Source organism: Rana temporaria, chromosome 3, assembly GCF_905171775.1.
Source record: "Rana temporaria chromosome 3, aRanTem1.1, whole genome shotgun sequence".
Classification (NCBI taxonomy): domain Eukaryota; kingdom Metazoa; phylum Chordata; class Amphibia; order Anura; family Ranidae; genus Rana; species Rana temporaria.
In genome coordinates this window covers 432,546,210-432,674,075 of record NC_053491.1, presented here as the reverse complement: position 1 = coordinate 432,674,075, position 127,866 = coordinate 432,546,210, and the positions used below count along the sequence as shown (strand labels likewise).

The following is a 127,866-nucleotide window of genomic DNA, read 5'->3' as shown; positions in this document are numbered from 1 at the left end:
ACATGATGCAAAAAAATAAATAAATACATAATTGCATTTGTGTGCTAGAAAATAACTAGGAACCCCCAAACATGATATGTTTTGTGAAAGCAGAGGCCCTGGAGAATAAAATGGGGGTAGTTTAATTTTTTTAATGTCTTGCAGCTTCTTATCAAACACATATTTTCAGCAAAGACACTTTTCAGACACTAAAGCCAATTTGAATGCACACAAACTACTTACTTCCCAATTTTGTGGTAAAATATAAAAGATAAGGTTGTGGGGAGTAAATAGACACCAAACATGCCAAGACTCCAAACTTGCGTGTGCTTGTGAAATGGCAAAAAACTCATACCTAGATTCAGGTACGGCGGCGCATCTTTCCGGCGGCGTAGCGTATTTACGCTACGCCGCCGTAAGTCAGAGAGGCAAGTGCTGTATTCACAAAGCACTTGCCTCCTAACTTACGGCAGCGTAGTGTAAATGGGGCCGGCGTAAGCGCGCCTAATTCAAATGAGGATGAGGGGGCGTGTTTTATGTAAATTATTGGTGACCCGACGTGATTGACTTTTTTTACGAACGGCGCATGCGCCATCCGTGTACATATCCCAGTGTGCATTGCTCCAAAGTACGCCGCAAGGACGTATTAGTTTCGACGTGAACGTAAATTACGTCCAGCCCCATTCACAGACGACTTACGCAAACGACGTAAAATTTTCAGATTTCGACGCGGGAATGACGGCCATACTTAACATTGACTAGGCCAACTAGGGGCAGCTTTATCTTTACGCCGGCGTACCTCTTACGGAAACGGCGTATCTTTACTGCGACGGGCGCACGTACGTTCATGAATCGGCGTATCTAGTCATTTACATATTCTACGCCGAACTCAACGGAAGCGCCACCTAGCGGCCAGCGGAAAAATTGCACCCTAAGATATGACGGCGTAGGAGACTTACGCCGCTCGTATCTTAGCCTAATTTAAGCGTATCTGGTTTCCAGAATATGCTTAAATTTACGACGGCGCAGATTCAGAGTTACGATGGCGTATCTACTGATACGCCGGCGTAACTCACTCTGAATCTGGCTATCAGTACCTAAAATGTTTTATAGATGGCACTTTAAACCCTGGTTCACACTGCTGCGATTTGACAATTCAAAACTGCATGACGAGTTGCACCCCATTGCTGGCAATGAAACCGTTCAGACCGTTGCAACTCAAATGGCGGCAACTTTAAAAAAAAGTTCCTGCACTACTGTTTTTGGGGATTTCATTGCAACTTACATAGACTAGCAAGCCGTAATGAAATCAGAGGTGCAAATCGCACTGATCTGCAGCTATAAAATCGCCTTGAAGTAGCGCAATTTCAAAGCCGCACTGCTGTAACCCAGAGCTCAAGTCTTAACAGTTTAGAGTTAACCATGAATTATGGCACTAGAAATATTGCTTTCAGTCTGAGATTTGTGGGCGTGTGTACATTCACACCTGCCTTTTTTCTAAATGCGAAACAAAATACAGTGGAACCTTGGATTATGAGCATAATCCGTTCCAGGAGAATGCTTGTAATCCAGAGCACTCCCATATCAAAGCGAGTTTCCGCATAGAAGTCAATGGAAACAAAGATAATTTGTTCCGCATTGACTTCTATGGCATGCAATACCGCATGTGGCCAGAGGTGGGGGGTGCCAGAGAGCCTCGTAAATACTCGGGGACAGCTCAGCTGATCTAGAAAACCCTCAGAAAGGTTTGGAAACACTTGGGAAAGTGAGTATTTCCGAACAACTTTTTTTTTCTTGGAACACTTTGGCCCCCTTAGTACCAATTGAGCATCGTTTAAACCAGTGGTCATCAACCCTGTCCTCAGGGCCCACTAACAGGCCAGGTTTTATGTATTACCTTGGGAGATGCAGACTAGAATACTGCAATCACTGAGCAGCAAATTATATCACCTGCATGGGCATCTGCTCCATAGGGCAAGTCGAGGAGGTGTTGAAGAGTAAAGCCACCCCTTCGCGACCGTGGCGTTGAAAGGGGGGGCGGGGGTGGTCTGGTGCTGGGTGACACCGCTGCACCTGACCAACCATCCCTTTCTCTCATGGCCGCGGGCTGTTTGAGCGGTCCTGGGCTGTATGTCACACAGGCACAGCGAGCAGAGTGAAGCCTCCTCCCCCTCCAGTGTTTATGTGTACACCGGGGGAGGCAACCTGCTGTACCTGTGCCGCACTGATCTGAGGTACTGAATGGGATGGGGGGAGGAGGGTTCGTCTGTGCTGAAGGGAGGGGTCTGTGCGGAATAGGGGGGTCCATCTGTGCTGAATGGAGGGATCTGTGCTGAAGGGGGGTCCATCTGTGCTGAATGGAGGGGTCTGTGCAGAATGGGGGGTTCTGTGCTGGAAGGGGGGTCCATCTGTGCTGAATGGAGGGGTCTGTGCGGAATAGGGGGGTCTGTGCTGAAGGGGGGGTCCATCTGTGCTAAAGGGTGATCTGTGCTGAAGGGGGGGTCCATCTGTGCTGAATGGAGGGGTCTGTGCAGAATGGGGGGTTCTGTGCTGCAGGGGGTCCATCTGTGCTGAATGGAGGGGTCTGTGTGGAATAGGGGGGTCTGTGCTGAAGGGGGGGGTCCATCTGTGCTGAATGGGGGGGGGGGTCTGTGCTGAAGGGGGGTCCATCTGTGCTGAAGTGGGGTCTGTACATTCTCTAGACTATATTTATATGGGCATGGAGTGAAGCTGAATTATCTCATAAGCTATTTCACACTGCCAGCTGGCCACGTTATCGGTAAAGCGCGGCTAAAAAGCGGCGCTTTACCATCATTTTGGCTGCGCTATTCGGCCACTAGTGGGGGGCGCTTTTAACCCCCGCTAGTGTTTGAAGAAAGGGTTAAATGCAACTGTGTATTGCCGCTGCCGAAGCGCCCCCCCCTGAAAAAATTTCAGCGGACGCCCATGATCACCTGTGATGTATTTCAGTTATCTTGCAAGCCTGGCTTAAACGCATCGGCCTACCTGAGTATTATTGCTGACCATGTCCATCCCTTTATGACTACAGTGTCCCCATCTTCTGATGGCTGGGGCACTATTCCTCCCACTGACACAATTGATGGGGGATTATTCCTCCTACTTACACTATTGATGGGGCATTATTTCTCCCACTGACACCATTGATGGGGCATTATTCCTCCCACTGACACCAATTAAGGGGTACAATTCCTCCCATTGACACCACTGATGGGGCATTATTCCTCCCACTGACACCAATTAAGGGGTACAATTCCTCCCATTGACACCACTGATGGGGCATTATTCCTCCTACTTACACCATTGATGGGGCATTATTCCTCCCACTGACACCATTGATAGGGCATTATTTCTCCCACTGACTGACACCATTGATGGGGCATTATTCCTCCCACTGACACCAATGATGGGGCATTATTCCTCCCACTGACACCAATGATGGGGCATTATTCCTCCTACTGACACCAATTATGCAGCATTATTCCTCCTACTGACACCAATAATGCGGCATTATTCCTCCCACTGATACAAATGATGGGGCATTATTACTCCCACTGACACCAATGATGGGGCATTATTCCTCCCACTGACACCAATGATGGGGCATTATTCCTCCCACTGACACCAATGATGGGGCATTATTTCTCCTACTGACACCATTGATGGGGCATTATTTCTCCCACTGACACCATTGATGGGGCATTTTTCCTCTTACGGACACCAATGATGGGGCATTATTCCTCCTACTTACACCATTGATGGGGCATTATTCCTCCCACTGACACCAATTAAGGGGTACAATTCCTCCCATTGGCACCATTGATGGGGCCTTATTCCTCCTACTTACACCATTGATAGGGCATTATTTCTCCCACTGACACCATTGATGGGGCATTATTCCTCCTACTTACACCATTGATGGGGCATTATTCCTCCTACTGACACAAATGAAGGGGTACAATTACTCACATTGACACCACTGATGGGGCATTATTCCTCCTACTTACACCATTGATGGGGCATTATTCCTCCCACTGACACCAATGATGGGGTATTATTCCTCCCACTGACACCAATGATGGGGCATTATTCCTCCGACTGACACCAATAATGCGGCATTATTCCTCCTACTGACACCATTGATGGGGCATTATTCCTCCCACTGATACCAACGATGGGGCATTATTCCTCCCGCTGACACCAATGATGGGGCATTATTCCTCCCACTGACACCAATGATGGGGCATTATTCCTCTTACTGACACCATTGATGGGGCATTATTTCTCCCACTGACACCATTGATGGGGCATTTTTCCTCTTACGGACACCAATGATGGGGCATTATTCCTCCTACTTACATCATTGATGGGGCATTATTCCTCCCACTGACACAAATTAAGGGGTACAATTCCTCCCATTGGCACCATTGATGGGGCCTTATTCCTCCTACTTACACCATTGATAGGGCATTATTTCTCCCACTGACACCATTGATGGGGCATTATTCCTCCTACTTACACCATTGATGGGGCATTATTCCTCCTACTGACACAAATGAAGGGGTACAATTACTCACATTGACACCACTGATGGGGCATTATTCCTCCTACTTACACCATTGATGGGGCATTATTCCTCCCACTGACACCAATGATGGGGCATTATTCCTCCTACTGACACCATTGATGGGGCATTATTCCTCCTACTGACACCATTGATGGGGCATTATTCCTCCCACTGATACCAATGATGGGGCATTATTCCTCCCACTGACACCAATGATGGGGCATTATTCCTCCTACTTACACCATTGATGGGGCATTATTCCTCCCACTGACACCAATTAAGGGGTACAATTCCTCCCATTGGCACCATTGATGGGGCCTTATTCCTCCTACTTACACCATTGATGGGGCATTATTTCTTCCACTGACACCATTGATGGGGCATTATTCCTCCTACTTACACCATTGATAGGGCATTATTTCTCCCACTGACACCATTGATGGGGCATTATTCCTCCTACTGACACCAATGAAGGGGTACAATTCCTCCCATTGACACCAATGATGGAGCATTATTTCTCCCACTGACACCAATGATGGGGCATTATTCCTCCTACTGACACCAATAATGCAGCATTATTCCTCCTACTGACACCATTGATGGGGCATTATTCCTCCCACTGACACCAATGATGGGGCAATATTCCTCCTACTGACACCATTAATGGGGCATTATTCCCCCCACTGACACAAATGAAGGGGCATTATTCCTCCCACTGATACCAATGATGGGGCATTATTCCTCCCACTGACACCAATGATGGGGCATTATTCCTCCTACTTACACCATTGATGGGGCATTATTCCTCCCACTGACACCAATTAAGGGGTACAATTCCTCCCATTGGCACCATTGATGGGGCCTTATTCCTCCTACTTACACCATTGATGGGGCATTATTTCTTCCACTGACACCATTGATGGGGCATTATTCCTCCCACTGATACCAATGATGGGGCATTATTCCTCCTACTGACACCATTGATGGGGCATTATTCCTCACAAAAGTTTTTTTTTTTTTTAATTTTCGGTCTTTCTTAGTTTATTTAACAAATAAAAAAAAAACGTGGTGAATAAATACCACCAAAAGAAAGCTCTATTTGTGTAAAGAAAATTATAAATCTTTCACATGGTTACAGTGTTGTATGACCGCGCAATTGTCTCTCAAAATGTGACAGCGCTGAAAGCTGAAAATTGGTCTGGGCAAGTGGTTAAATAGGCGTGGCCCCCAGTAGACATAAAGTAACCTAAAGCTGAACTCCAGGATAAGTAGATATACAAAAGACATGTGTCTGAATCTTGATGTGCTTTGTGTATTTCTTCCGGATCTGTGCAGGAGCTTCCTGTAATACAGACTGGTCACTGCTGCTCTCTCTTCTTGTGCAGGGCGTCTGGTCTTGTCTCCGCCCCCTCCTGTAGTTTTCTGCAGGCAGTCTGTAGTGGGTGGGGTCTTCTGGGTCCCTCCCACAGACTATGTACAGCACAGGGATGATTTCACTGCTAGTTCTACAAGGTAATATCTGGGACTGCAAAGACATTTGATGCACACAAAGTGGATACATATTCTTTGTGGTTATTGAAAAATATCTTGCATACAAGTTTTTGTGCCTGGAGTTCAACTTGAATTCCATTTTTAATTTGGCCGGCTTTTTTATTTGAATTTGGCATGCCAGCAGTTACATCTAGTGTGTAGTACCCAGATTCTCCACTAAGGGGTACAATTTCACAATTAATGGACTTTTATTAGATAAAACTGTAATAGTAGCTGAATGTAGTTTGAATTCCTATGGAGAATGTAATACCAGGGCACAGTATGACAGGTACGGAATATGAGTATGCATATCCAATAAGTAGGAAACACAAGATCATTTTAAAGTTATTTTTTTTTTCTGCACTGATTACGTAGCGCACGGTAATTTAGCGCCAACGGCCCGTATTCACAGACAGCGGCGCACATTTATGCAGCCGTAGCGTATCTCCTGTACGCTATGCCGACGCAGCGCAGAGAGGCAAGCACTGAATTCACAAAGCCAGTGCTGCCAAAACTGCGCTGGGTTTCCTAGGCGTAAGCCGGCGTAGGTGGAAGTGGGCGTGAGCAGTGCAAATGAGGCGTGACCCCATGCAAATGATGGGCCGCGCGCCAGACAGAGACGTATAACGAACAGCGCATGTGCCGTCCCGTGGACGCATCCCAGTGCGCATGCTCAGAATCAAGTTGGAACTACTCCCTAAGATACGTCGGATCACTGCCTATGGAGTGAACGTAACCTACGCTCAGCCATATTCACGTCCAACGTAAACTACGTAAAATACGCCGGCTTGTGTTCCCTGGTGCAGACCTTTGCATGGATGCTGCTGAGTTACACCTCCTTTATGGGGCATAACTTTACGACGTACGTATAACTTACGCACACTTGCGTCGGGCGCAGGTACGTTCGTGTATCGCCGTATCTCCCTCATTTGCATATTTGAATAGAAAATCAATGGGAGCGCCAAATGCGTCCACTCTACGCCGGCGTAGGCAAGTAACGTCGGTGGGATGAAGCCTGTTTTTAGGCGTATCTTAGTATGTGGGCCCGGCGCACAGATACGACTGCGCATATTTGCACTTACGCGGCGTATCTGGAGATACGTCGGCGCAAATGCTTTGTGAATCTGGGCCATAATGTTTATGGTTCATAAACTTGTTCTGGGGCATACCATTTTTGGCACACAATTAACCACTTGACCTTCAGAATATTTACCCCCCCCCCCCCCCACATGACCAGGCCATTTTTGGGATACGGCACTGTGTTACTATAACTACAACAACAATTGTGCGGCCGTGCGACACTGTACACAAATAAATGCATATTCCTTTTTCCCACAAATAGAGCTTTCTTTTGGTGGTATTTGATCACCTCTACGGTTTTAATTTTTTGCGCTAGAAAAAAAAAAAATATATATATTTATTTACTTTCTGCTATAAAACACATCCAATAAATAAAAAAATCTAATTTCTTCATAAATTTAGGCCAATATGTATTCTGCTACATATTTTTGGTAAAAAAAAAAAAATTGCAATAAGCGTATATTGATTGGTTTGTGCAAAAGATTTTGCGACTACAAACATTACTATGGTATATATTATGTTTTTTTTTTTTTTTTACCAGTTATGGCTACGATCAGCGACTCATAGCAGCATTGCAATGGACAATCTGACACTTTTTGGGAACCAGTTATACTAAGCCCAGGTTCACACTGACTGCGGGAATGAATGAATGTCAGTCCCAACTTCGCGGGCGATTTGAGAGACATCTGTGCTAGTGTCTGCGCAGATGTCGATGGAAATCGCACCCCGAAATCACCAAAAGTAGTACAGAAACTACTTTTAGGAATGGGTCAATGCAAATGCAGTGTCGCACCGATCCGCAGCGATTTGGCATGCAATTTGACATGTCAAATCGCATCAATGTAAACCAGGGCTTATAAAGTGATCAGTGCTAAAAAATTATGTACTGTCACTGTCTAGGAAGGGGTTAAACATCTAGGGCGTTCAAAGGGTTTAAATGTGTGCCTAATCAGTGTTTTGGTGTACTGTGTGAGGTGCTTTTACTAAGGGAAGTGATGGATTTTCTTTCCCTACTTTGCAGGGAAAGAAAATCCATCACTTCCCATGCTGACAGGACAGAGCTCTGCCTTCTTTACATAGGCAGAGTCCTGTACTGTGTGTCTTCCAGACGACAGCACCTGCTGTGTATAATCACACCACAGCCAGGCTGCCGGAAACACGCACGTGAGTGAATGACTTGTATAGCGCTACACATGTGAACTGAATCGCCTCTAGGCGCTTTTTTGCAGCCAGTGTCTGGCTGGTGCGGTCATTTACCCCGTAGGATCTTGACACGCTTGGGACACACAGTGATACACACATATATACATACTGGGCCAATTTGGCCAGGATCCAATTAACCTACCAGCATGTCTTTGGAGTGTGGGAGGAAACCCACGCAGACACAGGGAGAACATGCAAACTCCAAGCAGATGGTGTCGTGGTTGGGATTCGAACCAGCGACCCTATTGTTGCTAGGTGAAAGTGCTAACCACTACACCACCACTTTTCACAGGCGTTTAAAACCAATGTCAATGGCTTGCGCTATTTTACTCAAGAGAAATTCCCTTTTTCGGGGCACTTGCAGACTGAGGATGGAAACCACTTTCCTGAAACGTTAGCACCATCTTTGTTCAGGTATCATTCAACGGAAGTGCCACCTGTCCAGATTAGAGAGCTCTTCTTACATCCTGCCCAGAAGGAAGCGAGAGGAAATGCCACAGACACAATAAAACATTGACAGCTCTAACACTTACATGGTAAATCCTCCAGCAGTCAGGTAATAAATCTACAATGTAGGTGTGGAGGTTTTAGAGAAACAAATAATAACACTGAACTGCAATCAGCATTACAGCGTTCGCTTCATGTGCAGCCAGCTGTACTATCATTTATGGGCCCCTGGTAGCCAGCGCTCTCCTCTACTACCAGTATGTGGATGGACCTTCAACGTCTTTCCCAGTGGTGAAGAGGAGTTTGGCAGGAAAGAAGCCTTTGAGCCTAGGTTCACACTGCTGCAAATTCGCAGCCGCGAAATCGCAGTAAAATCGTGCATTTTACCGCGATTTTGCCGCGATTTCGGCCGCAATTTAATGTAAATCGCGCCCCGAAATCGCAAAAAGTAGTACAGGAACTACTTTTTGAAATCGCAGATGCGGCGTCGCACTGATTAGGACAGTGCCATTGCCGACAATTGCCGCCGATTTGAGATGCGATTTGGCATGTCAAATCGCATCTCAAATCGTTCCAAATCGTACCCAGTGTGAACCAGGGCTCAGAGTGAGAAATAAATGGGCAATTAACCACTTGGCCTCGGGAAAATTTACCCCCCGACCCGCCCATTTTTCGTGATGCGCGCTACGTTACTTTAACTGACAATTGCGCGGGCCTGCAGCGCTGTACCCAAATAAAATCTACTGTATTTGCCGGCGCTACGTTACTTTAACTGACAATTGCGCGGTCCTGCAGCGCTGTACCCAAATAAAATCTACTGTATTTGCCGGCGCTACGTTACTTTAACTGACAATTGCGCGGTCCTGCAGCGCTGTACCCAAATAAAATCTACGGTATTTGCCGGCGCTACGTTACTTTAATTGAAAATTGCGCGGTCCTGCAGCGCTGTACCCAAATAAAATCTACTGTATTTGCCGGCGCTACGTTACCTTAACTGACAATTGCGCGGTCCTGCAGCGCTGTACCCAAATAAAATCTACTGTATTTGTCGGCGTATAATAGGACCTTTTGCACTTAAAAATATGGCTCAAAAATCGGGGTCATCTTATACGCCGGATGCAGACTGCGGACGTCCATTTTTTAAAATCCGCGCCTCCTCCTCGTGGTGTTCCGTGATAGGCGGAACACTCAGTTTCCGAGAAGAGCCTGTGTTCAGTGTTCCGCCTATAATGGACATCGTCTCGGCCACTGAACACAGGCTCTTCTGGAAAACTGAGTGTTCCGCCTATCACGGAACAGCATGAGGAGGCGCGGCATTTAAAAAATGGATGCCCGCAGTCTGACTCACTCTGCCAGGCATAAAGGAATGAAGATCTGCAAATTGAGGTGAGGCAATGGCACAGTGAGGTGAGGCAATGGCACAGTGAGGTGAGGCAAGGGCACAGTGAGGGGAGGCAAGGGCACAGTGAGGTGGGCACAGTGAGGGGAGGCAGGGGCACAGTGAGGGGGGAAGGGGGTCGTCTTATACGCTGGCAAATACGGTATGTCCTTTTTTCCCACAAATAGAGCTTTCTTTTGGTGGTATTTGATCACCTTTGCATTTTTTTTTTGTGCTATAAAAAAAAAAAGATGATAATTTGGAAAAAAATATAAAAATTATATAAAACACATCCAATAAAAAAATAGAAAAAAATAAATAAAAAAATCGCATTTCTTCATCAATTTAGACCAATATCTGCTACATATTTTTGGTTAAAAAATCCCAATAAGCGTATATTGATTGGTTTGCGCAAAAGTTATAGCGTCTTCAAATTACGGGATCGATTTATAGATACTTTATTTTTTACTAGTAATGGCAGCGATCAGCGACCTATAGCAGAACTGTGGGGAAGGCATTGATCCTGTGTTCCTGCAAATCAGGGACATGGATCAATGCCTTCTACTAGTAAAAGCACCTCCCCCACTGTACACAATCACTGGTCAGGCACACAGTCAAGAAAAAATGTGATACTGCGCTAAACTAACTAAATAAACAACAAATGTAAATATATGTAAATAAAATAAGCTGCAACAAAAATTGTGATATACACACAATATAAGATCAAAAACAAAACAAATAAGTTGCGCTAACCATAAGTGAGTGTAAGATATCAATTTGATTGATATAATTATAAAAAGTGTCCATAAGTATACAAAAAATCATAAATGATAAAAGTATATAATAAAAAGTTCAATAGATTGTTGAATGAAGTTGTGCCCGTGACTGAACAAACAAAAATCCTCCACCGGTGCAGTAAATGAATAAATGTCTATGCGCTTACCAGAAGGGCAAGCAAACAAGGCTTGCAGCTGGAATCCCCCAGCTAGGGTCTTTAATGGAAGTCCGGATGGTATTCCTCCAAGGTAGGTGGATAGATCCGAGATCCAAGGAGCATGAAAGTAAATGTATAGGCAACAAATGGTGATGTACCGTAGATAAAACGAATATAGGCACACCAAGGAAAAACCTCCACCAAAAAGAATCACCAAATAAGGGGGACTCTTACCAGATATAGGTTATTAGAGAGCTTGTGGCCAAACCCAGCCAGGGCCTTTAGGGGTTAACTCCAAAAAGCATCAACCAAAGCAAACGACTCTCTCACACAGCATAGCCGAGTAAATCACCATAAAAAAGATAAATTCCACATAGTGATGTACCGTAGGTAAAGAGATTTAATAAGGTAGATTGCACTTACATAGGAACAGATAAAATCAGCATATAAAATTTCGAGCCGGCCGGCTACTACGAACGCCCGTCCTTCGGGACCTAGACGCAGCACGTCAAAGCGTCTCCTCCTCCCGACGTACGTTTCGTCAGTATGTGACGTCGTCTGGGGAACGTCACATACTGACGAAACGTACGTCGGGAGGAGGAGACGCTTTGACGTGCTGCGTCTAGGTCCCGAAGGACGGGCGTTCGTAGTAGCCGGCCGGCTCGAAATTTTATATGCTGATTTTATCTGTTCCTATGTAAGTGCAATCTACCTTATTAAATCTCTTTACCTACGGTACATCACTATGTGGAATTTATCTTTTTTATGGTGATTTACTCGGCTATGCTGTGTGAGAGAGTCGTTTGCTTTGGTTGATGCTTTTTGGAGTTAACCCCTAAAGGCCCTGGCTGGGTTTGGCCACAAGCTCTCTAATAACCTATATCTGGTAAGAGTCCCCCTTATTTGGTGATTCTTTTTGGTGGAGGTTTTTCCTTGGTGTGCCTATATTCGTTTTATCTACGGTACATCACCATTTGTTGCCTATACATTTACTTTCATGCTCCTTGGATCTCGGATCTATCCACCTACCTTGGAGGAATACCATCCGGACTTCCATTAAAGACCCTAGCTGGGGGATTCCAGCTGCAAGCCTTGTTTGCTTGCCCTTCTGGTAAGCGCATAGACATTTATTCAGGCACACAGTCAACCCTTCGATCGCCCCTGATGTTAACCACAGCAGACAAATCAGAAACTGACACTTTTTGGGGACCAGTGACACCAATACAGTGATCAGTGCTAAAAATATGCACTGTCACTGTACTAATGACACTGGCTGCGAAGGGGTTAACATCAGGGGTGATCGAAGGGTTAATTGTGTGCCTGACCAGTGCTTGTGTACAGTGGGGGAGGTGCTTTTAATAGTGGAAGGCATTGATCCATGTCCCTGCTTTGCAGGAACACAGGATCAATGCCTTCCCCACTGACAGAACGGCGATCTGACTAGTTTATGCTTTCGACGAACCCCGGGCTCCAGGTCGCCATTGCGACTAGAATTGGCGACCTGACGCCTGGGGCATCCTGTGTCTCTGTGCGCTCCCGCCGCACGATCATGACGGGCCGTGACGGCCGGTAATTGAGGCCACGGCTTTGCAGCCTTCTGCAGGCCTATGCTTTCTTTTTGTGATCTGGCGCCACCTTCTGGTGGCCGTTGGTATGACAAGACAACCAGCAATTCTAATGGCGCTTCCCCTGCTATCTCCTTACCTCTAATTAGAACCCCCAAACATTATATATATTTTTTATTCTAACATCCTAGAGAATAAAATGGCAGTCGTTGCAATACTTTCTGTCACACCGTATTTGCACAGCCGTCTTACAAGCGCACTTTTTGGGGAAAAAATATACTTTTTTTAATTAAAAAAATAGGACACCAGTAAAGTTAGCCAAATTTTTTTTTTTATATTGTGAAAGATAATGTTACGCAGAGTAAATTGATACCCAACATGTCACACTTCAAAATTGCGTCCGCTTGTGGAATAGCGACAAACTTTCACCCTTTAAGATCTCCATAGGCAACGTTTGAAAAATTCTACAGGTTGCATGTTTTGAGTTACAGAGGAGGTCTAGGGCTAGAATTATTGCTCTCGCTCTACCAATCGCGGCAATACCTCACATGTGTGGTTTGAACACCGCTTTCATATGCGGGCGCTACTCACGTATGTGTTTGCTTCTGCGCATGAGCTTGGCGGGACAGGGTGCGTTCCTGGCTCCTAACTTTTTTAGCTGGCTCCTAGATTCCAAGCAAATTTGTCAAGCCCTGAGTCATAGGCAGATTGCGCTTCTGGATTTCTGCCTAATGATCGTTAGGGGCTGGCTGACATCAAGTCTGCTGTACCTGCAGATCAGCTCCAGCTGTGTATAATCATAAGCAGAAGCGGCGAGCCCCAGACCCGGAAGAGCAGGATCACGTACTAGGTACGTGATCCTGCACAGCAGAGCCACCTTGCCGCCGTCCTGTATATATAGTGAAAAGTATATGGTCGGCAAGCGGCTAAAGCTTGATTTCTTGAGGACCTCCTGAAAACAAAAAATTGCAGCTGAATACCAGACAAAGAAGCTGCTATATCAAACCACACGTGGTTCATTAACTACATGGACGGGGACCACTGCTCTGGGTAGAAGAGCCGCCATGTTTGTTCAACAAATTTTTCAATTAGCATGTTACAAATCTGGGAAATGAGAACTTCTGTAATCACAAAAAACATTTATATAGAAGTCAGAGACAAAATATATGTTTATATACATATTTAGGCATATCGTTTATATACAATAACTGTTTCTTTTTATGTTAGCCAAGGTATTACTGGTCCATCTGGGAGTCCACTTTGGGATTCACAATGGAAAAAAAAAGGGGTAATTTCAAACAGTAGGTCCAGTTTTTCAAAATGTCTTATCCTCCCAAAACGTGAAGTTAAAAAAAGAAAGGTGCTTGACGTAACAAACATAAGTCCTCTTCCACTTAAAGGAGCTCAAACCGCCCCATAATCCTTTATTACATCCAGAGTTATGCTGCTTAGGTTTACCAGACAACGCCTTGTGTAATGTCTTCATACTGGTGTGGACAAACTTAATGTCAAACTCAACTCCAGTCCTGAAGGCGCCCCAACAGGTCAGGTTTTCAGTATTTCCCTCAGATGAAACAATGGTAATTACTATGGCAGTGAAACTGATCAAATCACCTGTGCAAAATAAGGGAAAGCCTGAAAGCATGACCTGTTGGGGCGCCTTGAGGACTGGAGTTGAGAAACACTGGTCTACACCTTGGAATGTGAAGCCCAGGACTTCAAGGAACACCGGTGTACTGTCCTCTCATTGGTGGGTGAACTCTTGCCATTTTTTTTAAACTTGAAGCCAAGGGATCCAAAAAAATAATAATGAAGTATTCTTTGTTAAATTAACCAGTTGACCTCCGGAACGTTTTACCCCCTTCATGACCAGGGCATTTTTTGTTATTCAGCACTGTTTTACTTTAACTGGAAATTGTGCGCTCATGCAACACAGTGTACACATGTGAAATTTGTATCATTTTGTTCAGAAAAATAGAGCTTTTGTTTGGTGCTATTTGATCACCACTTTTTTTGTTAAAAAGAAATTGATATATTCTACTTTTTGTTATAAAACATATCCTAGTTAGGGTCACTTAGGCTGCATTCACACCTGAGCGTTTTGTCGCCTGAAGCGCGACGCTCAAAAACGTTAGAGGGGAAAAAATACATTATTCCCTATGGAGATGGTTCACATCTCCACTCCAAAACGCCTGACGCCGAACGCCTGAAGCTCAAACAAGTCCTGGACCCTTTTTTGTCGTGCGAATCGGGCGGTTTGGGCGTTTCTGAGCATTTCTAATTCCCATAGAAAGTAATGGAAACGCTTGATTCAAACGACTAGCGCAACAACGAGCGTTGGCTACTGGCGTTTTGTCGCTTTAATCAATAGAACATTTCACCCAGGCAGAAGATAAAAAAAATCTACCAACATAGCAACAAGTGATAAAAAGATGATCATTTTTCCTATTGGCTAAAACAAAAAATGTTGAAGTACAAAAACTTTGGACGACGCTGTATGCAAACGCACAAATAAGCATGAATACGCGCGACAAAACGCAGGGAAAAAACGCCGGAAAAAACGACCGAACGACCTACGTTCAGGTGTGAATGCAGCCTAACTGACACTGCTAGTGATTAATCCAGTGATGATACTGTATGCTGACACTGTATTAATGACACTGGCTGAGAAGGGGTTAACATCTAGGGGAAATCAAGGGGTTAACCGTGTGCCTAAATAAGGATGAGCTCCGGCATGTTTGCAAGGTCCACATGCAGAGGCCGTCAGGAAGTCGGCACTGCGCTAATCACAGGCAGTGAGACATTTCCCGATCCCTGTACCCGCGCATTGGGACAATGTCTCGCTACCTGTGATTAGCGCAGTGCCGACTTCCTGGCGGGCTCTGCATGTGGACTTTGCGAACACGCCGGAGCTCATCCTTAGGAAGAAAAAGCAGCCAGATCGCTGTACACAGTACACAGAGTTCTATGTTTTTGTGTTATTGGCCACAGCTGATCAGCTGACTTCAGCCTAAAACATTGGCTGAAATCAGCTGCCAAATTTGTGCTGTGTCCAATCATAGTACCAGTCGGCAGGGGGACGTGTGCATGTGAGCCCCAAACTCGGAGGCAAGCCAGCAACGTACAGGAATGTTGTCCAGCCTGCCAGTGCAGTTCAACTGCAGTAAAACTACGGTGGATGGGCAGCAAGTGGTTAAGCAATATTTCCGCACAATGGTTCAACACTAGCAACAGGTTTACCCTGCAAGTGGCACAATGTAATGAATTTTGGAATTGCACCGTCTAGTCTTAGGCGCCTTTCACAGTAGGCTGACTCCGTCACTACGGAGTCCGCCTGCTCCTGCCAGCTCTTAGCGGGAGATCTGTCCACAGATCTCCGCTGAGCCGACGGATGACAAGCTCCTCTCCGCACACTAAGCGGGGAGGGGCTTGTTGAGCGACGCTGTCTCCTATGGAGTGATCTGATGAAAACGGACAGCATGTCCGTTTTCATCAGATCTTACCCGATCCGATATGGAAGGATGGGGACGTATCCCCATACGTCTGTTTTTAGCGGATCGGATCAGATGTCAGCGGACATGTCTCCGCTGACATCCGACGCTCCATAGAGATGCATGGAGTGGCCGTTCAGGTCCGCCGTCAAAACTGACAGGCGGACCTGAAAGGTCTGTCCGTGTGAAAGGGGCCTTAAAGAGACGGGTGCTGTAGGCTATGTTTCAAGTAGCAAGTTGGTCTAGAAACCTAAGATATACATTGTTCTGGTATACTCCAAGTGGCTGTCTGTAAACCATATTCACGCTAATAAAAAAGAAAAAAAAAACTATTAAAAAATATATATAATATATACAGTATATATTGCAGGTAATTTCAAACTATAGTCTTTCCAGAAATCATTGTTCCTAAAATTTTAACACACTACAATATGTCCCAGAGTTTTCCCTCTTAGCAACCAACTTTCGATTTAAGGCTCATTTTTCTCTCTTTAGGGCTTTCATAAGCCTTGTAAACAACATCTCATTGTTCTGTAGACATCTCAGTATAGTCCCTGGCTGAATGGTTCCTGCTGCCAAATTCTTCTCATGGTATCTGAAGCATGTGGCAGCCAATCGTTCATATTGACAAACGGATCCAAATTGTGGTACCTTAGCTTTAAAGGTACAAATACAGTCGGAAGAATCATCATACACAATCCAGGACCCAGACGTTTTTTCTTATAGAAAGATACTGGTGGTGTAATTTGGTCATGCTTCACATAAAATATAAAAGTCAGATTTGTTTGGTTATTGATGGAGTCAGCTCCAGATCCATGGCACCATAGTGGCAAGTCTCCTTTTAGGTTCAGTCCAGTGAGAGCCAACATTCGACATGTCTAAAGTGTGGAGTCCCTAACCAGATGTCCATTGTCAGCCAGTATTCTCCTCTCTGTGTTTGTAGACTTGATGGAAGTTGAGTATTTGGAGCGTCGGTTACAACATAAGCACAGGATCTGTTTGAAGGTCGCGCGCATCTCATTGTCTCTGTAAGAGTAGACAATGGGGTTGATGACGGAGTTGATTTCAGCAAGAAGAAGGAAATACTTTTCTACGGTCAACACGTCACAAGATGTGCAGCCTAACCCATCCAGAAGGAGGATCACTTGCCCTGGTGTCCAGCAGATTACAAAGGCGCCTATGGAAATAAAAACAGACAGGAAGGTAAGTAAGTTAGGGGAATTATAATACAGAATTCCAAAAAAAAAAAACAAGAATAATAAAAAAAAAAAAGAGAACAGTCATACTACTAGCAGAACCCAAACAGAAGGATAACACTTAGGACCCATACACACGAGAGGATTTATCCGCGGATACGGTCCAGCGGACCGTATCCGCGGATAAATCCTCTAGAGGATTTCAGCAGATTTCTATGCGATGGCGTGTACACACCATCGCATTGAAATCCGCGCGGAAATCCTCTGGCGATGACGCGTCGCCGCGATTATGACGCGGCGACGGGCGCGACGCTGTCATATAAGGAATTCCACGCATGCGTCAAATCATTACGACGCGTGCGGGGAATCCCTTCGGACGGATGGATCCGGTGAGTCTGTACAGACGAGCGGATCCATCCGTTGGGATGGATTCCAGCAGATGGATTTGTTGAGCATGTCAGCAAATATCCATCTGCTGGAAATCCATCCCAGGGGAGATTTCTCTGCGGATAAATATCCGACGGAGTGTACACACCATAGGATCTATCCGCAGAAACCCATTTGATGGGATTTATCTGCGGATAGATTCTATGGTGTGTATGGGGCCTAAGACTCGGTTCACACTGGGGCGACTCGTCGGGCGACGCAGCCGCCTGACAGGTCACGTCCCATTCTAGTGAATAGAACCGTTTCTAATAGGAGCGACGCAAGTCGCTCCGACTTAGAAAAAGGTTCTTGTACGACTTCGGGGGCGACTTGGGGCGACTTGCATTGACTTCTATACAGAAGTCATTTTGCAAGTCGCCTTAGAAGTAGTCTTCAGGTCGACTGGCCGAGTCGCCCCCGAAGTCGTGCCGCCCCTGTGTGAACCGACTCTAACATGTTGACCCAAGCAGGTCGGTCGTCTTTATAGAGAATAATAAATTCAGTTCAGGTCTCTAACATTCCATGCTTATTGGGCACCAAGGATGGGATGCCAACTACACATCCCCCAGGTGCAAATGCCAGAAGGAGATTATTACACGTCGTTTTGTTCCATCACAAAAAACGACCGTCTGTACGCGGCATAAGTGTGCAAAACTACAAGGTCAACTTGTTTTCGAGCTTATTTACAGATGGTTGGAAACATGTAAACACCTGATTGGCCACAGGTTTTAAAAGAAGCATTCACAATTGGGTTTAAAAATATGAATAATATGCATGATTAGTAAAGGTTGATATCCCCTTCATTTAAAGCGGAGGTCCGGTTAAAAAAATAAAATAAAATAAAAGTCAGCAGCTACTAACACTGTAGCTGCTGACTTTTAATAAGGAAACTTACCTGTCCAGGGTGCCCGCGATGACGACAGCCATTGCTCAGGTCTCGGCTGCCCCGCCGCCATCCTCGGTGAGGGAATCAGGAAGTGAAGCGTTGCGGCCTCACCGCCCGATTCCCTACTGTGCATGGGCGAGCCGCGCAGCGCTACGTGAATGGGCGATGTCTCCTGGGACACACACAAGGTCCCAGAAGACATCGCTCCCCCATTCCCCAGGAGACAGGGCAAGGAGGAGAAGAAAGAAGACGGATCGCGGATCAGGAAGTGGCAGATTAGGACATTCTGCCTAGCAACGGGCACTTCTGATATGTATAAAACAAATAAAAAAGTTTTTTATTTTTGCAGCATTTAGGATTTTTTTTTTTTTTTCAGGGTGGAACTTTGCTTTAAGGCCTCATGTACACTGCTGCTGGTAAACGCACATTTGGGAGCAGTTGGGCATTTTTTTCAGCTGCCCCTGAATTCTCCTCTATGTTATTTTATCAGTACATGTACACAGGATGTTTATAGTCGTTTCTAGTTGAGTTTAGAAGCTTTTTTTGGAACACAAAAAATGTGTTCAGACGGATGTTCAGAGGCATTTTAAAAGCTAAGCCAGCCATAGATGATTCAAATCTTAGCTGGTCCCTGCTGAACTTGGCTGAGATTTGAACCATCTATGGGCAGGCTGATTGCACCCAAGTGGATCCATCAATTGGCTTGGGTACAACCATCATGTTGGACTTCTAGCATGTGATTATTGGTTCTTCAGGTAGGGATAGCTCCCCGTCCCTAGCTCCATGGGAGCCATTACCTTATCAATACTGTTGCAGGAACACTGAGGCGGCATTCACACCTGGGTGAATCGCAGGTAAAATTCAAACCGGTTTGCTAATTTGACAAATTGCACAATGTCAATTTCAGATGCCAATCATTTTAATGGCACCTAAAAGCGCAGTGCTGTTCTGCCTCAATAAATCGTGGCAAACTGCATCATGCAAAGCTTGTCGCCGTAAAAGTGCTCCCGATCCTTTTTTTTGGCGACAAGCTTCACGTGATGAGGTTTGCTGTGATTGTGACAATTGCGGAAGAACCGTACTGCATTTCTAGGTGCCATTAAGATGAGTGCCATCTGAAATTTGCGTTGCGCAATTTGACATTTTAGCAGAGCGTTTTGAAATCACAGGCAGAATCGTGGCAAATCTTTTTTTTTTTTTTATAACCGAGAAACCGGTCCGCCCGGACCACAACAGTATATTTACCACATCAACATTGGCATAGAGATAGAAATATACACATAGACACACAGCATTATACATGGCACATACAACAGTCATCTCCCTGTTGGGTGTGTGTCTCCCAAAGAAGGCAGCAAGAACCCAAGTGGGAAGGCCACTATGAGCCCCCGTCTCCTCCGGTGCACAGCCCTAACGGGCCGTCACCACCTATCTCTATCAAGAATTGATGACGTTCTACAGCATGTTACAGAACCAAACATCTGGGCCCGGCCGGTCCAGCCTCCCCTCCTATTTTCCCCAAAGAAAATGGAATAAAAGTAAAGATAATATAGAGATAAATAGAGAAGAGTGGGATGGGGGGGGGGGGGGGGGGTTGCACAAGCAAGGATACTGCAAGGCGCCCCAAGGGGCGTAGTCTTCTCTTTGGTTAATCGCAAATACTGAAAGGTCAGGTACCACTCCCGTAACAGAGTGGTCGGGGGTCACTCAGTCCTCGAATCGTGGCAATTCTGCCCGCAATTCAAGAGCCTAAAGCCTGGTACACACGCTCGAATTTTCAGCTGACTTTTGTCCAAAGGGCGTTGGCCGTGAATTTGTCTTGCATACAAACGGCAAAGAGTTGTCGGCCAACAAACATGAAACTACGTGGTTTTTCCGCTCTTTAGCACCACCATTTGGACACCTTCTGCCCAGAGGCGATTCGGTTCGCATGTGTTGCGCTATATAAGTTTCTCACTCACTCACTCATTCTGTTAATGTTGTGTTTGGTGAGCATTGCTTCTGAGCACGCGTGTTTGTACTTTGGACTTTTGTCCGACGGACTTGTGTACACACGATGGGAAAACCTGGCAGCATACAATTGTTGGCGGAAATTTTGAAAGCATGCTATCCCACATTTGTCCGCAGAAAATCCGACAACAATTGTCCGATGGAGAGTACAAAAGGTCGTATTTTCCGCCAACAGCCTGTTATCACACAATTCCCGTCGGAAAATCCGATCCACTTTACTGTTCCCTAATCAACATTGTGGTTGCAGGAAAGAAAATCGCATCATCTATGGCCTGTCTTTGCTTTCTTGTTCGAGTTTGACAGCTTGGAAGAGTTTACCTGATGGCTAATGGTACAAATTATTGGACGAATGATCGTCATTTTTTTTTTGCATGCTATCGAAAATAAAAGGGAAAGTAATGAAAATTCGGAAGTGATGTATTGTAATGTATTGTATTGTATTTTTGGACGACAGCTGTATTGATTAAAATGAAAATCGTAGTAGAAAGATTTCTGTGCTTGTCCCATTGGATAATTTTGCATGAACTGTCGTGATCAGCTCTTTAAAGATGGGTACTATCAGATTATTGTATGTTTTTTTTTGTCCGATTTTCTGAGCGTGTATATGGGCCTTAAAGCCTCGTACATGTGACCGGTTTTCCTGGCAGGAAAACTGCCAAGAAAGCTTTTAGCCGGGAAAACTGGACGTGTGTTATGCTTCCTCGCAGTTTTCCCAACAGGAAAACAGCCGGGAATCCTGGCGGGAAAATAGAGAACCTGCTCTCTATTTTCCCGTCGGGATTCCCAGCGTTTTTTTTTTCTTTTCGCCAGATCTACTACTTACCTATTGGAAACACCGCGAGGCAGTGCCGATGGAGCATACACACAGCCGGGATTCCCGGCCAAAGCTCCATGGTAGTTTTCCTGCCGGGTTCTCGGCTTTCCCCTCGGTTTTCTCGGCTGACTTTTTACCGCCGAGAAAACCGAGCGTGTGTACAGGGCTTAACAGCTGCTGCAAACTGTGGCTGGTTTTTCTTCATAATAGCAGTTTAAACCGGACTACACTGTAGTAATATATATTGAAAGATGGTGCAATCAAGAACAGAAACTGTAAATTTATGGGCTATAGTGCTTCTAGCCCCAGCATCAGAGGCCAGATCATAGGCCACTAGACCTGTTTAATGGTTACACCCTAGTGACTTGCTCTCTGATATCATAAGACTGCAGCCAGCCCTGCCATATAAAATGGGTGTATGCCTAAATCCAGCAGGCAAGGAGTTAAATGCAATTAATCCACCCTCAATCTGTGAAATGGAAAAACGCCTCTTCTTAGAGACGTAATAATTACAATGACCTTGGCCATTCAGTGAGTTCTTGGAATGTTTTATATAATGGTTTGCAGGCTTTCTGCATTTCATGTCTCCAGTGGCTCTCAGCAAGGTCCCTATCTTGTCGTGACTGCACTGCTAAACATGCCTCTCCAGACATACTGTATAAATAACACACTTTATACTTCTTTGTAGACATAAAACGGGAATGCCATGAACAAACTGCATTGAAACAAGGCTGGGGGTCTGCAGTGAGAAAGGTAATGAATTGGCTGCAGGGAGGATTGTTTGTATTTTCATGACAATCTAAATCTGACGCCTTTCCAGTAGAGATCAGAATAAAAAAGGATGAAGATAATAGAGTTGTGATGGACAACCCAGTTAAACTCAAATTCTTCTCAAAATAAGTTTGGTTAGAGTAGAGAGAAATTTACACTATAAGGTAGGGTTGCTACCTGTCCGGGATTCACCCGGACAATTTGGGTTTTAAATAACATGTCCGGGTTTCAGGTGGACTGAAACCTGGGCACATTATTCAGACTAGGCTGTGGCTCCCCAAGTAACCAAGATAAGTCACACACAAATCTGTTGCCATCTGGGAGCTGCGGGCAGCTGTCTGGGGGGCAGGGTGATGTCAGCAAAAGCAATTTGACCACACCCACATTTTGCTGCGGCACACTATGCGCACCGCATTACTACTCTCCTTGGGCACCCAAAGTGTTTGGGTTTGGCTTGAAGAAAAGGTGGCAACCCTACTATAAGGTCAAAAGCATGCTGACACTCCTTCAAATGATTGCATTGAGGTAGTTTTACCGTAGTGAAAAATACTGTTTACAAAGACATCTGTTTGCTTCCAACCATGCAGCAGCAGTTCGGGGAAAACCTTCTTGTTCTAGCAAGACCTTGCCTCTGTGCACAAGGCCAGCCGTGGTTTGACGAATTTGTTGTAAACAGAGCCCTGACCCAAACCTTCCTGAGAAGCTCTGGGATGAATGCCAGCCAGGTCTTCTCGTCCAGGACCAGTACTTGACCCCACAATGCTCTTTTGGTAGAATGGGCACAAATTTTCCTGAAAACATACCTTACCACAATGGTGGAGGCTGATATAGTCAAAAAAAGAGAGATGGATCCATATCAACTCCCATGTGTCTTTGAAAGGTCTCATTTATCCGCGTCATTGTATATCTAGTAAAAGTTAGTCACATCCAACTGGACTTGTTCTGTAACTTGTCTTCATCATAACAGAATAAGTCCAGTAGAATGTGAATAACTACTACTAGATATTACCTCCTTTTGTTATTGAAATGGATTGTCCAACAAGTTCATCAACAAGGTGTGATGGTCCATTTTTGGCCATATACTTTTGAAACGTGTTTGCGCGTATTCCCGTGACCACGTCCCTCTAGTGACGAAACGTTGGGAGGGACGATGTTCTGACGTCACCGCGCTGCACACCAGACCCAGAAGATATGGGCTGCCTTATCGATGAGCCGGCCGACTCAATTGTTTTTATATGCTAGCATTCTATAACTCAATGTAAGTGCATTTTTATGACATTTATTAAACTCAAAGGTTTTTATGCTATGTAAGTCTATTTTGTCCTATGTGGTGTACCCCGAATCATTGTGATATACGAGACATCTTCTATGCAAGCTGAGGCACATATCTCATCATTTAGAGACCCCAGGCTGGGTTAATAGCCATATGCGCTAACCGATCTCCTATAACCAAGAGATCACATTCATCTGGTAAGCGGCAGTGTGTTATTCCGGTGGAGGCACTTTTCTGTCATCACTTTCTTCTGAATGCTTTGGATCCATTTGCACACTGGGGAAGTTATAGCTTATATGCACATCAGTCTTTGCTGTTTATGACACAGTTGTCAGTGTCATTCTCAAGGATTGCTTTTTCATCTTCATCTTTATTATAATTTTACACGGACTGAGATCCATTCACTTGATATCTTCTCGTTCTCTATTTATTTTTAGAGATATTAGTTATTATTATTTGTATCATAATTTTGTATCACCATTTCATTGAGGCCTTTTAATCATTTGCATAATAATTTTTTCACCTACTTAATGCTTAGCACTATAATTATTTGTGATTCTATTTATTATTTATGATCATTAGTGTCATTTATAGTCCACGTTAGCGCAGCTTTTTTCTTTATCAGTAATATCTTCTGCCCTCTTCACATCACCCCCCCCCACCCACTTTTGTGTCCTCTGCTCCCACCCCAAATAGCAGTGTCTTCTGCCCCCTTCAGATTAAGCCATCCCCCTGTAGTGTCCTCTGTCCACCATAGAAGTATACTCTGCTCCCCGCTCCTCCACATTAGTGATCTCTGCCCCCATTCATATTACCCACCTCCACCACTGTAGTGTCCTCTGCTACCCCCCATAGCAGTGTCCATTGCCCTCCACCAAAGCAGTGTCCTCTGTCCCCTTCACATCACCCCCCCCCCCCCACCCCGTAGTGTCCTTTGCCTCTCCGCACACAAACTGTAGGTAGCACTCGCCTACCTCACACATGTGTTCAGCAGAGTGGAGAGCGGGAGGCAGCACACTACTGAATGGAGGGTGGGAGCAGACGAATGCCAGCCTTATGTTTTCGAAGTAACAAGCTAGTGATTGGTTGCTAGGATCGACCGGCATCCATGCAACCAATCACTTGCTGGTTAACTTGAAAAGTCAAATGAGGCAGCTCTCGCTCCTACCCTCCATCCAGTACTGTGCAGTGAAGATGAGAGCTCGCTAGCGGCTGAAGGAAATTCGATGCCTTGACCGACCCCTGAGATAGATATTATCAGATACAGAGGATTTAGACTTCCTAAACAACCTTTCTCAACAATTTTTCTGCAGTGGATTGCTCTTTAGAGGGTGTTAAGGGGCAGTGGGGAGGTGTCATGTTGTCTCCTTGATGCCCATTTTCACTTATATGGGTTGCATTCATGTGCCATACTGTCCGCCAAACTCGACAGCTGCATGTTTTTATTGCCCCCCAAGCGCAAGTGTAAACCAAGCCAAATAAATCTATCAATATTTACTACAATAGAGCTTATAATATTAAACAGCAAGCACGTAAGACACAAAGAAATGTATGAAATGTATAAAAAACATGGCCATAAAAACGCGAAAAGTACGCTCAGTCAAAAATAGTGTCCATTGCACCTCGTATTCTATGTGGAATAAGTAAAAGTGTCTGTATTGTTTATAGCAACCAGTTGGATGTTTTACTTGTTTTTTGGTTACCATCATTAGATAAAGGACAGCTGGAATAGGATGTTCTCTTATCCTTTCATTGCATGTTCCTTGTGACCAATTACTGCCCAAGTAAATGAAAGAGCCCAGCTGAGGACATGCAAGTCTCTCACCGTCTATCGTCCTCAGTGGGAGATCTGCACATCTATGGGATCACTTTTTAGAAGGCGTTTGACAGGCGGTAAGGAGGCAACATACTGCCTCCTCACCCCCAGATTTAACCCTGTAGGTACTGCACCACTACCCCGCAATCAAGATATTGCACTATATACAGTAGCCCCATAGACTTGCATGGGCATAGGTTTGGCAGCTGTAACAGCCACTGAATGCTACACTTGCATAGTTGCCAACATTCTGAAAAAAAAATTAGGGACAATTTTTTTTTATGTAGGGGTGGTTCACTCACTTGTAGGCGTGGCCTAGCAGGAGATAAAACATGTTGCATGCAAAGCGAAAAATGGGCGTAGTTTTAATTATGCTAAATATTGGGCGTGGCTTAAAGGGGTGTGGTTAAATAGAGTCTGAGATGCTTACATAGTGGGAAATGTGGTAATATAGATAATATAGAGGGATGGAGGGGGAGAGAAAAAAGAGGGAGAGATGGAGAGAGGAAAGAGAGAAAGGGAGAAGAAGAGGGATGAGGGAGAGAGAGAGGGAGGGAGAGAAAGAAAGACGGAAAGAGGAAAGGAAAGAAGAAAAAAAGGGATAGAGAAAGAAAGAAAGACAGTAAAAGAGACAAAGGGATGGAGGGAGAGTGAGAGATGGAGGGAGAGAGAGAAAAAGCGAAGGAAAGAGATAGAGAAAGAGAGGGAGAGAGAAAGAGAGAGAGAGAGAGAGAGAGAGAGAGAGAGAGAGAGAGAAGGAAATAGGGATAGAGAGAGAGAGAGAAGGAAAAAGGATAGAGAAAGAGAGAGAAGGAAAAAGAGGGATAGAGAAAGAGAGAGAGAGGGAAAAACGGGGATAGAGAAAGAGAGAGAAGGAAAGAGAAATAGAGAAAGGCCCCGTACACACGGGCGGATAATCCGCTGAAAACGGACATGTCCGCCCGGAGATTTCTGTCTGATGGTTGTACACACCATCAGACAGAAATCCGCGCATAAACAATACGCAGGGCGTGGCCACGCCTTCGCCACGACGATGACGCGGCGACGTGGGCGGCCCTGGAAGTTCAAAGCTTCCACGCATGCGTCGAATCAGTACGACGCATGCGAGGGATGGCGGTCAGTCGGACGTACGGGCCCAAAGAGAGAGAGAGAAAGAGAGGGGGAGGGAGAGATAAAGAGAGAAGGAAAGATGGTTACAGAAAGAGAGAGAGGGAAATAGGGATAGGGAATTAAATAGGGAGAGAAAAAGAGAGGGAAAGAGAGAAATAGAGAGAGGGAAAGAGGGAAATAGAGAGAGGGAAAGAGGGAGAGAGAGAGAGAGAGAAAGATAGAGATAGAAGGAAAGAGAAGGAAAGAGGGAATAGAAAAAGATAGAGAGGTAAAGAGGGATAGAGAAAGCGGGATATAGAAAGAGAGAGAGGGAAAGAAAGATAGAGAAAGAGAGAAGGAAAGAGGGATAAAAAAAGAGAGAGAGGGAAAGAGGGATAGAGAAAAAGAGAAGGAAAGAGGGAGAGAGAGATAGAGAGAAAGTAAAGTATAGATAGAGTAAATAGATAGAGTAAAGAAGAATAGAGAGAGAAAGAGAGAGAAGAAAAGAGAAATAGAGAAACAGAGAGAAGAAAAGAGAAATAGAGAAAGAGAGAGAGAGAGAGAGAGGGGGGGGGGTAGAGATAAAGAAAGAAGGTTAAAGAAAGAGAGAATGGGAAATGGGGATAGAGAAGGAAAGAGGGAGAGAGAAAGAAATAGAGAGAGGGAAAGAGGGAGAGAGGAAGGGAAAGAAGGAAAAAGAGGGATAGAGAAAGAGAGAGAAGAAAAGAGGGATGGAGAAAGAGAGAATATACAAAGATAGAGAGGGATAGAGAAAGCGGGAGAGAGGGAAAGAAAGATAGAGAAAGAGAGAGAGAAGGAAATAGGGATAGAAAAAGAGAGCGGGAAAGAGTGATTGAGAAAGAGAGAGAAGGAAAGAGAGAGAGAGAAGGAAAGGATAGAGAGAAAGAGAGAGAAGGAAAGGGATAGAGATAAAGAAAAAGAGAGAGAAAAAGAAAGAAGACACTTTAAATTACTGTTTGGGCATAATAGAGTTTTTTTCCTCGCCACAACACTGAAAGCTCGGACAGCGCACCCATTGGCTGGGATGTGGTGCATCCTGCTACCTCCTCAGCCAATAGGTAGCTGCAGTTTGCTCTTACAACTCTCCGAGGATCTCCTGACTCCCAGCCCATCCAGCGGGCCTGGATGGCATGGCGACTATACGCACAGAAGAGCAGAGTTTTTATGGGGGATCAGATCCTTGGCACAGTCCTGCCTGGGACAAACCCTATTTTCTGGGATTCTGCTTTGGACATGCTCAGACCGGGACATGGGTCTGAATTCCGTTAATGTCCTGGGCAAATCGGGACTGTTGGCCACTATGCATTTGTGCTGTAACATGTGTACAGCCCTTAGCGGCTGCATGCCCTGGTTCAGGTAGGTGGTTGTCAGGCAGTAAAATCACAATGTAACCACCTGGTTTTACAACCCCCTCTTGCCACTCGTGTGAACAAACCCTTCTGCCACGTACACACGATCGGTTCATCCGATGAAAACGGACCGATGGATTTTTTCATCAGATATCCAATGAAGCTGACTTTCATCAGTCTTGCCTACACATAATCAGTCAAAAATCTGATCGTGTCCAACGCGGTGACGTAAAACACAACGTGCAGAGAAAAATGAAGTTCAATGCTTCCGAGCATGCGTCGACTTGATTCTGAGAATGCGTGGATTTTTGACCGATGGATTTCCCCACAGACGATCATTTTTTTCTATCGGTTTTTTAACCATCAGAACATTTTAAAACAGGTTCTATTTTTTTTCACCGATGGGGAAAAAAATTATGGGGCCCACACACAATCGGTTCGTCCGATGAAAACAGTCCATCGGACCGTTTTCATCAGACGAACCGATCGTGTGTACAGGGCATTAGTGATCCTATTTTAAAGCTTTTCATAATGTGGATTCACTTTACAAGACAGGGGGCATCTTTTCACGGCTGGTGAGGTCCTAACTGGCTAAGTTTTGGAAACAAGGCAGAATGTAGACAAAGGAACCTGCCACCACCCCTGAAAAACGCACACAGATGTACGCTGTGTATACATTCCCAGGAGCTAGACATAATGAAGCATGGAGAACATTTGGGATTAGCGTGACTTCATATTCCTCATCTGTGAGCATTTCAAAGTCACAGTCTTTCCCAAGCATTGACATGCAAGCAGAGGAATTCTAATTAACGCCCAAACAACGTCCTTTAGACTATATATAGTAATCTTATGTTTGTCTTTTTTCTTTAGAGAAAATCAAAGCTGAAGTCCAGCTTGTGCTACACTTTACATAGCTTGTTTGAGCCAAGCTGGTCCAAACAAACTATTAGGTAGATTCACGTAGGGGCGCCTAACTTTAGGGCGGCCTAGCCTAGTCTTTTTAGGCTACACCGCCGTAAATTAGTTAGGCTAGTAGTGATTCTAAAACCACTTACCTGCTCATTTTCCTGCGGCGTAGCCTAAAACGAGCGGGCGCAAGCGCGCCTAATTCAAATGACTTGGAGGGGGGCGTGTTGTAAGGAAATGAGGCTTGACCTCACGTTTTTTGACACTGCGCATGCGCCGGGCGACTACATTTCCCAGTGCGCATTGCGGCTAAGTAGGCCGTACGGGCCTATTGATTTTGACGTGTACGTAAACGACGTAAATCCCGATTCGCGGACGACTTGCGCAAACGACGTTAAAAATTCGAACCTCGCGGCGGGAACGGCGGCCATACTTAACATTGTTATTCCACCTCATAGAAGGAATAACTTTAGGTGGCCTATCCCTTATCCCTATACCTAATGCGATGGTGTAGGCCTGGCGTACGTTCGTGAATCGGCGTATCCCCTCATTTACATAATCTACGCCGGCCTCAATGGAAGCGCCATCTAGCGGACAACAGAAACATTGCAAGCTAAGATAGAACGGCGCAAGCCGGCCTATCTTAGCTTTGTTTAAGTGTATCTCTGTTTGAGAATACACTTAAACAAACGCCGGCGTAGATTCAGAGTTAGGTCGGCTTATCTACTGATAACTTGGCCTAACTCTTTGTGAATCTACCTATATGTGCTTTACGAACACATGAGGCCGCTGGATATGTGATATAAACTGTATATAACTGAGGCTACATACAGCATAATTTCTTTTATTTTACATACAGCATACCACACTGTGTTCCAGACCTTCATGTCTCATTCCCGGAACACAATTAAGTCTATCTGATTGGCACTCAGACAATTTGAAAAAAAATGTATTCTAGCAATGAGGCGGGTTGATGATGTCACACGTTTCGGCTTAAACCCGGAACACAGTGCGGTATGCTGTATGTAACCTTTAGCTATATACAGTTTATAAGTAAAAAGAAAGAGGGCGCCCTTGCCTAGTGCATTATCCCAAAAATGTATGAAAAATACCGTATTTATCGGCGAATACCGCGCACTTTTTCCCCCTTAAAATAAGGGGAAAATTGTGGGTGCACGATATACGCCAATACCCGCCTCCGCCAACATATACCGAGTGCAGTACACTCGGGTACATTCGGCCAGGCTCGGCTTCGCTCGTGCTCACGCATAAACGTCACAGAGCGTGACCACGAGCGAAGCCGAGTCTGGCCGAATGTACCCGAGTGTACTGCACTCGGTATATGTCGGCGGAGGCATTCAAACTGAGCGCGGGAAGCGGGGATTCGACTCGGAGACAGCGCGGGAGAACACCACCGAGGCCCCAGACGGACACCGGACCGGACAAGGCCGCCGATGGACACCAAAACTGTAAGTATAAAAAAATGTTTTTACAGGAATTTATACGCCGGAGCGCGCAATACCCCGATAAATACAGTATATGATAAAACCCAAAAAAAGTCTACTCACAAACATAGACTTGTAAACTTGCTCATCAAGCCACATGGGTGGCTAGTCTCTCTCAAACGGCTTGGACTACCAGACCAAGGTAGGGGGTGCTAAAATAGGACCCTGCTGGCTGACGTGTTTCGAATGACCAACCTTCTTCTTCAGAGCCTGGTTACAAATGACCATTTGTAACCAGGCTCTGAAGAAGGTTGGTCCTTCGAAACGCAGCTGGTGTGGTGGTCCAGGGATCTGAAATCTCAGCTCTTCTCCCTGTTCTTTCTGCAGGGCTTCCGGGACAGATCAGAGCAATTTTGATTGGTAAGCACCAACACAGAGCATCGCTCTGATCTGTCCCAGAAGCCCTGCAGAAAGAGGGAGAGAGGGGATTTTATAGATTCCCAGATTTCTGCACTGGCAGCATGGGCACTGACAGCTCATCACCCACAGAGGCAAGTACAGCAGGTTATGAGGTGGGGTTAGTTCACCTTTTTCTGAAAAGGTGAACTACAGACAGCCATAGACGGATCGAATCTTGGCCGATTCAGCATGGACCAGCCGCGATTCAATCCATCTATGGACAGGTTGGCTGTACTGAAATCTATTGATCAATCATTGTGTTCTGCCTGCAGGAAGGGCACCCTGCTGGCAGAACACAATAGCGCTGCAGGAGGGATTGCCCCATCAGCACTTAAAGGGGCTTAAGGTACAATTTTTTTTTTCCAAAAATGCAGTCCTCCTTCACTTACCTCATCCTTCGATTTTGTTTTTAAATGTCCTTATTTCTTCTGAGAAATCCTCACTTCCTGTTCTTCTGTCTGTAACTCCACACAGTAATGTGAGGCTTTCTCCCTGGAGTGGAGTGTCGTGCTTGCCCCCTCCCTTGGACTACAGGAGAGTCAGGACACTCTCTACCTTGCAGACAGAAAAGGCACCTATGTGTTAGTGGGCGCCCTGACTCTCCTGTAGTCCAAGGGAGGGGGCGAGCACGACACTCCACACCAGGGAGAAAGTGTTGCATTACTGTGTGGAGTTACAGACAGAAGAACAGGAAGTGAGGATTTCTCAGAAGAAATAAGGACAATTAAAAGCAAAATGGAAGGATGAGGTAAGTGAAGGAGGACTGCACTAAGGTAAAGGAAGCTATTTAGGGGGGAAAAAAATGTACCTTTACATGTGCTGATGGGGGAATTGAGCGATTTTCTTTTTTGCAGCCCAAGGTTGCAGGAAAGAAAACTGCATCATCTATGGCTTGTTTAACCCTTTAAGCTCAAACTTTTCTGCAATAATGAATGACTATCCCAATACAAGACTCTACTACTAACAATACAACATAGGCCCTGTACACACGACCGAGTTTCTCGCCAGAATTCAGCCAGAAACTCGATAGGAGCTGGATTCTGCCGAGAAACTCGGTCGTGTGTACACTTTTCAGCGAGGAAGCCGACGAGGAACTTGTCGGGCCAAATAGAGAACATGTTCTCTATTTCCTCGTTGTTCAATGAGGAAAGTCGGCCCGCCGAGATCCTCGGCGGCTTCAACACTGAACTCAACGAGGAACTCGATGTGTTTGGCACGTCCAGTTCCTCGGACGTGTGTACGGGGCCATAAACGGTCAGCCAACAGCCTAGCCAACACAGTGATCCCAACTAAAGTCCATAATGGGGATGAGGTGGTGGCTTCACAAGGTCAAGTAACAATTAAATATACTAAAAGTGAAATAGTATTTATAAGTGAGACATTACTGATGGAGATGTAAATCGGATGGCTGTTTATTCTCCTATAAAACGGCTTTATTCAGTGGCAGCTGGATGTCTCATGAGTCCAGCCTAGCCTGCAGGGAGCGTCCCCGTGTGTCACCGCGATGTGACACTGACTCACACTTGTATAAAGGACTCCAGCTGTGCAAACATTTCAGTCATTCCTTCCTTAACAGGCAGAAAGGATCAGAAAATCCAGATGTTTCAGTTTATAGCATCCCTGCGCATCTACATACGCTAACCAGACCAGCCGCAGCTCTGCTTTCTAACCCAGACATGGTACAGAATACCATAGTCAGCATTTCATTAGATATAAACACTGATCCATCATAGTGCTTACATGGGAGGGTGCAGAACATCCCTATCATATGATATCATCTGGATGGGTACCATAAAACATTACTATAGCAAAGAAAAACTCAATTTCCATTATGGACGGAGTGAAGTGGGATGGGACCCCCTGCTGGGACTTTTTTCCTGTTTACACAGTTGTCTAAGAATAAGAGAACCGTCTACATAACCCCGGCACTCCATTGTCTATGGCCTGCATTGACCTGCATTGATCTTTGTGGATCTGCCCCCAAGTGTTTTTTTTCTTCCAAAACGCTTGTGGGGCTGACCAAAGTACTCAGGAGCATCACCTCCGGGTGAGTACTGGAGCTGCTTCCAATGCTCAAATGACGCAGAGGTTTGTCACTACCCATTGTTCCTGGGGAATCCGCACAATGATGAACGCCCGGCCCTAACATCTATCTCTATGACTATGACCACATTACTTCCTCCCCTAATCTAAGCATTTTTGGTGAAGACATTGCCTAAGCCTGCATGAATAAATTCCAGGCATGTCACAATATACAACAACCATATCATTATAAGAGAAGAACACAGGACAATTATAATTACATAACAGTCCTCGCTCTCTCTATAGCTCACAATACACATGCAATATTTGTTCAAACTTGTTTATGTAGCAAAACTATGGAATATGGAGGACCTACATAGAAAAAAATAATAAAGTGCCCCGTCCCGACGAGCTCGCATGCAGAAGCGAACGCATACGTGAGTAGCGCCAACATATGAAAACATGTGAGGTATCGCCGCGATCATTAGAGCAAGAGCAATAATTCCAGCCCTGGACCCGCTCTGTAACTCAAAACTGGTAACCTGTAGACATTTTTAAATGTCACCTATGGAGATTTTTAAGGGTAAAAAAGTTTGCCGCCATTCCACGAGCGGGCGCAATTGTGAAGCGTGACATGTTGGGTATCAATTTGCTCGGCGTTACATTATCTTTCACAATATGAAAAAAAAATTAGGCTAACTTTACTGTGGTCTTATTTGTTAATTCAAAGTCTATTTCTTCCCCAAAAAAAGTTTGCTTGTAAGACCGCTGTGCAAATACAGTGTGACAGAAAGTATTCCAACAAAAACCATTTTATTCTCTAGGGTGTTAGAAAAAAAAAGATATAATGTTTGGGGATTCCAAAAAAAATCTGAATTTTAGAGTCGAAAAAATAGGCCCGGTCCTTAAAGGGGTTGTAAAGGTTCGTTTTTTATTTTCTAAATAGGTTCCTTTAACCACTTAAAGACCGCTGCACGACAATATACGTCGGCAGAATGGCATGGCTGGGCACATCAACGTATATGTACGTTGCCCTTTAAGCCCAGCCGTGGGGTCGCAGGTGCGCGCACGCGACGCGCTCCCGCGGGACCCGCAAACCCGATCACCGCTGGAGTCCCGCGATTGGTCCCCGGAGCTGAAGAACGGGGAGAGCTGTATGTAAACACAGCTTCCCCGTTCTTCACTGTGGCGGCGTCATCGATCCTGTGATCCCTTTTATAGGGGGACACAATCGATGACGTCACACCTACAGCCACACCCCCCTACAGTTGTAAACACACTTCAGGTCACACATAACCCCATCAGCGCCCCCTGTGGTTAACTCCCAAACTGCAACTGTCATTTCCACAGTAAACAATGCATTTTAAATGCATTTTTTGCTGTGAAAATGACAATGGTCCCAAAAATGTGTCAAAATTGTCCACCATAATGTCGCAGTCACGAAAAAAATCGCTGATCGCCACCATTAGTAGTAAAAAAAATAAAAATGAATAAAAATACAATAAAACTATCCCCTATTTTGTAAACGCTATAAATTTTGCGCAAACCAACCGATAAACGCTTATTGCAATTTTTTTTTTACCAAAAATAGGTTAAAAAATACGTATCGGCCTAAACTGAGGAATTTTTTTTTATATATTTTTGGGGGATATTTATTATAGCAAAAAGTTAAAAATATTGATTTTTTTCAAAATTGACGCTCTATTTTTGTTTATAGCGCAAAAAATAAAAACCGCAGAGGTGATCAAATACCACCAAAAGAAAGCTCTATTTGTGGGGAAAAAAGGACGCCAATTTTGTTTGGGAGCCACGTCGCACGACCGCGCAATTGTCTGTTAAAGCGACGCAGTGCCGATTTGCAAAAAGGGGCCTGGTCCTTTAGCTGCATTTTGGTCCGGGGCTTAAAGGAACACTAAAGGTTTGTTTTTTATTAGATCAATTGATTGCTGTAAGCTAGAGCATTTAAATATCACTTACCTCGTTTTTTCTTTTGACCTCCAAAATACAGTAATCCAGGTTTGAAAATGCCATTTCCTGTCACTCCTCTTCTTGCTTTCCACCAGCATCTGAGGTGTTTTGCATGGTGGAAAGCAGAATGTGCTAACCCCCTCCCTATGACTACAGCCCTGCATGAAGATGCTCTCTTATCCCTCACAGGCATGGAGGCTAAGCCTAATGGTAACTGTAGTTCCCATTAGGCCGTGATGTAGCAAGAATGAATGCGCACCGCAAACCAGGAAGTCAGTGAGAATAACGATTCAGGTGTGACGGAGGTGAATAAAACAGCTCGATTTCAACAGGTATCAAACTAGTTATAATGCAAAACATTACTTTTTACTTTATCAGCTACTGTCAGACTTTAATGTAAGAGGAAAATATTTTTGTCTTTACAACCCCTTTAAGTGGTTAAGCTAGTGCATTGTTGGTTCACTTAGGCCCCTTTCACACTGGGAAGGGGAGGTGCGGTGGCGGTATAGCGGTGCGATGTATAGCGCCGCTATACAGTTGTGCTGTGTGGTTTTAACCCCCGCTGCAGAGGCGCATTTCCGGCGGTATTACCGCGGTTTCCTATTGATTTCAATGGGAAGGAGCGGTAAACATCCCGCTCCTATACGGTTCCAAAGATGCTGCTTGCAGGAGATTTTTTTCCTCCCACCAGCACATCGGGTTTTCGCATTGAGAATGCTGGGGCAGGATTATTTCATGCGTTATTTATGTGCTATTTTTAGCGCTTAAAAGCCTGAAATACGCCTCAGTGTGAAAGGGGCCTTACCTTTTCCTTCGATTTTCCTTCTAAATGTTTTTTTTTCTTTGTCTGAATTTCTCACTTCCTGTTCCTCCTCAGTAAGCTTACCCCCATCATCCGAGCCGTTCTGGCTGGGGGTTAGTCAGCGTGCTTGCACCGCAGTGATGTAGTCCCAAGGGAGGAGGCAAGCACGCTGACTAACCCCCAGCCAGAACGGCTCAAATGATGGGGGCAAGCTTACTGAGGAGAAACAGGAAGTGAGAAATTCAGACAAAGAAAAAAAACATTTAGAAGGGAAATCGAAGGAAAAGGTAAGTGAACCAACAATGTACTAGCTTAAAGGAACCCATTTAGAAAATAAAAAAACAAACCTTTACAACCCCTTTAAGTGGTTAATTTGACAAATGATATGGCTTAGATCACAGCTCAGTTAAAATACATTTTCATTAAATATGTTATTCCTTTTTTTAGTTTATTTTCATTTCCTATCTTTGAATTGATAGATGCTTTGCAATGTGATTTGATCTTGAACTTGAATCTATATTTTGGCACAATTTGTATGATGTGTTGTTTTGTTTGATTTTGTCTGTTTGTTTATTAAAGTGGAGTTCCACCCATTTTTTTATGTTTGTCTGTGCTGCATGCCCTAATCTCATAGTGTTCAGAATGGACAATTTTTATTTATTTTGTTGCTTGTAAATACCTTTATTTTGTAGTCCTTCATTACTTCCTCCTCCTTATTAGCCTAGGCTATTAAGTCACAAGGCTATTCGCAAGGGTTTCTGGGATAGGCATCATGTATCCCAGTAGTGCTTGCAAATAGCCTATTTGTATAGAGAAGGGGCAGCAACTTCCTCTGACACTCCCGTTGCTATGGAAACCTGACTGAAACCTATTACATCGCTTGTGCAGCACTGAGCATGTGCGAGATCCGCAAGGCTGAAATCCAGGAAGTCGTACAGTCTGGCTTCATGATGCCCACACTTAAGATGGCCATGGTCTATTTCTAGATTATAAACTAACTAAATGCTCTAACAACCTAACAAAACGGACCTTAGTTTACAGACTAACTTTACTAGACTACATTAAAGCGGGAGTTCACCCATTTGTAAAAAAAAAAAATTTCTCCCCTTAGCTTCCTGCTCGTTCGGTCTAGGGGAATCGGCTATTTGGATTAAAATATGAGCAGTTCTTACCCGTTTTCGAGCTGCAACTTCTTCCGTCGCTTCCGGGTATGGGTCTTCGGGAGCGGGCGTTCCTTCTTGATTGACAGCCTTCCGAGAGGCTTCCGACGGTCGCATCCATCGCGTCACTCGTAGCCGAAAGAAGCCGAACGTCGGTGCGGCTCTATACTGCGCCTGCGCACCGACGTTCGGCTTCTTTCGGAAAATCGTGACGCGATGGATGCGACCGTCGGAAGCCTCTCGGAAGCCTGTCAATCAAGAAGGAACGCCCATTCCCGAAGCCCATACCCGGAAGCGACGGAGAGGATGCATCTCGTAAACGGGTAAGTACTGCACATATTTTAAAATAAATAGCCGATTCCCCTAGTAAAAACGAGCAGGAATCTAAGGGGGGAAAGTGCCCTCTAAGGGTGAACCCCCGCTTTAAGCTTGTGTATTACAGGGGTATTTATATTTAAAAAGTGAAATTGTGGGTGGAACTCCGCTTTAAGGAAAAAACTAAAAATATAAAAAAAAAAAGAAAAGTCTGACCCTGGATGATGCATGGACAAAGATTTGGGGAAGAAAGGAAGATGAAGGCATGGTCGGGGGAGTACTCTCACCCCTGAGAGGTAATAAATACCTGGAAGTGTTACCCTGACACATCACTTAGCACTTGCACTTAACATGAGAGGAGAATCCATCTGACACCAAGTCCGCTTTCAAGAATCTAAACCTAGAACTGACCTATGCTTAATCTTAATACAGAATGTGGACGTCTCACATTATTCATGTGAATATTCTGTAAAACTATTTGGTCTCAGGCCAGATTCAGATGCTTCAGAGTTTTCTGTGAAACAAAGAACCATATCTGTAATTAGGCGGGATGATGAGGGATGGTGAGCAGACATAGGCCCGGATTCAGGTACGAGTTACGACGGCGTATCTCCAGATACGCCCCCGACAAGCCTATTTTGAATTAGGCGGGCTTACGCCGGCCCATATACGCTACGTAACTTCAGGCGCAAGATCTTTGTGAATACACTACTCGCCTGACTAGGTTACAGCGGCGTAGCGCATATGAGATGCGCTACGCCCGCAGAAAGATACGCTATTCTTTCTGAATCCAGGGCCTGAGTCTATAGTAATAATCTATGGCCGTACCTATTATGACACACTTGGGCTTGGCTTTACATCAGGCAATGATGTCACCTGTACCCTCCCATATTCTCCACTGGTATAGTATATAAGAATCCATCAGAAAACCTGTGTCACCATTCCAAGGCACTGAGCTTAGGACACTTGCGGTCAGAAGCAGTAAAAGTCGGTGTTTGAGATATTTTTACTGCTTCCCGACTGCCCCTCTTAAAGCAGAACTAAAAACTAACATCAAATTAACAGTTTTAAAAAAAACAGTTACATTGCTGGCATGCCAGGAATGCTGTCACGTTGCTTGTGCTCCCAACCAAACTGTCAAACCATCAAATGGCATCATAACTGATCACAAGTGCAGTACCATGACAGTTGTAGATCAAACAGAAGATAAGATGGCATCTTCCTTGGCTGAAAAAGACAGGAGGGTTTAGTTCCCCTCTAAGCTGCAGACTGGGTTGTACACCAGGCCTCATGTGGCCTTAGGAAAAAAAATATATACCCCTTCCCAGTGGTACTATTCACAGAATACAACCTATTTAAGTGGACTTTTTAGGGTTAATACAGGCAGTGAGGAGGCAACGTATTTCCCCCTCACCACCTGTCAATTTCCTCGTCGTCTCAATTTCCTCGTTGTGTTCCTCGTCGGGCTGGTTTTCAATGAGAAACACGTTCTTGTGTATGCTAAGAAACCCGCGCATGCTCAGAATAAAGTATGAGATGGGAGCACACCTTCAGTAAAAGTAGCGTTTGTAATGGAGATAACACATTTTTCACGCTGTAACAGACTGAAAAGTGCAAATTGTCTCCTACCAAACTTTCACTTAACACGCAGTAACATGAGATTAGCAAAAGCAGCCCCAAGGGTTGTGCCAGTGGAATCAAACTTCCACTGCCATTGTACGTCACCGCGTTTGAGAACGAGGAGATTTGGTCTTGACAGTGTGTACTCAAAGAAAGCTTGTCAAGTTTCTCCACAAGCCTGACAAGAAACTCGTCGAGGAAAACGATGTTTCATTTACAACGAGTTCCTCGGTCGTGTGTACGAGGCCTTAGAGACATTAGGGGTCTATTGTCAATTCACTGCAGCTAATCAAGCAAGGATTGTGCTTGATTAGCTGCAATAGAGGGCATGCAGTGTAGTGCAGTGTCCTCTAAAAAAAGCAAACTGTGTGCAGACTGCTTTTCAGAGAGCATTTGACATGTTATGAGAAGGCGTTATCACCATCTGATTCAACCCTGTAATGCCACACTACCCTGCCCCAATTGCGTGCATTGTCTCAATAGGCGAGATTGGCAGGTGATATCCACTGCCAAACTCTGCAGTCCAAGTTAAAATGCTGCTGCCCCATCCAGCTGTATTGGAACAGTTCAGGTGGGCAGCAAGGGGCCTGCTTGGAAGAGCGCTAAAAGTGATTGGGCGCCTGTAGAGCCACCTGGATCACTTTTACTGAACAACCAATCGCAGGCAGAAAAAGGTGATATCAAGCTCAAAGCCGCAGCTGCAGTCATGAGCTCGTTTTAACTATCTGAAGTCCAGGATGTTTGAAAATGGGTTAATGACAGCAAGTGGTTAAAGGACAAATCGTCCAATAAATCAGCTACATACATTCAAGATGCATCAAAAACAAAAAGGCGCTTAAAGTCTGAGGCTGCATTTACACTTTGGCAGAACCGGAACAAGCGTTCTTGCCAGGCGACTGTCACATGGTGTTACGTGTCACATAGGGCAGCCCATTCACTTGGAAGGACTAACCCATGCGCTTTTCTCACCTGAAAAGAAGCCCCTTCTCCTTTTTGGATGAGAAGCTTCAGGCGATTTTGAAAGGTGCGGTTTGCTGCGATTGCCACGCAATGCTTTCAGGTGACAATCGCAACAGAATCGCATCATGTTTAGGGTGACACTGGGGTGGATTCAGTAAGCAATTGCGTCTGCGTAACCATAGTTAAGCAGCGCAATTGCTTAGTTGCGCCGGCGTAACAACTTTTCTGTATTCAGAAAGCTCGTTACGCCGACTGCAGCCTAAGATATGACTGGCATAAGGCTCTTATGCCGTCGTATCGTAGGCTGCATTCTTACGATGGCCGCTAGGTGGCGTTCCCGTAGTGGTCAGCGTAGAGTATGCAAATTGCATACTCACGCCGATTCACAACCTGCATACGCATTTTACGTCGTTTGCGTTAGTCGTGTTCCGCGTAAGGCTGCTCCTGCTATTAGCAGGGGCAGCCAATGCTAAGTCTACCCGTCGTTCCCGCGTCGCGATGTTTGAAAATTATGTCGTTTGTGTAAGTGAATCGTGAATGGCGCTGGACGCCATTTACATTCACGTTAAAGCAAATGACGTCCTTGCGACGTCATTTGCCGCAATGCACGACGGGAAAGTTTCCCGACGGAGCATGCGCACTACGTTCGGCGCGGGAACGCGCCTAATTTAAATGATCCACGCCCCCTATGGGATCATTTAAATTACGCGCGCTTACGCCGGCCATTTTTACGGAGCGCCTCCGCAAATTACGGAGCTACTGCTTCCTGAATCAAGCGTAGCGCAACTAATTTACGGAGGCGTATCGTAAAAACGTAACGCTGCGCCTCCGTAAGAAGTGCGCAGCAGTACCTGAATCTACCCCACTGAAAGAATAATTGCACCCAAACATGTGCAGCGCATCGTGCTTTGATTGCCATGCAACAGAGATTCTGCCCGCAATCCTAAATCGCAAGATTTGAACGTGGCCTAAAGCTCAACATACATGTACAATCTCATTTAGATCTCCCATGCTAGAGCCTGCCTGATTGGACACACATGGAATGTATTGTTTAGGTAGGCCATAGTCAGGTTCACTTTAAAGTTTCCCCGTTGTTGCAGCGGAGTCGGAATCTTGCTGAATAAACAGATTTGTGTAGCGTGACTGTTCCCCAGCTCTGCATTTTTGTCTTATCGGAGGAGATTGTAGTGAGAGCCTCCTTTATAGGGCCCATCGAGTCACTGGGGGGAACCGGCTTCATAACAATGTGAGATAGAGCAGCTGGGACTGTGATTTATGTCTCCCATGGTGTACGCATGTCTGTCCCTTCCTTCATTTCCTTGTCCCGTCATCCTTGAATTCTATACAAATGTTCCTGGAAGACACACTGCTTCTTGCTGTATCCGTTACCATCAACATATTGCTCTGACCCTTCAGGACTAGCCTGACAACTGCAGTGCGTTTTTCTAAACATGCATTCTCACATTTTACATATTTGCTGTTCCATATTTCATATGCAGATTGGTAAATGATCCATCTAATAGTCATCTGTCACATATTTCACAGAACCTGCTTTCGGAACTATGGAGGTGCTGAGAGGAGGAGTTTCAGGAGGCGGAGTCAGTACAGGAATCACTACTTGCAGGCAGCAAGGTACTATGGGATATGTAGTCCTCAGAAATGGAACGTAAATAGCAGAGGAGAAGCTGCAATGCATGCAGGCAAAAAGGAAGTTGTGGAACGAGATGGCCACCAGACAAGCAGATCTCAGAACATGAAAGGAGAGTTCCTAAGTAAGTTTATATTGGATTGACAAAAATAACTATTGTTTGTATTGTTATCACAATGCTAATGTTATGGGAAAAAAAGTGTATAATGTGACCGTAGCTCCGTAAGAGTCGGTTCACACTGCAGCGGCACCACTTCGGGGGCGACTCTGCAAGTCGTCCTGAGGACGACTTCAGAGGCGATTTGCAAAACGACTTATGTATAGAAGTCGATGCAAGTCGCCCTGAGCCACCCCCAAAGTCGTACAGGAACCTTTTTCTAAGTCGGAGCAACTTGCGTCTGAGCCGTCTGACGTGCCGCCCCAGTGTGAACCGGGTCTAACGGGGACACAGACACTAAAAGCCTGACAGGGGTTCTATCCCCTCTCCACTTCATCCTAACCTAAAAAGTTTTGCCTTTAGTTACACATTAAAGGCAAATCTTATCCATAGTGGGCCCAATGCCCCCTCTGGGGCCCCATGGGGCAAGGTATAATAAATATCCTTGGAAATATATTAAAATAGTAACAGGCTGCATATTTAAAGACAATGTAACGTTCCGCTTGTTTGTTCTCTGTGACCGACAAGAACAGTACAATGTATCCAGTCTTCAGCAGCAATTACTAGTCGGTGCCTGGCTGGTACGGAGTGTCCCTGTCCCTTGGTGACTTGCTGCATTGTCACAAATTATTGTAATAGAGACACAACTGATACAGGGCACAGATCTCATCTACAGGGACAGATCTTATCTGCAGGGGATAGATCTTATCTACAAAGGCTACATGATATCTACAGGCCACAGACCTAATTGTAAAGGGGAACAGTTTTAACTGCAGGGAACTGATTTTTTATCTATAGGGTTGGATCTTATCTACAGGAGCAGATTTTATCTACAGGAGATCTGCACCATATTCAATATGATTCCTGCAAATAAGATCTGCCCCCCTGCAGATAAGATCTGTCCTAGGCAAGATCTGTCCCCGGAAGGCAAGATCCGTCCCCGGAAGGCAAAATCCGTCCCCGGAAGGCAAGATCCGTCCCCTGATGGTAAGATCCGTCCCCTGAAGGTAAGATCCGTCCCCTAATGGTAAGATCCGTCCCCTAATGGTAAGATCCGTCCCCTGAAGGTAAGATCTAGATAAGATACATTCCCTGAAGGTAAGATCTGTCCCCTGAAGGTAAGATCTGCCCCCCTGTAGATAAGATACGTTCCCTGTAGATAAGATCTGTCCCCTGAAGGTAAGATCTGCCCCCCTGTAGATAAGATACGTTCCCTGTAGATAAGATCTGTCCCCTGAAGGAAAGATCTGTCCCCTGAAGGAAAGATCTGTCCCCTGAAGGTAAGATCTGTCCCCTGAAGGTAAGATCGGTCCCCTGAAGGTAAGATCGGTCCCCTGAAGGTAAGATCGGTCCCCTGAAGGTAAGATCTGTCCCCTGAAGGTAAGATCTGTCCCCTGAAGGTAAGATCGGTCCCCTGAAGGTAAGATCTGTCCCCTGAAGGTAAGATCGGTCCCCTGAAGGTAAGATCTGTCCCCTGAAGGTAAGATCTGTCCCCTGAAGGTAAGATCGGTCCCCTGAAGGTAAGATCTGTCCCCTGAAGGTAAGATCTGTCCCCTGAAGGTAAGATCTGTCCCCTGAAGGTAAGATCGGTCCCCTGAAGGTAAGATCGGTCCCCTGAAGGTAAGATCTGTCCCCTGAAGGTAAGATCTGTCCCCTGAAGGTAAGATCGGTCCCCTGAAGGTAAGATCGGTCCCCTGAAGGTAAGATCGGTCCCCTGAAGGTAAGATCTGTCCCCTGAAGGTAAGATCTGTCCCCTGAAGGTAAGATCGGTCCCCTGAAGGTAAGATCGGTCCCCTGAAGGTAAGATCTGTCCCCTGAAGGTAAGATCTGTCCTCTGAATGTAGGATCTGCCCCCCTGTAGAGAATATCTTTTCCCCTGTAGATAAGATCTGTGCCCCGAAGGTAAGATCTGCCCACCTGTAGATAAGATACGTTCCCTGTAGATAAGATCTGCCCACCTGTAGATAAGATATGTGACCTGAAGGTAAGATCTGTTCTCAGTAAAGGAACAAAGAACTAAAACCCAACAGGGGATTTAAGTAGGGCCACTATCTAGCTAATAAAAATAAGACTTTTTGCTAAAAGCTAAGTTAATTGAGTTTTTTACATAATGATGTATGGCCCAACTGGCATCTAGGCAGGGTGGATGGGTCAATGATCAATGCAGTTTAATAACTTTGTTGTGAATGAGCCTCTATGCCGACATGTAAGAGAATCACGTGAAAAGCTGAGGACTCCGCTACCTTCCACCTTTATAAATTTCACAATCTGAACACCTGCACTAAACTGAAAGTATTTTCTGCCTTCTACACTTGTGGAGATTCCCCTCCCCCTCCCTGTATGGGCCTTACAGCTCTTTCCCATATCTCAGACTTTCCTTATCAATTGCAAACGTATCACCTACTGTACTCACACCTGCTCCAACCAAACACTACGGAATCACTGATTTCACAGCCTATAAATAAGTCCAAGGAAAATCTTCTCACCCCTTACCCAGAAACATGCTACATACCTCATTTACCAAGAAAGCAGTTTAGAGGTATATCACACTACAAGAAGTATCCAAGACAAGAAATCACATTGGGCCGGATTCAAGAAGCAATTGCGCCTGTGTAACCATAGGTTACACAGCGCAATTGCTTACTTGCCCCGGCGTAACGAGTGCTCCTGATTCAGGAACATCGCTACGCCGACTGCAGCCTAAGATCGCGGCATAAGGCTTTTTGCTTTTGGCCGGGAATCCCAGCCTTGTGTATGCTCCCTCGCAGTTTTTCCGCTGCCAAACCAGCCGGCAAAAAAAAAAAAGAGAACCGGCTCTTTTTTCCCATCGGGATTCCCGACTGACTTTTCCCCGTTGGAAATCCCGAGCATGTGTACGGGGGCATCAGGGTTTAATGGGATTGGCCACTTGACTTGTCTAAAGCATGGCTGAGCACATACATAGAGCTTCCAGTTTCTGATGAAGCAGATCAGGCGATTTGAGAAATGTGTCAAATGCCTCCCCAACCCATCATCACACCCAGCTTGGCATGATTGAACAGTCCTTTTTTCAGATTTGTAAACTACGGATGGGTGGGGCATTGAGGGCAACATGTGGAAATTTTAATTGCTATCATTTATTGTTGAACACTAAGCAATTATTGTTAATGGCATGCCAAAGCTCTGCTTTTCCTTGTTCTTTAAAACTTTTTCTAGATATGCATAATTGCGACAATAAAAAGATTATTTTTATAAAGTAATGCGTGTGATATATTTCTGTAGCACACGAAAAGTTCCATTGATTATTTTCAATGGTATTTCTGTGATACAAATAGGGATGTTGACCCAATTTGCTGGTACTAACTCATATATGCGATATATACGAGGTGTGTCCAGAAAGTAATTAAGCAATGAGAATGATATTTAAAAAAAAAATAATTGAAAATTTTTACAATTGAACATTGTGTCCTTCAAAGTGTGCACCTTGTGAGTGTACACAACGCTCCCCGTGATATTTCCATTCTTTAAAGCATCCCTGGAAGTCTTTAAAGCAGAGGTTCACCCTAATAACAATTATATCAGACCAACTTCCTTATACTTGTAACAAGTACAGTCCGCAATTTTTTGTTTTTTTTTAGGCTGTACGTACCTTGTAATCTATGTTTGCAACCAGGTGCCGTATAGAGCCGACTCAGAGCTCTGCGCGTTCGGCTTCTTTCGGAAACGCTGTGACTCGTGCGCGCCTACGCAATACGGGGGGCGGGGCCTTATCCGCCGGGGGGAACGGACGTCAATCATCTGGGCGACCTCCCAGATGACATTCCTCCTCGGCAGAGAAACGCCTACTCCCGCGGGGAGAACTACCCAGAAGCCGGGTTGCAAACATAGATTATAAGGTACGTACAGCCTAAAAAAAAAAAAAATTGCGGACTGTACTTGTTACAAGTATAAGGAAGTTGGTCTGATATAATTGTTATTAGGGTGAACCTCCGCTTTAAATGGGATGTGAGTCATCGGTCACGGTTGAGAACAGACTTCACTGCATCGACATTCTGTTCCGACCGATGGCTCACTATGAGAATGATTGCAGAGGAAACGAGAATTACCAAGTCAATTGTTCATGAAATGGTGATTCAGGATCTGAACATATTAAAGGACAACATTTTGGTAGTGTGGAGAACGTCCAAAGAGCCGCTATGCAGTCTCTGAACGCCATGCCGCTTTAAGACTTCTAGGGATGCTATAAAGCAGGGGTCTCCAAACTTCTCAAACAAATGGTCAGTTTATTGTCCTTCAAATTTTAGGAGGGCCGGAATATGTCCAGCGGGGGCAGAAAATGCCCCGGGCCCAGCATCAGTGAGAATAAATATGATCTCAGGGTTGGTGGTCAGTAGGAGGAGTAGTACAGCCCTATTAGTAGGAGGAATAGTATCCAATCATTGGTATCAGTGGAAGAAATAGTGCCTCATATCAGTGGGAGGAATAGTTTCCCAAGGGCCGGATAAAGGCTACCAAACTCGCTGGGACCATTGTGTACAGTCACAAGGACAAGGTGCATACTTTAAAGGGGACAATGTTCAATTGTAACATTTTTGCAACAAAAATCATTTTCAAAATATCATTCTTATTACTTTCTGGACACACCTTGTATATAGGCATCTATCAAAAACAAAAAAAAACTTTTAGCTATAGTTTGTCTTTAAAGTGAACCTTCCACCACCAAAGCTAAAAATCTAAATTGAGTACAACTAAGGCCCTTTTCACACCTGCGGATCGTATGTCCGCTTTTTCATCCATCCGTGTTACATTGGTGCCTATGAGATTACGGGTGTCATCGGATGAACATGCGCTGACACCCGATCTCGCCCGCCTCTGCACTCCTCTGATTCTGCAGACGGAGGAAAACCCTATTTTTCCTTTCGTCTTCGGATCGGATCAGATGAACACGGACAGAAGGTCCGTGTTCATCTGATCCCCCATAGGGGAGAGCCCCACTGGTGCCCCTGGAAAAGCTACATCGCCAGTGTCTTCCAGTGAGATCTAATTTCTTTACTGGAAGATCTTGTGGAAAACATAAGGTTGTATAATGCGTGACGTATGAGCCTCATCTCGTGCATGCTCCATACAACATTACACTCATCTTCCTTTCATCCGAAGAGCTTTCTAAATTTCAGGTGATCTCAGGGAAAGGTTTTTTTTTCCTCTAAGAAGATGAATCTAATGTGATAAAGCACATGTACGAAATGGGCTGCAAACATAATTTATGTGTTTAAGAGAAGGAGGAAGAAGAAAATGGTGGTCAATAATACTTTTTTAATTAGCAGTGTAGGTTTCCGACCTGCAGGAGGAACAGAGCGTTGAGGCAGACCAAGAAGAAATATAAGAAAGGCTTTTTTTCTCAGAAAATAGGTGCAGGAACTCTTGACCCCCCCCCCCCCCAAAACCCCCTCACACACATACCCTCCAAACCTCATCACATAGTGGGTTAATAGGTTAATAGTGTGGTCAAATTTCACTATCAGTTGGAGGATCTTAATGGGCATTACATACAGATTACAGTGTTGGGGTTAGGGGCGGTACACTAGGGCTGGGGAAAAAAATTGATTTAAAATCTGAATCAAGTTGCAAGGGAAAATCAATTCAGATTTTGACCGAATCCATTTTTTTTATTTATTTTACCCCTTTAAATAAACCAAAACCCAGGAGGCTTGTGTGAATGACCTGGCCATAGACAGAACTAGGAAAACCGATCAGATCTCAGCTGATCCAACCACGCAAGTCCCAATCTGCTTCATATTACTGAATCATCGGGACCTGTCCTCAGCTTGGTGACCCCTGGCAGCGAATTGCAGTCTGATGGTTGAGAAACTCTGGAAACATCTAACTGTAATCTTTGACACACATATCATATTACATACAAATGAATGCAAGATAGACGGATGTTCAAAAAAAAAATGTAAACGATATGGAAAGTGGCGCCTGGGGCTTGCTGCTCATTTCTACACTCCAGCATGCCTTGGCCCGTCCCCATCTCATACCTGGCCTGCTTATTCCTGTTTGTTCTGCTTCTGGTTGCTCCTGCACTGCGTAGTGTTCATCAGCAGAAACACTGTCACTTACGGCCTCCTGTAAACTTTGCGTTTAGCCACTGCACACTTACCAAACATATAACAAAACACTTTTACTGTATATACACTTGTCCCCAAATCATGTACGTGATTGGTTTCAAGTGGTTATACTAGTGTTATGGCTGCAGCTGTATCCCATAACCGCTGTATTTTTTTTTTGTTCAGGTGGTAATGCTCTTTCATCTAAAAGCAAACCTAGCTGCTAATTAGCCGCTGGATAGCTTTTAGAAGCGGCGGGAGGGAATGATACCGATGCCTTTTCAGGCTCTCCTGTGCAGTCAGGGAGCCCAGTATCTGATCTAGCGGTGCTGCTGGGTTATCATACAGCTTGATGGTCTAGGACAGCGGTCTCCAAATTTTCTAAACAAAGAGCCAGTTTACTGTCCTTCAGACTTTACGAGGGCCGTACAGTGGTGAGTGAATAGGTCCCAACATTGGGAAAAAATAATGCCCTGCTGTTTGTTTCAATGGGAGTAACTGTGCCTCATCATTAGTGTCATTGGGCCCCATTGTTGGTGTCATTGAAAGAAATCGTACTCCATTGTTGGTGTGATTGGGAGGAGTTGTGCCCCATCATTGGTATAATTGAAATTAATTGTGCCCCATCACTAATGTCATTGGACTCCATTGTTGGTGTCATTGAGAGAAACTATGTTGGTGTTATTGTGAGGAATTGCCCCCCTGTCATTGGTGTCGTTGGGAGGAATTGTGCTCCATCGTTGCTGTCATTGCAAGTAATTTTCCCCCATAATTGGTGTAATTGAGAGGAATTGTGTCCCATCTTTGGTGTCAGTGGGAGGAATTATGCCCCAATGTTAGTATCAGTTGATGAAATAGTGCCCCAAGGGCTGGATAAAAGCAAGCAAAGGGCCGCATCTGGCCCCTGGGCCGCAGTTTGGAGACCACTGGTCTAGGACAAGGGTCTCCAAACTTTCTAATCACAGGGTTAGTTTATTGTCCTTCAGACCTTAGGTGGGCTAAACTGTGGCCATTTTGACTAGAAATTGTCCTGGCATCAGTGGGAGTAAACAGTGCTATTAGGCAAAGGAATAGCACCCCCACTGTTGGTGTCGGTGACATTGTCAATCCAGGAACAAGCTTCCACGCGTGCACGAAAATGCGTGTGAATATTGCGCAAATGCATATGCGTGAAAATACATTAAAAAAATAAAACATCTGAAAAAGTAAATGCTCAAACAGAAGTACTGTTATAGGCCCCGTTTACACTAAATGCGCCTTTGAAATTGCACTACTTCAGCATGATTTTAAAGCCACAGGACAGTGCAATGTCATCTGCAGCTTGCCGATATCTGTGCGATTTCATGCACCGGTGGCAATGCAAGTCACACATGAAATTGCGAAAAATAGCGCAGGAACTATTTTAAAAATTGTGCTCCTTCGAATCGCACAGATTAAGGCAGGGCCATAGAAATACATTAGATGCAACTTTTAATGCAAATTGTAAAATCGCATGTCACACCTGAAGTCGCGCCAGTGTGAATGTGGGCGTTAAGGTGGGGACTCTGATGGGGATTGTTTTTGGCCAGAAAATACTTGTAAAATATACAATGCGACCCTCGTACTGAAAAGTTTTCGGCATCAGTACTCTGTTCTGTCACAAACCCAGAACAAGTATGTACTGTAGATCAAGAAACCCAAAGTAAACTCAGCAGACCTCTTCTGAAAACTTGTCCCAGGTCAGCGGCTCAAAGTATTAAAGACAGAGGGCCGGTGTCTTGCCCGAAAAAGGTCCCCCGGCGGATTATGCCCCCCTGTACTGCGCAGGTGCGGCGCTTGCCTCCGAAAATTGCCAAACATGTAGCTCTAGACGGCGCCTGCGCACACTTCTGACATCCAGGCTCATTTTTTAACATGGATGTTAAAAAAAGAGCCAGGAGGCCACTTAAATCGAGGTCGGCAGAACACCGGCACCACAGCCAGGCAACTACAGAATAAGATATCAATTGCGGCCTCCACACTTCTTGCAGGAAAGGCTTCTGGTGTCTGTGTCATTGAGCGCAATATGATAGATACAGTAGATAAGATTTACTGTCATTGCGAACAAAATCCACAACGAAATTTCAGAAGGGCTCCACACAGTTTTTAAACAAGGATTGTCTAGGACACAGGTGTCAAACACAAGGCCCGTGGGCCGAATCCGGCCCTCCAGGCCATTTCATGTGGCCCTCGCACCTCTCCTGCAGCTGCAGGAGAGCTCCAGCCCTCCTCTGGTCCTACTCCAGACCCTTACTTTCTGCTTTCAAGCAATACATCCAGCGGGGGACTCAACTTCTGATGGTGGGGTGGCTCTTGACATCTAATGTAAAGGGGAGGGGATGCGCTGGACATCTAATTTTACAGATGCTTACCATAATGCTGATGCGGCCCACTATTAAATGGAGTTTGACACCCCTGGTCTAGGAGCTCCGCTCCACCTCAGCCACTGCGTCCATGAGCGCCAAATTCACAAGACAATCTTCTGTCATCAGTAGAGTTGGCACCTCATCCCTTTAAAACTGAACACATATTAATTACACAGGTTCTGTGGCTGATTAAGGTCGTAATTCAACTCACTTGGTGCCTTATCTGCATAAAATTTACCTCAGAACCTGTGTAATTCATATGTGTTTGGGTTTAAAGGGATGAGGCGGCAACCCTAGTCATCAGCCATTTCAGACCCGGGAAATGCTAAGATGGGGTCGGTCCGGGATTACTAACAGGAAGCATGCCGTGTACAGCAAGGTCATGCTGATTTCATTGTAAGATCACCTCACGTTTCTCCTCACACACCCCACCTGCCAGGCATCCATTTCCACTGGAGTGAAGCCCAAATCTGTGTCACAGGAATAGTCAGATTTCTGAACTTGTACACGCAGCAAGTTCCCGAAACACCATTAACAGACCTGTCCGGACAGAATTCACATCCAGTATTTATTCCAGCTACCTCAGCACTCAGCTGATAGTATACAGTATCTGTATGTATTCTCCATCACACTTAAGCCTCATACACAAGATCGGATTTTCCGACGGGAATTGTGTGATGGCAGGCTGTTGTCGGAAAATCCGACCGTTTGAATGTTCCATCGGACAATTGTCAGATTTTCCAGCAACAAATGCTGGATAGCATGCTTGAAAATTTTCCGGCAACAAATGTGTGTTGTCGGATTATCTGATCGTGTGTACAGAAGTCTATCGGAAACAACAATAGCAGAAGTTGCCCAAAGGGTGGTGCTAAAGAGCTGAAAAAACACGTAGTTCCGTGTTTGTTGGCCGACAATTCTTTGCTGTTCTTTACCCGTCAGATAAAAGTCCTACGCTTTGTCCGCAGAAAATCCAATCGTGTGTAACAGGCTTTATACATAGTTTGCACACCTGCTGAAACGTCAGCTTATTCACTAAGAACCAGTAAGCTGAAATAGATGTTTTTTTTTTTTACTTTTTGGTTTTAGACACACTTTATAATGCATACAGGCAACAGTTTTACCTTTGACAATGGGACGGTGCTTTTCAGGTGATTCATGTAAATAGGGGAAGTTTTGAGGAAGTGCTCACCAGATAGTTTCCTCTATTCAAAAAATGCACACAAACGAGATATTGGAGCTCATATATGATGATTTACTAAAATAGAAGCTGTTCGTGTTAGAAAAAGGAACCTTCCTCTAGCTTATTAAACAAGCTGAAGCTGTGTTCACATTGAATACTCAATTATGTCCATGGGAAACGTCAATTTTAGCCTTTGCAAATGACTAGGTTTATGGGCAGCTTGAGGAATTGGACAATTCCTCATGTGTAAACAGGAGTATGTTAGGCATGGGTAGTAACAGGTACTCTTTATGGAGATATCAGGAGTCTATTAGTCCCTTGATCCCTCCTCTGTGCTCCAAGGCAGCCGGTCAAACAGAGACATAGAACCAAAACCGAATATGACTAAATCCTTGTCTCTTCTGGCTTCATTTGTCACAGAGGAGATGGAGGAACGATGTTCCCTCATCTCCTCTGTGGACAGCCGACCTGACTCCTTGCAGCAGCAGGGGAAAGGAAGAGCCTGGGAATAGAGGCTGGGGGGCCCTTTCAGAACCCTATAAAGCTGCTCGGATAATTTTTATATGAAAACCCATTTCTTTAAATAAAACAATACCAGGATCATGGTTGCAGCTGCTGCCATAATCCTGGTATAACCACTTCATATCCAGGATGTTTATATATGGACAGGAAGCAGTTAGGCCCCTTTCACACGGGCACCTCTCCTAAGGGGAACTCACTTGCTCAGTGGGTCATCTCTCCTCTGATTCCCGCTGAACAGGCGGATGACAGGTCCCACTCTGCAATCGGATGGAAACGTCCATTGGACGGATGGGGAATAGGACCACCATCCATCTGTTTTTGGCGGACAGGATCAGATGGCGGCGGGTGTCAGCAGACATGTGTCCACTGACATCCACCACTCCATAGAAGAGACTGGAGGGTCCGATCAGGTCCACTTGGAAAACTGACAGGTGGACCTTATCGGACAGCCCGTGTGAAAAGAGCCTTCAGGTAAGTTAAAAAGGGTATTTAGGAAGTTTTTTTTTTTCAAACTAGCATTTAATAAGAGGGAGTCAGGGGATTACTATGATCCTAGAGCTTGGCTTTAAAAGAAGAGAAAAAGAATACGACCACCCCATCCTACTGGTAAGCTGTAATATATAACATACATGTTCCTGGGTTTAGATACACCTTGACAAATGTAAACTGTCCAATAATCGCAACAGCGCCAAAATACAAACATACAGAAGGCTCCATTACACATAATGAAGTAAAGCACAGAGTTGTCTTTTGGTGTTTGAATCACATTAATCTCCAGCAGAAATGTCAGGTGACTTGTTGGATGTGGAGTAATACACCCACCACACCTTCGTAACTTTTAATGGAACCTATTATCATGCATGCCAACACCCCTGGTAGATGGAAGCAGCTATAAAAAAAATCCAAGCAAGTAGATGTAAGCTGAACATTTAACTTACTATCATTAAATATCAGAAGTAATTGCCATTTCACCTAATTATAATGCTTCTTTCACCCTTTTTTCATCCTTTGTTGCATCTCGGTGCTACTGATCTCTTGCAGTCTCTCTGCAGCCCCTTGCTGTCTACATGCACTCTTGCAACGGCTGCAAAGCATTTCCTAATGGTGACAACAATGGACCATAACTGCATTATGTGGGTTGAAATGGCCACTTTAGAGCTGGCCATACTCTGCTTGAATTTCAAAATTCAAGCTGTTGGTGGCTCTGTCGGCACCACCTGGCTCAACAAACTTTGACTAAAAAATCGAATAAGCCAAGTGAAGAATCGTCAGCCAAACAGTGGCCACATCCTTCACAGGCTCGGGCCCTTATCTGTCCTGACCTAGACAGTACAGCGCAGACAAGCGCCTCTCACTGCTCCCTTCACACACTGACCCTTTCAGGAGGGTGAGCCCTGAGTTCTAATTTTGGCTCCAAGATGAATGCAGCACACACCTACATCATAAGTGTGCGCGTTTCCTGGAAATCCTGGCCCAGACCACCATATTAAAAACAGTGGTACAGCTTCGCCCTGCCACAATATAAATAAGGACCTTCTAGGCAAGATCACCAGGCACCAGCTATTATTTCAAATACAGGGGGTCCCCTACTTACAAACGGAAGGAGACAACAGGAAGTGAGAGGAAATCTACCCCTGGGAAGGGAAATTCTCTACTGTAATGCCCTGTACACACGATCAGTCCATCCAATGAAAACGGTCTGATGGACCGTTTTCATCGGTTAAAACGATGAAGCTGACTGATGGTCAGTCGTGCCTACACACCATTGGTTAAAAAAACGATTGTGTCAGAACGCGGTGACGTAAAACACAACGATGTGCTGAAAAAAACGAAGTTCAATGCTTCCAAGCATGCGTCGACTTGAGCATGCAAGGATTTTTAACCGATGGACATGCCTACAAACGAACGTTTTTTTTTTATCGGTTAGGTATCTATCGGTTAAATTTAAAACAAGATTGCTTTTTTTTAACCTATGGATAAATAACCGATGGGGCCCACACACGATCGGTTTGGTCTGATGAAAACGGTCCATCAGACCGTTCTCAACGGTTTGACCGATCGTGTGTACGCGGCATAATAGTTTATATGGGAAAAAGGTGTCCATACTGATGCTTTATCACCAATCCTTGTTTCCCTAATAACCCTAAATTTTCAAAATACAATTGTCATTGGGACAGAAAGTAAAATCTTCTGAACAGGGGCACAGACAGCAAAACAAATGTTACAGGGGTGATAACCCTCCCCCATGCTATACAGAATGCAAAAAATAAAAAAAATGTTTTGGCTGGAGCTACACTTAAAAAATGTACCTGTTCCGACTTACAAACAGATTCAACTTAAGAACAAACCTACATAACCTGTCTTGTTTGTAACCCAGGGACCCCCTGTATAGCTGCAGATGTCTAAAGCCTCGTACACACGACCGAGGAACTCGGCGGGCGAAACATATCGTTTTCCTTGTCGAGTTCCTTGTCAGGCTGTCGAGGAACTCGACAAGGCAAGTTTCTCCATTCCCGTTGAGGAAATAGAGAACTTGCTCTCTTTTTGGCTCGGCGAGTTTCTCGACAGTTTCCTCGATGAAAATGTACACACGACCGGTGTCCTCGGCAAAAAAATATCTCCCAGCAAGTTTCTTGCTGGTTTTTGCCAAGAAACTCGGTCTTGTGTACTAGGCTTTAGTATTGAAAATAGCTTTTGAAATTTCATTAACCTGCTCAACATATATTGGGTTTTGGGTTTACTTCTACTTAAACTTTAACAACCACAAGGCAGAACTTACTTAAAATGATGAACACTGTCTTCATTAAGTTGATCATGGTCTCCCGGTATTTTGGATGGAATGACGTGTGCTTCGACATCCTCACCATCTTCCTCTTAACGTATATAAAGATATGCATGTATACCACCATCATAATCAGAAAGGCCACCAAGTTGGATACCGCCCAAAAGATGAGATAACTCCGACTGTACAAGGGGGCCATCCGCGAGCAAGCCTTGAGATCACAGATGCAGTGCCAGCCGAAAGATGGTATAAGTCCCAGTAACAACGCCGCAAGCCATATACAGGCAATGAGGATGCAAACCCGCTGGTTGGACATCTTACTATGAAGCTGCATAGTAAATATTGTTTGGTGTCGCTCCACAGCTATGGCCAACAGATTAGCCACAGAGGCTGTCAAGCTAGTATCCAGTAAGCTCTGGCGGAGAAGCCATGTTTTCACAGTCAGGCTAACCGTCCTTGGGCCAGTATGGAACATGAGATAAGTGTAGGCCACTCCAGCGAATAAATCAGCTGCCGCCAGATTCCCTAGGAGATAGTAGATAGGGTAGTGAAAACGTTTGTTGATTATAATGGCTGTTATAACTAAGGTGTTGGTCAACAGCACAAAGACACACACGGTTAGTCCCAAGCCGACCACCAGAGCATCTTTTGGTCTCCATATCGTCGATAATTCTTTCCCGCTATTATTGTAGAAGAATAAGATACTTTCATTGAAAAAGCACTGCTTCATTTTGATGGGTTCGAAGAAACCTGAAATAAAAGAAAAAAAAGGGAACACTAGTAAAAAGACTGCTAAAGACTGCTAAACACTTGACCATTACAAATTTGTTTTAAAAATGCATTATTAAAAAAAAAAAAAAAGTATGGAGCGGCCTCCTAATAATGACAACAGTGGACCATGCCTGAGCATTGTGTGTACATATGGCTGCTTGTAGTGTCCACCAGAAGTGCATGTGACAGTGACAGGGTAATAACCAGGACTTCTTTTTTTGGAGCACTGTCCCTTGGTTCCACCTCCCAGTATCGCCCCTTTTAGGTAAAACAGAAACAAGCAGTGGCAGTCGCTCCATAGGGGCTCCACCCCCCTACCCATGCACCCGCCCCCTAATCTACAGGTGGGGCGCCAGACACATGGGGCCAGATCCACAAAGGAGTTACGCTGACGTATCTATTGATACGCCGCATAACTTCTAGTTTGCTCCGGCGTATCTTTGTTTTGTATCCACAAAACAAGATACGCCTGAAGCTGGGCTAGATCCGACTGGTGTACGTCTTAGTACGCCGTCGGATCTAAAGTGCATATTTACGCTGGCCGCTAGGTGGCGTTTCCGTCGATTTCCGCGTTGAGTATGCAAATTAGCTAGATACGGCGATCCACGGCCGACGCATGTTTTTACGTTGTTCCCGTAAGGCTTTTTTCGGCGTATAGTTACCCCTGCTATATGAGGCGTATCCTATGTTAAGTATGGACGTCGTTCCCGCTGCAAATTTTGAAAATTTTACATCGTTTGCGTAAGTCGTTCGCGAATAGGGCTTTGCGTAGAATGACGTTCACGTCGTAAGTATTGGCTTGTTGCGGGTTAATTTCGAGCATGCGCACTGGGATACCCCCACGGACGGCGCATGCGCCATTCATAAAAAAACGTCATTTACGTCGGGTCAAGTAAAATTAACATAAAACATGCCCACATCTTTAACATTTGAATTCCGCGCCCATACGCCGGCAGATTTACGCTACGCTGCCGTAACTTTAGAGTCAAGTGCTTTGTGAATACAGCACTTGCCTCTCAAAGTTGCGGCGGTGTAGCGTTATTACGATACGCTAGGCCGGCATAAAATTACGATCCGCTACGTGGATCTGGCCCATGGAGTCTATTTTAGTTAATAAACTCTTACCTTTTACACATCCAAAAAAAAAGGGAACAGGCCAGGGGGGCCATAAATGACTCAATAATCACAAGTTATACTCCTGATTTCAGCAGCGCTTGCGATTATTGGGGACTTCCAGAACTGCCAGAACACAATGAGAGTCAGCGATCCTGATACATCAGACAGTTCTTCAAGCTACAACTTCGCTGTCAATATTATGTTATGCTTATAACAGGCAACATAAGAAAAAGCATCCGACGCACTTATTGGCAATACATTCACATTTCCCAGTGTCTTATACATTTATATACAGGAAAAGACCCACTGATCTGCCAGAAATGCAAATAACTATTCGCTTTTCTAACACTGAATTGCTTTACAGACAATCAGGAGGTTCGGGTCTAATACCTGATTGGCTAAAGGCACAGGCGCTCCGATTCGACGCATAGCAGAAGGAAGAAGAGACAAATGGAAGACACAGGAGCCGCCCCCTGACCAGCTGCTCATCCCACCATTCAACAGCTTGCTGCCGTCATCGGCTGCCTGATCCCCCACCAAGATGGGGTAAGTGCCTGGCAGTCAGCGAGCGGGCGGGTTCAGCATTTGACGTGCACAGTGGCGGCATTTGACGGGCACAAGTCGCTGCATATGATGGGCACAAGTGGTGGCATTTGACAAGCACAGTGGCAGCATTTGATGGGGCACAGTGGCTGCATTTGATGGGGAAAAAGTGGCTGCATTTGATGGGGAAAAAGTGGCTGCATTTGATGGGGAAAAAGTGGCTGCATTTGATGGTGATGGGGAAAAAGTGGCTGCATTTGACGGGGCACAAGTGGCTGCATTTGACGGGGCACAAGTGGCTGCATTTGACGGGGCACGAGTGGCTGCATTTCATGGGGCACGAGTGGCTGCATTTCACGGGGCACGAGTGGCTGCATTTGACGGGTCACAAGTGGCTGCATTTGACCGGTCACAAGTGGCTGCATTTGACCGGTCACAAGTGGCTGCATTTGACCGGTCACAAGTGGCTGCATTTGACCGGTCACAAGTGGCTGCATTTGACGGGGCACAAGTGGCTGCATTTGACGGGGCACAAGTGGCTGCATTTGACGGGTCACAAGTGGCTGCATTTCACGGGGCACAAGTGGCTGCATTTGACCGGTCACAAGTGGCTGCATTTCACGGGGCACAAGTGGCTGCATTTGATGGGGCACAAGTGGCTGCATTTGATGGGGCACAAGTGGCTGCATTTGATGGGGTTTTTCAGTATTTTTCAGAATTTTTTTGTTTGTTTGCATCCCCCAAACATTTTGAACACCAGCCGCTACTGGTACAACCACATGCTGTGCCACACTCCCTGTCCCCGGCCTCATATTGTCTAGTCTCAGTGAGTTCAACACATTAGCCAAGTCCAGTCATAACTTATCTAAGCCATATAAATACAAGTGACAATGACTGACAAGATAACATCATCAACACAAATGAGGTGACAGATTAGCTCTTGGAGACAAAGCTTCTTAATTTCATTATTGTTAAAGGGAATTTATAGCCTTTTCAAAGACTATTCTATTAGATATTCACTGAAGACAGTCAGTCTGTCGTAAACCAATCTTACCAATGTATGTTAATGTTATAAAAACCTTGTTTCGGTGTATAGTTTGTAGTGACACATGGACACGGGGGGGAGGGGGGCGGCAATATCTGCTCATTATATACACCAGCTCCAATTCTTGCTCTGCAATCTGAAGATCTATTACATCCAAAAGGTCTATTAAAGACCATCACATATGTGATCTCAGACATCGCATGTGATTCGCACCCCGCCAGTTGTATGGCTGAGCTCGCATTCGATTTGCAGAAAAAAAAGTGCAGGTTTCCCCCGCACTGAAATCGGATCATATGGGTGTTCTCACCTATGCGATCCGATTTGTATGCAAGTTCACAGTTCGCACTGCGATCTGTGAACCGATCTGGGGGTGTCATTAAGGCTGCATTCACATCTAGACGGACGAAATCGCGGCGTTTTGTCGCCGCAAATCGCGGTAAAAATAGCGGCGTTTTGTACCGCGATTTGCGGCGACAAAACGCGGGTATTGTCCGCCTAGATGTGTCCCAAGATGACCCCCTCTATGGAGATGATTGCCATCTCCTAGCCGAACGCTCGAAGACGCCTGAAAAAAAGGTCCGGGACCTTTTTTCACGCCGCAGGCGACAGGCGTCCGGCGTTCGGCGTGGAGATGTGAACCATCTCCATAGAGGGACATGTATTTCCAGCCCTCTGGCGGCAGAGGCGTAGCGCTACAGGCGTAAAAACGCCTAGATGTGAATGGGGTCTAAGACCCCATTCACACCTTCGCGTTTTGTCGCATGTAGCGCGACGCGAACAAACGCCAGAGGGACGAAAAGCAATGAAAGTCAATGGGGATGGTTCACATCTGAACGCTGATGCGCCTGACGCGCATCGCCTGTAGTCAAAAGAAGTTCTGGACCCTTTTCTGTCGCGCAATACGCGCGATATGCGCGTATTTGAGCGTTTTTGGTTTTCCATTGAAATCAATGTAAAACGCCAGATACGCGCGTATTGCGCGACAACAAGCGTTTGCTACGGGCGTTTTGTCAATAGAACTTGTCGCCCATGCAGAAGATTTAAAAAATCTACCAACATAGCAACAAGTGATGAAAAGATGATAGTTTTTCCTATTGGCTAAAAAAAAAACGTCTAAGTACAAAAACGTCGGACAACGCTGTATGCAAACGCGCATATTAGCATGAATACGCGCGAAAAAAACGCCTAAAAAAAACGCCGGAAAACGACGCTATTGCCTACGCCTAGGTGTGAATGCAGCCTTAGGCTGCATTCACACCTCGGCGTACTAAATCGCGGCGTTTTGTCCCGCGAATTGCGGCAACAAATATCGGCGTTTTGTACCGCGATTCGCTGCGACAAAACGCCGCGATTGTGAATGCAGCCTTCACCCCCTCTATGGAGATGGTTCACATCTCCTATGCCGAACGCCGAAAGACGCCTGAAAAAAAGGTCCGGGACTTTTTTTCAGGCGACAGGCGGCAGGTGTTCGGCGTGGAGATGTGAACCATCTCCATAGAGGGCAATGTTACATCATCCCTCTGGCGTGTCGGGGCGGCAGCGGGCGTCACACTACAGGCGACAAAACGCCTAGGTGTGAATGGGCTCTTAAAGGAGTTCTCTGACCTAAAACTTTTAACCCCCACTGTGCCCGGGCTGTAAAAATATACAAAATAAACTGTCACTTACCTGCCTACGATCCCCCGTTGTTCCGATATCGCCGTCCCGTTCTCCGGTCCCGGGCCCCTTCCGCTTCCTGTGTGTCGGTGACTCATAGTGCGCTCAGCCTATCAGCGGCCGCAGCAATGTCCCGTCGCTAGTACAAAATTGAGTAAATGGCAGGGAAGGGGTTAACACTAGGGGGCGAGGAAGGGGTTAAATGTGTATCCTGGGAGTGATTCTTACTGTGGGGGGAGGGGACTGACTGGGGGAGGTGACCGATGCTGTGTCCCTATGTACAAGGGACACAGCATCAGTCTCCTCTCCCTGACAGGACATGGAGCTCTGTTTACACACAGAGCTCCACGTCCCTGCTCTGTCACTGCCGATTGCGGGTACCTGGCGGACATCGCGGCCGCTTGGCACGCGCATCAGCATCTCGGTGACGAGTCGTGCGTGCACACGCGCCCCCCCAGTGGCCGGAGGCCGTATATAGGTGGCCTCCCAGCAATTAAGAGCCACATTGTGTCCGTAAAAACTCGCCGGGCGGGCAGGAAGTGGTTAAAGCGCCGAAAGAAAATAATAAAAGTCAGCAGCTACAAATGGTACAGCTACTGACTTAATATTAGGACACTCATCTGTCCTGGGTGCCCACAATGTCAGCACCCGAAGCCGATCTGTCCCTCGGCTCTCAGGCGGAGGTGCCGCCATCTTCGGTAAGGGAATGGTTCTCTACTCTGCATTTGCGCTGCGCATTCCCAATGGTCCCTGCTGTCTTCTGGGACCCGTGTGTCTCGCAGAATCCAGCGGGGGGGGGGGGGTAGGCACTCGGCGTGGCGTAGGTCACCACGGCGACCTATGCCCGGAAGTGGGAGCAAATACCTGGATTACACAGGTATCTGCTCCCCCCTGAAAGGTGCCAAATGTGACACCGGAAGCCGCATCGGTATTAGGTGTGCTAAAGGTTTTTAAATGAAATTAGTAGACTCAACGATGGCAAGAAAGAATGTTATGACCAATGGGTAAACGACAATTTGAAACAGCTTTAGACAGCCATTGTTGTGGGTAATCTACCCCCCCCCCCACCCTATAATGGCTAATCTTCAGATCTCTACATACAATCACAATTATAAGATTAAGTATAAAATCCCATCAAAATTTACTTTAAACATGGATAGGATTCAAAAAGCTCAATGAAAAGACACTAAACTTTTTTTTTCCCTGCCGTACTTTTCTTCTAAAGGTTATCTAAGGCCGTCTCTATTGCCCCATAGTAGAGTTGCCAACATTATATTTTTCAGGGATACTTCACTGCTGAACAAGCGAATCCTTGGCCAAGCATGTTCCCCATATGTCCCACGGGACCACGCTCTACTGCAATCACTATTATGTCATCTCTAAACTAGTTTGAAACATGCTTTTTACATTTAAAACACATCTCTAAAACAGATTCATTTAAAAGCCACAAATTCAAAAAATTGAATATAAGACACCAAAACAAGAATGATTTCAGAATGCTATGTTCCAAAAGTGAAAAGTTGAAACATTTCAGGGGGGAGACGCAAATCTAAAAGGAAGAAGATATTGTATTTCATACATATTTTCCTCCTTCTTATTGTGGTTAAGGATAATACAAAAATGTCATTTTCTTGAAAGTGGAACTTCATTCTCTCAATCAACCGCTAGCATTAGTAAATAGATAAGGGCACTGCCACCTTTTGATGTTGGTGGCCAGGCCCCAGTCGATGATGTAACAAGGGATGGGGCCACCTGACGACGTTACCTGGTTACTATTAGCTATTTAAGAACTGTCAAGACGGCAGAGGAACAGCCAGATGGCGGGAGCCTTCGGCACAAACTAAGCTCTTTTTTTTGGGGGGTCGGTGGTGGCAAACAGGCGGGAGGGGGGGATTTTTTTAAAATAAAAGACTTGTCAAAAACTCAGGTTGTGTCTTTAATCACATTTTACACTTTGTTGGAGAATTTGGGGGGAGGGGGGCTTCCAGATTCTGAATAAGCCCTTTGCCCGCAGACCCCCACAAACACTAGCCAGGGTTGTGGGAAAGAGGCCCTAGTCCCCGTCAACATGTCCCCCTGCCCCAAAGCACCACCCCCCAGTTGTGGGGACGAGGCACTTGTCCCTGTCAATATGTCCCCTGCCCAAAAGCACCCCCAATGTTGGGGGCATGTGGCCTGGTATGGCATCGCTCGCTCGTCCCCTACCTTTCCTGACCTGCCGGGCTGCATGCTCAGATAAGGGTCTGGTATTAATTTTACAGGGGACCCGCCAATTGAAAAAAAATTGGTGTGGGGCATCCCTCAAATTATATACCAGACCAAAAGGCCTTGTATGGATTGGGGGGGACCCCACGCTGTTTTTTTGACAATTTTAAAATTGCCGGAAATTTTAGTTTTTACATTCAGCTGTCGGGGGGAACTCCCCCTGACAGCTGATGACTCATCAGTTTAAAGACATGGCTAGCTTCCCGGCCTGCTTCTTAACAACCAGCTGTACACAGTTTGTTATGAAGATTAAAAAAAGGCAAAACGCAAGTAAAAACAGATCAAAAGCGCAACACTTTTGGTGCTGGTCTATCGAAGTCTATTACACGCAAAAGCAATCTGCTGCGGGAAAAAAAGTCCCTGACCCCTTCCAAAAAATGCACCAGCTGAAAAACACATACATGTGAATGTGTACCGTAGGAAACCATGTTAAATGGACGGTAGTGCGTTTCTGCAAACTGCACTAAAAAATGCATAGGTGTGAACCTAGACTAATGCCGCGTACACACGATCGGTTTGTCTGATGAAAATGGTCTGATGGACCGTTTTCATCAGACTAACCAATCGTGTGTGGGCCCCATCGGTTATTTAACCATCAGATAAAAAACTAGGAACTTGTTTTAAAAATATCTGATGGTTAACTAACCGATAGAAAAAAACGATCGTCTGTGGGCACGTCCATCGGTTAAAAATCCACGCATGCTCAGAATCAAGTCGACGCATGCTCGGAAGCATTGAACTTAATTTTTCTCAGCACGTCGTTGTGTTTTACGTCACTGCGTTCTGAAACGATCGTTTTTTTTAACCAATGGTGTGTAGGCAAGACTGATGAAAGTCAGCTTAATCGGATATCTGATGAAAAAATCCATCAGACCGTTTTCATCGGATGAACCGATCGTGTGTACAGGGCATTAGGGTTAGCACATAATTGAGCACACTTGGATCCAGTATATATGGCCAACTTTAATCAGAATGACTATTCATTATATGAGAGGAGAGGCAGGGAGAAGAAAATCTGCAAGTAAACAATCGCCTGCGCAGCTAAATCTTTAATTAGCTTGCTTTAAATATGAGCTTAAAAAGAATAAAAAGTGAACCTTGTTTGGTTACTATGTAATCTTAATGAGATGATACTAACCCGACTATTTTTACGGAGACAGGCCATAACATTTAGTAGCTTACACACAAGAGATAAGTTTGTAAGCAAATCGCCTTTTAAGTCTATACAATTATCTTCATACAACCTTGTTTATTCCAGACAATGCAAGCGTATCTTTATAATGGCACGCTTAGCCTAAATGCAGCCACAGGTCTATACTTCATGCTGAAATCAGGAACTGACTCACATGAAAATAGAGTAGTATTTGTGTCCTCTGCACGCTCTTGCCTCTCTCTGTGACCACGGAGGTGAATCATCTCTTTCAGTTCAGCTATTTATATGCACATCAATGGCAGCACGCTTCAACCATCTAAAGGTGGTTTGGCTAGCTTGTTCCGCAGCAGTAAGGCACAGCGGGGCTCTAAAACCTGGTGAGAGGGAATGTGGGTCATAGCAATCAGCTCCATCCTACGAGTCATTTTCTAATATAGGGAAATGTAAAACCCAGCAAAGATCCCTCGCATTGGGGCTCCACCTGCACTGCAAGGGTTTAGGCCCCGTTCACACTTGAGCGTTTTGTAGCTTGAAGCTCAAAAACGCACAACAAGCAAAAACCTATTGGTTAAAGCAGAATTCTACCATGGGGAAAAAAAATAAAAGACAAATACTGTCGCTGCTGACTTTTACTATATGGACACTTACCTGTCCAAGGAACCTGCAATGTCAGCAACCCAGCCGATCTTTGGATCGACTGTCGGATGCAGCCGCCGCCATTCCAGGTAAGCCTCTCTTCTTCACGCCCGGTTTCCTACTACGCATGCGTGCTGTGCTTTCTGATTGGCCCAGCGGCGGAGGAAGGAGGAGGGGGCCAAACTTCAGGGAGATCGGGCCGCGTTTCCCCCTCCCCCTAAAAGGTGCCAAATGTGACACCGGAAGGGGGGGAGCAATTAAGTGGAAGTACTTTTGGGTGGAACCCCGCTTTAAGAGCCCCTGTTCCCATTTCAGCATCCTGCTGTCGCTCAAAAAAGTACAAAAATTGAAAACTTAATTAAAATAATTTACAAATAAAATGTACATGAGCGACTTTTCAGGCAGAATTTAGTGTTTTTGTCCCCATAGACATCAATAGAAATGCCTGAAAAGCGCGATATGAGCTTTTTTTTGTGTGTGACTGTTTTGTCACGCATGTTCTGCTCAAACAGCAGCTCTGGACCCCTTTTACAGCAGCTCTCCACCCCTTTTAGATGAAAAATGCCTTACAAGGCTGCAAAAGTATGCAATTCTGCTCCAAAAAATGCTTGATATCGTGACGCTTATGCTGGCCATACATGTATAGATTTTCTTTCGAACATTTTTGTTTTAAACAGTCTCTTCGATCACCTCCTGGCCCTTTAAGGGTTATAAATACTGGGAGTCTGAGGTGGGCATTCAGGTCATGTGACTGCTGAGATTAGCTGTCACATGATCGGAAAGCTCCTGAACGCTAGTATTGGGAGCTTTCTGGTAACTGGGGGCTACTGTACTGGGAGCGCACAGGGAGCACGGTAACTGGTTTACACAGGGACGCATATATGCCTGAAGGCCCACAAGCCGAGAGGCACGCATAAATGTGTGTGGCTGGCCTGAAGAGGTTAAGAAGATTTGTTCGATTTCGTTGGAGGGGTCAAATCATTTGTTTTCGACAACAGTGATGGGAAAATTTGAAGGATCAGAATAATAACTAGTTTTACTTACCTCGTCCTTAAAGCGGGGGTTCACCCTTAGAGGGCACTTTTTAGCCTTAGATTCCTGCTCGTTTTGTCTAGGGGAATCGGCTATTTGTTTTAAAATATGAGCAGTACTTACCCGTTTACGAGATGCATCCTCTCCGTCGCTTCCGGGTATGGGCTGCGGGAATGGGCGTTCCTTCTTGATTGACAGTCTTCCGAGAGGCTTCCGACGGTCGCATCCATCGCGTCACGATTTTCCGAAGGAAGCCGAACGTCGGTGCGCAGGCGCAGTATAGAGCCGCACCGACGTTCGGCTTCTTTCGGCTACGAGTGACGCGATGGATGCGACCGTCGGAAGCCTCTCGGAAGACTGTCAATCAAGAAGGAACGCCCGCTCCCGAAGACCCATACCCGGAAGCGACGGAGAAGATGCATCTCGAAAACGGGTAAGTACGGATCATATTTTAAAACAAATAGCCAATTCCCCTAGACACAACGAGCAGGAAGCTAAGGGAAAAAAAAAAAAAAAAAAAGGAATTGGTTGAACTCCCGCTTTAATGAATGGGAGGATAAAATGCTCAAAAAATTACTTTGACGGGTCATGTGAACAAGTTCCCATCCTATCACCGGGTATTCAGAAATGCTCCAACTGACATCACCAGCTCCAGACCTGTATTTTATGAATAACTCGTAAAATATGAATGCTGGAATATTTGGTACTGGCAACATCTTCCTGTACTGCACTACTCCTCCCCCTCCACCCTGTAGTAGAATTAACCACTTAAGACCCGGACCAAAATGCAGGTAAAGGACCCGGCCAGTTTTTGCGATTCAGCACTGCGTCGCTTTAACTGACAATTGCGCGTTCGTGCGACGTGGCTCCCAAACAAAATTGGCGTCCTTTTTTTCCCACAAATAGAGCTTTCTTTTGGTGGTATTTGATCACCTCTGCGGTTTTTATTTTTTGCGCTATAAACAAAAATAGAGCTACAATTTTGAAAAAAATGCAATATTTTTTACTTTTTGTTATATTAAATATCCCCCCAAAATATATAAAAAAAACTATTTTTTTCCTCAGTTTAGGTCGATTTGTATTCTTCTACCTATTTTTGGTAAAACAAATTGCAATAAGCGTTTATCGATTGGTTTGCGCAAAATTTATAGTGTTTTACAAAATAGGGGATAGTTTTATTGCATTTTTATTAATAATTTTTTTTTACTACTAATTGCGGCGATCAGCGATTTTTTTCGTGACCGTGACATTATGGCGGACACATCGGACAATTTTGACACATTTTTGGGACAATTGTCATTTTCACAACAAAAAATTCTATAAAAATGCATTGTTTACTGTGAAAATGACAATTACAGTTTGCACTAGGGGACGCTGAAGGTGTTAAGTGTGACCTCATATGTGTTTCTAACTGTAGGTTGCGGGCTGGACGTGTGACGTCATTGATCATGCTTCCCTATATCAGGGAACACACGATCAATGACAGCGCCACAATGAAGAACGGGGAAGGTGTGTTTACACACAGCTCTCCTCGTTCTTCAGCTCCGGGGACCGATCGCGGGACTCCAGCGGCAATCGTGTCCGCGGGTCTCCCGGCCGCGGTCACGGAGCTTCGGACCGGGTCGCGGGCGTACGCTGGGCACTTAAAGCGGTTGTAAACCCTCCTATCTTTTTCAGCCAAGGAAGCTGCCATCTTGGCCTTTGTTCAATCTTCAACTGCCACGAAGCTGCACATGTGATCAGTTATGACACCAGCCATTGGATGGTTTGACAGTTTGGTTGAGAGCACAACCAATGTGCAGTTAGCATCCCTGGCATGCCGGGAATGTTAACAGTTTTTTTAAGTGTTACATCGTTACATCGATGGGTTTACTTCCGCTTTAAAGAGGACGTACAGGTACGTGCTTGTGCCCAGCCGTGCCATTCTGCCGACGTATATGTGCAGGAGGCGGTCCTTAAGTGGTTAAACACAATTGCTCAGCCGATACAATCGATTGGGTTTAGGTCTGCCCCATACAACATTGATACCTAATGATAGACAAAATTGGTTAGTTGATTTGCTAAAACTGGAAGTGCAAAATCTGGTGCAGCGCTGCATAGAAACCAATCAGCTTCCAGGTTTTTTGTCAAAGCTTAACTGAACAAGCTGAAATTAGAAGCTGATTGGCTACCATGCAGAGCTGCACCAGATTTTGCACTCTCCAGTTTTAGTAAATCAACCGCATTGTATCTGCATTTTTTAACACCCTTGGGGGTCTATCGGTACCTCTAAGTTTATCTTTAATAAATAAACCCAGTTTTCGGCAAAGTCAACCTCTGTCCCTCTGGCTGTAGGCTGGCGTTCTATGCTGGCCGGGTCTTGTGACTTCTGGTGGAATGCTAATTATAAAGGTTATAAAACATGTTCCAGTTGTTACCGTCATTCCCACGCCACCACTAAAATATTTATTACTAGCAACCTCTTCCTGCACTGCATTACTCCTACCCCTCCATCCCCATTAAATAAATATGAATGCTCAGCTTATCCAATCATTTGTGTTTAAGTCGGCACCATGCAACGTTGATGCCTGAGGGTAGTCAAATTGCATCTTCATTTCTAAACACCCTTGGAGGTCTATGGGCACCCCCTAAGCCTTTCTTTATTAAATAAGCCCAGTTTTCAGGAAAAGTCAACTTGTGTCCCTCTGGCTGTAGGCTGGCGTTCTCCTATGCTGGCCAGGTCTTGCGACTTTTGGAAGCAGGACAGTAAATGAAAGTAAATGGGTGAATGAAAGTAAAGAAAGCGTATCCAATCAATTGTGTTTAGGTTTGCACCATACAAAGTTTATTCCTGAGAGTAGTCAATCGCATCTGCATTTTTAAACACCCGTGGAGGTCCACGGGCACCCCTAAGGCCCCGTACACACGACCAGTTTCCTTGGCAGAATTCAGCTTCCGACCGAGTTTCTGGCTGAATTCTGCCGAGAAACCCGGCCGTGTGTACAATTTCGCAGAGGAAGCCGACGAGGAAATAGAGAACATGTTCTCTATTTCCTCGTTGTTCTATGGGAGCTCTCGGCCCGCCGAGCTCCTCGGCGGCTTCAGGGCTGAACTGGCCGAGGAACTCGATGTGTTTGGCACGTCGAGTTCCTCGGCCGTGTGTACGGGGCCTCAGCATTTTTTTATTAAATAAGCCCGGTTTTTGGAAAAGTCAACTTCTGTCCCTCTGGCTGTGTAGGCTGGCATTCTCCTATGCAGTATAAAAAAAAAAAAAAAATCTCCTGCGCTCGGGAGCTTAGTCTACAGGTAGGTGGTGCAGCCAACCCTTTGGCTAAAATGTGGAATGTCAGTGGTCTGTTTTCTCTTTATATGTTTCATTCTCCTATGCTGGCCAGGTCTTGCGACTTTTGCAAGCAGGAGAGTAAATAAAAGAAACTAGGTAAATTAAAGTAAAGTAAATGAAAGTAACTTTAGCAACTGGATAGTAAAATTAACTAAAAGGCAACCAGTACAGAAAACAAAAAGGAGAGAAGCAATCAGAATGCAAAAACATTTCTGTCGGGTCAGCGGAGTTAATTTGTGTTTATGCCCGCACCATGCAACAATGAAGCCTGATGCCCTGTACACACGATCGGATATCTGATGGAATCTAATCCGATGGATTTTTCTCGTCGGATATCCGATGAAGCTGACTTTTATCAGTCTTGCCTACACACCATCAGTCAAAAATCCGACCGTGTCTACGACGTGCTGAGAAAAATGAAGTTCAATGCTTCGACTTGATTCTGAGCATGCATGGATTTTTCTCCGATGGAGTTCCACACAGACGATCGTTTTTTTCTATCGGTTTTTTATCCATAGGAAAATTTTAAAACATGTTCTATTTTTTTTCTCCGATGGAAAACAAACCGATGGGGCCCACACACGAACGGTTTATCTGATGAAAACGGTCCATCGGTCTGTTTTCATCAGACAAACCGATCGTGTGTACAGGGCTTGAGGGTAGTCAGATTGTGTCTGGATTTCTAAACTCGCAGGGTGGTCCATGGGCACCCCTAAGCTTTTCCCTATTTAATAAACAGTTTTTATAAAAAAAGTCAACCTCTGGCTGTAGGCTGCTCTTCACCTATGCTGGCCTGGCCTTGCGACTTTTGCAACCAGGACAGTAAATTACACCTTCACCACCTTCAACAATTGGGTAAAGAACTGAAAAAAAGGCAACCAGTCCAAAAAACAAAAGCAAAAAAGCAATCAGAATACAAAAACATTTCTGTAGAGTCTACTTCAGGATCATGTCATCAAGTTTCAGCATCCTAAAGTCATGCGTGTTTCGGTTATAAAAGATTACATTACTTTATGATCCTACTGTCTCTTTTCCATAAGATCCCATCTGACAAGAAGGTTCAGTTGCTGATAAAGCTGGAGACTTCTGAAGCTGTTCCCTGCAGTTTCTATTCATTTCTGTCCTTCGTATACCTGCCCCTCCCTATGTCATAAAATGTTCTACCCTTTACCCGACATCTACGGCTTCCTTTATTTACAGTCAGATCTCCGTCTCCCATAAATCCCAAAGCCCAGAAGACCCAACATCTTACCTCGGCACGCTCCTGCCAATGTCAGCCCATAGATGCCCTCTGTTCCCTTATTGCTTCCATGAGTCCACAGCAGCTTTTCCTCCCCCTCTGCAGCACACCGTCTTACTTCTGATCTACAAGCCACTACCTGTAACTCCAGCAATGACTCCAACCACATACCTGCTACCAACAAGGTGTGACAGGAAGGAGGACCTCACCTTGCTGGAGGACTATACCTTTCTACTCAGGTTACAGTTAGCACACTCCTGCCAGGGGAAGATGACACAAAGCATGAAATGCACAAGTGCGTTTCCTTATATACATTCATTAGGAAGCCAGATTAGCCTGCATATTTAAGCTTGCGAACACTGTTTAGAGGGAACCTGAGAACAATACTGCTAAAGCACGAGTACCTCCTAAAGCGACAACAAATGTTCGATGTGAGCTTGTTGTCGAAAAATCCGACTGTGTGTAGGCTCCAACGGACATTTGCTGTCGGAATTTCCGACAACAAAAATTTGTGAGCTGGTTCTCAATTTTTCCGACAACAAAAAGTTGTTGTTGAAAATTCCGACCGTGTGTACACAATTCAACGCACAAAAATCCTACGCATGCTCGGAATCAATTCGACGCATGCTCGGAATCATTGAACTTCATTTTTCTCGGCTCGTCGTAGTGTTGTTGTACGTCACCGCCTTCTTGACGTTCGCAATTTGTAACAATATTTGTGTTACCGTGCAAGACAAGTTTGAACGAACATCCATTGGAATGTCCGATAAGAGCTTAAAGGGGTTGTAAAGGTAAACGTTTTTTTACCTTAATGCATCCTATGCATTAAGGTAAAAAAACATCTGACAGCACCGGCCCCCCCCCCCCAAACCCCCGTTTTACTTACCTCACCGTTCGAAAGTCCCGGGCGCGTGCTTGTCATCTTGCTCGGTTCCCAGCCTGGCCGTTGATTGGCTATGCTGGGAGGATTGATAGCAGCGCAGCCACTGGCTGGCGCTGCTGTCAATCACAGCGGATGACGCGGCGCGCCGGGGGGCGGGGCCGAGTGATACAGTCGGCGGCTATGGGCGCTGCTGTATCAGGGGAGCGCGCTCGCAAAAGCTTTCCACCATGCGAGGGAGCTCGCATGAACGTGGAAAGCTTTTGCGAGGAGGAGCAGAGACAGCCGCCGAGGGACCCCAGAAGACACGGATCCGGGTCACTCTGTGCAAAACGATCTGCACAGCGGAGGTAAGTATAACATGTATGTTATTTTTTTTTTTTTTTAATTGTACCTTTAGTGTTCCTTTAAATAATTGAAGAATACTGGATAAAAAAACGCTAATATTAGCATTTTTGTGCTGGAACCCCACACCCAAAATAAAAAAAAAGCTGTGGGGTCCCCTCCAAAATCCATAGCAGACCTTTACCTGGACGTGCAGAGCAGCAGGCCAGGAAAGGTGGGAGAGGAGTAAATGCCCCCCACCCCTGAACCATACCAACCATGGGGGGTGTTTTTGGGGCTCCCAACCATAGCACCTTGTCCCCATGACGATGGGGACAAGGGCCACTTCCCTACAACCCCGGGGGGAACCCAGATCGTGGGGCCCCCATGTGAATGAGTATGGGGTACATAGTACCGCTATTCATGCACAAAAAAACAAAAAATAATCTACATAAAGACAGGTGCCAGTTTTTGACAAGTCCTTTATATAAAAAAAAAATTGTTCCCCTGTAGATCCATCGTCAATGAATGCCACTCTGCCAACCCGCATATAAAAAAAAGAAGAAGAGGTCTGCACCCAACGCTTTCTCCCACCTAATAAAAACTGCATGGGGGTCCCTCCCCAATCCATACCAGGCCCTTCAGATCTGGTGTAGATTTTGAGGGGAATCCCACACCAAAATAAAAACACTGGCCCGGATTCAGAAAGATGAGCGCATCTTTCTGCGGGCGTAACGTATCTTAGATACGTTACGCCGCTGTAACTTTGGGCGCAAGTTCCGTATGCAGAAAGAACTTGCGCCCTCAGTTACGGCGGCGTAACGTATGTGTGGCGGCGTAAGCCCGCCTAATTCAAATGGGGATGTTGTGGGCGTGTATTATTTAAATTTAGGATGACCCTGCGTTTTTGAGTCCTTGTGTAAGTACTTGTGTAAGTACTCAGCATCGGTGCAGATACCGTGCTCGTTTGATCGTCAGATTTAGGTAATACTTTCACATTCTCTTTCGCAGTTCCTTGGTATCAGTATCTGCAAGTACTTGACCAAAAGTGTCGGTACTCGTACTTGCCAATAAAAATCCGGTATCGGTGCAAGCCTACACTAAAGCGTTACTGTCCGAAATAAGGTTTTCCAAGGTAATACGTAATAGACACAAGAGTTATGTAACAGAATTTATCTGATACTTTAACCACTTAAAGCGGGGGTTCACCCTAAAAAAAAATTCTAACATTACAATGAGCTGACCTGTGACACGGACATCATGCTGGTCTTTTTTTTTTGCACATACCGTTTTATCTGTATTTTCTCCCCGGATTTCCCGCGGGAGTGGGCGTTCCTATTCACAGGGTAAGTGATTGACGTTCTTCCGACCGGCGCATACAGCGCGTCACGACTTGCCGAAAGAAACCGAACGTCGGGTCGGCTCTATACGGCGCCTGCGCACCGACGTTCGGCTTCTTTCGGCAAGTCGTGACACGCTGTATGCGCCGGTCGGCAGAATGTCAATCACTTAACCTGTGAATAGGAACGCCCACTCCCGCGGGGAATCCGGGGAGAAAATACAGATAAAACGGTATGTACAAAAAAAAAAAAAGACCAGCATGATGTCCGTGTCACAGGTCAGCTCATTGTAATGTTAGAATTTTGTTTTTAAGGGTGAACCCCCGCTTTAAGTGGTTAAAGTATCAGATAAATTCTGTTACATAACTCTTGTGTCTATTACGTATTACCTTGGAAAACCTAATTTTGGACAGTAACGCTTTAGTGTAGGCTTGCACCGATACCGGATTTTTATCGGCAAGTACGAGTACCGACACTTTTGGTCAAGTACTCGCAGATACTGATACCAAGGAACTGCGAAAGAGAATGTGAAAGTATTACCTAAATCTGACGATCAAACGAGCACGGTATCTGCACCGATGCTGAGTACTTACACAAGTACTCGTGAAAATGCTCCGATACCCAAAACCGTTTTTTTTTTTCTTTTTTGCGATGTGATTTGATCCCATACAAAATGAATGGGCTCAAATCACACTGCAAAGAATCACATGCACTTTGAACAGGAATGCGGCGTGATCCCAGTCCAAATCACATGCGTTTTCCTGTAAAGCTCCTTTGTGTACCCAGACTAAAATTACTAGGACAGGCCTGGGTTCACACAGGAGTGGTGTGAGAAACCGCATGCGTATCGGACAGGAATTGCACCGCATTCCTGTTCAAATTGCATTCAATTCTTTGCAGTGCGATTCGAGCCCATTCATTTTCTATGGTCTCAAATCACATCGTAACAAAAAAAAAAATTTTTTGGTATTGGAGCATTTTCACAAGTACTCTTGCAAGTACTCAGCAACAGCGCAGATACCGTGCCCATTTGATCTTCAGATTTAGGTAATACTTTCACATTCTGAGGTCTCTGGGGGAGATTCAGAAAGAGATACGACGGCGTATCTCCTGATACGCCGTCGTATCTCTGAGATCCGACGGTCGGATCTATGCGACTGATTCATAAGAATCAGTTACGCATAGATCTCCCTTAGATCCGACAGGTGTAAGTGACTTACAACGTCGGATCTTAGGCTGCAATCTCCCGCCGGCCGTTAGGTGGCGCTTCGTTTTTTTACGCGACGAATATGCAAATTCCAATTTCCGCCGATTCAGAAACGAACGCCCATCGTTTTTTTTTTTACGTCGTTTGCGTTCGGCTTTTTCCGGCGTATACTTACCCCTGCTATATGCGGCGTATCCAATGTTAAGTATGGCCGTCATTCCCGCGCCGAGTTTTGAATTTTTGTAAGTCGGTCGCGAATACGGATGGACGTAATTTACGTTCACGCCGAAACCAATGACGTCCTAGTGACGTCATTGGGAGCAATGCACCCCGGGAAAATTCACGGACGGCGAATGCGCATTTAAATCAGCGCGGGGATGCGCCTGATTTAAATACTACACTCCCCCTAGCCGCGGAATTTGAATTCCGCCGGGGGAGTTACGATCCGCCGGCGCAACTTTCGAGGTAAGTGCTTTCTGAATACTGCACTAGCCTCTCAAATTTGCGCCGACGGATCGTAAATCAGATAGATTACGCGGATCTAAATATCCGCTAATCTATCTGAATCTAGCCCTCTGTGGCAGTTCCTTGGTTCACGGGAGAAGCCCCCATGAACTGGTGCCCCATTGGGATACTACCAGTAGTTTCGTATAATACACCAACAGTACCTATGGTTCCAGAGACATTAATCTACCATTTTCAACAAAAAAGAAATGATCATCTCTATGGCCCACTGTTCTCCGTGACTAATCTGCCTTCCTATGGCTACCATCCAAGTAATATACACATTGGGGTATTTCTTATAAAAAAAAAAAACGTACTTACCCGTCTTCCAATTTACAAACAGTAATGCCGAGTACACACAACCATTTTTCCTGTCCTGCAAAAAAATGACGTTTTTCCCAACGTGATTCGTCGTGATTCCTCTCAAGCCTGCCTTGCATACACACGTTCATGAAAAAAAATTCGAGCGAAGCCTCATCTGCAATCCCAATCTGCTGGTAAAGCACCGCTAAGACCCTAACGTTTTAGGGCGTTTTTGCAGTGCCTCAGTGTGAAAGGGTAAGGCGTTTTTACAGCGCTTTCAATTCATTTCAATGGAGAGGGGCGTTTTTGGAGCGTTTTTTTTTGCGCCCAAAAGCTGCTCCAAAGATGCTGCTTGCAGAACTCAGTGTGAAAGGGTCCATTGAGATGCATGACGAGCATATTATGAACGTTTTAACCACTTCCCGACCACCGCATGTATATGTACGTCCACAGAATGGCACGTACAGGCAAATGGGCGTACAGGTACGTCCTTGCCTTTCCGCGGGTCGGGGGTCTGATCGGGACCCCCGCGCTACATGCGGTGGTCGGATTCCCGCGGGGAGCGATCCGGGACAACGGCGCGGCTATTCGTTTATAGCTGCTCCGTCGCGATCGCTCCCCGGAGCTGAAGAACGGGCTTCCCCGTGCTTCACTGTGGCGGCTGCATCGATCGAGTCATCCCTTTTATAGGGAGACTCGATCGATGACGTCAGTCCTACAGCCACACCCCCCTACAGTTGTAAACACACACTAGGTGAACCCTAACTCCTACAGCGCCCCCTGTGGTTAACTCCCAAACTGCAATTGTCATTTTCACAATAAACAATGCAATTTAAATGCATTTTTTGCAATGGTCCCAAAAATGTGTCAAAATTGTCCGAAGTGTCCGCCATAATGTCGCAGTCACAAAAAAAATCGCTGATCGCCGCCAATAGTAGTAAAAAAATAATAATTAATAAAAATGCAATAAAACTATCCCCTATTTTGTAAACGCTATTAAGTTTGCGCAAACCAACAGATACACGCTTATTGCGATGTTTTTTTACCAAAAATAGGTAGAAGAATACGTATCGGCCTAAACTGAGGGAAAAAAAAAAAATGTATATATGTTTTTGGGGGATATTTATTACAGCAAAAAGTAAAAAATATTGCATTTTTTTCAAAATTGTCGCTATATTTTTGTTTATAGCGCAAAAAATAAAAACCGCAGAGGTGATCAAATACCACCAAAAGAAAGTGGGGAAAAAAGGACGCCAATTTTGTTTGGAAGCCACATCACATGAGCGCGAAATTGTCTGTTAAATCGACGCAGTGCCGAATTGTAAAAACGCCTTTGGGCATTTAGCAGCATATTGGTCCGGGGCTTAAGTGGTTAATAACGCTATTTTTACCGCTAAAACGCTGTAAAAACGCTTCAGTGTGAAAGGGGTCTAAAGGGGAAGTTCCATTCAAATGGCGCCAGCCTTTGGGCTGCTTTTGGGTTGCATACTTGATTCTGAGCATGCACGTTTCCCCCCCCCCTCGGAAAAGCAAACACACAAGCGTTTTCCGTGACGAGAAAAAGAACGATGTGAAAAAACGACGAGAAAAATAGAGAAGGTTCTTTTTTGCGGGCAGTTTTCTCGTCGAGAAAAATGCTATGGAGCCTACACACGACCGGTTTTCACGACCAATCTAAAAAATGGCAGTTTTCTCGTCATGAAAAACGGGCGTATGTACGCGGCATTACAGATAACAATATTACTCAGTTACTGGTTAATCCAAACCAGGCCGAAGTTATCAAGTTTTACAGCCAGGAAATAATAAAAGATCAGGACAAATCCCTGACAGCAGGGAGGAAGAATTAGAGGCTTAGAAGCCATCTTATAAAACCAAAAGCTAAACAAAGCATTGGAATGTGCAGAATAAGTGCCAGTAAGTCATGCTCAGCCCATCTTTGAGTAACGCACATCTCCACAAAGACCCCCTGACCTACTATGAAAACAAGGATCGGATATCCAAAACCAGACCTAGAGCTCAGTCTCTTGTGTTTATCTAACTGACCACCGCTGATATTAACAACAGCAAGAGGTTGAGCTAAGACAACATTCTTATCTGATGTTCCTCAACTCCTTCAACAGCCCTGACCAAGGACAGCAGATAGGCCGAGCCAAGCTGGCCTTGTACCAGTAGAGTCTTGTTTGAAAATGTTCATTCTCAGAACACTCGTTTCTTATGATTACTGCGGTCAAATCACTGTATGAATCTGAATGACAGAAAATCAACAACATTCTGATCATGAGAGTGATATTGCTTCAGGAAAATATGTCATGTATATCGTAATGAAACCTGCTTAATACATCTACCATTAAAGTGGTTGTAAACCCTTACAGACCACTTTTACCTACAGGTAAGCCTAGATTAAGGTTTACCTGTAGGTGCAAGAAATATCTCCTAAACCTACACGGTTTTGGAGATACACCTACATGCGCCGTAGAGATGGTGGCGAGGGAGGATGGGAAAGAGGACCGCTGCGGGGGCTTTGATTTCAGGTAAGTTATTCATAATGAGCTAGTATGCTAAAACTTTGTCTTGCAGGGTGTATTTTATCTTTTTTCCAGAGGCTTTACTTCCTCTTTAAAGGGGTTGTAAAGGCAAAAGTTATTTCACCTTAATGCAGTTTATGCATTAAGGTGAAAAAACATCTGCAGAAACCCCCCCCCCCCCCCCCGTTTACTTACCTGACCCCTCGAAAGTCCCGCGCTGTGAACGTGCATGCTTCGTGGCCAGGCTTCTCAGGTCATTCATTGGTTGATTGAAAGCAGCGCAGCCATTGGCTGGCGCTGCGGTCAATCACATCCAATGACGCAGCGCACCGGGGGCGGGGCCCAGTGATACAGTGAGCGGCTATGGCCGCCGGCTGTATCACAGGAGCACGCCCGCAATAACTCATCACCATGCGAGCTTGCATGAAGGTGATGAGTTCTTGCGAGTGGTAGCCGAGACAGCCCCCGAGGGACCCCAGAAGACCACGTTCGGGGCCACTCTGTGCAAAACGAGCTGCACAGTGGAGGTAAGTATAACATGTTTGTTATTTAAAAAAAAAAAAAAAAAATTACCTTTAATCCTAAACTTTTGGCTGTTCAATTTTTCTGTGTTGTTGTTTGACACCCATTGCCGTTTGTTTGTACCATTAGTTAACTGGTGGGGGTGCGCATTGGACACCTTCACTGCCATTGTGCTATCTGCTGGGTGTCCAGTGCGCCCCTGTGCATTTAAGCAGGGGTGGGCTCTACCCAGACATACCTGCCCTCAATCTATCCGTTATTATATTTGTGCTCCTACTATAGAGGCTTTAGGTTAGGACTGCAGATAATACTGGGGTGCCTTGTGGCGGCCTCTGCAGCTTACGCATGCATTTGCAAATGCGTGCAAACTAAACCCCTGTTTTTATTGTGAACTGATAGACAGGGCAATACCTCTCAATACAAGAAAGGATTTTGCTTGCAGATCCTTCTCCACCATGTATTCCCCCAATTGTACTCCTCGTTGTTTGTATGATGCATGCATATTCTTAGCCCCCAAGTGCATAACTTTACATCTATCAACATTAACAGACAGTTGCCCAATTAGACAGAGCATTGAGGTTGGCTTGTAAATTGGAGACATCCTGCAAGGACGTTATTCCACTGCATAGCTTGGTGTCATCTGCAAAGACAGAAATTTTACTTTTAATCCCAGACCCAATATCATTTATAATGATATAAAAAAATAAGGGTCCCAACACTGAATCTTGGGGTACACCACTGATAACCTTACACCATTCAGAGTAAAGCCTCGTTCGTACACACGATCAGATTTCCACCGGATAAATGCGTGGAATTTTGTCCGAAGGGCGTTGGCTGTGAACAACTTCCGGAGCGGAACTGATGCAGACGGACAGACGGTCCGTCTGCATCAGGTTCCCCATAGGGGACAGCGGAGCAGAGACAGGGCGGTCCCTGCACTGTGTGCGGGGACTGCCCTATCCGCCGACAGCTGAGCGGGGATCCCCGCTGAGCCGATGGAGACACACGGAGCGGACCCGGAAACGGTCCGCTCCGTGTGAAAGAGCCCTTATGTACACATGATCGGATAATCCGAGATCACACATTTGTTTTCGGAAAATTTAAAATCATGCTATCCAACATTTGTTATCTGATGGAGCATACAAACGGTCGGATTTTCAGGCAAAAACCTGCCATCACACATTTGTTGTCGGAAAAGCCGATCGTGTGTACGAGGTTTAAGGATCATTAACCACGACTCTCTGAATTCAGTCTTTTAGCCAGTTTTCTATCCATTTACAAACTGATTTTTCCAAGCCTGTAGACTTTACACATTAGCCGTGTGTGCGGAACTGTGTCAAAGGCTTTTGCACAATCCAGGTATGCGGCTTGCATCCTTTGTTAAGAAATGAGAGAACAGCATTAATTATCAGTGTATTGGATTATTCATTTAAATCCTGTCGTGCTGATAACAATCAGTAATGGTGACAATCAGCCGCACTCACCGCAGGGGTACAGGTTGAGTACACAGTAACTTGTATTCAGGATGAGATTGGTGGACTCCGAGCACCGCGGGAAGTCATTTTAGTCTAAGCTGGAGACTGCTCCTGCTTCCATCCCCCTCTCTGGCTCCTGCTGGGGTCTCGCTATGGCCAGTCTCCAGTTTTATTAAATGCGGAATAAAGAAAGAGTGAAGGTGTCATCCACAGCAACAAGAACTAAGCTGTACTCAACCATTGATTCAGACAAATAAAAAAACTGAATTTCTACCATGAGAGCCACATGGTGATTACTAAAGAATCTGGGGGCTGTACGGGAATCAGGAATACTGGATACAAACAGTGCACAGTAAGCAAAAACACAAGCAGCAACTCTTGTCTTGTAGGATGCGTATTGTCAGTCTGTAATCACCAAGAAGATTTAATAAGCCAGGTAGGGGTTTTGCTAGACTACGCCACATAGGGCACGTGTCCCATGTCTTCTACTGAGACTCCTTTGAGATATAAAAATGATACATTGTGTGCATTAGGGCCACATCACACTGGAAAACAGTGCGGAAAAGGCACGTTCCATACAGAGCATCCGGAAAGTATTCACAGCACTTCACTTCTTCCTCATTTTGTTATGTTACAGCCTTATTCCAAAATGGCTTACCGTATATACTCGAGTATAAGCCGAGGCCCTAATTTTACCACAAAAAAATGGTAAAACGTGTTGACTCGAGTATAAGCTTAGGGTGAGAATGCAGCAGCTACTGTAAGCGGAAAGGAAGGTCAACAATGCCCTTTGCAGCTTCACTGTGCCCATTTGCAAGCCTCACTGTGCCCATTCTCCTGTGCCCATTGCAGCCTCACTGTGCCCATTTGCAACCTTACTCTGCCCATTCTCACTGTGCCCATTGCAACCTTACTGTGCCCATTCTCACTGTGCCCACTGCAGCCTTACTGTGCCCATTGCAGCCTCACTGTGCCCATTCTCACTGTGCCCATTGCAGTCTTACTGTGCCCATTCTCACTGTGCCCATTGCAGCCTTACTGTGCCCATTGCAGCCTCACTGTGCCCATTCTCACTGTGCCCATTGCAGTCTTACTGTGCCCATTCTCACTGTGCTCATTGCAGCCTTACTGTGCCCATTCTCACTGTGCCAATTGTAGCTTTACTGTGCCCATTCTTACTGTGCCTATTGTAGCCTTACTGTGCCCATTATCACTGTGCCCATTGCAGCCTCAGTGTACCTGTATTCTTGACAGGCTGTGGGCATCCGGCTTCCTGCTGGTCCCGTTCCAAGATAGTCAGTGTACCTGTCGGGTCGCGGATGTCCATTTTTCAAAAGTCGCAGCTTTCTCCTGGTCTACGATAGGCGTTTGACACTGTGTTCTGCTACCGCCTATCACGGAGGTCCTCTAATCCTCGGACTCAGTTTCCCGGCAGACACTGTGTTCAGTGTTATGCCTATCACGGACCTTCTTTCATCCTCAGGCAAGAGAACGTCCATGATAGGCGGAACACTGAACACAGTGTCTGCTGGGAAAGTCCGAGGATGAGAGGACCTCCGTGATAGGCGGTAGCGGAACACAGTGTCAAACGCCTAACACGGACCAGGTGGAAGCTGCGACTTTGGAAAAATGGACGCCCGCGACCCGACAGGTACACTGACTCGAGTATAAGCCGAGTGGGCTATTTTCAGCCCTAAAAAAAGGGCTGAAAAACTTGGCTTATACTCGCATATATACGTTAAAATCATTATGTTTCTCAAAATTCTACAAACAAGACCTCATAGTGACAACGTGAAAGACGTTTGTTTGAAATCTTTGAAAATGTATTAAAAATAAAAAAAGGAAAAAATATCCCATGTACATAAGTATCACAGCCTTTGCTCAATACTTTGTTGAAGCCCCTTTGGCACCAATTACAGCCTCAAGTCTTTGAGTATGATGCTACAAGCTTGGCACAACTATGTTTGGGCAGTAACTCCCATTCTTCTTTGCAAGACCTCTCAAGCTCCATCAGGTTGGATGAGGAGCGTCGTGTACAGCCATTCTTAGATCTCTTCAGAGATGTTCAATCGGGTTCAAGTCTGGGCCACTCAAGGACATTCGCAGAGTTATCCTGTAGCCACTCCTTTGTTATCTTGGCTGTGTGCTTAGGGTTGTTGTCCTCTCAGTAGATAAGCCTTCGCCCCAGTCTGAGGTCCAAAGCGCTCTGGAGCAGGTTTTCATCAAGGCTGTCACTGTACATTGCTGTATTCATCTTTCCCTCATTCCTGGCGAGTCTCCCAGTTCCTGCAGCTGAAAATCATCCCCACAGCATGATGCTGCCACCACCATGCTTCACTGTAGGGATGGTATTGGCTAGGTGATGAGCAGTGCCCGATTTCCTCCAGACATGACGCTTGCCATTCAGGCCAAAGAGTTCAATCTTTGTTTCATCGGACCAGAGAATTTTGTTTCTCATGGTCTGAGAGTCCTTCAGGTGCATTTTGGCAAACTCCAGTCTGGCTGTCATGTGCCTTTTACTGAGGATTGCCTTCCGTATGGCCCCTCTACCATACAGGCCTGATTGGTGGAGTGCTGCAGAGATGGTTGTTCTTTGGGGAAGGTTCTCTTTAACCACTTGCCGACAGCCTCCTGTAGATATATGTCGTCAGAATGGCATAGCTGCGCAAAGCAACGTACCTGTATGTTGCCTTGAATTTGCCGCTGTGCGGGCGCGTGCTCCACGCTTCAGACTCGATGTCCACCAGTGTCCTGTGATCGTGTCACGGAGAGACAGAACGGGGAGATGTCTTTGTAAACAAGGCATTTCCCTCTTCTGCCTAGTGAGAGGACAGTGATCTACTGCTCCCTGTCATCGGGAGCAGTGATCCCTGTCGTGTCACTGGTAGCCCATCCCCCACAGCTAGAATCACTCCCTAGGACACACTTAACCCCCTTCCTCGCCCCCTAGTGGTTAACCCCTTGCCTGCCAGTGTCATTTACAGAGTAATTAGTGCATTTTTATAGCACTGATCTCTGTATAAATGACAATGGTCCCAAAATAGCGTCCGATGTGTCCGCCAGAATGTCTCAGTCACGATAACAATCGCTGATCGCTGCCATTACTAATAAAAAAAATTATAATAAAAATGCCATAAAACTATCCCCTTTTTTTGTAGACTTTTGCGCAAGCCAATCAATATATGTTTTTTTTTTTTACCAAAAATATGTAGAAGAATACGTAGCGGCCTAAACTGAGAAAAAAATAGTTTTTTATATACATTTTTGGGGGATATTTATTATAGCAAAAAGTCAAAAAATATAGCATTTTCTTTCAAAATTGTTGCTCTTTTTTTGTTTATAGCGCAAAAAATAAAAACCGCAGAGGTGATCAAATACCACCAAAAGAAAGCTCTATTTGTGGGAAAAAAAAGGACGTCAATTTTGTTTGGGAGCCACGTCGCACGACCGCAAAATTGTCAGTTAAAGCGACGCAAAACGTGCTTTGGTCAGGAAGGGGGTAAATTCTTCCGGGACTGAAGTGGTTAATTTTTTTTTAGGTTAACAAACACTTTAAGAACAGGATATTTCTACTGAATAAGGCCAGCGGGGGATGCATATGAGGATCTCTAGCAGCTTGCCTGTGCTTCCCTATTACCGAGCGTGGGATGGACTCAAAGCATCATGGTAATGTGGTTTACTGGTAAAGAGCCCCCCCCCCAGGCAATGTATGTGGTATTCTTTGATGTGCATTCACTCTGTGCTGTGTGTATATTCAAAGCAATAACCAGGAACAAATGAAACTGTTTACATGAGAACTTCTATCATCAGCAGATGGTGAGCAGACAAGTGTGGGAGGGGCAGTGACACCTATACAACCCTGCTGTGTGTGTATATATGGATGGTGGTAATGGATCCTCCCTCAATCACCTTTCAATCAGAAGATCAAGGCAGGCTGGGCCATATAGTTCCACAACAGCTGGAAGATACAAGCAGATGGAGATACCAGTAGCTGACAGATCTCAGGAAATAGCGAACTGAAAACGCTGTCTGACCGCCTCCGATTCCCCAGAGAGGTGTCTGCCTTCACTCCTTCCTCCTCTCCCCCTCACTCACATAAACACTATAGATTATAGAAGATTTACGTATATAAACACAGAATAACTGGCCAATCAATCTATCGTTTTGTAATAATGCAACACACATTGCATTCAAGCTTTACAGCAGCATTCGTTCTCAATGGCATCCCAAAACACCCAGGAAGATTTCCGCAATGAATGGTACTAATGAATAGTACATCTAAGGCCCCGTACTCACGACAGAGTTTCTCGGCAGAATTCAGCGAGAAACTCGGTCAAACCCGGATTCTGCCGAGAAACTCTGTCGTCTGTACACTTTTGGCCCGATGGAGCCGCCGAGGAACTCGTCGAGAAAATAGAGAACATGTTCTCTATTTTCTCGTTGTTCTATGGGAGAAGGCGGCCCGCCGAGCTCCTCGGCGGCTTCATCCCTGAACTCGACGAGGAACTCGACGTGTTTGGCACGTCGAGTTCCTCGGCCGTGTGTACGAGGCCTAACGCTGGCCATACATTTATACAATTTTCTTATTCAATTTCCTTCAATTTACCTTCAACACCTAGTGCAAGGGCCTGCCTGATTACATACAAATTGAAAAGGTTTAGGTTTGAGCTTATATTGCATAGTTTTGGTAAATTTTAGGGTTGTCCCGATACCAATACTAGTATCGGTATCGGGACCGATACTGAGCATTTGCGCGAGGACTTGTACTCGCGCAAATGCTCCCGATGCTTCACCCGATACTTTTTTTTTTCAGAGAGAGAGCGGGCGGGGAGGGGGCTGGCGAGCGGAGCAGAGCAGTCCTCAAAGAGAAAGCCAAGACTTCCCCCCCCCCCGCCGTCTAGTTGATCAGCGAGGGGAACAATACAGCTTACATTTGAATAGCTGTGTGTTCCCCCACCGCGCCTCGTCATATATAGCTCCTCCCCCTTGTCCGGGCACTTTGATAGACAGATCACCCGTACCAGGATTGGATGGGGGGGGGCTTGGCTTTCTCTTTGGGGACATGGCTGCATTTGTGGGGGACATGGCTGCATTTGTGGGGGACATGGCTGCATTTGTGGGGGACATGGATGCATTTGTGGGGGACATGGATGCATTTGTGGGGGACATGGCTGCATTTGTGGGGGACATGGATGCATCGGTATTCGGTATCGGCAAGTACATGAAAAAAAGTTAAGTTTACAAGGAAATTGTATAATGTATGGCCCGCCTTAAAGCGGAGGTCCACACAAAAAGCGAACCTCCGCTTTTCAGAGCTCTCCCCCCCTCCGATGTCACATTTGGCACCTTTCAGGAGGGAGGGGGGTGCAGATACTTGTATAATAAAGGTATTTGCACCAACTTCCGGGCATAGACTCCTGCGGGAGTCATGCCCCTTCCCACTGTACTCAGAAGCAGGACAGGAAGTCCCACTCAAAACTAAGCACCCCCCCACCCAAAAAAAATTACATGCCAAATGTGGCATGTAAGGGGGCAAGGAGTAGCAAAAGTTCCACTTTTGGATTGAACTCTGCTTTAAATAGTACATACAAATACAATAGCTCCTCCTGTTGGAGAAGCTGCTGCTGTTTTGGGTCCTTTCCAGAAAAAGCGCTGGTCCCCCCAAAAAATTGTATAATGTAATGCCAGCTTTACTGCGTGCAATATCAGCCTTCCATTGCGATCAATGGGCTTCCTGCCCGCAGCTAGTCGCAGGCGCTCCGCTTATTCTTCCGCGGGTAATTGCAATTGGCCCCATTTGCAAGTGTGAATGGGACCCTAAACATACAAAAAATGACCCCCCACTGAACTAATAAACTGTCCTTGCATGAGGTCATAAAAATAAGTTACTTGTAGATCTGCTGGAGGCCTACAGAAGATGGCCTTGGCTGACCTCTGGGGTGTATTGCTATGATTCCTTCCTCAAAGCATTGTGGGAGTGTGGCGACAGTCGGCTTTGTTGGCCGATGTCATGGGTTTAAGTCCAGACCCTCAGAGATCAGAACGCACTCTGTACCGAGGTTTAAGCAAAGTCATCATAAGCTTCACAGCCAAAAACTTTGCGCAAGTCCAGAAAAAAAGAGCGGTCAGCGGGGAGACCCTCTGAGCAAACTTTGGATGCACTTCCCACATTCTACAAACTCTGAGAACATCAAATCTAATTAGAGGACCTCTTCTCCTCTGTGCGAGACATACCGAGACCATGATAGGAGAGCGTTCTCAGCTCAGAGGTTAGAAGGTGGAGGGTGTGTAAACCCAGACAATGAGCCTATAGGGGGCCTGGTAGTCAGTTAAATATATAATTGAGGGAGATCCTTGCATGATCCCCAGCAGAGGCCCCCTTAACATCAAAGTCACAATCTGAGCCCCCTCTAGGATCAGAGTACCCATCTGAGCCCCTTTTACATCAGAGTACCCATCTGAGCCCCCTTTACATCAGAGTACCCATCTGAGCCTCCTTTACATCAGAGTCCCTATCAGAGTCCTTCTTTACATCAGAGTATCCATCTGAGCCCCCTTTACATCAGAGTCCCTATCAGAGTCCTTCCTTACATCAGAGTACCCATCTGAGCCCCCTTTACATCAGAGTACCCATCTGAGCCCCCTTTACATCAGAGTACCCATCTGAGCCCCCTTTACATCAGAGTCCCTATCAGAGTCCTTCCTTACATCAGAGAATCCATCTGAGCCCCCTTTACATCAGAGTACCCATCTGAGCCCCCTTTACATCAGAGTACCCATCTGAGCCCCCTTTACATCAGAGTCCTTCCTTACATTAGAGTATCCATCTGAGCCCCCTTACATCAAAGTCCCTCTTTACATAAAAGTGTCCATTTGTACATCAGAGTTTGTATTAGAGTTTGGATGAGTGTCTATTCTTACATCAAAGTCTCCAACAGAGGGCCTTCTCACATCAGACCCCCCCTGTGACATCAGGGTCCTCATCAGTGTTCCCCCTACATCAGGGTCCCCATCACATCCCTTCCTTACATCAGGGTCCCCATTACATTCCTTCCTTACATCAGGGTCCCCATAACATTCCTTCCTTACATCGGGGTCCTTATCACATTCCTTCCTTATATCAGGGTCCCCATCACATTCCTTCCTTACATCGGGGTCCCCATCACATTCCTTCCTTACATCAGGGTCCCCATAACATTCCTTCCTTACATCGGGGTCCCCATCACATTCCTTCCATCGGGGGCCCCATCACATTCCTTATTTACATTAGGGTCCCTATCACATTCCTTATTTACATCGGGGTCCCCATCACATTCCTTCCTTACATGAGGGTCCCCATCACATTCCTTCATTACATCGGGGTCCCCATCACATTCCTTCCTTACATCGGGTTCCCCATCACATTCCTTCCTTACATCGGGGTCCCCATCACATTCCTTCCTTACATCGGGGTCCCCATCATATTCCTTCCTTACATCAGGGTCCCCATCACATTCCTTCCTTACATCGGGGTCCCCATCACATTCCTTCCTTACATCGGGGTCCCCATCACCTCCCTTAAATCAGGGTCCCCATCACATTCCTTCCTTACATCAGGGTCCCTATCAGAGTCCTCCTTAACATCAAAGTCCGAATCTGAGCCCCCCCCTTACATCAGAATCTCTATTACATCAGAGTCTTTCCTTACATCAGAGTCCCGATCTGAGCCCCCCTTACATCAGAGTCTCCCCTTCCATGAAGCAGAGACAATAGGAAGTGACCCTAATCCTCAGGCTACACACATTGAGGATACCCCACTAACCCTAGCTGTGGGCCGGATACAATTCTGTAGCAGGCGGGATGTGCTCTCCTGTCCCGATCAAGAACCTGTTCAGTATCACCGGCTATTATTTTAATAAGAACTATGGAATGACCCCGATTGAACGGATGAGAAATCTTTTCCGCTTTAGAAGGCGGCTGCTTCCAATGAAAGCAAATCATCCCGGGGCCAAGAACCACAGCGCTCTCCTCCAAGATTCCGGAAAATATTCCAGAGCGCAGCACATCCACCGGCACAGATCTTAGCAGGACACCGCCGGCTCCCTGGGAGACAAAACATGCCGCTGTTGTTCTTGGCCATTGTTGAGAGACGCAAGTAGCGCGGACCCTCTGCAGCGTCACTTGGCTCTCTTATTGGCCGCTAACATTGGGCGCAGTGTGGAGGGGAACATGTTCGGAATGTGACACTGACATGAACCTGGGATGGTGGGGTGACCCGCTGCTGGTGAATGCAATCTGCAGGGGCTGGGCTCTGTCTTCCCATATGATGTATGCATAAGGGGCTCATTCATATGATTGTCTAGATGCACACAGCCAATCGTTTTTTACGCATCTAAGTGCAGCACTGGAGGAATCGATAGGGCCACACACACAGCTGTGTCTACAAATAAAAACGTGGGCTGCGTTTAGCGGCAGACAAAAAAAAAAGTAGGACACCGCTGCGTCCAGGACCATGTGTAAACGCAAGTCATCAGAAGAATTGCACGCATCTAAACGCAAGTACATTAGGTGCGTATTTTATGCAGGATCTTCTGTTAGCTTTGCCAGCAAGACGCAGAAGATACGCATGTGCCCAAGTGAATGAATCCTAGGGGCTCATTCACACAAGCATCAAAAATGGCGCTTTAGATTCACAAAGTGTACAGTCCTCTATGCACCACTATAGGAATCAATGGGGCCAAACGCACATCTACAAAATTGTGCGCCGCATTTAGTTGTGTACACACAAAGTAGGGCGCCATGGCATATATATCTGCAGATCTTGGTGTATATTCACACCAGATGCGTTGTGGTGTGCGTTTCTGATCGCATTCCCAATACATGGCAACCAAAAAATAATAGTTTCCTTATGAATGCAGTTCACACCAGCGTGTCGTGGTGCGTCACATTTGCCCGGTGCTGGAAATATGTACGGCGTGCTCTATTTTTTCTTTAACACGCGCAATGGGGGAGATTTACTAATACTGGCGAGTGCAAAATCTGGTGCAGCTCTGCATAGAAACCAATCGGCTTCCTACTTCAGTTTGTTCAATTAAAGCAAAGCTCCACCCAAAAGGGAAGTGCCACTTGTTTGCACCCTCCCCCCCCCTCCAATGCCACTTTTAGCGGGTACCTGGTTTTGACAGGTACCCCGCTCCCACTTCCTGGTCAGATTGCTGTGGCGAACCAGAAGATCAGCCCCCCCCTCCCATGCAGTCTTCTGAGACACATCACAGGTCCCAGAAGACTACAGGACCATTTACAAGGTGCAGCGCAAGTAGGGTGACCACATTTCCAAACTAACATTCAGGGACACCCTCCCTTCCCAAAAATCATCTTGTGCTGTAACGAATCAAAGCACAGTGATTGGACACAAGAGGCAGGATTTATAATTTCTCCAATCACAATCAGGGGGTGGGATTGTGCTTCTCCAGGACAAGTACTGTCAGTGAGTAAAGTGGTGATGTGGCGGCCTTTTTTGGGGGTATTAGATTGGCCCGGGAAGGGGGTGGCTGTGTCAGTTTAATTCCGGGACACTGTATTGTCCTGGAATGAAGGTGCCCGGGACAGACAAGCAAAATGCGGGACTGTCCCGGGCAATTCGGGACACGTGGTCACCCTAAGCGCAAGTGCAATAGGAAACCCCCTGTGAAGCCGCAAGGCCTCACTTCCTGTTTACCTTACTTCAGATGACGGTGTTCAGAAAACCACTACTCATCAGAAAGTGCAACCGAAGTGAAGTTCTGTCACGCCCATCTTGGTACACCCGCACTCATGCGCAGTAAGCCTACAGTAAGAAGGCGACAAGCAGACATCTTTTTACCCCTTTTCACATGCATTTCACACTTATTTTTACTAGTAAACTGAGCTTATATAGTGAAATACAGGATTTTGAAATCCGTCAGACTGTTTTGATGTTGAATCTTAAAATCAGTGGTGTTCTGTCAGATTAGCGTACCTGTGAGATCAGCAGGCTTGCAGATGATTTAACAATTCAACATCAAACCAGTGTCACAGACTTCAAAATACTGAATTTCACTATATAAGATCAGTTTACTGGTAAAAATAAGTGTGACATGCAATACTTCATTGGGTGTAAAATTATGTCTGCTTGCCGCCTTCTGACTGTAGGCTTACTGCAGACGAGTGCGGGTGTACCAAGATGGCCGCTATAGAACGTCACTTCTGTTGCATCTTCTGATGGGTAGTGGCTTTCTGACAGGAAACCGTCTTCTGCATCCGAAGCCGATTGAAGAATCAGCTTAGGGTGAGGACATTGCTGGATCCCTGTACACAGGGGTGTCTAAACTTTTTTCAAAGAGGGCCAGATTTGATGAAGTAAACATGCTCGAGGGCCGACCATTTTGCCTGACATTCTTTGAACCATTAAAATTCAGTCTAATGCCCTGTACACACGATCGGTTCATCAGATGAAAACGGACCGATGGATTTTTTCATCAGCTGACTTTCATCAGTCTTGCCTACACACCATCGGTTAAAAAAACTTTTGTGTCAGAACGCGGTGACGTAAAACGCAACAACGTGCTGAGAAAAATGAATGTGCAAGCAGGGGTGCTGGAGCGCACGTTGGAGCGCACGCTTGAGACGCTATGGCACTACAGCCATAGCGTCTCAAGCGTGCGTTCCAACGTGCGCTCCAGCACCTCTGCTTGCACATTCGTGCACTTCCACCTTCATACAAGACCGTATGGACTAGCAGCGTTGCATTCGCTGCACAGCACGAGCGCTGTGCTAGTGATAGAAGGGACATCCACACCTATTGGCTGGGCAAAGACGAATCGCAGGACAACATCTATATGCCTGAATCTTCATATCTACATGTGAGTGCTTTTATTACATGTTGAATTAAAAGTTGTACAGTTTACTAAGTGGCGCCTGCTTTTTGTTGTTTTCTCATCCTATGATGGACATAACACACGTCCAATGCAGTACTGGGTGAGCCTGCGAGCGGAGCCGAGCCGAGTACACAGTACACTCGGCTCAAGCTATTTTGGCGGCGCTCGTTCCCTCCTTCCCCTCACAGGCAGCAGGTATTGGCATATAACACGCACCCCTGATTTTAAGGGGGAAAAAGTGCGTGTTATACGCCGATAAATACGGGGGCCACAAAAGATATATATGTGTAGATAACCAGGCGGGCCGTTCAAAGCCGGGCCACGAGCCGCGATTGGCGTCGTGGGTCGGACTTTGGACATGCCTGCTGTAGAGGTAAGTGCCCTTAAAGGGATAGTTCACCTTTACCACACAACTTCCTAGGTAGATAAGGGGCATCTGTAGATAAAAACAAACTGTGCAGCTCTGACTAAAGATAAATAAAGTCCTGCTATAGGTGTAATACCTTATAAAGCCTGACTGGAATACTCCAAGGATATTGCTAAGTACTCCCAGGACGTTTCTAGGTACTTCCAGGACGTTGCCAAGTACTCCCAGGACGTTTCTAGGTACTCCCAGGACGTTGCTAAGTACTCCCAGAACGTTGCTAAGTACTCCCAGGATGTGGCTAAGTACTCCCAAGACGTTGCCAAGTGAGGCCTAGTCATCACTACTCACCTTCACCATCACAGGAGTGAGCTCTCAAACACTGGGCTCAGAGCAACTGCCATCAGGGGAGAGAAAGAGTATGTGAGGGGGTTTGAATCAGAGAAAAAGCTCTCTACTGTGGTGTTGGAGGTGAGCAGTGATGACTAGGCCTCATTTAGCAATGTCCTGGGAGTACTTAGCAATGTCCTGGGAGTACTTAGCAACGTCCTGGGAGTATTCCAGTCAGGCTTCATGAGGTATGTAAATGGCCTACACCTATAGTAATGGTAGTATTCATCTTTTTAGTCAGAGCTGCACAGTTTGTTTTTATCTACAAAAATCCCTTATCTGCAGGGCAGTTTGTTCGTAAAGGTGAACTATCCTTTTAAATTAAAAGTCAGCAGCTACAGTATTTTTTTTTGGGGGGGGGGGGGGGCTGCACCAGATTTTGCACTCTCCAGTTTTAGTAAATAAACCCCTGGGTGTTCAAATGCACGCAAACACGCACATACACGCAACGCACAGCAAAAAAAAAAACACAAAACATTGCACACCAATGCATTACAAAAAATGTGCATACATCGCTGTATGAATGAACTGTTACACGTGTACACTTGTTAATACATGTAAACACGTGCACATGCATAAAATCGTTAACAGAATTATGTGTTTAAACGCATCTAAACGCAAGTACTTAGACATACATTTTATGCTAGCAACAACCTGCCTTCCATGCAGAAAATACACCTGAGTGAATGACGTCTACTACCAGATTCACACCTCTGCATTTCCGCTTCATGCGTTTTCCATTGACGTAGAAAGAAAGATTTCTCAACACACACGCGCAAAGATGCACATTTGACACATCACAACGCATGTCAGCACATCATGATGTGCGTTATGACATGCGCTGACATTCAATACAAAGTGCACAGCAACATACTTTGGAACCTATATAATCTACTGTCAATGCATTTTTGATGCAGACAAATAAACGCACTGGACTGCATCTGGTGTGAACCAGCTGGTGGACGTTCATCTTTGACCGCAGTGACCAGAAAATTCATAGAAGCAGGATGAAAAATTTTGGGGGGGGGGGGGATTTTAACAGTAAATTTATTTTTTCATCAGTAGGGACTGTTCATTCCAAAATCGCATGTAAAATGCTAAAATCTTTAAGGGCTTTCCAGCGACATTCGTCCCGTCGTCGAATATAATGGGAATGTTTGTACAATTTTTCATTAAAAAAAAAATCACATGGCAAGTCGAACTGATGTGACCGGGGCCTAATGCCGCGTACACACCATCACTTTATGTGATGAAAAAAAACGTTTTTTTTTGTGAAGTAAAAAACAACGTTTTTGAAACTTAAATTTTCAAAAACGACGTTGCCTACACACCATCGTTTTTTCACAATGCTCTAGCAAAGCGAGGTTACGTTCACCACGTTTTTCCATTGAAGCTCGCTTCATAACGTTTTAAACGTTGTTTTTTGCTACACACGGTCAATTTTTGTGAAAAAAAACTACGTTTTGAAAAACGACACAAAAAATTGAAGCATGCTTCAATTTTTTTTGTCGTTTTTCACAAGACATAAAACAACGTTTTCCCCCACACACGGTCATTTAAATTGACGTTTTTAAAAACATAGTTTTTTTGCATCACATAAAGTGATGGTGTGTACGCGGCATAAGAGTCAATTCACACTTGTGCAATTTGTCATGCAACTTTGGACATCAATGTCGCATGATGAATCGCACACCATTCTTTTCAATGACATCAGTTCAAATCACTGCAACTTAAAGTCACAGAGAAAAGGTGCCTGCACTAATTTGGAGCGACTTTTGATGTGACTTTGATCTGTAGAATGTAAAGTCAAATCAAAATCGCACCAAAAGTCACATCAAAGTCAGGCTGGAAATTGTGCGACTTTGAAGACGCGCTAGTGTGAAAGGAGCCAAACTCGTTTTTATTTTAGGGAGCGGGTACTTATTTCTGACAGGTACCCCGCTCCCACTTCTGATCGCATCGCCCAAGACGTTCGGTCTGCCAGGAGGCCGCGGGAATGTGCAGGGGAAAGCCACAGGGGGGAGCTACAGCCAGCTTCCCACATCCAAGATTGTGGCTCTGTGGACCTGAAGACTGGCGAAAAACCAACCTGGATGAGGACAGCGCTGGGTCCCTGGACAGGTAAGTGTATTTTTATTAACACAAAAACACACTCCACATCCGTTCCGGATGCGTTTTTCCATGCACGTTTTTAACGCGATTTTGAAGCGGTTCCAGGTGCATTTTTTCCTTCTTTATTCCACTATACTAGGGTGCAGTATGTTTTTGATGCATTTTTGATGCATTCCTCATGCGTTTTACTGCGTTCCAGTACAGTCCAGTGCAGGAAAAATACAGCATGTTCTACTTTTTTTCTGGAACTGGAAAGCCCTGGACCTCACTGACCTCACTGGACCGGCGTGAATTATGCCATTGGAAATCATATAACCCACTGTCGGTGCATTTTTGTTGCAGAAAAAAAACACACATGGCTGCATGTGGTGTGAAGTGGCCCTAAGGCCCCTTTCACATTGAGGCGTTTTTCATGCGGTACAGCGCTAAAAATAGCGCTGCTATACCGCATGAAAAAACCTGCCCTGTAGTGTTCAATGTGAAAGCCCGAAGGCTTTCACACTGAAGCGGTGCGCTAGCAGGAGCGCTCCAAAAGTCCTGCTAGCCGCATCTTTACCGCAGTATAGGAGCGGTGTGTTCACCGCTCCTATACCGCGCCTTCCCATTGAAATCAATGGGAAAGCGTGGTAATACCGCGGTATTAACCCTTTTTCAGCTGCTAGCGGGGGTTAAAACCTAACCGCTAGCACCCGAATATCGCAGTAAATACGACGGTATAGCCGCGCTACAAATAGAGCGGCTATACCGTCACCGCGGCTGCTCGCCTCAATGTGAAAGCAGCCTAAAAGTCAGCAGATGCAGTCTCTGGAGGTGATTGACATATGGGTCCGTTCACACGACATGTGCGTTTTTTTCTGCATCACAAACGCATAGAGGTTATAGGGTTTCCATTGGCATAGTTCACACCAGTGCCGTCAGTTCCAGAAAAAAAAAAAAAGTAGAACATGCTGCATTTTGCCTGCATCGGACTGTACAGGAACGCATCAAAAATACATCAAAAACACATAGTACAGTGCAAAAAAACAGTAAAAAAGGGCAAAAAAAGCATCTGGAAACGCACCAAAAGCACACTGTAATGCGCCAAAAATGCGCTTGCAAAGATGCATCCGGAATCAAACTTGAGTGCGTTATTGTGACGTGAACCAGCCCTAAATGCAATGTGGGGAAACGCAGCCAATCCTGTGCTTTCTGCTGCACTGAAATCGTGCAGCGTTCCATGAGATCTGCTGCGGGTGTTAAAAATAACATCATCCCCAAAACAGCAGGCGAAGCGCATTGCGATTGTCTGAATCCGATCGCATTGGGTGTTCACACATCCGATCCGATTCTGGTGTGGCCAAAAAAAAGAGCCCTGAACCATTTTTGCGATTTGCGCCGTACAAATTTGAGTGGCGCCCCCGCACAAGTGCGAACTTAAGGCGAACTCCATTGTTTGCTGAGTGGATGGTTTCGATGGAATCTCACATCGATTGAAGTGTGTATGGCCACCATTGCAGGTACAAAAATAAAAAAATTGTGAGTTCCCATCGTATTTCCGATCCCATGGTTCTATAGATCACACACATCCAGATCAATAATTAATACAATTGTATTTTCCACTACAGCCAATCAGAAGAAATGGAATCGATGAGTGTAGATGAATATCGGTCCATAGTGATAATCCCTGGATTGGATGTATAGGAGAATTCTATGGCTGAGTGTATGGAGACATCCAATAGAAAGTAACAATAAGAAGTGTAAAGTATCACAGAGGAGGAGGATGGATGGATCCGATTGGATCTCCGATCCCCCCATAGTCAATGATTGGATGCGGAGTACTCACCGAACATCTCGGCGCTCTCTAGTCCCGGGGATCCCAATACTGAGTCCGGGGACGGCTCCGCTCCTCGGAGAGTATCAGCTGGAGAGGTGGGAGGGGCCTTCTAGCGAGTCAGATTACTGAGTACCCCCCCCTGTGTGTGACAATGGTACAGTGCCAGGGGCGGTGCGGGGATGGGGAGAGGGCGGATACCATCATTCCTTATAGGGGGGGACATTCCTCTACATCACTCAGCATCTCTGAGCATTGTGTACCCCCAGCACGCTGCATGGGTGGGCGGGGCCTCATCTACAGCACTGGTGTCCTGGACTCCATAGGGAGCCCATAGAGAGTAGATACAAATAGAACTTTCCTGCCAGAAGAGCTTACAATCTAAAGTCCTACAGAGGTCTGCAGAAGGAAAGCTAAACTCCACTCCAGAAATAAATCAAGACAAAACTTTTTTAACCACTTGCTTACTGGGCACATATACCCCCCTCCTGCTCAGGTGAAATTTCAGCTTCCGGCACTGCGTCGCTTTAGCAGACAATTGCGCGGTCGTGCGACGTGGCTCCCAAACAAAATTGGCGTCCTTTTTTCCCCACAAGTAGAGCTTTCTTTCGGTGGTATTTGATCACCTCTGCGTTTTTTTATTTTTTGCACTATAAACAAAAAAGAGTGAAAATTTTGAAAAAAAAATACAATATTTTTTACTTGTTGCTATAATGAATAGCCCAATAAAATAAAAAATAAAAAAATTCTCAGTTTAGGCCGATACGTATTCTACATATTTTTGGTAAAAAAAAAAATCGCAATAAGCGACTGGTTTGCGCAAAAGTTATAGCGCCTACAAAATAGGGGACAGAATTGTTTTTTTTAATTATTTTTTTTAACTAGTAATGGCGGCGATTTGCGATTTTTATTGGGACAGCGACATTATGGCGGACACATCGGACACATTTTTGGCGCCATTCACATTTATACTGCGATCAGTGCTATAAATATGCACTAATTACTGTATAAATGTGACTGGCATTGAAGGGGTTAACACTAGGGGGTGAGGAAGGGGTTAAATATGTTCCCTATATAGTGTTCTAACTGTGGGGGAAGGGGGGTGACTGGGGGAGGTGACCGATCTGTGTCCCTATGTACAAGAGACACAGATCGGTCTCCTCTCCAGAGACAGGACGCTGTCTGTGAGAGCCGGCAACGAGAGATGATCTCATATGTTTACATATGAGATCATCTCTCATTGGCCGCACAGATCGCATAGCAAACGGCCACTTTGATTGGCCGTTCGCGGCGATCTGTGATTGGCTGTGTGCAAGGGACAGGGCCAACACAGAGTTTCCCCGCTGCGCGATCGGGAGCGCGCGGGGGGAACGCCAAAAGGGGCGGACGTCAATTGACGTCCAGTTGGATTTTCAGGTCCGCGCTGTAGCCGTCATTCGGCTATAGCGCGGGCCTCTAGTGGTTAAGTATTGGACAGAGTGGAAAGGGATTAGAACCCCTGCCAGTTTTTTACTGTCTGTGACCCCCCCATTAGGGAGATTCGCCCCCCATTCACACTTGTGCGACTCCAAAGTCTGCGACTTGGATAACGACTAACTTTGACCAATGATAATGTCACATTTATAACAATCGGGTGCAACTTTCCAGGGCTTACATTGCAGTCTGTGGCACTCAAGTCGCATGAAATTCGGACCAAAGTAGTGGAGGAACTTTTCTAAAGTCGCTGCGGCTTTACGTTTCACATATTTGAACAGTTGTCATTGAAAAACATGGGGGCGCGACTTGTCATAGGACTTTAGAGTCCAGAGTCGCATGACAAGTTGCATACGTGTGAATTAGGTCTTACCATTATCATTAGGAAGTGAAAGAAAATCCCACATTTTGGGTGGTCACCAGAACAGTGCGGCTCCATTCACACCTGGACAAAGCGCACAGAAAACACGCATTCTGCTGTGCGTTTCGGAAACATCCGTCAGGTGTTAATTGTTAGGCTACATTTCCACTATCGCAACCCTAAAGTCGCAGGAGTGTGACTTTGGAATACGACTTGATCCAACTTTACAGTGTCTGGATCAAAGTTGCATCAAAAGTCGCATCAAAGTAGTGCAGGAACCTTTTCAAAGTCGTTGCAACTTTAAGTCGCATAGATGGGAACGGGTGCCATTGAAATCAGTGGGCTGTGACTTGTCATGCGACTTTATGTGTCCAAAGTTGCATGACAAGTCGTACTAGTGGAAACAGAGCCTAAAGTCGTTTTATGGGCCAGTTCACACCACATGCAGTCCAGTGCGGTTTTTTTCCTGCATCAAAAGTGCATGGAAAGTCGGTTGTATGGTTTCCAATGGCACACCAGTAAATGACGTCCAGCCCCATTCACGGACGACTTACGCAAACAATGTAACTTTTTCAAATTTCGACGCGGGAACGACGGCCATACTTAACATTGGTACGCCGCACTTACGCCACCATATAGCAGGGGTAACTTTACACCGGGAAAAGCCTAACGTAAACGGCGTAACTGTACTGCGTCGGCCGGGCGTACGTTCGTGAATTCGCGTATCTAGCTGATTTACATATTTTGACGCGTAAATCAGCGTACACGCCCCCAGCGTAAATATGCAGTTACGATCCGACGGCGTAAGAGACTTACGCCTGTCGGATCTAATAGATATCTATGCATAACTGATTCTAAGAATCAGGCGCATAGATACGACCGGCCGGACTCAGAGATACGACGGCGTATCTCCTCTGAGAATCTGGCCCTCTATTTCTAATGCCCCGTACACACCATCACTTTATGTGATGAAAAAAAATGACGTTTTTAAAAACGTCACTTTAATTGACTGTGTGTGGGGGAAAACGTCGTTTTATGTCTTGTAAAAAACGACCAAAAAAAATTGAAGCATGCTTCAATTTTATGTGTCGTTTTTTTTTTCAAAAGTGCACTTTTTACTTCACAGAAATTGACCGTGTGTAGCAAAAAACTTCGTTTTCTAAGACGTTTTTTCATCCACGCATGCCCAGAAGCTACTTATGAAGCAAGCTTCAATGGTAAAACGTGGTGGAACGTAACCTCACTTTGCAAGATCATTGTGAGAAAACGATGGTGTGTAGGCAACTTCGTCTTTGAAAATTGAAGTTTCAAAAACGTCATTTTTTACTTCACAGAAAGTGTCGTTTTTTTTCATCACATAAAGTGATGGTGTGTACGCGGCATAATGGATCTTCTTGCCGGTCCACTGAAGTGAATGTTCCTTTCCCTTTATTGGTGGTGGGGGCGTTCTCCTCCAATGAACGGCACCCTTGTAATGACTTGTTTGTGCCATTCAGTTCAGTAGGATTCTGAGCCCAGGATGGCATGATTCCCCCATGGGCAGGACCATGACAGGCTGGTCTTGAAGGAAGTGGGTTGGATGATGCCAGCCTTCATTCAACCTGGAAGACTGGCGACATCTAGGGGGAAAAATTTATTGCTGCACAAGTCAAATCCGGATTCAAGGTTTACTACAGTACATAGTAAAAATAACTTACAAATATTAGTAAAATTGTTTTTTTAAATTAAACTGATCTAAAACAAATATACTTACCCTTTATCAGCAGCATGGGGAATGTCCTCTGGGCCAATCAAAGATATACAAAGCCTTTATACCCACTTCACCTCCGGAAGATTTACTCCCCTTCCTGACCAGGCAATTTTTTTCCTTACTTTAACCGGTTCCCAACCGGCTCACATGTATTTACGGGGGCAGAATGGCTCTCCTGCGCTACACCCCGTACAGGTACAGGGTTCCTTTAAGAGCCGCCAGAGGACACACGTGGCCGCCGAAGGGGCACACATGTGCCCGCTGCACGGCGGGGGACCCGATGCACATGGTCGCCGATCGTGTGCACGAACCTGCCAGCTTGGTAAACACTCAAATCCCTGTGCTGTCAGAGGAGAGGAGACATGTCATTTGTTCCTACAAAGTATTCGTAGTAGGATGTCTCCGCTCCTACTCAGTCCCATCCCCCCTACAATTAGAACACACAAGGGAACACAGTTAAGCCCTTGATCACCCCCTAGTGTTAACCCCTTCCCTACCAGTGTCATTTACACAGTAATCAGTGCATTTTTATAGCACTGATCATTGTATAAATGTCAATGGTCCCAAAAATGTATCAAAAGTGTCCGATCTGTCTGTCGCAATGTCGCAATACTACTAAAAATCTTGCTGCTATTTTTTTTCTCCCAGTTCCTATGTTTTCATGCATAATTGAGTCGCTTACCTTTGTTTCCATGTCAGATGTATGACTTTTTGGCCGCAATTCTTCCATGAAGACCACTTTTGGCCAGAGTTTTCTTGATCGATGGGTGTAACTGGGTCTCACTTTTTTCTGCCAGTTCTGTGCTGATGGCACTCTTCTGATGTCGAACGGAAGTAAGCATTAAGTGTCTTTCATCTTTTGCATTGAGTTTCCTTGGTCAACCACTACGTTTCTCAATGTTGCCCGTTTCTTTTTGCTGCTTCAAAACAGCTTGTACAGCACATCTTGAAACCACAGTCTGCTTTGAAATCTTTGCCTGAGAGAGACCTTTCTGATGCAGCATAACTACTATGTGTCTTATTGCTGTGCTCAGTCTTGCCATGGTGCATGACCTGTGACAGTGGCGGGTGGTGGTAAATTTTTTAGGGGGGATGGCAAACAGTGCCCACCCCTCGGTCTGGTCGGCCGGTGGGGTCATCAGCAGTTCCAGAGCACTAACCCCATCTATGGCGGGCAGCGCTTTACCCGGGTGATGGGCAGCGGCTTCCCCTTCCCCTGCTCTCCTCCTCTGCATCACGGGCATCACAGGCGGCTTCTCCGAGTCCTTACCCTGCTCTCCTTCTCGACATCACAGGTGGCTTCTCCGAGTCCTTACCCTGCTCTCCTTCTCGACATCACAGGTGGCTTCTCCTTCCCCTGCTCTCCTCCTCGGCATCACAGGCATTACAGGCGGCATCTCCTTCCCCTGCTCTCCTTCTCGGCATCACAGTTGGCTTCTCCTTCCCCTGCTCTCCTCCTCGGCATCACTGGCATCACAGGTGGCTTCTCCTTGGCATCACAGGCGGCTTCTCCTTCCCCTGCTCTCCTTCTTAGCATCACTGGCGGCTTCTCCTTCCCCTGCACTCCTCCTCGCATCACGGGCATCAAAGGTGGCTTCTCCTTCCCCTTCTCTCTTCCTCTGCATCATGGGCATCACAGGCGGCTTTTCCTTCCCCTGCTATACTTCTCGGCATCAAAGGCGGCTTCTCCTTCCCCTGCACTCCTCTTCGGCATCACGGGCATCAAAGGCGGCTTCTCCTTCCCCTGCTCTCTTCCTCTGCATCACGGGCATCACAGGCGGCTTTTCCTTCCCCTGCTCTCCTTCTCGGCATCACAGTCGGCTTCTCCTTCCCCTGCTCTCCTTCTCGGGATCACAGGCGGCTTCTCCCTCCCCTGCTCTCCTCCACACGCATCACAGGTGGCTTCTCCTTCCCCTGCTCTCCTCCTCAGCATCACTGATGGCTTCCCCTGCTCTCCTTCACAGGCGGCTTCTCCTTCCCCTGCTCTCCTCCTTGGCATCACGGATGGCTTCCCCTGCTCTCCTCCCCAGGCAGCACAGCGGCTTCTGTCTCCTCCTTCCTACTCGGTGGCCAATCGGAACGCTTCTCATTTAGGCCAATCAGAAAAAAACGGTTCTTAGAACTGCTTCCTGATTGGTCGGGAGGAGAATCAGTGTGAAAATGGTGAATATTCATGTGCCCCGAGTCCACCCTTTTCTGATGCCTCTGGCTCTAATCACGTGATTAAAAGAAAACCCACCCCCCTAATTGGAATCCATGCGTCTGGCGCCCTGCATGTCAATTACGGGGCTGGACGCATGGTTGGGGGGGCAGCGCCCGTGCGCCCCTATTGGACCACTGACCTGTGACATGAAACTGTCTTCCACAACCTCACCTTAGTAACAGAGTTCGGCTGTTTCTCCCCCAGGCTAAGGCTCGGTTCACACTAGCCGCCTCCAAAGTTGCGCGATTTTCAGTGCAAATTTGGGGTCTGACTTTCATATGACTTTGATGTATCTTTTACACTTGGTGGCACTGAAGCCATATTAAAATCGTGTCAAAGTAGTGCAGGAACCTTTTCTGAAGTCACAGTAGTCAGTCAATAGTTTCAATTGAAACTGCTCCCATAGAGATACATGGCATTTCACATGTCCTGTGACTTTAGGTCTCACAAGTCGGATCCCAAGTCGCAGAAGTGTGAACTGAGCCTAAAGCCTCTTACACCGCTATTTCTGTTACAGATAATGTTTCAACCTATATATGAAACTGATAAAATGACACTGACCTTTTTTTTTTTTCGCCGTAGATAGCGTTTATCGTTAGAATTCACCGCAGCTTCCGGGTAGGGAATCCCACGGCAGTGGGCGTTCCTATTGACATGCCAATTGATTGACATGTTAAACAACAGCGCACACAGCGCGTCACGACTTCTAGAAAGAAGCTCGGGTCGGCTCGGCTCTATTCGGCGCCGGTGAATGTAGTGTTAGAAATTTTTTATAGGGTGAACCCCCGCTTTAATCATACACTTGACTTGACATTCTTACTTTACAGCATTTCTTCACGCCTGCCTAAAACTTTTGCACAGTACTGTACATTAGTAGATACAAAAAAGTCCTACTGTGACAACACTCACTGTACACTATCAGGACAACAGAAACAAGATATGAATACAGAACTCCACCCATCTCCTTTTCTACATATCAGGTCCTTTAGTCTCAGATAGAGATGGGAACAATATAACTGATAACGGTGCAGCACTGTTATCAAGTTACATTGTTCCCCTGCAAAGGGAAAGTTATCAAATGACTAGATTATTGTCAGGATCAACAGTTGTTTTTTTTTTTTTACTTATTAAAGTGTATGTAACCCCGATGCATGAAATTTGAGCTGGGCACATATATCCCATAGCTCTCCCCTGAACCGTTCCTTTGTTATCAGCCTGATAACTCCTGACAAATTCTCAGACTTTTAAACAAAAGCAGCCTGAAACTTCTGTCCGGGGAGGTTACTAAAGTAGATTAGCAGAGAGCAGGTCCTATTACAAAACACCTCTGAGAATCTCTGCCTATGTGGAGAGGGGGTGTGTGCCTTTCCTCCAATCAGCAATTTCATCTATCTTGGCTGTATGCCCAGACATCACACTCTGTGATAACCAGAAAGAGAAAATCTCCTAACACGACCTGAACTTTCTAAACAGTATATAAATGTGAAGACAGCAGATCTACATGTACGGAGATTTCATTCATCCCTGTGTACTATCTGAGGCTGTTCACTTCACTGGGTGTATGGAGGGTTTACAAATATATAATGTTATTTTTTGGGGGTTTAGATATGTTTTGAACCACTTCAATACAGGGCATTTTCACCCTTCTTCCTGCCCAGGCCAATTTTTAGTTTTCAGCGCTGTTGCACTTTGAATGACAATTGCGCAGTCATGCAACACCGTACCCAAACAAATAGAGCTTTCTTTAGGTCGTTTTTTGTGATGAAAAAAAACGACGTTTTAAATCATGAAATAAAACGACGTTTTTGAAACTTCATTTTCAAAAACGGCGTTGCCTACACACCATTGTTTTTTCAAAATGCTCTAGCAAAGCGCGGTTACGTTCAGCACTCTTTTCCATTGTCACGTGTTTTGGTTTACGTAGTTGCAGCACGTTTTGTCACACGACAATCACGGCAGAATCGCACCACAGTTTTAGATGCCATTGAAATAAAATAAATTGAAATAAATGTAGTTATTTTTGTTCACCTCTGTAATCAGTGGAGCTTCTGCTGATTGCTCTTGGCTGATCACACAGGCTGCATACTCGACTGCTTCTTCCTGCTTTCTGGAAAGATCCAGAACATACGGTAGGAGTGGAATAGGCAAAATGTTTTATACTTATGAGATCACAGCCAATCCCTGAGGGGGCGTGCTCAGAAGGTGGCTTGAGAGAACATAAATAGTCTGGGGCTGCATCAGTCAAGGTCCTTCACCAGTAGGAGAAGCATCTAATCTGGGGGGCTACTGCCCTCCCAGGCAATCCTATACATTTTCCAGCAGCCCAGCAAGGCACTTGCCACATCGCCTGTCACCAGATGCCATCAGGTGTCCCCAGTAGAGTCGCTCCTTACAGCAGACATTCCCAGCAGAGTCCCTCCTTACACCAGGCATTTCCAGTAGAGTCCCTCCTTACACCAGGTGCCCCCAGCAGAGTCCCTCCTTACATCAGGTGCCCCCGGCGGAGTATCTCCTTCCATCAGGTGCCCCCAGCAGTGTCTTTCCTATACCAGGTGCCCCCAGCAGTGTCCCTCCTTACACCAGGTGCCCCCAGCAGAGCTCTCCTTACATCAGGTGCCCCCAGCAGAGTCCCTCCTTACACCAGGTGCCCCCAGCAGAGCTCTCCTTACATCAGGTGCCCCCAGCAGAGTCCCTCCTTACATAAGGTGTCCCCAGCGGAGTCTCTCCTTACATCAGGTGTCCCCAGCGGTGTCCCTCCTTACATCACATGCAACCAGCGGAGATAGATAGATAGATAGATAGTGGGATTACTTGGGACATCTCAAGGAATGTTCAGGGATCGGTATATAACCAGGGACATCTTGCTGGATTGTCCAGGGACCGATATATAACCGGGGTCATCTCGGGGGAATGTCCCGGATCGGTATATAACCGGGGACATCTTGCTGGAATGTCCAGGGATCGATATATAACCAGGGTCATCTCGGGGGAATGTCCCGGGATCGGTATATAACTGGGGACATCTTGCTGGAATGTCCAGGGATCGATATATAACCGGGGACATCTCGGGGGAATGTCCAGGGATCGGGATTGAATAAACAGATCTCCTCCGCTCAGCAATGTGTGTACTCAGCACTCAGGCCTGTATATACTCCTGGAAATGGATTGTATACATCACTGACCATTCCTATAAACACATTTACAGATGTCTGTTGTCACCTCCATATATCCTCCTAATACAAGGCTTCCTGCAGACATGGGATGGTGGTCCGAGAACGCTTTTTCTCCCTGTCTGTCTTTTTGGTTCCTATTGTCGCTCCCCTCCCCCTAAAATATAAAAGGGATCAGTCTTTTCATTTTTGTGGATTTGATATAAATATTCTTAGCAATATGTATTAATATTTTATTTTACTTTTCTGTACAGTTTTTAAATGTATACTGTATGTACATGGGGCAGCCATATTTGTTCATTACATATGCAGGCTTTACTTCTTACGTCTTACTGTGCTACACAACGCTAATGCTTTACTGCTCTTTTTTCACAATAGAAGTCTATAAAAACAATGCTGTGCCTGGATGCCTGATATTACCAGTCCAGCCAAATCTTTTTCTTTACTTTTGTACAGAGAGGGGGGGGGGGTGGTCTTTCTCAACTTCAATCTTTGTCCTTCTTGAGAAAATTTCCCCTCAATTCCAATTAGGACAGGAAGTGACGAGAAATCTCTCTGATGGGGACACAGAAAAAAAAAACACATTTCTTAAAAGAGTGGGGATGGGTTAGTAGTTTGGTTTGACGGACAGCGCTCTATTGTTTTAGAGGAGTTTGTGTACATAGGCTGCAGTAACCGGGACAGAGGCTGTCATAGGCTAAATCCCTCCCATACAGCTGATTGAAGGACCTATTATATGGGTCTTGTGCGTGCACCAGGTACGCTTCCTGATGACGTTATAGACGAAAAGTACGTCGAGGCGGTACCTGGGCACGCACAGCTATCTACTTCCGGTCCCGCTGGTTCTCTGATGCTAGAGGTGGAACGCACACCAGCTTCCCCAGCGAGGAGCCATCTCTTACAACCTTTAAGCCGTACAGCCTCAGTGCCGGTGCATTGCCATGAAATGTGATTTGCCATGAAATGTGATGGTCCGCCTCCATCACATCCTATTGGCTCACTCCTGTCACGTGACAGTCTCAGCTAGGCTATCATAGGGAGAGGATCTCCTCTCCCTGTGATAGCTGAACCTGCACGGAGCTGTTAGCGTAGACCTGTATGCACACTACTAAATTTAGTTTACTCGCGCACCCAGGGAGGTCAACCCCCGTGCAGTTCTTCAAAGGGCTAAGAGAGAGGAGAGGGGGGCAGGCAGATGGGAGGCTGCTCCATGTTACACTGGCTTCTCCTTCCTAACAGTATATGTAATATGTTACACCACAAGCCCAACACTACTGCACTGCCTGCTCCCAGTTACAGGCTGTGCATGATGTATATACTTGGACACACAGCCTGAGGGGCTTTCTCCTGCCTCATATAGCAGCAGCTCCGTGCAGGTTCAGCTATCACAGGGAGAGGAGATTCTCTGCCTATGATAGCCTAGCTGAGACTGATGACGTTTAACTATGTCACGTGACAGGAGTGAGCCAATAGGATGTGATGGAGGCGGACCATCACATTTCATGGCAAATCGCAATTCATGGCAATGCACCGGGATACGGGCACCAACACAAGTAAGGAGCCACTCTGCACTTTTTTAACGTTTTAATAAATGGAATTACACTATGGCGGTTTCTTCCTTTGTCCCGCTATATGACGTTGAAGTTAGACTGAACCAAAAGGAATCAAGCTGCATATTTGTCCATTGTAACACAAAGCTACTATTGACCTCTTTTTAAATAAACAGGTCAACACCATCTGGTAAGGTGCCATGCTTTGAGCACGTTTGTGGTGTACCTTTAATTGGTGAAGGTGGAAACTTTTCTTGCACAGCGCAAACTGAAGAATAGCTGAGCACCAGCACTGATTCATTGTATTCACATGGACTTTCTTTCCTTCACTGATTTATTTCTCTATGGACTTTTGTTTAATCAATTATCTATGAATTTTTGCATTTTTCACTTTGCATAAAATCCACCAGCTGGGTGGTATTTTTGGAGACTGCACTCAATTAACTATTGTTGGCACATTTATATATATTTATTAATTTTAATTATATATAATTGTTTTGTCTAAAGTAGTTTGATATTAATATTGTAGTGCCCCCTGTATTGCACTATTCACCATTGATTTCAGTTTACTGATTTTTGGGGAGCAGCTTATTATTAGTTATCAATCACAGTATATACGTTAATTTTCATTTGGCACAAGATCCTTACATTCCACATTTTCACATTTAATGTGAAGGCCATATCTCCTCCACAGTGAGTCATCTGATGATGATATCCTGTTTGTCAGTCCTGCTGGTTACTTAAGCTGTTCAGTTCAGTTCCTCTCTGCCTTCACCTTGGTCAACACATACAGAGACTCTCTCCTATGTACCTGTTGAAGACTCACTTGGATGACGCCCCCTCTGGTTCCTTATCCTGTTTACTGTTCCACTACGCTGATTCTCCATTTCCTGATTTCCTGGCCTGTCTTCAAGTACGCTGATCTCTTGCTCCTGGCTTCTCTGACTATCCGTTCTGGTTACCGAACTCTGGCTATGATTTGACTACGTTGCTCTGATTACCTTTTATTATTATTATTATTATTATTATTATTATTATTATTATTAATAAACAAGTGTGATTTTAACTGCACTTCTGTCTCAGTCTGATTCATGGTTTCTGACAGTAGGCAAAGAACATGAATTCAGAAGATGCAGTCAATCCACTTGTTGGTAATATTTTTTCAAGGTTGAATGAGCAGGATCACCATATGGATCAGTTTGCCTTAGCGTTACAGACGCTCCTGAATCGCATGGCTCACCTGGAATCTCCCACTGTGGCTTCTCCGGTACAACCTGTGTTGCAGGCCGTCCTTGCTGCTGCTCCAGTCTATTCGGTCCATCGATTGGGGGCGATCCAGTTTAATGCAGAGGGTTTCTCAATCAGATTGTGATATACTTCGAGATGCTGCCCCAGGCATTTCCCATGGACAGAAGCAAAGTAGGTTTTGTGATATCTTTGTATTCTGAGAGAGCTTTGGCCTGGGCAAACCCTATATGGAAAACGCAAAAAACTCAACCCATTGTCCTGAGTTACCCAGAGTTTGTAGCTTCCTTTAAAAGGGTATTTGACATTCCCGCATGCTCCGCTTCTGCTGCCAAGTGCCTCATGTCCATCAAACAGATTACGAGAACTGTTGCCGATTAGGCCATTGAATTACGTACTTTGGCAGCAGAGGTTGCGTAAAACAATGAGACCCTCATGGCTGCTTTTTCTCATGGTCTCTTGGATACCATCAAAGATGAGATAGCAGCTCGAGATATACCCACTGAGCAGGAGAAGTTGATTATGCACCGCCATCTTGCTAGGCCTGGAGGGCTTAAATGTAGCTGTACAGTCAGATCCCTGGGGCTCCACTGGCTGTTGAACGTCTGGGAGAGGAGAGACAATGCCACCCCTGCTGCAGACCCTTGGTTCACTTCTCGATGCCCTGAAGACCAGCAGCAGGGAACCCCACACAGCCGATGCGTTTAGCGGGCATAACAGGGGCTTCATCCAGGAGTCTCACACTGAACAGGCGGCCGGATCCTTGATCCAGCAAGGTAGGAGACTGTGCCAGGTCCTGACCACAAATTTATGAGTTAGGTCCTGATTGCATGGGGGTGGGCGGGGCTTTAACGGAGGTGGCTGACATGGAGCTGTCAGAAAACTGTTGCGTGCAGCATAAAACATTGGATCCACCACTATATTCTCTGCTTTCAGAAAATATATCATGTTTTGGAGGTTTTAACTAATCTTCAGACCTAACATAAAGAATGTGTACTAATGCCCTGTACACATGATCGGAATATCCGATGGGATAAAATCTGATGGAATTTTCCATCGGAATTCTGTTCAAGCTGTCTTGCATACACACTGTCAGACCGAATTCCGACCGTCCAAAACGCGGTGACGTAAAACACGACAAGCCGAGAAAAATTAAGTTCAATGCTTCCGAGCACGCGTCGACTTGATTCTGAGCATGTGTGTTTTTTTCTCCGTCAGAGTTCCACACAGACGATTGGAATTTCCATTGGAAAAAAATAAAACATGTTCTATTTCTAAACTCTGACCGAAAAAAGTCAGAAGGGACCCACACACGATCGGAATTTATGATGAAAAAAAACGTCTGACTTTTTCCATCCGAAATTCCGATTGTGTGTACAAGGCATTACACTGTTCACCCTCCCCACCCCTCCCAGTCTCCGCTGTACTTACAGAGCCTTGAAAATGTATTCATACCCTTTGAAATTTTCCACATTTTGTCATGTTACAACCAAAAACATAAATGTATTTTATTGGGATTTTATGTGATCAACCAACACAAAGTGACACATAATTGTGAAGTAGAAGAAAAATTATAAATGATTTTCAAAATGTTTTACAAATAACTATCTGAAAAGTGTGGCGTGCATTTGTATTCAGCCCCCCTGAGTCAATACTCTGTAGAACCTCCTTTCACTGCAATTACAGCTGCCAGTCTTTTTTGGGATGTCTCTACCAGCTTTGCATATCTAGAGAGTGACATTTTTGCCCATTCTTTGCAAACTAGCTCAAGCTCTGTCAGATTGGATGGAGAGCGTCTGTAAAAAGCAATTTTCAGTTTTTGGCAAAGATTCTCGGTCTGGACTTTGACTGGGCCATTCTAACACATGAATATGCTTTGATCTAAACCATTCCATTGTAGCTCTGGCTGTATGTTTAGGGTCGTTGTCCTGCTGGAAGGTGAACCCAGTCTCAAGTCTTTTTTTGCACTCTTAACAGGTTTTCTTTTAAAATTGCCTTTTATTTGGCTCTATCCATCTTCCCATCAACACTGACCAGCTTCCCTGTCCTTGTTGAAGAAAAGCGTCACCACAACATGATGCTGCCACCACCATGTTTCACGGTGGGGATGATGTGTTCAGGGTGATGTGCAGTGTTAGTTTTCCCCACACATACCATTTTGCTTTTAGGCCAAAAGGTTCAATTTTGGTCTCATCTGACCAGAACACCTTAATCCACATGTTTGCTGTGTCCCCCACATGGCTTCTCCCAAACTGCAAACAGACTTCTTATCAACAATGGCTTTCTTCTTGCCACTCTTCCATAAAGGGCAGATCTGTGGACAGATTCTCCCACCTGAGCTATGATCTCTGCAGCTCCTCCAGAGTTACAATGGGCCTCTTGGCTGCTTCTCTGATTAATGCTCTCCTTGCTCGGCTTGCAGTTGTGCCATACGATTCCATTTTTGGATGATGGATTGAACAGTGTTCTGTTCGATGTCCAAAGCTTGGGATATTTTTTTATAGCCTAACACTGCTTTAAACTTCTCCACAACTTTATTTCTGACCTTTCTGGTGTGTTCTTTGGCCTTCATGGTGCTGTTTGTTCACTAAGGTTCTCTAACAAACCTCTGAGGGCTTCACAGAACAGCTGTATTTATAATGAGCTTAAATAACACACAGCTGGACTTTATTTACTAATTAGGTGACTTCTGAAGGCAATTGGTTCCACTAGATTTTAGTTAGAGGTATCAGAGTAAAGGAGGCTGAATACAAATGCACTACACACTTTTCAGATATGTATTTGTAAAACATTTTGAAAACCATTATTCATTTTCCTCCCACTTCACAATTATGTGCTACATTGTGTTGGTCTATCACATAAAATCCCAATAAACACATTTACATTTTTGGCTGTAACATGACAAAATATTCAAAATTTCAAGGGGTATGAATACTTTTTCCAGGCACTGTACCTCTGTGGGTGATGAGCTGTCAGTTCCCATGCACTCTGTGTAGTGGGCCCCCACTTTCCCTCCCCTTTCTGCGGTGCTTTCAGGACAGATTAAAGTGATGCTTTGTGCCAGTGTTCTGTCAAAAAGTGCCCCCCATCGAATAGTGCCCGCAGGATGGAGCCGCACTCCAGCTGAGTTGCCGATCAGCTGGAGTGACGTGACCAGGGCATGAACACACATTGTAGGAGGTATCTCTCAATAGACGATACCATTTCATGAGCACAATTGAAACCTATACAAACAGCGGGGGAAGACCATAGTTCTCACATTGTGGTTCGCCACTAGCTGTCCTCCAGCAGCAGCGATGCACAATCTGAGAACTACAGTCTCCCCCGCTCTTTGTATAGGTTTAAATTGTGCCTTTGAAATGGTATCTCCCATCGAGAGATACCTCCTACGATGTGCGCATGCGCCATGGTTACCTCAGCCCAGCTGATCGGCAAATCAGCTTTTGTGCTATGACATACGGCGCATGCGCTGTTTGTCCCGGACACTATTCGATGGGGGGGGGGCACTACTTGACAGAACACCGTTGCTGTTGAATAAGTATCTTTCTGATCCATCCTGAAAGTGCTACAGAAAGAAAAGGGAGATGAGCGGCTTATAAAATAAATGTAGGAGGCTGGTGTGAATGTAGCCTACGGGACCCGATTATCGGACATAATTAATCGGACTCTTCCTGTGGGGTATAATGGATGTCCTGTATATGTAGTTTGTTCTGCTTAGTGACACACAACATCTTTCAGTAACAGATCATCGTAAATCACATATCACACATCCATCCATTCACACTGAGCTGTGTATTGGGTCTGTGTGTGTGTATTGTATGTGGGCTCATGTCTGCTGCATCTCATTAACACTGCCGACCGTCTGCACTATTCTTCTAGTCCTGTAAACGCTCGTCACACATAACAATACCACAAACACTGCTGGCTGTTAGCATTTCTCAGCTTTAATTAGTGTTCCCCCGGGGGCTACAGTCAATTTACATGTATTAACATCTAGGGTCAAGCGTGGTTTTTTTTGTTTTAGAAGGCACAAAATAAAAAAAAGGTATTTTATGTGCTCTGTTTACACTATTAGGGCCCTGAACTTGTGTAGCTGGAATGATTTACATACGAGCCCGAGTGGCAGGCCTAGAGCAGCCCATTCACTTCAATGGCCGGCTGTATGCGTCTTTGTCACTCAAAAGAAGCTCCAGCACAATTTTTAACTACTTGCTGTCTGCAATACATCATTTTACGGTGGCAGAGTGGCTCTCCTGCACTGGATCATGTATCTAGTATATGACCCGGCACTTACAGGTTGGTGGTGTGCAGTGCACGGCACAAGCCGATTAGCAGGTTCCGGCCAATGGATGACTGCCAGCACCCGCTGATCAGCGAGAAGGAAGACAGGACAGAGCTCTGTCCTATTAGTGGGGATGTGGCGGTTTGTAAGTGTTGACAGTATTTGTAAGGGACACTTTGGACCCACACTACGACCTGTGGGCCAAATCTGGTCTGCTACAATATTTTACCTGGCCTATAGCTAGGGTCAGTGGCGTATCCTCAATGTGTACAGAGGATGCTTATGGCCTCTCCTTCTGATTTAAGGGAGGACTTGGATGGCGACCCTGATAAAGGGGTCTCTAATTGGGATCCTCTGATATAAGGGGGACTCTGATGTAAGTGAGGCTTTGATGGGGGCTCTGATGTAAGGGGGGACTCTGGGGATTCTTATCAGTCTGCAAATATTTGCACAACATGCAATGTGGCCCTTGTACTTAAATGTTTGGAGACCTAGGGTCTAGGCCAGTTGTTCTCAACCTGGGGGTTACCGAATCCTGGGCTGTTCCTGAAGCCCACACTGCTTTCCCAGTCTTTCACCAGCACTGCCACTCATCACATATCCCTCAACCCTCCCCCAACCAAGGAGTATTAGAAGGAATTAAAATAGAGAATACATGTGTAGCATTACCCCCGAAGGATGTATGGTGAATGTAGTAGTAACGGAATGTCCACGACAGGTGTCTTTTCTGTGCTCTTTATTACCCAGCCGGGTAAAAACAGTAAAACTGGTGGTGAAAGGTAGAGTTGAAAGTAGAAGGAGAACAGCAGTTTCCGGAGTGATAGTTGAGAAACAGTCCTGCTCCCACGTGTAACTCTTCTTGTGCCACTCCTGCCTGAGTGGACTTAGTGTACCTGGACAGGCCTCTCTCACTGACCTGGCAGCCAGAGTATCACTCGGAACTTAGCGGAAAAGTCTCTGCCACAGAACCTCCTTGGAATTGAGATAACGGAGGTGATTCTCCTTAATAGAATTAGCCTTGATCTCCTTCAAATAGCTTACAGGTTACCGACTGATAGGTGAATACCGCGTGGCACGCGCACCCCGGCCTGGAAGGTCATTTCGCCGGGGCGCCGTGATGCAGTCACTCTAAAACCCCTTAAAGGTGGGTGCTGCACTCGAAGAAGAACCCAGACCAATGGCGTCTGTCCCATAAATACCCTCCCCCAGCATGCCCAGCGAGGAAAATCTCTCCTGATTGGCTGCTGGGAAAGAGCACCCAAACCTCAACTCCACTGCTGCCACCTATCGTCCTGGGGTGGGAACAACACCCCAGAAGCAATAGAATGAGCCCACAGCACAGCCAAGCTGAGACAGCGACCCAAATTTGAACATAACAATTGGATCAGAGTCAGTTAACACTCTGATCCCTCTCTAAATTTAACTAGCACCGGTACTTGGAAGTAACCAGGCGCTACACATGGAAGGGAGAGCAAAAGAGGGGGAGGAACAAAGAAAAATGGAGAGAAAGAATAACAGAAAGAACAAGAAAGATGGCTAGAGAGAGGGATGGGGAAAAAAAACAAGAAATTAGGACAGCGAGAGTTAAAAGGAAAGAAAGAAGAACAAAGAGAAAGAGTGGTACATCATAAAATGTACTGTAAGGGGTTTTAATACTGTACGAGTGGAACAGACTCAGGGAGCGCTAAATATCTGTGGGTTATGGGCGCAAATGACTTGTCTTGCCTTGGGCGCTGACAAACTACGCTATGAAAATCATTTTACTCTTAGGGGTCTCACAACTTGGGAAATGTTATCAAGGGGTCACGTCACAAGAAGGTTGAGAGCCACTGGACTATGCTTAGGCCCCGTACACACGACCAGTTTCCTCGGCAGAATTCAGCTTCCGACCGAGTTTCTGGCTGAATTCTGCCGAGGAAACTGGTCGTGTGTACAGTTTCGGCCGAGGAAGCCGACGAGGAGCTCGACGAGGAAATAGAGAACATGTTCTCTATTTCCTCGTTGTTCTATGGGAGCTCTCGTCCCGCCGAGCTCCTCGGCGGCTTCAGGGCTGAACTGGCCGAGGAACTCGATGTGTTTGGCACGTCGAGTTCCTCGGCCGTGTGTACGAGGCTTAAGAGGAAGTGGGTTAGAATGATACGGCCATCAGGCTGAGGGCATCTTGTGGTTGAAAAGAAGTACTGCGGGGGAGGGCTCTGAATTAAAAGTGAATATTGCCACAATTGTTTAAATTTTACCCTTTAATGGGCTATTTATCTTTATCTTGTTGTTTTTTTTTTTGGCTGGAGTATTGATTTAAAATATATCACATTTTAAGAAGGTTCACATTCGGTCCTTGGTATCAGACATTTATACTATATAGTTTTTAAACTCCTCCATGTCACCCTGTATTCTTTTCCTTTAGTACATGTTTCTGTTTTTATTATCAGGTGTATCTACTTTATCCTAATTACTGAGCTCCATCAGGTCTACAGGGAGGCAGTGCAGACCCACTGCTCCTTGGAGACCCATTATTGACTATAATCATGTAATAAGCTTGTTTTGAACATTGTGTGACTTCACAGTGTCCATACAGAGTAATCATAATTATTCTCAGGGGAAAAACCAAATCGTGTTACATGTCAACGTGCGTCATCATGGTTGTCATCTGCCTTCTATTTCCAGGAACATAACCGGGTTTTGAAGATTGATCCTTAAACTTCTTTTTTTTGGACACACTGGGGTTGATTTACTAAAAGCAAATAGACTGTGCACTTTTGAAAGTGCTGTTGCACTTTGCAAGGGCAGTTGCTCCAGAGCTTAGTTAATGACGGAGAGCTCTGCTGATTTCCATCATGCAATCATGTGCAAGGAAAATTGCAAAAACAGCATTATTGCTGACATGTGATTGGATGATGGAAGTCAGCAGAGCTCTCCATCATTTACTAAGCTCTGGAGCAACTGCCCTTGCAGAGTGCAACTGCACTTTCAAAAGTGCACAGTCTATTTGCCTTTAAAAAATCAACCCCATTGTATATCTGGATTCACCTGCTGTTAGATTCAGTTAATGTTTTCTGTCATGAGAGAAATACAGTATATGATAGACATATAGATAGATTTATAGATAGATCGATAGATGAAAAGAGAGAAATAGATAAACTATGTTACCAAAAGTATTGGGACACCTGCCTTTACACGCACATGAACTTTAACCCCCCTGGCGGTATTCCCGAGTCTGACTCGGGGTGAGATTTTTGTGCTAGAATCGGTAACCCCCGAGTCAGACTCGGGCTCGCCTCGCAGAATCCACAGGCTTGGTTTACTTACCTTGTCCCTGGATCCAGCGATGCCACCGCGCTGTGTGAGCGAGCGGGACCTCGCTCGATTCACACAGTGCCTCTGTGTGCCGCCGATCTCCGTTCCCTGTGACGTTACGACGCACGGGAGCAGAGAACGGCGCCAAATTCAAAAAGGTAAACAAACACAATACATACAGTATACTGTAATCTTATAGATTACAGTACTGTATGTAAAAAATACACACCCCCCCTTGTCCCTAGTGGTCTGCCCAGTGTCCTACATGTACTTTTATATAATAAAAACTGTTCTTTCTGCCTGCAAACTGTAGATTGTCCAAAAGTGTCCCTTTATGTCAAAAATGGTTTTAGAGCAGCTAGAAAACAGCGATAATAAATTATAATCACTTGCAGAATTGTGCGATAGCGATTTGTGGGGAAATTCGTCATAAAAAAATAAAAGTAATGACAGCGACAATTCTGCAACTGAGCAAATTTCAGTGATTTTGAGTTGATTACATTATTGAATAATTTTTATTATAATTATATTATTATTTGTTATAATTAGTTATAATTATTTATTATATTATAATTTATAATTTTGTTTTTTTAAAAATTTCATACCCGGGATGCCTATTAGACTCTTATTTGGTCAGATTTAAGTGAGTTATTCCTAAGAATTACAGGCCTACAGTATAAAACGCCAAATTTCCTTGCAAATAATGGTACCGCTTTCAGCGCCTTTTTTCTGAAATAATCATACCGCCAGGGAGGTTAATGGCATCCCATTCTTAGTCCGTAGGGTTCATTATTGATTTGGCCCACCCTTTGCAGCTATAACAGCTTCAACTCCTCTGGGAAGGCTGTCCTCAAGGTTTAGGAGTGTGTCTATGGGAATGTTTGACCATTCTTCCAGAATCGCATTTGTGAGGTCAGGCACTGATGTTAAACGAGAAGACCTGGCTTGCAGTCTCTGCTCTAATTTATCCCAAAGGTGTTGTATCCGGTTGAGGTCAGGACTCTGTGCAGGCCAGCCAAGTTCCTCCATACAAACTCGCTCATCTATGTCTTTGGACCTTGCTTTGTGCACTGGTGCTGTTGGAACCCAACTCCTGAAAAACAACCCCACACCATAATCCCCCTCCACCAAATGATATGGACCAGTGCACAAAGCAAGGTCCATAAAGAAATGGATGAGCGAATTTGGGGTGGAGGAACTTGACTGGTCCTGACCTCAACCTGATAGAACACCTTTGGAATGAATTAGAGTGGAGACTGCGAGCCAGGCCTTCTTATCCAACATCAGTGCCTGACCTCACAAATGTGCTTCTGGAAGAATGGTCAAACATATCCAAAGACACACTCCTAATTGTGAAAAGAAAAATGTTTTATTTAATTTCATAATTTTCCCAAAAATGTGTCAAAAAATGGTATCTTAAAAAACCTTGCCATGCCTCTTACTAAATACCTTGGACTGTCTACTTTCCAAAAAGGGGTAATTTGGGGGGAAATTTGTACTGTCCTGGCATTTTAGGGCCTCAAGAGATGAGCAGTCAGTACATCAGGATTGACCGATTTTCAATTATATATACATTGGGCTAGATTCAGGTAGGGGCACGCATAATTATGGCGGCGCAGCGTATCGTATTTACGCTACCCTGCTGCAACTTACAGTAGCAAGTGCAGTATTCACAAAGCACTTGCTCTGTAAGTTGCGGTGGCGTAGCGTAAATGGGGCCGGCGTAAGCGCGCGTAATTCAAATGTGGAAGGGGGGTGTGTTTTATGTTAATCTATGATGACCTGACGTTTTGTACGAACGGCGCATGCGCCGTCCGTGTACATATCCCAGTGTGCATTGCTCCCAAGTACGCCGCAACGACGTATTGGTTTCGACGTGAACGTAAATTACGTCCAGCCCTATTCGCGAACAACTTACGCAAACAACGTAAAAAATTCAAATTTCGAAGCGGGAACGACGTCCATACTTAACATTGGCTGCGCCTCCTAATAGCAGGAGTAACCTTACGCTGAAAAAGCCTAACATAAACAACATAAAAAAATTGCGCCGGGCGTACGTACGTTTATGAATCGGCGTATCTAGGTCATTTGCATATTCTATGCCGAAAACAACGGAAGCGCCCCTAGCGGCCAGTGTAAAAATGCACACAATTATACGCCGCCGCATTCAAGTTACGTCGGCGGAGGAAGCCTATTTTTTCGACGTATCTGCCTTGGAAAATCGGCGTCAAGATACGCCGGCGCAGATTTGAAATTACGGCGCCGTATCTGGAGATACGCCACCGTAACTGCTACCTGAATCTAGCCCATTGTTTGTAGACTCTTAAAACTTCCTAAAGACTAAATATTATACACTAATTTGGGTTATGTTTACCAAAGAAATGTAGCAGAATACATTTTGGCCCACATTTATAAAGAAAGATTATTTATTTGCAAGATTTTACAACAAAAAATAACGCATTTAGTGCCGGTTCACACAGGGGCAACCTGACTTACAGCGTGACTTTGCAAGGCGACTTCAGTAGGACTTCAGCACGACTTGGAGCAACTTACAACGCGACTTCAAGTTGCCTCCAGGACAGACGACTTTACATTAACCGATTTACGGCGGCAGGTCGGTTCCCCTGCGCGAGAGCATGTAATATAACGTCGGCTCTCGCGCAGGCCACTAGGGGCACGTGCGCGCCCCCCGCTCCCTCCCGACTGCCGTGCCTGGCGGGCACGATCGCCGCCGGGCACAAGCGATCGCTCGTTACAGAGCGAGGCCCGGGAGCTGTGTGGGGAAACACACAGCTCCCGGTCCTGTCAGGGAGAGAAATGCTGATCTTCTGTTCATACAATGTATGAACAGAAGATCAGTAATTTCCCCTAGTGAGGCCACCCCCCCTACAGTTAGAACACACCCAGGGAACATACTTAACCCCTTCCCCGCCCCCTAGTGTTAACCCCTTCACTGCCAGTGGCATTTTTATAGTAATCCAATGCATTTTTATAGCACTGATCGCTATAAAAATGCCAATGGTCCCAAAAATGTGTCAAAAGTGTCCGAAGCGTCCGCCATAATGTCGCAGTACCGAAAAAAAGATCGACGCCATTACTAGTAAAAAAAATATATTTATAAAAATGCCATAAAAATACCCCCTATTTTGTAAACGCTATAACTTTTGCGCAAACCAATCAATAAACGCTTATTGCGATTTTGTTTTACGAAAAATATGTAGAAGAATACGTATCGGCCTAAACTGAGGGAAAAAAATGTTTTTTTATATATTTTTGGGGGATATTTATTATAGCAAAAAGTAAAAAATATTAATTTTTTTCAAAATTGTCGCTCTATTTTTGTTTATAGCGCAAAAACTAAAAACCGCAGAGGTGATCAAATACCACCAAAAGAAAGCTCTATTTGTGGGAAAAAAGGACGCCAAATTTGTTTGGGAGCCACGTCGCACGACCGCGCAATTGTCAGTTAAATCGACTGCAGTCCCGAATCGCAAAAAGTGCTCTGGTCTTTGGCCAGCAATGGAATTTCTCATGTCGGGCGACTTGGGGCGACACGCTAAATAAAAAAATCATATTTAGAAAAAATTAAAACCCCAGTGGTGATTAAATACCATCTAAAGAAAGCTCTACCTGTCTTAAATTATGCAAATTTCACATGAGTATAGTGTTGATGAGTAATTGTCATTCAAAGTGTGACAGCGCTGAAATCTGAAAATTGACCTGGCCAGGAAGGGGGTGAAAGTGTCCAGTATTGAGGTTATTAACCACTTCAACTCTGGAAGATTTACCCTCCTTCATAACCAGGTCATTTTTTGCGATACGACACCGCGTTACTTTAAGTGATAATTGCATGGTCATTCAACGCTGTACACAAATAAAATTGATGTATTTTTTTCCCACAAATAGAGCTCTTTTGAAAGTATTTGATTATCTCTGCAGTTTTTATTTTTGTCTTTATAAACAAAAAAAGACGGACAATTAAAAAAAAAAAAAAACAATTTTGTTTACTTTGTGCTATAAAACATACCCAATAAAAAAAAATTAAAAATCAAATTAGGTCAATATCTATTGTGCTACATATTTTTGGTAAAAAAAATCCCAATAAGGCCCCTTTCACATTGAGGAGTTTTTCAGGCGGTACAGCGCTAAAAATAGCGCTGCTATCGCGCCTGAAAAACTCCTTCACTGCAGACTCAATGTGAAAGCCCGAGGGCTTTCACACTGAGGCGATGCGCTGGCGGGAGACAAAAAAATCTCCTGTCAGCAGCATCTTTGGAGCGGTGAGAGGAGCGGCGTGTATACCGATCCTTCACCGCTCCTTCCCATTGAAAACAATGGGAAACCACGGCAATACTGCCCGCAATGCGCCTCTATAGAGGCGCATTGCGGGCGGTATTAACTCTTTATCGGCCGCTAGCGGGGGTTAATACCGCACCGCTAGCGGCTGATACCCGCGGCAATTCCGGCGGTATAGCGCCGCTATTTTTAGCGGCGTTATACCGCCACCGCAGCTCCCGCCCCAGTCTGAAAGGGGCCTAAGTGTAGATTGATTGGTTTGCCCAAAAGTTTTAGCGTCTACAAACTATGAAATATTTTATTTTTTAACTAGTAAAGCTGGCGATCAGCGACCTAAAGTGGGAGTGCGTTATTGAGGAGGACAAATCAGACACCTGACACTTTTCACACTTTTTGGGGACCAGTGACACTAATACAGTGATCAGTGCTAAAAAATATGCACTGTCACTGTACTAATTGCACTGGCAGGGAAGGGGTTAATATCAGGGGCGATCAAAGGGATTAAATGTGTTCCCTGGGAGTGCTTCTTAACTGTATGGGGGGTACTTGTACTAAGGGAAGGCAGAGATCCGTGTTCCTGCTTAGCAGAAACACGGAGCAATGCCTTACCTTGTCACAAAACAGCGATCTGCCTTGTTTACATCCTATGCATTAAGGTGAAAAAACACCTGCCAGTGACCGGCCCCCCTGTTTTACTTTTCTGAGCCCTGGAATGTCCCACGCCAAGGACGCACCATCCCTCTGCCCGGATTTCTCGGCTCTTGATTGGATAGATTGATAGCAGTTCAGCCATTGGCTCCAGCTGCTGTCAATCAAATCCAATGACGGGCAGAGTCCTTGTCGGCTATGGACGTGGAATGCTGGACTCGGGAGTGCGCCCTTAAGGTAACCCCCTCGTGAGAGCGCTTCTCCTAGGGGGGTTATCTGATGCGGGGAAGAGCCACTGAGGGACCCCAGAAGAGGATGTTTGGGGCCACTCTGGGCAAAGCTAACTGCACAGTGGAGGTAAGTATGACATGTTTGTTATTTTTTTTTTAAATACTCAAACCTTTAATATCACTTTAGGCTCTGGAGCTATTTTTTTGCATAGTACTATCAATCCCACTGTGTAGCTTTAAAATATTCTGTTTTACTCATGTTAGAAACTACTTGGGATGACTGGCCTGTAATGTGCATGCATCCAATCCCCAAGTTTACAATAAATCCAAAAAGTCGAGAAAACTATGGGATTTTTCAGGTTCTACTGTAATTGTAAAAATGCGTACAAATCTAAATATTTTTTGTAAAACTCCGATTTTATTATCACACAACCCTTCAGCATTAAAATAATTTTATGCAAAAGAGCTCAACATGAGTACCTTACAGGAAGTTACAATGGTCTCACATTGGTTACCATATGCTAAACCACACGCTACCCGTTAAATAACCCCAGAGTGTGAACACATAAATTCTTACATCTTACATTCAAGTAAGGTTGTAAAGGTTCATATTTTTTCACCTTAATGCATCCTATACATTAAGGTGAAAAAACATATGACGATTACCGGCTCCCCAGCCCCTGTTTTACCTACCTGAGCCCTGGAAAGTCCTGCGTCACGAACGCGCTCTTCCTTTCCCCTGGGCTTCTCGGCTCTTCATTGGATACATTGATAGCAGCACAGCCATTGGCTTGCGCTGCTGTCAATCAAATCCAATGACGCGGGGGGTGGGCCGAGTCCTGTAGTCGACGTCTATGGACGCCGAATGCAGGATTCGGGAGCGTGCCCGCAAGGTAACCCCCTTGGGAGAGCGCTTCCCAGAGGGGGTTATCTGAGGCGGGGAGGAGCCGAGAGAGCCGCCAGGGACCCCAGAAAACACAGTTTGGGGCCACTCTGTGCAAAACGAGCTGCACAGTGGAGGTAAATATGACATATTTGTTATTTAAAAAAAAAAAGAAAGGAGGACGGAAGAAGACATGGAGGATGTGCAAGAGACCGCCGTTGACCTGCTCCGAGACAGTTAAGTGCAGGCAGCATCTGATGGGGCACAGTAGTGGCAATTGATGAGCACACTGGCAGCATTTGATGGGGCACAGTAGCGGCAATTGATTGGCACACTGGCACCATTTGATGGGGCACAGTAGCGGCAATTGATAGGCACACTGGCAGCATTTGATGGGGCACACTGGTGGCAATTGATGGGTACAGTGTCAGCAATTGATGGGTACAGTAGCTGCGTTTGGCACAGTAGCTGCGTTTCATGGGCATAGTGGCTGCAATTAATGGGTTTTGAGCACCAGTAATCTTCTTCACCAAAACATTCCTGACCAGTGTTGGGGGGGGGAAGGGGTCAATGATGTGCCATTCGACATGGCAAAAAAATTCCAAGGGGGTGGCCTTTACTTTAAACTGGTGTGATTGGGACATTGAATGTACAATCTTCATTGCTCGTAAATTTAAGGTCTTTTGTATTAATTAGTCTGTGACATTTCCACAAGCTTCTAGATTTTTTAGAGATGTGAGTGAGGCACAAAAAGATTAGTAAGTGTTTATGACACATTTTTTTTGTGGTTGGACTGGATGGACTTGTGTCTTTTTTCAACCTGACTAACTATGTAACTATGATATGGCTGAACAATGAACATTTCCAGGAAACGGATATATTTATTTTAATTATGTTTGAAACCATGATGACGTACATTTTCCATATAGATACGGGGCCGGATTCAGAAAGAAGATACAACGGCGTATCTCCTGATACGCCGTCGTATCTATGCGCCTGATTCATAGAATCAGTTACGCATAGATACGCCTAAGATCCGACAGGTGTAAGTGACTTACACCGTCAGATCTTAGGCTGCAATTCCAGGCGAGCCGCTAGGTGGCGCTTCCATATCTTTTACGCGTCGAATATGCAAATGAGCATTTACGACGATTCAGAAACGAACGACCGCCCGGCACTTTTTTTTACGTCGTTTGCGTTCGGCTTTTTCCGGCGGAAAGTTACCCCTGCGGTAAGTGCGGCGTATCCTATGTTAAGTATGGCCGTCGTTCCCGCGCCGAGTTTTGATTTTTTTACGTCGTTTGCTTAAGTCGTTCGTGAATACGGCCGGACATAATTTACGTTAACGTCGAAACCAATGACGTCCTTGCGACGTCATTTGGAGCAATGCACGCTGGGAAAATTTGCGTACGGCGCATGCGCTGTTGGATCGGCGCGGGGACGCACCTGATTTAAATAGTAAACGCCCCCTAGCCACGGAATTTGAATTCTGCCAGGGGATTTACTATATGCTGCCGCAACTTTCTGAATAAAGCACTAGCTTCAAAAAATAGCGGCGGTGTAACGTAAATCAGGTTACGCGGATCTAAAGATATCTAAAGGGGGTATAGTGCCCCTGGACAGGTCCCTCTCACAGACCTGGCAGCCAGGGCGTCACTCGGAACCACTGAGAAGGAACAAGTCTCTGCCACCGACTTGGCTCTAATAGAGTTAGGATTAGTAAAGAGCCTCTGCCACCGGCCCAGTACTCAGGAACATGGACAGTAGAGCGAATCCTTTCTGTCAATAATTTGCCTGAATCTCCCTCAGGTAGACGTGATAGCTTGGGGTCACCGACTAGCAGTTTGCAGCATACAACCTGTCAGTGTCCGGTCACCCAGACCCCCGATGGTTTTGTCCGAGTCCTATTGGATCACCTACCTCCGGGCTCACCTCAGACCGACTCCCCACCGAACAGCACAACTCGCTTGGGATCTTCTTAATAGAGGTTGGGGACCCAGTAAGTCACTGGGGCCCCTTGGCAGCATCAGTTGCTCCGGGCAATGGGGGCCCAGAGTCAGGAACTCCACGTAGCACGTGCGCCACGGCCTGGTAGGCCTTATCACCAGGGCGCGTGATGTGCGCACACCCTTAAGGTGGGTGCCGCACCTGAAACCAGGAACCCGTGAAGAACCCCCAAAAAAATGGTGTCTGTCACAGAAATACCCTCCCCCCAGCATGCCCCGCGAGGGAAACACCTCTCTGATTGGCTGCTGGGAAAAAGGCGCCTCCGCCTGGACCCCTCTGGCGCCACCTGCCACCCAGAGATAGAACTACATCTCTGGAGCACAGAATGACCCACAGGACAGTTCAGGGCTGGCAACAGCCGAATTCAAACAAATCAACTTGGATGAGAGCAAATAACTCTCTCATCCCACTAAATTTGACATAGCACCTGTACTAAAAAGTACACAGGTGCTACAATTAATATCTGCTTATTTTCTTTGTGTATCCCTCTAAGACCTCTGAATATAAAGGAATACTGTCATTTTGGAGGAAAAATCCAGACTAGGAAGACTGTGACGACTGCTATTGCTGAAGCACTTCTGAAAATGCTTGGTACCTGGCTGTGTCTGAATTTCATTCTTTCCGAGTCACTGACCCGGAACCAGCAGGCAGATTAGGCAGTCAGACGGAAGGTAGATCAACTGACCTGCAGACTTGTTTCAGGTAAGTGGCTTGGTATTATGGGCTCAAAACATAAAAACACAACAGGAACACCAGACCAAATGGTGAAAGAGTCCAAGTTGCTTGGCTGTGAGGCTGCCCATAGTCCCAAATCACAGTGTGACGCGCGCTTGCTTCCCATTATTCTTAATGGCACCCCAAATGCAGTGCAATTCTGCCGCAATTGTCGTGGCAACTGCAGCAAAACGTTTGTTTATAAATCACGCTACGGCTCTTGTCCAAAAAGCATGCTTGTGCCTATAGGCCGCAAGATCAATCCTAGCATAGAGGTGTTTCTTTGGGTGACCATGGTTGTGTGCCTACAGGCTTAAAGGGTTTGTAAAGGAATTTTTTTTGTATCTTAATAGCTTCCTTTTGCCTTAATGCAGTGCTGTTTTTTATGTCCTCATTGTTAGTTTTTGCTCTCAAGTTGCTGTAATTCTTCTCTGATCTCCACACTTCCTGGTTGTCTGTTTCCTGATAACCACAGTACTGTGAGCTTTTTCTCTGTGGTCACTAATCAAGGAGGTGTGATTACTGTGTGTCTAAAACCCCTCAGCACCAATCAGTTTCACACAGTGATCCCTAAATGTTACAGCGCCCCCTGTGTTTAACTCCCAAACTGCTACTGTCATTTTCACAATAAAGAATGCAATTTAAATGCATTTTTTGCTGTGAAAATGACAATGGTCCCAAAAATGTGTCAAAATTGTCCGAAGTGTCCGCCATAATGTCGCAGTCACGAAAAAAATCGCTGATCGCCGCCATTAGTAGTAAAAAAAAAAAAAAATGCAAAAAAACTATCCCCTATTTTGTAAACGCTATAAATTTTGCGCAAACCAACCAATAAACGATTATTGCGTTTTTTTTTTACCAAAAATAGGTAGAAGAATACGTATCGGCCTAAACTGAGGGAAAAAAAATGTATATATGTTTTTGGGGGATATTTATTACAACAAAAAGTAAAAAATATTGCATTTTTTTCAAAATTGTCGCTCTATTTTTGTTTATAGCGCAAAAAATTAAAACCGCAGAGGTGATCAAATACCACCAAAAGAAAGCTCTATTTGTGGGGAAAAAAGGATGCCAATTTTGTTTGGGAGCCACGTCGCACGGTCTTTAGGCAGCAATATGGTCCGGGGCTTAAGTGGCTAAAGGCAAAACTTTGTTCTTTCATTTTGGATAGAGTGAAGAGGGATTAGAATACCTGCAGGTTTTTATTGCTGTCTGTGCCCCCATTAGGGAAATTCCTCCTCTCTATTTGTTCTGATTACCATTATCATTAATAGTGAAAGTAAAAGAAAATCCCAAATTTTGGGTTGTCCCCAGAAAAGTAATAGAGGGGAAATCTTCCAATGGGGACACTAGTTCTGGTGACCTGGGGGTCCCCAAGAGATTCCCTTAATTTGCAGGCATCTCCTCTCACTTCCTATTTTGACTATGGGACAGGAAGTGGAGGGGAATCTCCCCATTGAGACAATGATGGCAAAAATAAACTTTACTGGGGTTTTAACCCTCCCTTTCTCTATCCAAAATAGGTCCTTACCAGTGACGGTTGGTGATGACATTTTTTTTGGGGGGGGGGGCGCAAACCCCTCCAGGTCCTTACCTGCCCATCCCCAGCTGTCACGGCTCCCGATACCCAGTGGGTCGTGAAACCGGAAGTGACGTGATGGTGAATTTTGATTTGCTATAGTCAAAAGTGGAAGGGTTCAGAACGCAGTGCTCTGCACCCCGAGCACAATGTTAAACAAACGAATTAGAGCCTCAGGCTCTAATCACGTGCTTGTTTAACGTTGACGGACCTAATAGACTTCTATTAATCCGGCGGCCCGCACTGCACTGCACACACATAGAACGATTTATTTTTAAATAAATCATGATATGATGACTAACATGTTTTTACTTTAGTGCTAACGGCACAGGCGCTCAGTGTGAAAAGGGTCTTAAAGGGTTTGTAAAAGATTTTTTTTTTTTTATCTTAATAGCTTCCTTTACCTTAATGCAGTGCTGTGTTCATGTCCTCATTGATAATTTTTGCTCTCAAGTTGCTGTAATTCTTCTCTGATCTCCACACTTCCTGGTTGTCTGTTTCCTGATAACCACAGTCCTGGAAGCTTTCTCTCTGTGGTCACTAACTTCAAGGAGGTGTGATTACTGTGTGTCTAAAACCCCACAGCACCAATCAGTTTCGTTTTCCAAACCATCACTGCCCTGTATTGGTTCTGTATGCTCTGTACAGCAGAGAAGCAGGAAACATGCAAAAACGAAACTAGAAACTACAGGTACATTATATGATTGATTTTTATCTATTTTTAATCATTTTTAAAAGGAATCCATTAATTATTATGTCTCTATACCCTGTAAACAGTCATTTCAGCAAAAAAAAATGTTTTATTTACAACTCCTTTAATGATTACAGAGCCTGAATAATTTGTCTTTTATATCTGCCTTGCGTGTAGTTTTAAGTGATGTAAATCCAGCCAGATTTTTTCATCTGCATAAAGGATGGAATCTCTCCCGTTTTTTTGGTCTCTCTCTTGTCTATTCTTGCTTCATGTGTTTGACAAGAATTCATTATAATGATTTTTTCCATTCCACAAACATTTGCCTTGCAAACAGCCTGCGTGTGGTGAGCCAGCAGCATTTAGCGGTCTGTCTGTATCACGCAGGGTCCCATGTCATAATGCCTGCAGATCACATCTCACCCCTTCCTCCTAATTGTAACAATGTGTTCCCATTCCCTGTAGGAACATTACAACATATTATGAGCGAGTCAGCTCTATAATTACCTAATTTAATATTGTGACTAATTAAAAGTGACTCTGGATTAAAGAAAATATGTTTTACGTTTTTTAAGGGGGTTTCCTTCTCAAGTATTGCCCCGAATGTTCAGTGTGGACAAAGTTTCCCATGGAAAAAAGAAATGTTCCTGGACTGCCGCACTCTGATAGGCGATTTATTGAAACAAAATGAACAAAGGATAAAATCCAAAGCTGTATAACATCCAAAAATTCATGCAACACTGCAATCAATGGTAGAAAGTGGACATAGGGGACAAAAAAGCTAACATGTTTCACATCATGGATAGATGGACAAAGTTTCCCGACACCAATTCTGGGGGCGTTTAGTGCTCTTGAACTAGTATGTAGAAAAATGTAAAATAATGCATTTGGGTGGCAATAATATGAATGCAATCTATACACTGGGGGGAGAACCTCTGGGGGAATCTAGGATGGAAAAGGACCTGGGGGTCCTAGTAGATGATAGGCTCAGAAAATGGCATGCAATGCCAAGCAGCTGCTAACAAAGCAAACAGAATATTGGCATACATTAAAAAGAGGATTAACTCCAGAGATAAAACGATAATTCTCCCACTCTACAAGACTCTGGTCCAGCTGCACCTGGAGTATGCTGTCCAGTTCTGGGCACCAGTCCTCAGAAAGGATGTACTGGAAATGGAGTGAGTACAAAGAAGGTCAACAAAGCTAATAAAGTGTCTGGAGGAAAGGTTATGAGCACTGAACTTATTCTCTCTGTAAAAGAGACGCTTGAGAGGGGATGTGATTTCAATTTACAAATACAGTACTGGTGACCCCATAATAGGGATAACACTTTTTTTGCGGAAAGGGAATTAAACAAGACACGTGGCCACTCATTAAAATTAGAAGAAAAGAGGTTTAACCTTAAATCACTTAGAGTAGGCATCACTAAATGGCGGACCGTGGTCCGGATCCGGACCCATTAACAGTCCTATCCGGACCGCAGCCTTGGTAAAGAGTTGCTTGAGTGTCCTCTCCCCCCCACATAAATGGGCATCGCCACACTAGTTCCTTGACCTCACACTAACAGTTGCCTGCACAGTAGAACCCTGCATTTTACCATAAGGACCAGGATGTTTGGGCCCCAAAGGTGGGGGGGGGAGGGAGGGACGGTGACGTGCACAGGAGCCTTTGATGTGAAGGATCTGAGTCATAGCACTAATGTGACACTCGGACCTCCGCTGGAAGAATACATTTACTGACCGGACCCCTGAACATATTAGTTCAGTACCCCTGACTTAGAGGGTTCTTTACTGTAAGAGCGGCAAGGATGTGGAATTCCCTTCCACAGGCGGTGGTCCCAGCGGGGGGCATCGATAGTTTCAAGAAACTATTAGATAAGCACCTGAATGACCACAACATACAGGGATATATTATTTACGAAAGGCAAATCCACTCTGCACTACAAGTGCACTGCAAAATAAAAAACAGCATTTTTGCTTGCACAGGATTGGATGATAAAATCAGCAGAGCTTCCCCTCAGATCTACAGCGATCTACAGTGACTGCACTTAACCACTTCCAGACCTGCGCACGACGATGTACGTCCTATTTTTAAAGATTGATATCTCGGTAACGGCAGCAGCTGCTGCCACAACCGAGGTATCAATCTTTAGTGTGCGCGGTCTGGTAAACGATAACGGCGGTCTCCGCGGCGGATTCGCCGCGAGATCGCCGTTATCGGTGGCGGGAGAGGGCCCCCTCCCGCCGCTCTCCCGTGCCCTCCGCCGCTTACCGGAGCCGTCCGTAGCGGCGGAGGCGATCGGGACCGTTCGGCAGCTGAGCGGGGGAGAGAATGAAGGAAAAATCTCCTTCGCCCGTCCCGATAGCTCTGCTGGGCGGAAGTGACGTCAAAACGTCAGTCCCGCCCAGCCTCTTAAAGAGACAATTTTTTTTTTGTCATTTGAAAAAATGACATTTCCAAATTTTTTTTTTTTTTTTTGCATTTAAGCCCAAATATGAGATCTGAGGTCTTTTTGACCCCAGATCTCATATTTAAGAGGACCTGTCATGCTTTTTTCTATTACAAGGGATGTTTACATTCCTTATAATAGGAATAAAAGTGATACATTTTTTTTTTTCAGTGTAAAAAGTAATAAAATAAATAAACTACAAGTGTACTGCAAAAAATTTTTTTTTTAAAGCGCCCCGTCCCGACGAGCTCGCGCGCAGAAGCGAACGCATACGCGAGTAGTGCCCGCATATGAAAACGGTGTTCAAATCACACAAGTGAGGTATCGCCGCGATCGTTAGAGCGAGAGCAATAATTCTAGCCCTAGCGCTACTCTGTAGCTCAAAAAATGCAACCTCTAGAATTTTTTAAACATTGCCTATCGAGATTTTTAAGGGTAAAAGTTTGACGCCATGCCACGAGCGGGCGCAATTTTTAAGCGTGACATGTTGGGTATCATTTTACTCGGCGTAACATTATCTTTCACAATATATAAAAAATTTATTGTTGTCTTATTTTTGAATTAAAAAAAGTGAATTTTTTCCAAAAAAAGTGCGCTTGTAAGACCGCTGCGCAAATACGGTGTGACAAAAAGTATTGCAATGACCACTATTTTATTCTCTAGGGTGTTAGAAAAAAAATATATATAATGTTTGGGGGTTTTAAGTAATTTTCTAGCAGAAAAAAATGTTTTAGTCTTGCAAACACCAAATCTGAAAAACACCTAAGGTCTGGAAGTGGTTAAAAGTGCACTTGCAGTACACTTGTAGTTCAGAGTAGATTTCCCTTTAGTAAATTAACCCCTATGTAACTATGTGACTTTTAGAGCAAAGCAGAACAGTGCAGTCAATATGCTCCAGAAAACATCCCCATTGCAACAATCCTCCAAATTTTTTAACACAAGTTCTATACATAAAGTGACCCTGTCAACACACCAGTTGGTGAGATGGGTCCCTCGATACATGTTGTGGTTCCTTCTGCCAGCTTCTATGTCCTGTAGTGATGTAGGAGCTGGCAGGATATGTTGCATACGTGTACTGGCCAGCAAGCAGTGAAAAGGAGCCAACAAGCCGACATTAGCAAGTATGTAATTCTTAGATATGTGCAGAATGAAAACATTTGTTTAGATTCGCTATTTACATAAATGTATTTAGTTAAATTAGTTTAGTTAATTTTTTTTGTTTTCGGAATTCTTTTTGTTTATTTGGGTTTGAATCATTATTTACATAAATTCGTTTAGTTAAATTTGTTTAATTTTTTTTTAAATTAGTTTATTCAAACTCAATTGGAGCAAAATCGGAAAATTCAAATGAATTTGAATTCTATTTGAATTCC

The 127,866-nt window shown here is 45.2% G+C and overlaps 1 protein-coding gene across 2 annotated transcripts; it reads right to left on the bottom strand.

Moving 5' to 3' along the window:
- Positions 1-16,519: 16,519 nt before the first annotated feature.
- On the bottom strand, positions 16,520-93,766 carry LPAR2 (lysophosphatidic acid receptor 2). Of its 2 annotated transcripts, none has more exons than XM_040346361.1 (3): positions 93,681-93,766; positions 54,257-55,009; positions 16,520-17,369 (listed from the first exon to the last, which is right to left on the bottom strand). In XM_040346361.1, exons 1-3 carry the CDS (start codon positions 93,685-93,687, stop codon positions 17,071-17,073), a joined length of 1,059 nt encoding a protein of 352 aa, XP_040202295.1. In that variant the 5' UTR covers positions 93,688-93,766; the 3' UTR covers positions 16,520-17,070. The 2 variants fall into 2 exon arrangements, with proteins under 2 accessions (XP_040202295.1, XP_040202294.1); XM_040346360.1 differs by lacking the exon at positions 93,681-93,766 and adding an exon at positions 69,051-69,239.
- Between the last annotated feature and the right edge of the window lie 34,100 nt (positions 93,767-127,866).

Coding starts and splice junctions, on each gene's coding strand:
- LPAR2 (XM_040346360.1), bottom strand. CDS start 69,207: ATGTGGTTGGAGTCATTGCTGGAGTTACAGGTAGTGGCTTGTAGATCA. Junction 55,010..69,050: donor ATTGGCAGGAGCGTGCCGAG/GTAAGATGTTGG, acceptor CTTTTATTTCAG/GTTTCTTCGAACCCATCAAA. Junction 17,370..54,256: donor GACAGTGTTCATCATTTTAA/GTAAGTTCTGCC, acceptor TTATTTCCATAG/GCGCCTTTGTAATCTGCTGG.